Source organism: Symphalangus syndactylus, chromosome 9 (assembly GCF_028878055.3).
Source record: "Symphalangus syndactylus isolate Jambi chromosome 9, NHGRI_mSymSyn1-v2.1_pri, whole genome shotgun sequence".
Lineage (NCBI taxonomy): Eukaryota > Metazoa > Chordata > Mammalia > Primates > Hylobatidae > Symphalangus > Symphalangus syndactylus.
In genome coordinates this window covers 37,985,285-38,129,463 of record NC_072431.2, presented here as the reverse complement: position 1 = coordinate 38,129,463, position 144,179 = coordinate 37,985,285, and the positions used below count along the sequence as shown (strand labels likewise).

The 144,179-nt window shown below is 36.3% G+C and overlaps 1 long non-coding RNA gene and 1 other non-coding gene across 2 annotated transcripts; both read left to right on the top strand.

The window, feature by feature from the left end:
• The first annotated feature begins 50,069 nt into the window (after positions 1 to 50,069).
• LOC129490840 (U6 spliceosomal RNA) lies at positions 50,070 to 50,171 on the top strand. The gene has a single exon (XR_008660330.1). It is a non-coding gene; the product is annotated as a U6 spliceosomal RNA (small nuclear RNA).
• A 3,920-nt stretch (positions 50,172 to 54,091) lies between these two features.
• Positions 54,092 to 104,474, top strand: LOC134731365 (uncharacterized). Its single transcript, XR_010113587.1, has 3 exons — positions 54,092 to 54,241; positions 101,203 to 101,289; positions 104,377 to 104,474. It is a non-coding gene; the product is annotated as an uncharacterized lncRNA (long non-coding RNA).
• The last annotated feature ends 39,705 nt before the right edge of the window (positions 104,475 to 144,179 follow it).

The window sequence follows — 144,179 nt, the reverse complement described above, 5'->3', positions numbered from 1 at the left end:
TATATGGGTGGCAAAGTAAGATGACAGAAGGAATAATCCTTGTTCTTTCTTTTTCTACAATGGTGCTAGAAATCACTGAAAGAAAATAAAATTCAGGGGCTAAATAAAAATATGGGGATAGAGAGGAAAAATCAATAAATACCTAAATTATTTAAAGAAAAGCTACTACCAAGTGTCTTACTGTCATGCATCATACCCTGGATCTGAAAGCAGACAGGTGAATTGTCTCCAGCCTGCATTGGTTTGGACACTCTCTCCAGCACGCTCATTAGCAGCTCCCAGTCTAGGCTCCCTGTTAGTAGAAAGGCAGGGATCACAGCAGGGAAGTTATATCTCAGGCTTCTCACATTCCTGCTCTATCTTAGCAAAGCTTTACAAAGCCTTTTCTGGCAGCTCATTAGTAGGTGCACTGATGCATAAGAGACAGTCATTAGAAGTGTTTTTCAACATTGGCTTTTGATCAGGTGACTAGTAGCATCGTGAAGACATTTACTTACATTGTTTTCCATAAGAGATTCTGTTGCTATATTGAGAATGACATACATAAAAATGTTGAAAACTAGCTTGACCTTTCTATGACAAAAGGGGACAAGAAAAAGAAATTCCATTAGTTTCCTGAATCTTGCCTTTATACTGTCAACTATGACGTAATAGATGCGTGGACTATTCCCTCAGCAACTGCTCTCTTTTAGCTTTAATAATCTAACTCAAGTTCAAATCTATCATTTGATTCAGGCTTATGACAAGGGAACACTAGTGTGAACAAATAGAAATAAAATCCCATAAGCTTTATGGTAGCTCTTCTCATGCTAGGCCTTTGTTTTTTCACCATAAAGACTGAATTTCCAAATAAGGGCCAAATCCATCCATACACAACCTAATAAAGCATTGTTAAAAAGTTAGCAGACCAAATTCAATGGCTGATTAATCTCTAAAAAGCACTTCCACTGTTAAAAAAAAAAATGTTAAGGCTGCAGGGACGATGTTTTTATAAGGAATAACTTAAGACACCGCAGGTAGCGAAAACACGTGGTCAAATGAACCACTGCTTATAAAATAGCACTGACTCTGGCTTTCTTTCATGAGTGTTCTGTTTATAAAAATAAAGCATATTTTATGGCTGATTGTACTTTTTCTACTAATTTTTGTTTCCTTGATGGTTGACTTTTACCACCAATATTCTCTCCCCTTCCCTCCAAAACACGAACTTTGTCAGGCCTATATTTGCTAAGAATTTTGATTTTATCAGTTCATAGAATACACATTTAGCCATTAGTTCCTTGTGAGGGGAAGAAAATCATGTTAAGCACATACCCTGACATGCAACTCAAAAGGATGAGAAAGTTTCTTTGTCAAACTTTACTGAAACAAAGTGCATCAGCTTAATCAGGTCTGTTCTTGGCAATGTAAGAACATGACATGCCAATTACATAAACTTTCAACTAAGTGAAGACTCCTGCTGACTAATTCAGTGTTGATTGTTTTCCGCTACTTGGGTTTGAGTGCTTGTTAAGACTTAAGAAAAAAAAAGAGGGGATGGAAAGAGGGGGTAAAATTGTAGGAATTCTCTCCTTCCGTCAAACACTCTTATGATTGCCAGCAATTAGTTAAGCTTCTTGGCGGTAAAATGACAAGATGGAACTTGACCAAACACAATGTGTGGAGCGCACAGGCATCTGCCCCAGCTGAAAGACATTACAATGTTTGTTAACCTTGCAGGTCATTCCTGATTCACTTCTGCAGACAGAAAACAAGATTTATATAACACAGATCAATACTGCCCTAAGACTTTCGCCATTGAGGATGCTAGATTGAGGCACTTCTCTTTATCAGTTTACCATGACACTAATGTATTTTGCCTGTTTTGCCTGGGCAGTGATGAATCTGTTGGCAAGAGAAAACAAATAAGTTTTGTTGTTGAGAGACATGTTGTCCATGATTTGTCTCAGCAGACATGCCAACTTGCTGGCCAATTCATTTCCTATTTAATTTAAGTGGCAGATCTGTCTTCCCCTTTCAGGTATGTCTTTTGTCTACTGCACAACCACACTGGCAGTGCTCTGAGACAGTCTGCAGTGCATCTCTGCAAGGATATTGACACAGCAGAGCCAGGAACCAAATCTATAATTTTCAGAAGAATCTCTTTGAAATAGAGAGCTACTATCTAAGCCAGTGTCTGACATGAAAGCTCTTTTGGAGAATATTTTAACAGCATTTTACAAATATTCATGAATTTGATGTTACTGTCATATAATAAGTATATAGCAATTGTCCTTTTTAAAATCAGAGCTTATTTCATATGTCGATAAATATTTGGTTTACTTTGTGAAACCAAGCATTAGTTAATTATGAAATATATGTGGCATTATATGAAAATATATTATTATGATGTGCTCTATGAGGGTCCAGTTCCCAGTTTTTTCATTACCTCCATTAGTTTTACTCACCTTTAAGACACTAGATAATATTTAAATAGCAGAAAAATAAACCTCAAGGTGGTTTATTTTAAAAGCAATGCTTATAAAGTTCAATTTTAAATGAAGCTGCTTTTAAAAAGAAGATAACATATCCATCACCAGGCACCCATGACACCTAACTAAATATTAATAGAAAAGCCACGGAAGAAATGACTTTACATTTCAAATCACAACAAAGCTGACGCGTCAGGAAAACGTGTCCAGCGTGGAAACCATAATATAGGCACTCCTCAAACTCTGACAGTCCTCAAGCAATGGAACAGTTAACATAGCACAGCAGAGTCCACAAATGTGCCAGCTACATCTCTGTGTCAGAACACATTAATTATAGCAGGCAGTTTACCTTTCTCCTTCATAACATTTTTGATTAAAATTTCACACATTACAATGGTATGTGTCTTTTCTACAAGCTGTGAAATTTACTCAGTCATCAATGGGTTTGAATTTTATTTCTAAGAAGCTTACAGTACATAAGAAGTTGACTTACGATTCCTAAATAGTGAAATCAAAGCCAGTTTCTTTTGGATAGACTTAGAATTTTAGGCCAGCAGTGGTGTTGCCAAGCAAAACATTCATTAGTAATATTGTACCCCCAAAAGCAATAACTTCTCTCATAATATGTTGGCTCAAAATTTATAACTGCAAGGCTTAATTAAGCTGTAGATTATGGTTTGAAAGGTATAGTCAATGTAATGAATCCCTGAAGATGAAAAATAAGCAATAAAAGATAATAAAAACATTTATCTATTTAATGGATTTATATAGTTATGTTGTAAATGTTATTTAACAGAGGTGCAAATAATAAAATAATGCAATGATCATCGTGAACACATTCAAATCATTATTATCTAAATCGGCATGCAATACTTCCTCCATATTAACTCTTACAACTACAGAATATAAGTCCATCAATTTGAAATTCAATTATTTCTAAGGATGAAGCACTATAGTTTTGGTTTCTGTACTTTTCTGAATGGTTACATAACACAAGACTGTTCTCTACTTAAAAATCAAGGATTTATTAAAGTAATTCCAAACCAAGATTTCTCCAGTGTATCATCATTTATCAAGTCTAAAGATTTCATCTATGTCAACTATATCCTGGAATTACTCTTCTTGAGGGATTCAGTTTTTAATAACTATTTAAAATTTTGAAATATGCATATACCTATCTACCTCCCAGCTACATCGACAAATGTGAATGAAGTTTCAGCTACCCTGGAGCTGCTGAAGAATATCAAGCATTAATAGGTTTTTTTTTTTTTCACTTAAAAATACAATGAATACCAAACATTTTTCTTACTGAAGCAAGTTTGTGACGAATTTATTAAATTCCTCAATGCCTGTGTTATATGAAAAATAAGCTTGAACACAAAAATGTGTAAAAAATAAGTACAAACACATTTCAAATTTTCTACTGAGCTTAAAAGTTCTTTGGATTTGAATGCCAGTGGGTATTTGTTGATCCTTCTTTCAGACATGACACATTGCCAATCTTCCCATTGTAAGAACACACCTTTTGATAAGGAGCTATTTGGATCCTAATCAATTTCGTTGAATTTCAACAACAGTTTTACAAAATTTAGTAATAAATTTTGAAAATGGAACAATTTCAAAGGGAGAATATTCAAACACTAATGTTTGATAATGATGGCTATTCTAGTATATCAAATTTAGAAAAAAACACAAATATTTGGTTGAATGGTAGGCCATTGATTCAAAACCTCCTAAGTGCAAGACTGTAAATACCTTTTAATCTCCATGAATAATTGGAGTTGAATAGTTTATGAGGTAGAACTGGTCACTTCCCATAATACCTTGCCATTTGTAGACTTTCTACAAGTGGTCATCCACAGTAACACTCCCCTACCTGAACTAGGAATGAAAATGTCTAGGCAGCCTTCTCTTCAAGTCACTGCCCAGTTTTCTGTGGAAGAAATCTTCCATTGTTAACCTAATTCCAAGAAGGTCACTTTAGTTAACCTATATCCTACATATTGAAATTTCAGTTCATTCTTTATTTTCTTTTCCTTGAACAAGATGAACTGCTAGTGACTATTCTCCGTAAACTTGAAGGAAAGTGGTAGGCTACCTTTCAGTCTTCCCTTCTCTAAATCATTTAATCTGAACTCCCTTAACCCTTCTTCATAAAGTATGCTTTCAAATTCTCTGTTTATTTCCACTTTTTTTGTTCATATTTTCTTCATTTTTCCACATTTAGCTTAATGTGAAGATCTCAGATGTTAATACAGTCCCAACTTTAATACCACAGTGTACAAGCACCAAACTGGCCATAGAATACTAAGTTTAAACATATTAACAAGTATTAAAATACAATAGTAAATACAAATAAACTGCCATATATCCAACTTGCATATACTTTTCAAATATAATAGAGAGAGTTACTTATCTAAGAGCAAGTGTTTATTAAGAATGTTAGCAGTCACCATAAACAGAAGTCACACCCAGGCATTTACCAAGCAAAATAACCAACATCAATAATAATAAGTGATATTCTTCATTTCCAAGAAAATGATACGTTTGGATATCATTGAGATAGGTTGGGGGAAAGAAGCTGTACATTAGCAAGGCTATTCTTTTGCTGTTCATACAGCACTAGGAAGGTATCATTTCCTGACTGTTAACTGTGCCAAGGTCATTTAGGAGAGACACATCCTTTCCCACTGCTAACTGAACTTTGTTCTCCTTGGGAGATGTACACAGACTACTGCTTTTCCTTATTCTCACCAAGTTATACATGACCTGATTTCTCAGTGTCCTATTCAATGAAATCCTGAATGCTTCCTTCTATTGCTTTGGTACCTGAAATCTTGGATAATGTGACTCAGATCTCAAACATTAGATGCTCTAATAACACGTGGAAGCTTTAGTCCAACAGAATTTCAAGAGACTAGACTGGTTCTAGGACCCTCTCATTAAACCCAGGGCTTCGTCAATGAACTCAAAAGAGATCACTACGGGTGAGTAATTCTAAAACTTTAATGGGTATCAGAATCACCTGGGAGGCTTGTTAAACCACACATTACTGAGCCCATAAGTTCAGAGCTTTTAATCCAATAGGTCTGGGGTGGGGTTCAATAATTTGCACTTCTAATAAGTTCTCAGGTGATGATAATGCTTGTGGTCTGCAGACTACACTTTGAAAACAATGGTGTAGGCTATTCCTCAACAGCCAAAATTCTAGAAGAGAGGAAAGTTTCAGGGCTTCATGGAAAACCAATGAAAACGAATTGAGTTTGTCTCTTCCTTCATTAAATTTCTTGGTTTTAACATATCCTTGGAGAATAATTTGGCCTCTAGAAATTCAGAATTTATGTCTTTGTGTTGTCCGCAGGGCAATATTTGTACAGGCAAGGGTCAGTATAGATGAGGATCTAGTTTTACCTACATTATCTTCCCCTTTAGATGCCTTCCTTTCCCCCAGTTTTGTGTTATACCCCTACTCTCATAGAAACACAAGAGGAAGCTACAACTCAGTAGCAGCATCTTCTGTAGATATGTGACTATGAGGACAACAAATGCCCTTTTATTCTCCAAACAATTCAGGTAGCCAAGTAAGCGTCAAGAGTGCTAGCTTATTCTTTCATTTTTCCTACAGACATTTATTAAACTTCTCCTCTATTTTGATACACCTGCCATATATATTAGGTACAAAGATCAGTTTGGGGTCTTAAATGCATAGTTTTGATGGAGGAAACTGAATAACTTCCACTTGTATCACTTTACTATTAACAAACCATTTTTGCATGTATTATCAAATGTGATCCCCAAATATCCCTATGAGGTAAGAATCGAATTACTGGGATTCAAGTGTCTTGATTTAGTCTCATGAAATAGACTTCAGACAAGGATTTTCATGCAAATAATTTATTCAGAATGTCATCTAGGAAGTATAGTGAGAGAAGGGAAAATCAAGACAGATACAGGAGAAAAGCCAATAAATTAAAGTGCATAAGTGAGCAGGCTCCTTCTCTAAAATACATAATATCAATTGGTCAAGGAATGATGATAATATTTTATCAGCAAGAGGAAGATTTTTAACATTTCTTAAATGCTCCAATAATGTTACTTTTAAAAATTAGCAATCGTTTTCCCCTGCCAATTTTTGCATCAAAGCTGACCAAGCCTCTCTTACTCTGGAATTTTAAACAAAATCCAATTAAATCAACAAAGTTCACTGGATGGGGTTAGGCTGTTTGCTGAATGCACATTACTCTGCTGCTCTGCCTGGAAGAGCTCTCAGCCTTGTTTTCAGCTGACTTTTTCTCCTTGCTGGCCCTTGATCACTCTTAATGATCCCCAGCTGTATCAGTTCCCTGCCTGCTTTAACCCCAATTGGCCTGGCCTCACATCTCTGCAGCATCTGGAGGACAAATGAAGCCAAGCTGACCAGCACCTCCTTAATGTAGTCTCAGATAATAGGTGGTAATAGACATTTAAATGATTTCTTTTGTTCTTCTATATGGGCTAAGAAAATTGATAATTCATGCATTTTTTAAAAACCAGAAATTAAAGAGAACAATGCTGTGTGCTGTTAATCTGGTTGCTGCAATATCACTACTCCTGACCCCTCTCACTCACTTTGTTACTTAAAGATGTTTACAAAACTGGCAACATAAAGCAGTGTCTATGGCTGAAAGGTTGTAGATATCTGTTCCGAATTGGCCACAGATGTGCAACAGCTTTCTAACCTACTTATTTCTAAAACTGACACTTTCCCAGGACACCTATTTAGGAAATTCGTAGACCATATTAGTAGTAGACCATATTATTTTATTTTAAAGTAAGTAGTAAGAAAGTATCAGAAAATCAAGCGTTAGACATAAGATTGGCAGGGAGGGTAAGCTTGCCATATTTAACTATCATCTCATTATCAAAAATGAATCAGCACCATTCATCCTGTATACAAATATTAACAGATGTAAATTTTGCTAAAGACTGGTAGGTAGTCAAGCATGGTAGCATGCACCTGCAGTTCCAGCATTCAGGAGGCTGAGGTGGGAGGATCACTGAAACCTAGGAGGTAGAGGTTGCAGTGAACTATGATGGTACTCCAGCCCAGGTGACAGAGCAAGAATCTATCTCAAAAAAAAAAAAAAAAAAAAAAAAAAAAAGGATGGGAGAGTTATTTGCAGTTAAGAAACTAATAAAAACTGGCTAGGCATGGTGGCTCATGCCTGTAATCTCAGCATTTTGGGAGGCCAAGGCAGGAGGATGACCTGAGGGCAGGAGTTCGAGACCAGCCTGGCCAACATGGTGAAACCCTGTCTCTACTAAAAATACAAAAATTAGCCAGTTGTGGTGGCAGATGCCTGTAATCCCAGCTGCTCAGGAGGCTAAGGCGGGAGAATCACTTGAACACTGGAGGCAGAAGTTGCAGTGAGCTAAGACCGAGCCATTGCACTCCAGCCTGGGCAACAAGACTGAAACTCCGCCTCAGAAAAAAAAAAGAAAGAAGGAAGGAAGGAAAGAAAGAAACTAATAAAACTATTAACAAGTAAATAGTCAACACTCATGCAGACATACCTTGAATGTTATACATCTCAGCTAATGTCAATCAACTGCCTAACTTAGGTCAAATTATTAGTTTCTACTTGCACTGTCACACATTTCCCAATATAGATTCTCATTAGAAATTGTTGTTATTGTTAAGAACCATTTATGTTTCTTAATACATCACCAACAAAAAGCAAACAGATACACTTGGTTACTTTCCTTGGCTCAGGAGACAGTTTTGGTTTGTCAATAGTCTAATGAACAATGTAATCATCAACATAAAAAGTCAGTCTCTCCATGACTGGCTTAGTCTCAATATTAAAACATGTTTACAGAGCAAGGAGAAACCACAGACTTGAAAAGAATGTTTTAAGGTATCATCCACTAACTTTTCTAAGAATTTTGGTCAGCATGAACAACGGTAATATAATAAGCAAAACTTAAAATATTTTACCTGACAGATACTGTTAATGTTCTCTAGTCAACTGAAAATTGATTTTTTGCAAAAATAAAGACACACGTGTGTTTAATTCAAGTGTCATCAAATTTATGCTTTTATTTCACAGGAAGCTGCCCATGGTGTGCGTCTATGTGTGTGTGTGTATGAAGTCTGTGCATTAGTGTTACTGTGTTGTATTCTAAAAGTATAAGTGTGTAGCTATACATATAAATACATACAGTAGAAAGCCACATTATACTATACTGGCCAAGACTGAGTTGCAAGGTATGTCTGTTCTTACTCACTTTGAAAAAATCTTAGAGATTAATATCTTTGAACCATGGTTTTAGCTGGATATACACTGATTTTGTGATGCCCTGTGAATTTATTTTTGTTACTTTGAGTTATGTGAAAAAATATGGAACCATTAAATAGTTATTGCATATGAGTTTAATCATTCCACTGCCTTTTCTATGGAAACCAGATCTTATTTCATATCTTTATGCTCCAAAGTCAATTTTGCACTTTGATATTTCTGCCACAATACCCCTGTGAGAATTGAGTTGAAATCACCAAGAACAGAATTCAGTTTGAAGTTTTCACATAACTGGCTGGCAGAAAATTTGCCTATAATCTTATGCTTATGATATCACAGTGGGCTTCTCTGTGAAAGATTATCCTGTCAACACTGATTTCTACCACTGAGGAAGAACTGGTGGGTTTTTTTTTCTCTTCTTCTTTCTTTTTCTTTTTTTTTTTTGTCATTAATAGATCAAGGTTCCTTTGCCCCTAGCCTCTGAGATTTCATTCTTCTGCCCACTTAAATCAGGTGTACGATGCAAAGCACTTTAGGACTATGAAATGCAAAGACCTATGTAAATACAAGATTTATTCATTCACCATAAGCTTATGAAGGCCAATGTCTAAACTTGAATTGCTGAAAGAATTTTTGCAGCAAATGGTTCAGAGTGCTCTTCACTCAGGTCTGCTGGGGATAATGTGTCCAAAGTAAATACCCAAAAGGCCTTTCTTCTACTGAGTTCACCACCTGAATTATTCTCTCTCTGTGAAGAATTAATTTTCTAAATGCCTATGAATTTCAAACAAGAAATTGCATGGTACAAATTAATAAAGAGTTTAGCTGTAGGGCAATCAGTAGCACTTTTTCTAATCACATTCAATATACCCAAAGTACTCTTTTAAGATTCTAATAGTTCATCAAATGTATTCAAAGTCACATGGGCATGTCATGACACAAATACTTTTATCAGAAAAACAATTCTGAATTAATAAAATCAGAGACTTTCATTGCCAGGATGTGCATAGGGAGCCTGTGATGAATGAGAACAAGCAGCATGTTTGCTGAAAGCACAAGGGAAACTCTTACCATTCCCATCCCCTGAACACACTGGTGTCAGTGGATGTTCTGAGAAAGTTGACTTCACTTTTGCGTTGAGTTAAACATTTACCTAAAATGATATCCTTAACAATTTACACAGCACAGGATTAACATATTTGCTCCTGCCTCTCTTCTTCTTCTATAACTTCTACCTTTTTTTCCTCTTCCATTTTCTTTCTCTTTTATAACCTCAGATGTAAAGGAAAAAGTTAAATTTCTCAGTTTATGACACACTATCATCTTCCATCTCTGTTAAATCTATTTGTTTTGTTCTTCATTGTCTACATTTTTTTCTTTTCCTCTTCCCAATAGGCATGCACTCTAAATATAAAGGTAAATAGATATGTAAGAATCCTTAAAAAGATTGTTTTGAGTACATCAAGATATAACATTTATGTAATGCCTGTTATACTATAGTCCTTTTTTTTATTTTCTAGGTTTTGTGTGTTTGTTTTTTCACTCAGCCCTAAGTTTTAAAGTTATTTCTCCCTCTAGTTACTTCTAGTTAATTGTTTCTGATTGCTGCATTGTATTTCATTCTGTGTATCTACACATTTACTTACCTGTCTCCTTATTGATGGACTCTTAGATTGCTTCTGCCCTCCCTGCTCAGCACACAGTAAAGCACCCTTGTATATATCCCCTTATGAACCTAAGCAAGCAAGAGTTTGTCTGGAGGACACGAGCAAGGGTAGAATTGTGAGGTCCCATGGTAGGAAACTTGCACAATGCATTTCATATGTAGTAGCATATTACTACATGTAGAGAATCGCTTTCTTCTTCTTCCCTTTTTTTTTTTTTTTTGAGCCTCTGTATAGTGGCACCATCATGGCTCACTGCAGCCTTGAACTCCTGAACTGAAGCAATCCTCTCACTTCAGCCTCTCAAGTAGCTGGGAATACAGGCACACACCACCACACCCGGCTAATTTTTATATTTTTTTTAGAGAAAGGGTTTTGCCATGTTGCCCAGGCTACTCTCAAACTCCTAGGCTCAAGTGGTACTCTCGCCTCAGCCTCCCAAAGTGCTAGGTTACAGGCAGGAACCACCACACCCAGTTGAGGTATTGCTATTTTAATTTGCATTCTTCTCCTTACTAATAGCAATGTTCTATCTGCCCATTTTTCTAGTTTGTTTCCTATGTTACTATTTTTATTTTACAAGTTCTTTATTAAGTGTAAAATATGATCCTGTTTTGTATTTTTGGAGACGTGTGTAAGAAATCCTTCTGTACTTCATTACCACAAGGATGTTATCCTATTTGGTAGTGACATTACTTTTAACATTTACATGAAAGTTTGTAGATTAATATGCCTAAGTAATACTATCTTAATAATCTTATATTTAGACCTTCAAAATTTTACTTGCAAATTTTACTCTGATTTACTTATAAACTATTATTTGCGTCTGGAGCTATTCCTTGTCTTTTTATTCGAAGGCTTCCATTCCAGCACTAACCAGTAACTACCTTTTTTTTTTTTTTTTTGAGACAGAGTTTCATTTCTGTTGCCCAGGCTGGAGTGCAGTGACATGATCTCAGCTCACTGCAACTTCTGCCTCCCAAGCTCAAGCAATTCTCCTGCCTCAGCCTCCTCCGTAGCTGGGACTATGCATGTGCACCACCACACTCGTTCATGTTGTTGGTTATTTTCGTGTTTATATTTTAAAAGCAAACATCTCTAAATTATATTCCCTGAGATTGTATCTAAATGGTGACGGCAGGCACGGTTTTATAAAATCATCTTATAAGTGATTAGAAAGAACAATTTCATTTTTGACCCCTATAATTTCTTTGACAATGTATGAGAATTTCCTGGGTTTGTGGAGTTTACGACTCTTGATTTGAGAAATTTTGTATTCTTAAGGACATTAATTAAAACTCAAAATCCATACATAAAGGCTGGAAGAACAAAATTCATAATAGTTACTGTGAGTTTTACATTCACCCTTTCATTACTGTGGTTGTGACATGCTGAGACCATCTCGGTCAGGGAGACCCTAACCCAGCGGCGCTAGAGGAATTAAAGACACACACACAGAAATATAGAGGTGTGAAGTGGGAAATTAGGGGTCTCACAGCCTTCAGAGCTGACAGCCTCGAACAGAGGTTTACTCACGTATTTATTAACAGCAAGCCAGTCATTAGCATTGTTTCTATAGACATTAGATTAACTAAAAGTATCCTTTATGGGAAATGAAGGGATGGGCCGAAATAAAGGGATGGGTTGGGATAGTTATCTGCAGCAGGAGCATGTCCTTAAGGCACAGATTGCTCATGCTATTGTTTGTGGTTTAAGAATGCCTTTAAGTGGTTTTCCACCCTGGGTGGGCCAGGTGTTCCTTGCCCTCATTCTGGTACACCCACAACCTTCCAGCATGGGCATTATGGCCATCATGAACATGTCACAGTGCTGCAGAGATTTTGTTTATGGCCAGTTTTGGGGCCAGTTTATGGCCAGATTTTGGGGGTCCTGTTCCCAACAGTGACAGAGTGGGAGAATGAGATTAGTGAGTAGTTCTTTCCACCAACTTGAAGAGTCCCATCACTGTCCTGCTCTGAGGGATGGAGGAAGGTGGGAAGAGTCTGTGGAAAAAAAGAACAGCAAGAATTCAGTGTGAAGAAGATGTGGACTATGTCTCCAGTGTGTACTTACTGTGAGTGATTTTCCCAATTGTGCATATGAGTTTGCTTTGATCCTTCCAAACACCATCACATGGATTTCCCTTGTGACAGATAACATATATGTGCAAGAAAGGTACCTGTGATGTGGGGTGTGATCCATAACCATTGCATACAGCAAAGCAAATGGGTCCACACAGTAGTGAACTCTTGACCTTGGGTTTACTAGCTATGTGTTCTCACCAATTGAGCAACCAGCCATGCATATATACAGGAAAAGTGTCCTGCTGAACTTCAATGCCACTTCTGGGCCAGAACTCAACCTGAGAGATTAGCCAGACAAATCTCACACCAGAAAGCATGAAAGAGGGATAGAAATACAAGACCATTCTCAGATTTCAGTTCATGTTTATAACACTGACTAACAGCAGATTCATCTCTTACAGTATAACACTATTTGTGGTTTGTGAGTATCTAATTTGTTTAAAATCATTATGTATTTTCAGTTTGAATTCATTATGTATTTTCAGAATCAGTTTTTTTCATGGATCATGGATGAAAAGTCATCAACAAAGAACAATTTTTAGTAATAACAATATAAAAACTGTTCACAGCTAGATTGTTTCATCAACTCTAAAGTGCTTCAGAAATTATAGATGAACCATGAAAAACATCAGGATTTTATTATATTTTACATGCTATAAATATTGTATTAAATAATTTTAATGCAAATATAATTACTGAAATATAAAATATTATGAATATTCTCTCTTCTTACAAATGAAATTTAAATTACATTATACAAAGCAAACCACAATTAGACATATCTTTCTAAAACTAATTGTTGAGCAATATCAACATATCTTCTAGAAGAGAAACTAAAATATACTATGGGAATAATTGTACTTTGAATAAACTAAATTTTATTATAGTGACATAGAAGACAGTGTTATTTGGAAATCAAGATATATTATAGAATACTCTTCAAATTTTCAAAGGTACAGTTGGCATGTTGACTTATTAAAATGGTAATAAAAATTGTGAGGCTTTTGGGAGTTCTTTCATTATATTATACTGCCTCCATTAACTGGAATACAGAGGAAATGAAGAATTCTTAAACCAGAATAAAATCAAGTTAAGTCATATTAAATAAGCATTTGTGTAAGACAGAAATAGTTAAATATTAGCTATTTTATATGGTTCAATGAAATAATTTTGGCTTTGATTTTTGTTGGCTATTGGTCACTTTCCTATTTAAATAAATATAACTTCTTACATACAAAACTTGTTTATTTTCATATATCTTTTTCCTTAAAAATCAAGTATAAAAGACAGTATCTCAGTTAGTGAAGCTGTATGAAAGTTAATTCTAGCTATAATTGAGAGATTAATGTATCGAAATCTGGATAGAAACTAAAGAAATCATTTTATACATTTACAATGTTTTGTAACAAACGTGGAGGACTAAGTACTGGTATTCCATGTGAAATTTTTATTAAAAGTTTGAATTTGCAGATTTTCCAAGCTTTTCAAGAATATCTGAGCATTTTCTCAATACTAAGTTTAAAAAAAGTTATGCACATAACACGGACAGGGTAAGTTGATAGCTGTAGAGAAAATATTATTTTCTCTGTGTGCACATAAATGATTACTACATAACTTTATATATAGAGTATGTATGAAAAGTTGTCAAGTAATGTAAACACATAAAGGTGGATAAAATAAGAGTAGATGACTTTCAAAATGGGATTTTTTTTGCAGTATATTTAGTACTGTTCTCTTTCAAATGCTTTTTTTGTTTGTTGCTTTTGAGGCTGGGAGGTTTGGGGCAAGAAAGATCATGAAATAGAGGTGTGAAAATTCAGATAGCAGTTAATTAGTTTAGTTAGACTGTTAACACAAACATAATGGATTTTCAGCTTTTTCTCTTTTTTATCCTCTGACTTCAGGCAATTATACACCATCACTTCTTGAAGAAGTTATTGTGCATTATTTCAGAAAATGGACTACTTGCACACTTAAGCCCAATCTAATTAATTCAATTTATTAAAATTGTTTATTCATCTTAAATCTAATTGAGCCTACTATAACCATAATTGAGCCCATTCATATAGTATTATCTTTGATGTCATTGTAATTCATCTTTTCCCCCGTTGGTACTAGTAAAAAATGTTGGACAATATATAATTTAAAAACACTAATGTTACCAAAGATAGATTACATGTAACCATTCTAATCTGCCTGGCTCTGAAAAGTAATACACAATTGGATTTTGTATTTTATATGAGTGTTTAAAATTTCTTTTTGACATTTTATGATTTACCTTTTATTTTCTTCTACTGAATACATTGGAAACATCAAAAAATGGGAATTGATTAAAACAATATATATTTTTGAAAAATAAGACAATGGGGTAAAGATGGGGACTTTCAGGAGTAATTCCTATTTCCTTGTATTATGGAAATATGTATAGAAACTTTTCTTATTCAGCACAGGGAACTCAGTTATTACCAAGAATGATAACTCTACCTTGACTTTTCCTTTTTTTCTGAATTTCAAAACACTGCCTTGCTCAAACCCATTTGTATCCAGTGTTGTTGTTACAAACTCACTCCTAGAGATAGGTATGAAAGAGATGCCCTAACATTCCTGAATTTTAGGAAGTCTTAGACTTCTGCAACAATTCATTTTGACAACATTAATTTATTCAACTTTGTTACTATCTAAACTTTTAGTATTTAGTTTTGGAGAAATCATCTGAAATACTCCTCATACTGTATATGAAAAAAAAGAAATGCATAGTCTTACCGGGGAAAATGAACATGACATTTAAGTAAAGACACAGATATAATAATATTCTTGACATTACTACAACTGTCACAAAGCTTTGAAAGAAGCACACTGTTCTCTAGTTTTCACAGTGATTGCATCAATAAACTAGGAAACAACTAAATATTTGCAACCAGCCAAAGGATACATGTATAATCCTTGAGAGGGAGATAAACATGGCCATCTACAACTAGAGATATCCATTACTTTATGAGAATCACTTTCTCTTGGCTCAAAGTGTCAATAAATCTTAGAATATTTCTAAGATATACAACAAATATAACATTATGATTGGCTCGTTTTTCTATGTACTAATATAATTGGCCACAATTATCAGGAGGAACTTTAATAAAAGGAAAAAAATTACTCTTATGCATGCTCAGTGTTCCAAAGTATTTTTATAACACTGTTAGAGGACTCATATGGATTCTATTTCTTACTTCTGAAATAAATTACGGTTTGGATCAGGAGGGAGGCAGTAGAACTAGAAAGGTGAAAACTATAAGAAACATTGCAGAAAAACAATTACTTGTATAAGACTAGGTGACTTACAGAGTCATATGCAGGGGATGAAAAAGAAGGACATATGAGAGATGATTCCAAATTTTCTCCTATTAGAGTGTGCTTAAATCTACTTCCTTTCTCTTCCCCATTTGGAACTAGGCAGGTAAATACAGATTAAACTCAATTTAAACTTCTGCATGATAATGTGCAAAGGCATTTCCACTAATTTTTAAAGAAGAAATTTATATATTTTCTTTAAGGTATATTAAATTTGGAATGATGGTGTTAATACCAGCTGGAGATATCCAGCAGGCAGGACTGAAGCTCAGCAGAGTGTGTGGTCAACCACCTCTTAGAGTTATGAGGAAGCAGATGTAACAAGACATTCAATAAGACACAGTGCCAAAGTTCACCATCACTTTTAGGGCTATTAGTTACCTAATTTAAGGCTTCTTCTTGGATTAATATTATGCCAATGACTAATATATTATTAAAATTTTTTTTGATAAACAGACTTTTAATATCCCTAAATACTTGATGTATATGAAAACCTTTGTCTAAACTCATATTCTCAAAAGCCAGGAAGGACACAATTTGAAAGAGTGTTGATAGTGACAAACTCAGTTATCTGAAAGACATATACAGGCTGCCCAGGTCTTGCAATCTATTACCACATAGCATAATGCTGTCTACATTGTCTGGGCCAGAAATACTTCATTTCACTAGATCACAATCTTATAAGACAGACTTGTCATTTTAATTTGTCACTCTTTGTCTCCTACATCTCATTGAAGTCTCATCTCTTAGCCAAGTGCCATAGGCTACTTCTCTTAGAAAAAAAAAATCCCATCACACTGAATAAAAAGAGGAAAGTCAGTAAGAGAAAGTTTGTGTCTAAAGACGCTACTATAGATTCCATTCCCACAGGCATAGCAGGTGGTATAAACACAATCTAAACTGAGACAGAAAAATGAATTGTTGCTTCTATTTCCTGTCTCCAGTGTCTCTGGGAATGTTATATCTTCTTCTTCTACACAGCTATTGATTTCATCAATAGCTTATCATCCACAGAGCAAAGAGGAAGGGGAAAAAGGAAATAAGAGTATAGGAGGGCTAACGTCTGATATGTGGTCTGAGCCTGAAAAAAAAAAAGTGTAGCAATTTTGAATTAATAAGGACTAAAAGTCTACCTACTCCAGATATTCTTCCTGTTGATGTAAAATATAGGTCATTATTTTTTATCAAACTTCCAACCGTTATCAAGAAGTGGCATACAAATATGAAGCACTTTTATTATGCATTTGTGGTATTCAATAAACACAATATAAATATCTTACTGCATTCCACTGGCTCATTTCTCCATTCCCCTTCATGTAAAGTTAATTTAATTTTTTCCTGATCACTAATACTCTTCTTTCCTTTTTTATGCTTTGGAACAGCAATCATGGGTCCCCACTGAGATTCCTATAACCCTTTAAAAGCATCAGTTGGTTTCACCACTGGAGAATTGGAGATAGCACTATCTGTATGTTTAACATACATTCCTTTCATCAAAATTCTTTACTTCCATTGGGCTTTACTTGAAGATATTTTGCCTTCATATGAGGGATTTAATTCATGACAGCATTTGCCAATCTTTTTCTGCAGTGGAGAAGATGATTACAGAATGAGTACTTATTCCTCCATCCCACTAGGCTTTCTTTTTCCTCCTCTTCCCATACGTGATTCACTGCTTGGCCAGTGAACTCCCACACACTGAGCAAAGAAACAAGACTTCCAACATTACTGGAGACACCTGGGAATTTGGCAGGGCTGTTAAAACGGGCTGGCCCTTTTCTCTAAGACTAAAAAAAACCCTCCAAAAACAAGACACATCCTCAAAACAAATCAAAGTAACAGCAACAAAAAATTGTGTCTAATTTTTAAACTATCTATCTAAAATCTTTGTGCCATCCCTTACATTTCTTCATACCTCACTGAGAAACTCTTATATGGAGCTATAAAAATGAATAAAAATTAATGTGAAACGAAATGACTTAATGTCTGTGTGAATGCCCACTAATAGTTTCATAAAATATTAATGAAAAGTATATATTTAAAGCATAATTTAAGAACTAAAACCTAATATTAGATTAATATGTGTTTAATTGTTCAGATGCCTTTCATATATGTGCTACTTGTCTTAAACTATATGCTTTTAGAGGTTAAAGACCACGTATGTTTAACCAGTTCTGCATGCCATTAGGTGTAGGTAAGATGCATAAAAAGGGCTTTTAGGTGATGATCTGATACTAAAATTAAAAGTGTGTGTATTAACCTAAAGAGAAAATGAGTAAAATAATGAGTAAAGAGAAAATGAGTAAAATTAGTAAAATAGAGCTGGATATTAAAGACCAGAAAACAGGATTTAATTCTAGTCATCCTCAGGAGCAAAGTTTTTTGGGTTCAGTGCTTCCTCTAGCTTATTGTCATTCTCTCACTCTGCATCTGCTAGTACTGCAGCATTACTGAGGCCTCTTTGTGCTTTTAGAATATTGCATGAGAAAATACTGTTATAGCAAGTTTTACCCTACAATAATGCAAAAAACAAAATTAATAAATTGAATATTTAATATAAGTATGCACAGGGAGACATTAAACAAATGTTTCTTGACAAAGATAGCTACATATCTGCATGTCCACCTGCTCAAAGAACTACAGAAGTATCAGGAAAAACTATAATATGAACCATGTTTCTAAAAAATGATAGAATCAATGAGTTGTACAAAAATGTAAGCTGAAAAAAAAACATAAAATTTAAGTTTTTGGATTTCTTTTACAGCACATATTATTCATTTATCAAATGAATCTGTTCAGGTGAAAATGATGACATAAACAATGAGCATCACACAATATAGAAAACAAAACAAAGTAAGTCAGTAGTCATCAAAATTCTGGATCATAAAATTGTAGAATGAAGGACTTAGGTTTTTTTCCCTAGTATATGGTAAGACCTCATTTAATGTCTTTGATAGGTTGTTGGAAACTGCTACTTTAGGCAAAATGATTATAATGAAACCAATTTTACCATAGCCTAAATGATATAAATGAGAGTTCAGTTCCTACAGCATATTTCTGGTCACAAAAACATCACTGAACTTCTAAAGACCCAAAACACTGCCAAGATTGAACACTGAAATAAATGTGAGCTACATATATATTTAAGAAAGATTAATAAAAACAAGTAAGACAATTATCCAATTTATGATGAATCAGTGAGTGACGATAGTAATAGTGGTAGTGAGCTGAATCAAGGAATAAATGTTTGCATCCCAAGAAAAGACACAGACAGACATGGGGAGAAGCCAAAACTCCACACAGACTGTGGCCCACAGGGAATCCATCTTTTTCTCATCAACGTTACAATGAAATAATGGTGAACTAAACGACGTTATTGCAAAACCTGTGTAGCATATATTGGTTTAAATAAGTGCCATAGGTAATAATATCAGTGTTCATTTGTAATGGATTTATTGAGATAAGTAATTTACATACCATAATAGTCACCTATATAAATGTACAATTTAATGATATTGGTATATTTATGCAGATATACAAACATCACCAAAATCCAGTTTTAGAACATTTCTACTGCCCAAAAAGTTCCCTTGTGCCCCCTTTGCAGTTAATCCTTACTCTCATGCCCAAGTCCTAGGCAACCAATGATGTACTTTTGTATAAATATGCCTTTTCTAGACATTTTAAATAACTGGGATCATATAATACACAGTCTTTTGCATTTGGCTTTTTTTACTGAGCATAATGGTTTTGATGTTCATGTATCAGTAGCTGATTCCTTTTAATTGCTAAATAAGATTGCATTGTACACATACACCACATTTTCTCCATTTATTAGTTAGTGGACATTTGGATTGTTTCTACACTTTAGTAATAAAGAATAATGCTGTCCTGAACACTTGTGTACATATCTTTGTGTGAGAGTACATTTTCATTTCTCTTGGATAGATTCCTAGGAAATGTATTTCTGTTTCATATGCTAAATTAATGTTTACTTTCTAAAAAACTGCCAAAAGGTTTTCTGAAGTGCCTGGGACATTTTACACTCCTATCAGCAATATGCGAGAATTCCAGTTTCTTCGTATCTTTGCCACCACTTGATATTGTGTGTCTGTTGGATTACAGCCATTTGAGTGGATATGTCATAATCTCTCATTGTGGTTTTACTTTGCGTTTTTCTTATGACTAAAGATGTTGAGCATCTTTTGATGTAACATATGCTATTCACATGTTTTCTTTGGTGTAATTTCTATTAATATATTTTGCCTTTTTAAAAATTGTGTTGTATGTCTTCCTTTAACTGAGTTGTAAGAGTCCTTTACATATTCTAGATACAATTACTTTATCAGGCACATGACTTGCCAAATTATCTCCCAGTCTGTGACTTGTCTTTTTATTTTCTTAATGATGTTTTTTGAAACACAGTTTTTAACTTTGGTGGTTTCAATATATCATTATTTTATTTTATTGTGGATCACGCTTTTTGTCATATCTAAGGGTGTATAACCCAAAATTATGAGGGTGTTTGTTCTACATTTTTTCTATGTTTTTTTAGAGGTTTTACAGTTTTCACTCATATTTAGGTCTGAAGTTTATTTTTAATTAATTGTGGTGGTGTTAGGAGTCAAAGTTTTTTTAAGTTATTAATTAACACACTTGGATATCCAGTTGTCCCAGCACTACTTTTTTAAAAGGCTATCCTTTTCCCATTGACTTTTTTTCTCATCTTTATTGAGTTCTCTTTATTTGTAAACTCTAAATTCTGTTGCATTGTTTATCTTCCTTTCCTTGTGCCAGTACTACACTGTCTTACATGGTTTTAATAAGTTTTTAAACCAGGTATTGTTGTTTTCTAACTTTGTTCTTTTTAAAAGTTATTTTGAGGCAGGGAATGGTGGTTCACACCTTTAACTCCAGAGCTTTGAGAGGCTGAGGCAGGAGGATCACTTGAGGCCAGGAGTTCAAGACCAGCCTGGGCAACAAATCAAGACTCTGTCTTTACAAAAAAGATTTTAAAAATTAGCCAGCCATGGTGGCACACACCTGAGTGCCAGCTACTCAAGGGTCTAAGGTGAGAGGATCACTTCAGCTCAGGAGTTTAAGTCTGCAGTGAGTTATAATAAATCATACCATTGGCCGGGCAAGGTGGCTCACACCTGTAATCCCAGCACTTTGGGAGGCTGAGGCTGGTAGATCACGAGGTCAGGAGATCGAGACCATCCTGGCTAACACGGTGAAACCCCGTCTCTACTAAAAATACAAAAAACACAAATTAGCCAGGTGTGGTGGTGGGCGCCTGTAGTCCCAGCTACTCTGGAGGCTGAGGCAGGAGAATGGCATGAACCTGAGAGGCACAGCTTGCAGTGAGCCGAGATCATGCCACCGCACTCCAGCCTAGGCAACAGAGTGAGACTCCGTCTCTAAATAAATAAATCATACCACTACACGCCATCGTGGGTGATAAACAGAGACCTCAATTTTTAAAAAGTTTTTAACTACACCAGCACTTTGATTTTTCATACAAATTTTAGGATCAGCTTGACAATTTCTATCAAAAGAGTTTGCTGGCATGTAATAGGAATTACAAAAAGTTTCGAGATCAATTGGGAGAGAATCGTCATCTTCACAGTATTGAGACTCAATCAATGAACATGTGGAAATCTCTCCAGTTATACCAGTCTCCTTTAATATTTCTCAGCAATGTTTTATAGTTTCTAATATATAAGTCTCTAATGGGGAATTACATTGAATAGATTTTATATATATGTATATATATAAATAAATGCAACAAATTTGTGTGGATTCTTTAGGATTTTCTGCATAGCAGATAACATCTGCAAATAAAGCCAGTTTTACTGTTTCCTTTAAACTTTATATGTTTTAACTTATTTCATTTTTTTCTCATCTTATTGCACTAGCTAGAACCTCCAGTACAACGTTAAATAGAAGTGGTGAAAAAGTGGACGTCCTGGATTTGTTTACACTTGTAGAAGGAAAGCATTTTGTCTTGTACCATTCAGAATAATGGTAGCTGTAGGGTTTTTTAGATGCTATTTATCATTTTATAAAGTTCCCATCTGTTACTAGTTTGTTGAGCAGTTTTATATACATAGCTGATGGTTTGTTAAGTGCTTTTCTCCCTCAGTTTATTTGATCATGTGTTATTACGTTTTTAGTCTGCTAATATGGGGAATTACATTGAATAGATTTTTAATATTGACTAGCTTTGCATCATGGAATAAACCTCACTTGTTTTGGATATGTGTGTATATATATTTAGACTTCTTTTATTTTGAGAAAACTCTAAGTTCACATGCAGTTGGAAAAAATAACACAAAGAGGTTTCTTGTACCCTTTGTGTAATTCCACCAATGGTAACATCTTACAAAAGTAAATTACAGTATCACAACTAGAATATTGGCATTGATACAATCCACTTATCTTATTCAGATTTCCCCAATTTTAGTTGTTTTTATTTATGTGTGTGTTTGCATGTGTAGATGTTCAGTTCTATATAATTTCAACACACGTAAGTTTGTATATCAAGCATCACGGTCAAGATGCAGAAGAGTTTAATCACAAGGGTCCCTTGAGTTACCCTTTTATAACCACATTCAATCTCCTCCTTCCTCCCATTATGCCCTAACCCTTGGCAACTCATACTCTGTTCTCTATTTCTGAAATTTTAACTTTTCAAAGTGTTACATGAATGGAACGAATAAATTATGCAATCTTTTGTAATTGCCTTTTTTACTCAGCATAAATTTCCAAAATTCATCCATATTGCTGTAGTTCATTCCTTTTTATCTGAGTAGTATTCCATGATAGAGATGTACCTCAGTCTGTTTAACTATTCACTCTTTGAAAGAAATATGGGTTGTTTTCAGTCTGGGGCTTACATGAATAAGACTGCTAAGAACATTCATATACAGGTGCTTGTATAAACATAGGTTTTTATTTTTCCAAGAAAAACGCCAAGACAGCGCTTTTCAGTTCAGCAATTTTATGTTTAAAGAAATTGCCCAGGAGAATGGTGTGAACCCCGGAGGCAGAGCTTGCAATGAGCCTAGATCGCGCCACTGCATTCCAGCCTGGATGGGCGACAGAGCGAGACCCCGTCTCAAAAAAAAAAAAAAAAAAAAAAAAAAACGACAACAAAACAAACAAACAAAAAAACAAAAAGAAAGAAATTGCCAAACTGTTATCCAAAATGCTTTGTGAATATTTTCTTCCAGTCTGCAGCTGTCTTCTAAACCTGTTAACAGAATCTTTCAGAAAGCAAGCTTTTAATTTTGATGAAATCCAACTCATCAATCTACTTTTTTTAATGAATAGTAGTTTTGATGTCAAGGCTAAGAACTCATTACCTTGCCCTAGGTCCTGAAAATTTTCTGCTTTATTTTCCTAAAGGTTTTATAGTTTTAAATCTGAGAGTCTATGAGATATTTGGGGCTAACTGTTGTAAAAGTTATAAAGTTTAGAACAAAAATTGGGAGATTTTTGCTATGGAGTTTCAATTGCTCCAGCATCAAATGTTTAAATGGTTACCATTCTCCACTGAACCAAATTGCATTTTAACCTTCTGTTGTTTTCTACCACTTCAGTCAAAAAACTCTGTATAATTTCAATATTTATCATTATTGAGGTTTATTTATTTATTTATTGTTTCGGTTTATATATGAGGATATTGTATATTTTGTACCTGTTCTACAGATACTTGAAAAGAATGTATATTCTGCTATTTTTAAATGGGCATTTTCTATAAATGGCAATTAGATCCCATTGGTTGATGGTATTATTGAATTCTATATCATTACTGATTTTTATCTCTCATTTTTCTATTATTTGTTAAGAGAAGAGTGTTGAAATCTTGAGCTATTATTGTGAATGTGGCTTTTTCCCCTTTCAGTTTTATCTCTTTGCTTCACACATACTCCTCTGTTGTTTGGTGCATTCACATTAAGGAATACTATGTTTTCTTTATTTTAACTTTTGTTTTCTTTTTAATTTTACTTTAAGTTCTGGGATACATGTGCTTAAACATGCAGGTTCAAATATAGACACATAGGTATGTATGTGCATGGTGGTTTGCTGCACCTATCAACCCGTCATCTGGGTTTTAAGCTCCGTATGCATTAGGTGTTTGTCCTAATCCTCTCCCTCCCTTTACATCCTACCCCCTGACAGGCCCCAGTGTGTGATGTTCCCCTCCCTGTGCCTGAGTTCTCATTGTTCAACTCCCACTTACCAGGGAGAACATGTGGTGTTTGGTTTTCTGTTCCTGTGTTAGTTTGCTGATAATGATGGCTTCCAGCTTTATCCATGTCTCTGCAAAGGGCTTAATCTCATTCTTTTTTATGGCTGAATAGTATTCCAGGGTGTATTTGTGCCACATTTTCTTTATCCAGTCTATCATTAATGGGCATTTGGGTTGGTTCCAAGTCTTTGCTATTGTAAATATTGCTGCAATAAACATATGTGTGCATGTGTCTTTATAGTAGAATGATTTATAATACTTTGGGTATACACCCATTAATGGAATTGTTGGGTCAAATGGTATTTCTGGTTCTATATCCTTGAGGAATCACCACACTGTCTTGTGCGCCTAGAAAACTCTGTTTTCTTAATAAATTGACCCTTTGCCATTATCAAATAATTACCTATCCCAGATAATTTGCCTTGTTTTGAAATCTACTGTATCTTACAGTAATATAGCTACTCCTATTTTCTTTGGATTAATCTTTACATGATGTGTCTTTTTTTTTTACTTTTAAGCTATTTATACCATTATATTGGAAAGAATATTATTTTAGATAGGGTCTCAATTATTTTCACAATTTACACTTAATGTAATTACATTCGATGGTTTTATAAATTTTGCTTACATCATCTAACAGAATTCAGAACATTTAAGAAGAGTAAAAGAATATGTCATATTTATGCATATTTTTGTTCTGTCTGTTGTTTTCTTCTTTCTTCCTGATGTTGACAGTGTATCCTTTTATCATTTCCTTTCCGTTTAGAGAATTCTCTTTCGTCATTAATTTAGGATAGGTTGTCTTAGAACCTGAAACTGTTTGATATCTTCATTTCTGAATGATAATTTCACAGCATTTTTTTCCTTTTAGCATCTGAAAACTATTGTGCTAACTTTCTCTGGTTGCCATGGTTTGTTGTTAAAAAAAAACTGTTGTCATTTTATTTGTTTCTTTCCTGTAGAAATTGCACGATTTCTCTCTGATTAATTTCAACATTTTTTTCTTCTTTTTTTTTTTTCGGAAATTTGACATGGAGATGTCTTGGTATAGATTTCATTGAATTTATCCTGTTTGTGGTTTGCTCAGCTCTTGAAACAATAGATATATACTTCCTGGAAATTTGGGAGATTTTTTTAGCTATTGTTTCTTTGAATACTCTTTTGGCCATACTCTTTTTCTCCTGTCTCTGAGACTGTGATGACACAAATGTTAGATATTTTGTTATTATCCCACGTTTTTTTAAGATCTTATTCATTTTTTCCATCTATTTTCTCTGTTGTTTGGATCGAGTAATTTTTATTGTTCTATCCTCAAGCTCACTGATCCTTTCTTCTCTTCTTATTCTGATGTTGAGCTCATTCATTGAGTTCCTATCTCAGTTATTATATTTTTTAGTTCTAAGATGTTCATTTAGTCTTTCTTTCCTCTTCTATTTCTTTTCTCAAAGACTTTTATATCTTTGATGAGACTTTTTATTTTTTATTTGTTACAAGCATATCCATACTTGCTAGTTGGAATTTTTTTGTTAGCTGCTGAAAATTCATTATCAGGTCATTCTAATATCTGTGTTATCTCAGTGTCCATTAAGACAATTCCCACTGCTACTTGTACTTTTATATTTCTTATGACTCCCTAAACCCATTTTATCTCTAGGTAGGGTTAAATTCTTCCCCTATGATCTGGATTTTCAAATTTTCCGTGGGGATGTGTGCTCAGAGGTAGGTTTTTCCACCTTTCACACTTTGGGAACTCATAGTTTTTCATCTGTTTCACAGAATTTGCAGTGGCATGCCACTTCTTTAAAAGGATCTGTGAATTCTTTTGGTTTTCCTAGTACATTCCTGGCATGGTTCTCAGAGCAGATCATGGAGTGAATCTCCACACACCATTCTATCCATCCATATGGGAGCTACACATTAGCCCTGTCTCCTATTCACCTTCTTCTTTCAACACTGCTCCCTTCCCTTCTTGTTTTTTCTCCTCACTGGATAATTTCAAATGACCTGTATTTGTGTTTACTATTTTTTTCTTCTGCTTGACAATTTTCCTATTGATACTCTCTATTATATTTTTACTTCATTCATTGTATTATTCAGCTCCAGAATTTCTGTTTTATTCTTTCTTATTTTTATCTCTTTGTGGACTTCATCCTTTTTTTCATGCATTACCTTTCTAATTTTTTCAAGTTACCTATTTGTGTTCTCTTGTAGCTTGTTGAGCTTCCTTAAATAATTCTTTTTTTGGCAGTTTATGATCTCCATTTCTTTAAAATCTGTTACTGGAATGTTGTGTTCTTTCGTGGTGTCATGTTTTCTTAATCGTTTGTTTCTTGTAGCCTTGCTTACATGTCTTGAAGACTTTATAGACTGGTTTTGTGGGGGAAAAAAAACTTCAGTATGAGTGGGTGTGAGAGTACTGGCTCAGTGTAATGTGGTGATTCTGACTTTGGTGAGGGAAGGGCATAGTCTCTATGTAGCTTCATTACCTGAGGTTAATACTGGCAAAGATGTCAGGGATCCTCAGTGGCCAAGGCTGTGGGTTTCTACAGCAGCAGTGAGGACTTTTTGGGTTTCTAGTGGCAAAGACTGCTAGGATCCTCCCAATCTCTCTCTCTCCTTCTCTCTCTCTTTTTGGTTTATGGAAGATGTCATGGCCAAGAAGATTCTTCTTGGCACCAGTTGTAGCTCCCACACATGCTCACATTGGCAGCGTCACTGGTGCCTAATGTGTGACAACTGTGGAGCGGCCATTGAGCCAGGGTCTTGAGTGCAGGCTCATGTGGAAGGATTGAAGCTCCAGGGTCCAGAGCAGCAGTGATGCCACTACCCAGCATGCAAGCACCCCCATTGCAATGTTAGTAACAGTGTGCAAGACATGGATGCTTATGAAGCAGTTCGGGTGTGGGGTACAGAGTGCAGGCAAACAAAGAGACATAGGTCCAGAATCCAGACATGGGAGCTCTCACAGTGGCAGTGGCTTTCCTTTCCTTTCCTTTCCTTTCCTTTCCTTTCCTTTCCTTTCCTTTCCTTTTCTTTTCGAGATGGAATCTCACTCTGTTGTCCAGGCTGGAGCGCAGTGGTGCGATCTCAGCTCACTGCAACCTCTGCCTTCTGGGTTCAAGTGATTCTCCTGCCTCAGCCTCCTGAGTAGCTGGGACTACAGGTGTCCACCACCACGCCCAGCTAATTTTTGTATTTTTAGTAGAGGCAGGGTTTCACCATATTGGCCAGGCTGGTCTCAAACTCCTGACCTTGATATCTGCCTGCCTCCACCTCCCAAAGTGCTAGGATTACAAGCGTAAGCCACTGCACCCGGCCTAGCAGTGGCTTTTCTGTCCTAGGCATGGGCTGTCATGTAGTGGCCACAGAGTTGAGGTCCAGAAAGGGGGTGTGTGTGGAACAACCACAGTTCCAGAGTCTGTAATGCAGATGGCCTGATGCATTGGTAGCTCTTTTGCCTGCCATGTGTGGGGCAGAGTAACTGTGAAGCCAGCATCCGGAGCATAGGTATACACAGAGTGATCGTATCTCTAGTATCTAGGGCACATGCTAGCACAAAGTGGTAGTAGCTTCAGTGTTTGAGGCACAGATGCACATGGAAGGTCACAGTTCCAGGGTCTGGGGAGTATGCAAAGAGTGCAGGGTGTGGAATTGTCTCAGCAGTGTAATAGTGATTCCGACTCCTTCCTGGAGCTAAAGGGCAGAGTAGTGTTTCTCTTTCCAGGGTGTCTGCAGTAGTAATGGCTGTTAATTACTTCACTGGTAAAAGCTGATGATATCCTCTGTGGAGCAGGCCACTGAGGTCTGCACTGATGAACACTAAGGGCACTCTTCAGGGAGTGCAAAGCTGCCACAGGTGATGTTGAGGTACTTAGCAGCAAAGGCTGTTGGAGTCCTCTGCAAAGCAAGTCACTGGGCACAATAGTGGCACCCACCATATGGTTGATACTGAGAATTCTCAATCTGCTACTTTGTTCCTAGCCATCTCTAGATGTCTCCACTATGCCAATTTCCCCAGCAATCATATCTGTGTGGTTATTTATTGCTTTTTGCTCCATTGTATTGCTGCAGGTTCTTAACTGGACTCTTGAGCCCTCCTAAGGCTATTTTCATTTTTTGATAGCTGTCTAATTTCCGGTTTTTGTGTGGTGGAATGAAAGCTGGTATCACCTACTCCACTATCTTGCTGATGTTCCCATCATGAATTATTTTACACATAGCTAAATAATCATTAGAAAAGTGTCCTTTGTTTACCCCATTTCTATTTGTTGTTGCTTATCCATGTAATATAAACTGTTTATGCTATAATATTATTTACTTTCCCCTACATTTTGATTTTTAATAACTGTATAGTATACTCTTTTTGGATTTACCACATTCTATTTAACCAATTCTCTGCAGGCATATGCTTAGGTTATTTATGATATTTTGACATTAGAAATAATATAATGATAAATATTATGTACACACTTCTTTGTGTATATCTCAATGACTTTTAGGATAATATTTAATAAATAAATTAATGAGTAAAAGGTTATGCACATTTTTAGGCCTTTGATACGTATTGACAAAGTGCCTTCCAAACAGGATGTATTAATTTTCACCCTACCAGCCATAGACAAATAATTCCCATTTTCCTGGACTAATAGTTCTATTGTGTATCATTTGGGAATTTTTGATAGTTGATTCTATTTTTTTACATCTCCTTAGCTGGCATTTGTTAAAATGACAAATAATGCTAAAAGATTATTGATAATGTCAGTTAAGAAATGTACAGTACTCAAAGACAGAGCATATGAAAGCCCTGGGCATCTGCAGGCCATTGTACATAAGATATTAAGTGATTATTTATTTGTCCATTTATAAAACATATTGTAGAAGGATTAAACTGTATCCTAAAAGAGACAGTAGCTTGTGTTATACTGAAGTATTTGTTATTACAGCATATGTAACAGATAATATTTGTTTACATTTTTAATTACTTACATTTTCAGCCAAGAAAATCTCTGAGGATAATGCTTCATTTACAAGAGTGTCCCCGCAAAAGACAACATAATGTAATCACATATTACCAACAATTCCATGACAACGATGCAGTGATTTTAAAATGACTTCCAAATAAAGGCTTAATTATAGCAAGCTATAAAAAATTAAACAAGATACAATAATGGCGCTAAAATTAAATTAAGGAAAAATAGCACAGTACATAGAGATGTGAATAGAAATGAAGATCCTGAAACTAAATACCTGGCATATTGTCCATTATGTTCTGAAATCCCATTGTTAGAGTCTAATTGCTCCTTCCTCAGAACTCACAATGTTGGGTACAAATGAATCATAGGGCTACACTCCATAATCAGAACTGATTCAATATATGGAAGAAAGAAGAATCTTGTTATTAAAAGTCATTCATACTTTTTTATTCTAGTGAGATTGGTGGGGAGTGGAGTTGTGGGAGCAAAATTGCATTAGTACAAGAGCAGCAGCCACATCATCTTATCCATTTTTTCAATGTAACATGAGTAACATTCACTAAATGGGCTGAAAATATCTAAATGGCAAACTTTCTTATGGTTTGGAAACATTTTTGAATAAATATATACTTTAGTATGTAGATATCTGGTACCTCATGGTCCTAAAATTTTAAATAAAGTGAGGGAGCCATGGTGCAAACAACTCATAAGAACTTGGTGAAGTACAATCAGGAATATATTATAGAAAGCAGAAAGTTATATCTTTATGTTAGTAGCTAAAACACTTTTTCTAATATGCATGCATATTTCTGCTTTATGACTGTAGAAACCTAGTAATATCAACCTATATTTTCACAAAACTGCCCTTACAAAGCAAAATAAGTAAGACAACCCTTGTTAGTCATATTGGATTCAACCAACCCACAATATATGAGATTTGAGCTGATCTGACGGCATGCTATTTGTGAACTCAGTCTTCTTATGACAAATACACTTTAAGTAAAATTCCTAATGATGTTTATTTTAAAAGCATCTCTGGAGTGATAGAAGAAGGTTTCAGACAATGTGAGGGAAACTATGGAAGAGGAACTTGTACTATAGTATAAGAGAATTCAAGAAAATGTTATTGGTTCAGCTGGATACGTTCGTAGGATATAACTAAAATGCAAACTCCAAAAGGAGGGCCAAAACTATAACTTAGAAAATCATTTGGCTGCAATTGAATTTGTTATTGCTTCTCAAAAATGCACAAGGCTGTTTCATACCCATCTTTTCTTAACTGGCTGATGACAAAGGTCCATAAGAATTATCTCCATTTTACAGTTAAATAAAATTCAATGAAAAGCAAATGACTTTTCTGAGACATTTTTATCTTAGGTGAAACCAGAATACATGCTGCATTTATTCTGTTACTTGATGCCACATGTTTGTAGCTCCCAGATTCCCCTGCATCACTTATTAAAATAAGTTTTCCAGGACCCAACATAGGCCTTTTGAATCAGAATCTTCAGGGAAGGATTCTGAGAAAAAGCATTTTATTCAAGGATCCAGGTGATCTTTATCAAAAAAGCTTTGGCAAAATTGGCAACATGAGCTTAATGCCATCAAGATCAATAATTTGACCTTTATGGGAAGCAAGTTTAAAGTCAAAGTGTACAACCTCCAATTTGAGACAGTAAAAAAGGCAAGATATAGCTTTTCTTACTCATAAGATCCCGTCATCATTAACTCAACCTACAAGTACACATTTTACAAAGTTTGACTTTCCCAACTCAATAATTCCTGCCTATGCAAACTGACCTAACAAGAAACAACATTCAGTTTTTTCCCAACTTTATCATTGAGAATACTACTACTACTAGCACTTACTATGTTCAATGTGTATGTTACCATTTTAACTATTAAATTCACGTAATAACTTTAACAACTCTGTAAGTTAGGCACAATTATTAATATTAATCCCATAAACAAACTGAAGCAGATGTGGTTAAGTAACTTTCCCAAGATTATACCGCTAATAAATGCCCAAAGCACAACTTTGAACCAAAAGGTAATAGTGCCAGGGGCCATTCTTGTGTTCAGAACTATAATCTCTGATGCACCCAAATACCCTATATTTTGTACAGATAATTTAATTTCTCAAAAAAGAGAATTCTAAATGTGTAAAGAAACTTTTCCCAATAGAAAACACTAAAAAATTTTGGATAAAAAAGAATGAGATAGTGGGGAAAATAAGAGATTTCCTCAGAGGCAAGGAATCACAAGAAAGTCAATCCGCAGTAGCAAGGAAGCCTTGAAGCTTTTTGTCCTGAAGGCATTTGCTGACCTGTCACGGTCAAAGGTGCCATTATGAGAAAACAGGGCAGGGCAAAGCTAGGACCAGAACTAGTTAGAGGTAAGATAATCTCCTCAAAGAGATGGGACCCCCAGAAGTAGAAAGCCTTCTGTCAGTGACCTAAGAAACAACCTACCACTTTAAAGAACACTTGCCTTTTTAGCTTTGCTTCTGGGTTAATTTAGCAAAAAATGAGGAGAAAAGTTTCCAAAAAAAATTCCTAATTGTGACTCTATACTCATAGGGTTTGGGAACTGGAATTCAGATTCCTATTTGGCCCCTGAAAATCTCAAGGCAAATATTTAGTTTAAAATATAACTCAGTTAATTATTTCTCCAGGTTCCTAGTATAGGCATATACAAATCTTCTATGGAAAATCTATCTTTAAATCCAGTTCTCTAAGAATTACTACGGATAAGATTTCAAGACTTAAAAACACAGTTTCATAACTGAAACTTTTCCTAAAACATATGGTAAGAAGCCACCAAGAAAGGGTGAAAGCAGAAACAAAAAAACTTCACAATCATACTTACAAAGACCAAAGGTATGTGAACTAACAGATACAAAATATTAAATTAGAATATTTCACATATTTTTAAAAATAAAACATAGGGTCATTCATGTGATGAAGAAATGGACATTGGGCAGATTTGGAAAGACATCAAATAGAATTTCTGGAAAAATAAGATGTAATTATTGTATTAAGAAGATCATGAGATAACTAAAAAGAACATTTAGACAAAGCTAAAGAGAAAATCATTAAATTGAAAGATTCTAAAAGTAGCCAAATATAAGACAGACTAGGTAAAAAGAAACAATAATTACAGAGATAACTGGTTTTTCAACAAGAGCAACAAAGAGAAAGAAGCTCAAATATTGTCAATCAGCTAAATAACTGGAAATAATGAATTACATATTTAGCAGAAAGAATATTCAAAGAAGAGAAAATAAAGATTTTTTTAATTAGGAAAATTGATCGTGCAAAGGTAAAAGCCTCTCATGAAACAAAATCCTTTGGAAGGCTAAGGCAGGAGAATTGCTGGAAGCCAGGATTTAGAGACCAGCCTGGGTAACAAAGTGAGACCCCCGATTCTAAAAAATATTTCTTAAAAAAACTAGGCAGGCATTGTGGCACTCACCTGTAGTCCCAGCTGCTCAGGAGGCTGAGACTGTAGGACCACTTGAGCTCAGGAGTTCTAGGCTGCAGTAATCTATGATTATACCACTGTACTCTAGCCTAAGTGACAGAGTAATATCCTCTCTCTTAAAAAAAAAAAAAAAGATTTAAAAAAGAAATTCTCAAGGATGTACTTCCTTCAAGAAGAAATGTCTGAGGAAAAAAAAAAGCAGTGGGGGTTGGGGGAGGAAAATGTTAAACTAGATATATTTACTCTATAAAACTATAATGAAAATAACTACTTTGTGGAGTTGGTATAAAATCAAGAAATAATAAAAATCCCATACAACAATAGCATATTAAAAAGCAGGTGATCAGATTTAAAACATTTAAATTCTAGCATTATTCGAGAGAATGATGAAGATTTTATTAACTTTAGATTTTGTTACATTTAACACACATGATTAAATATGCTAAATTAGTAAAATTTTAATGTATAACTTCCCAATTGATCAAGAAAAGTGTAAGAGCAAATAACAACTATTAACCAATCCAAATGTTTTTGATGGAGAGAATCTTCTTTTCTTCATGTTTTCTATTTGTTCTATTTTGTGGATGTTAATCTTAATCAACATTTTTACTCTTTTTATTTTTATTTTCATTTTATTTTGAGATGGAGTTTTGCTCTTGTTGCTCAGGCTGGAGTGCAAAGGCGCCATCTTGGCTCACTGCAACCTCTGCCTCCCGGGTTCAAGTGATTCTCCTGCCTCGGCCTCCCAAGTAGCTGGGATTACAGGCATGTGCCACCACCCCCTGGCTAATTTTGTATTTTCAGTAGAGACGGGGTTTCTCCATGTTGGTCAGACTGGTCTCAAACTCCTGACCTCAGGCCACTGGCCTCAGCCTTCCAAAGTGCTGGGATTACAGGCGTGAGCCACCACGCCCGGCCAAGTTGCTGTTATCTTGAGGTCATTACTTACTTCAGCATAATCTAGTTTATCCTGAGTGATTCAACAAAGAAGGAACTAAACTGCTATAATTTCAACTGATGTGATTTTCTACAAAGAACAGACATGACCTATTATAGACAAACTATTGGATTTTAAGAAAGAATTTTCTTAGGTGAAAAATATTAGAAAGTTCAATATACACATGTATGAAAGTTCAAATTTATGTAACAGAATTACTCAGAAAGTGTCATTAATATAAAAGTAAATTACAAAAGCATTTTAAAAAAAGGTACTATATGTAAACCTTGAAAAAGATATGTAAGAACATTATGTAGAAAATTAGAAAATATTATTGAAAGACATTAAAGACTTAAGCAAATGCAGAAGTACACCATGTACATAGATAGAATCAATTTGTAAAAACAGGAATTTTTCCCAAGTTGGTCTGTAGATTGAAGGCTTTCAACCAAATTGTAGGCTTTTTTTTCTAATGGGGGCTAATTAACTATTTCTATTATATATTTGGAAGATTAAAGAGAAAGAGTATCCAATATACTACTAAGAAGTGCAAGACAGAGGACTTTCCTATGTTTTTTGAGAAGATCAACAAAAGTGATAGACTGCTAGCAAGACTAATAAAGAAGAAAAGAGAGAAGAATCAAATAGATGCAATAAAAAATGAAAAAGGGGATATCACCACCGATCCCACAGAAATACAATCTACCATCAGAGAATACTACAAACACCTCTATGCAAATAAACTAGAAAATCTAGAAGAAATGGATAAATTCCTCGACAAATACACCCTCCCAAGACTAAATCAGGAAGAAGTCGAATCTCTGAATAGACCAATAACAGGTTCTGAAATTGTGCCAATAATCAATAGCTTACCAAACAAAAAGAGTCCAGGACCTGATGGATTCACAGCTGAATTCTACCAGAGGTACAAGAAGGAACTGGTACCATTCCTTCTGAAACTATTCCAATTGATAGAAAAAGAGGGAATCCTCCCTAACACATTTTATGAAGCCAGCATCGTCCTGATACCAAAGCCAGGCAGAGACACAACCAAAAAAGAGAATTTTAGACCAATATCCTTGATGAACATTGATGCAAAAATCCTCAATAAAATACTGGCAAACCGAATCCAGCAGCACATCAAAAAGCTTATCCACCATGATCAAGTGGGCTTCATCCCTGGGATGCAAGGTTGGTTCAACATACGCAAATCAATAAATGTAATCCAGCATATAAACAGAACCAAAGACAAAAACCACATGATTATCTCAATAGATGCAGAAAAGGCCTTTGACAAAATTCAAAAACCCTTCATGCTAAAAACTCTCAATAAATTAGGTATTGATGGGACGTATCTCAAAATAATACGAGCTATATATGACAAACCCACAGCCAATATCATACTGAATGGGCAAAAACTGGAAGCATTCCCTCTGAAAACTGGCACAAGACAGGGATGCCCTCTCTCACCGCTCCTATTCAACATAGTGCTGGAAGTTCTGGCCAGAGAAATCAGGCAGGGGAAGGAAATAAAGGGTATTCAATTAGGAAAAGAGGAAGTCAAACTGTCCCTGTTTGCAGATGACATGATTGTATATCTAGAAAATCCCATTGTCTCAGCCCAAAATCTCCTTAAGCTGATTAGCAACTTCAGCAAAGTCTCAGGATACAAAATCAATGTACAAAAATCACAAGCATTCTTGTACACCAATCACAGACAAACAGAGAGCCAAATCATGAGTGAACTCCCATTTACAATTGCTTCAAAGAGAATAAAATACCTGGGAATCCAACTTACGAGGGATGTGAAGGACCTCTTCAAGGAGAACTACAAACCACTGCTCAATGAAATAAAAGAGGATACAAACAAATGGAAGAACATTCCATGCTCATGGGTTGGAAGAATCAATATCGTGAAAATGGCCATACTGCCCAAAGTAATTTATAGAATCAATGCCATCCGCATCAAGCTACCAATGACTTTCTTCACAGAATTGGAAAAAACTACTTTAAAGTTCATATGGAACCAAAAAAGAGCCTGCATCGCCAAGTCAATCCTAAGCCAAAAGAACAAAGCTGGAGGCATCACGCTACCTGACTTCAAACTATACTACAAGGCTACAGTAACCAAAACAGCATGGTACTGGTACCACAACAGAGATATAGATCAATGGAACAGAATAGAGCCCTCAGAAATGATGCCACATATCTACAACTATCTGATCTTTGACAAACCTGACAAAAACAAGAAATGGGGAAAGGATTCCCTATTTAATAAATGGTGCTGGGAAAACTGGCTAGCCATATGTAGAAAGCTGAAACTGGATCCCTTCCTTACACCTTATACAAAAATTAATTCAAGATGGATTAAAGACTTACATGTTAGACCTAAAACCATTAAAATCCTACAAGAAAACCTAGGCAATACCATTCAGGACATAGGCGTGGGCAAGGACTTCATGTCTAAAACACCAAAAGCAATGGCAACAAAAGCCAAAATTGACAAATGGGATCTAATTAAACTAAAGAGCTTCTGCACAGCAAAAGAAACTACCATCAGAGTGAACAGGCAACCTACAGAATGGGAGAAAATTTTTGCAACCTACTCATCTGACAAAGGGCTAATATCCAGAATCTACAATGAACTCAAACAAATTTACAAGAAAAAAACAAACAACCCCATCAAAAAGTGGGCAAAGGACATGAACAGACACTTCTCAAAAGAAGACATTTATGCAGCCAAAAAACACATGAAGAAATGCTCATCATCACTGGCCATCAGAGAAATGCAAATCAAAACCACAGTGAGATACCATCTCACACCAGTTAGAATGGCCGTCATTAAAAAAGCGGGAAACAACAGGTGCTGGAGAGGATGTGGAGAAATAGGAACACTTTTACACTGTTGGTGGGACTGTAAACTAGTTCAACCATTGTGGAAGTCAGTGTGGTGATTCCTCAGGGATCTAGAACTAGAAATACCATTTGACCCAGCCATCCCATTAGTGGGTATATACCCAAAGGTCTATAAATCATGCTGCTATAAAGACACATGCACACGTATGTTTATTGCGGCACTATTCACAATAGCAAAGAGTTGGAACCAACCCAAATGTCCAACAACGATAGACTGGATTAAGAAAATGTGGCACATATACACCATGGAATACTATGCAGCCATAAAAAATGATGAGTTTGTGTCCTTTGTAGGGACATGGATGAAACTGGAAAACATCATTCTCAGTAAACTATTGCAAGGACAAAAAACCAAACACCGCATGTTCTCACTCATAGGTGGGAATTGAACAATGAGAACTCATGGACACAGGAAGGGGAACATCACATTCCGGGGACTGTTGTGGGGTGGGGGGAGGGGGGAGGGACAGCATTAGGAGATATACCTAATGCTAAATGACGAGTTAATGGGTGCAGGAAATCAACATGGCACATGGATACATATGTAACAAACGTGCACATTGTGCACATGTACCCTAAAACCTAAAGTATAATAAATAAATAAATAAATAAAAAAGAATAAAGTTAACATGTTTAAATCAGTATTATATTGATGCATGAATAGGTAGGCCAATGCAATACTGGAAGTAAGCACCAAAAGAGCCTCGTGAGTACATGAAGACTTAAGCAATGAGAGACCAGGATATACAGATAGGTTGGAATAAATAGACCGTCCCATGATTGGTATAGTTATAATTGGTTATCTACACAGAAATAAATAAAAACAAAAAAATGCTACTTTAAACCTACACAAAAAATCAATTACAGAAGAATTAGAAACATACATTATCAAAACAAAATTTTTTATATTTTAGAGAAAACTATTATCTGGCTAGAAAGTATTTTTTAAATAAAACACTAAAGCTCAAAACATAAAGGAAATATAAAATTAACCTTACTAAAACTTATATTTTATATTCATTAAATGATACTATAAGAAGAAAAATGCAAACTATAAGTAGTCCTGGAAGAAAGTAATTGCAAAACACTTAAGTGACACAGAATTAACATTTGTAATATATAAAGAATTCCTACAAGTCAATAATAAACTCAGGAAAATTGAGCAAAAGTTGTAAACAAACATTTTTAAAAAGATAAACAAATAGCATGCCAATGTATTAAAAAATTATTAAACCTCCTTAGTAATCAGAGAAAGGCAAATTAAACCCATAACTATGTGCTATATATCATTCACTCACTCATTAGGTTGATAACAATTGAAACCTCAGTAATGGGACAGCATTAGGAGATACACATAATGCAAAATGACGAGTTAATGGGTGCAGCACACCAACATGCCAACATGGCACATGGATACATACGTAACAAACCTGCACATTGTGCACATGTACCCTAATAAAGTATAATAATAATAATAATAATAAAACCTCAGTAAATCTTAATGTTGACTTATTTAGAGTAGGGAATCTCTCACATAAGGCTGGAACTACTAAATAGCATAAAATGTAAAACAATTGGCGTTAATTATCTAGTAAATTCAAATGTGCACATATCCTTTGACTCAGCAATTTTAATTCTAAATATATAGCTTAGAGCAACATATTTTATACATAAACACACACACACACAGAAAGAGAGAGTGAGAGAGAGAGACAAACAAATGTAAGAATGTTCACAACAATATAGTCATACCAAAAACAAACACATTTTTAAACCTGGGAACAATCTAGAGATTTACCAGGAATATAATGGATTAAAAATATCTGTTAAAATTAGATTATTATTTGAAGTGAAAATGAATGACATGAGGATTTACAAATGGATAAATCTCTTTAAAAATAAAGTAATATCTCAGCACCACATCGCACTTATTCCAAAATTGACCACATAGTTGGAAGTAAAGCTCTCCTCAGCAAATGTAAAAGAACAGAAATTATAACAAACTGTCTCACAGACCACAGTGCAATCAAACTAGAACTCAGGATTAAGAAACTCACTCAAAACCACTCAACTACTTGGAAGCGGAACAAGCTACACCTGAATGACTACTGGGTACATAACAAAATGAAAGCATAAATAAAGATGTTCTTTGAAACCAGTGAGAACAAAGACACAACATACCAGAATCTCTGGGACACATTTAAAGCAGTGTGTAGAGGCAAATTTATAGCACTAAATGCCCACAAGAGAAAGCAGGAGAGATCTAAAATTGACACCCTAACATCACAATTAGAAGAACTAGAGAAGCAAGAGCAAACACATTCAAAAGCTAGCAGTAGGCAAGAAATAACTAAGATCAGAGCAGAACTGAAGGAAATAGAGACACAAAAAACCCTTCAAAAAATCAATGAATCCAGGAGCTGGTTTTTGAAAAGATCAACAAAATTCATAGACCACAAGCAAGACTAATAAAGAAGAAAAGAGAGAAGAATCAAATAGATGCAATAAAAAATGATAAAGGGGATATCACCATTGATCCCACAGAAGTACAAACTACCATCAGAGAATACTATAAATATCTCTGTGCAAATAAACTAGAAAATCTAGAAGAAATGGATAAATTCCTCGACACATACACCCTCCAAAGACTAAACCAGGAAGAAGTTGAATCCCGGAATAGACCAAAAACAGGTTCTGAAATTGAGGCAATAATTAATACCCTACCAACCAAAAAAAGTCCAGTACCAGACGGATTCACAGCCGAATTATACCAGAGGTACAAGGAGGAGTGGTACCATTCCTTCTGAAACTATTCCAGTCAATAAAAAAAGAGGGAATCCTCCCTAACTCATTTTATGAGGCCAGCATCATCCCGATACCAAAGTCTGGCAGAGACAAAACAAAAAAAGAGAATTTTAGACCAATATCCCTGATGAACATCGATGCAAAAATCCTCAATAAAATACTGGCAAACTGAATCCAGCAGCACATCAAAAAGCTTATCCACCATGATCAAGTAGGCATCATCCCTGGGATGCAAGGTTGGTTCAACATATGCAAATCAATAAATGTAATCCAGCACATAAACAGAACCAAAAGCAAAAACCACATGATTATCTCAATAGATGCAGAAAAGGCCTTTGACAAAATTCAACGGCCCTTCATGCTAAAAACTCTCAATAAATTAGGTATTGATGGGACACATCTCAACATAGTAAGAGCTATCTATGACAAACTCACAGCCAATATCATACTGAATGGGCAAAAACTGGAAGCATTCCCTTTGAAAACTGGCACAAGACAGGGATGCCCTCTCTCACCACTCCTATTCAACATAGTGTTGGAAGTTCTGGCCAGGACAATCAGGCAGTAGAAAGAAATAAAGCACATTAAATTAGGAAAAGAGGAAGTCAAACTGTCCCTGCTTGCAGAAGACATGATTGTATATTTAGAAATCCCCATCATCTCAGTCCAAAATCTCCTCAAGCTGGGAAGCAACTCCAGCAAAGTCTCAGGATACAAAATCAATGTGCAAAAATCACAAGCATTCCACCAGTAACAGACAAACAGAGAGCCAAATCATGAGTGAACTCCCATTCACAATTCCTTCAAAGATAATAAAATACCTAGGAACCTGACTTACAAGGGATGTGAAGGACCTCTTCAAGGAGAACTACAAATCACTGCTCAATGAAATAAAAGAGGACACAAACAAATGGAGGAACATTCGATGCTCATGGATAGGAAGAATTAATATCATGAAAATGGCCATACTACCCAAGGTAATCTATAGATTCAATGCCATCCCCATCAAGCTACCAATAACTTTCTTCACAGAATTGGAAAAAAATACTTTAAAGTTCATATGGAACCAAAAAAGAGCCTACATTGCCAAGACAATCCTAAGCCAAAAGAACAAAGCTGGAGGCATCACGCTACCTGACTTCAAACTATACTACAAGGCTACAGTAACCAAAACAGCATGGTACTGGTACCAAAACAGAGATATAGACCAGTGGAACAGAACAGAGCCCTCAGAAATAATACCACACATCTACAACTATCTGCTCTTTGACAAACCTGCCAGAAACAAAAAATGGGGAAATGATTCCCTATTTAATAAATGGTGCTAGAAAAACTGGCTAGCCATATGTAGAAAGCTGAAACTGGATCCCTTCCTTACACCTTATACAAAAATTAATTCAAGATGGATTAAAGACTTAAATGTTAGACCTAAAACCAGAAAAACCCTAGAAGAAAACCTAGGCAATACCATTCAGGACATAGGCATGGGCAATGACTTCATGTCTAAAACATCAAAAGCAATGGCAACAAAAGCCAAAATTGACAAATGGGATCTAATTAAACTAAAGAGCTTCTGCACAGCAAAAGAAGCTGCCATCAGAGTGAGCAGGCAACCTACAGAATGGGAGAAAAATTTTGCAATCTACTCATCTGACAAAGGGCTAATATCCAGAATCCACAAAGAACTCAAACAAACTTACAAGAAAAAAACAAACAACCCCATCAAAAAGTGGGTGAAGGATATGAACAGACACTTCTCAAAAGAAGATATTTATGCAGCCAGCAGACACATGAAAAAATGCTCATCATCACTGGCCATCAGAAAAATGCAAATCAAAACCACAATGAGATACCATCTCATGCCAGTTAGAATGGCGATCATTAAAAAGTCAGGAAACAACAGGTGCTGGAGAGGATGTGGAGAAATAGGAACACTTTTACACTGTTGGTGGGACTGTAAACTAGTTCCACCATTGTGGAAGACAGTGAGGCAAATCCTCAAGGATCTAGAACTAGAAATACCATTTGACCCAGCCATCCCATTACTGGGTATATACCCAAAGGATTATAAATCATGCTGCTATAAAGATACATGCACACGTATGTTCACTGCAGCACTATTCACAATAGCAAAGACTTGGAACCAACCCAAATGTCCATCAAAGAGAGATTGGATTAAGAAAATGTGGCACATATACACCATGGAATACTATGCAGCCATAAAAAATGATGAGTTAATGTCCTTTGTAGGGACATGGGTGAAGCTGGAAACCATCATTCTCAGCAAACTATCACAAGGACAAAAAACCACACACTGCATGTTCTCAGTCATAGGTGGGAATTGAACAATGAGAACACTTGAACACAGGAAGGGGAACATCACACCCCGGGGCCTGTCATGGGGTTGGGGGAGGGATAGCATAGGGAGATATACTTAATGTAAATGATGAGTTAATGGGTGCAGCACACCAACATGACACATGTATACATATGTAACCTGCACGTTGTGCACATGTACCCTAGAACTTAAAGTACATTTCTAAAAAAAAGTCATAATGTTCAATGAAAAACAGTAATTCATCAAAAGATACAGACAGTACTTTTCATGTCTATAAAGTTCAAAAATAATAAAAGGTAAACTCATATTATTCCAGGGTGAATATATATGTGACAAAACTATAAAGACAAGCAAATTGTACCTATATGTTTTATGTACTTTTTATATATGGTCTGTGATACGGTTTGGCTATGTCCCCACCCAAATCTCATCTTGAGTTGTAGTTCCCATAGTCCCCACGTGTCGTGGGAGGGACCCAGTAGAAGTCTCATGGATGCCTTTAACCTCATGCTGTTCTCATGATAGTGAGTGAGTTCTCGTGAGATCTGATGCTTTTATAAGGGGCTTTTCTTCCTTTGCTTGGACCTTCTTTCTCCCACTGCCATGTGAAGAAGGATGTGTTTGCTTACTCTTCCATCACAATTGTAAGTTTTCTGAGACCTCCCCAACCATTCAGAGTTGAGTCAGTTAAACCTCTTTCCTTTATAAATTACTCAGTCTCAGGTATTTCCTTACAGCAGCGTGAGAATGGACTAACACAATCTGTTTCACAAAAAAAATTAAAATCAGTAAAAAGTCATGACCCAGAACTAAGGTATTTAGTGCATAATGGTTGCTGCATCCTTTTTAAGTTTTAACTGTAGTTCTAATTTCTACATAAGATTCTCCTAGCTCAGGTTGCTACAAGAAAATTGCAATCAGTTATCATAAAATTTCATTTTCCCTGTTTTATCTTAGTAATGTCATGTGAGGACACACTACTTCTGTATTAGAGATGTAAAGAGATGTGGCTTGATGATTCCTACTGTTTCTATTACATTATGGGACTTTTAATAGTAAATATAGCTCCAAATTTAAATATCTGCTGTTTCAGAAATAACAATGGGGACTGTAATGATATGGAAATGCCGTTAGCTCTTCCTGGAAGAATCAAATCTGTGTTTTGTTTTGTGTAATTTTATTTTCTTGTCTTTTTTGAAGGTATAAGGATAAGAACCCAAAACTTTTAAACTACTCATGAGACATAATATTTGAAGGAAATATAAACCCATTTTCCAATTTTTGTAACTAAAATATATCACTATTTGCTTAAAAAATGAGTGACATTTTCCTTTTAAAATATTTTTATCAACTTTTTCTAAAATTACATATTTCTCATGAGTAGAAAAATTTAACAGACTCAGGTGGACAATCAAAATAGACATTATTAGTAAAAGAAACATCCTGTACTTTGGAAAATACTCAAATTACCCTAGACCCCCAAATAACTATATACATATATGGATTACACCTGATTAACTAGTGAAATTACTTTTATTTAATCAGTTAATAGGGATGATATTCACCTGTCACTTGCTTTTAGTATCATAATTTATTTTAGATAGTTACTATTATACATGCATACAGATATGCATGCATCCACACACAAACACATGAAATATCAAATGAAAGTTTGATATTAAGGCTATAACTAATCTAGTAAATGAGATGAAAATAAAGCAAAAAGCACTTACCCATAAGGAATTTTAAGACCTTGACTTCACGTGAAATTGAACTTTTAAAAAGCCTCAAGCTTTAATAAAGCAGGGATTCATTATCAAAAGTTTGCATGAAGAGGAAAAACAGGAACATATTAACGATTTGAAGAAACTAAAAATAAGATGACCTCAGCTTTTAAAAAGATAACATGGAATTATGAAAGTATGTGGTAAAGACACATTTAATGCTACACACTTTGAAGTAACCATCACCTTCAGAAATTACCAGTCTTGGCCACATCACACTGAGATATATCCCTAGTCACAGATGACTCTGAACACTCTGGCTCTTGTTTATTATATTCTAAAAGTGTCATAACAGTTTTTAGTTACAATTCTGAATGAGTAAACTTAATAAAAAGTTTTTTAAAATAATTGTAAATTTTGGGTTATATCTCTGTATTAATCAGGACTCTGTGGGTTGCAATGAACAGAAATGAACTAAAGCTAGATTAAGACATAAACAAACAGAAAAATCCCAAACATTATAAATGTTAGAGAGATATATTATAAATCCCAAAGTAGAAAACATACAGCTACACTCCATGAATAGAAAATTTCTTTGACAGATTATTTCTCTGTGAATTGGCTTTCTCTGACTCTCATGTAGTAGATGGTAGAGAGTTACCCTACACTTCTAAGTTGACCATTGCTCCCAGCTGAACAAAAATAGATTAGTATCAATTATGAATTCCCTGGAAATATCTGCTTGGCTCAGGTTAGGCAAAGTAATCTATTTTGGTTCAATCAACTAGAATTGAAAGATGATTATGGTCAAGCATAACAGACAAAGGACAATGGGACATGGATATTTGTAAACTGGAAAAATACCCCACAGGATATTTATTACAATCCTAGTAGACGTTTATACTTCACTGCCCTCAGCCAATTCACTAACACAGGAATTTTAGTTGCCTCAGAGACTCTCTATTTGAACCTACTTCTCTGTAGTAATTGTACTATTACTCCATTGCACAGAAAAACTGGCCTGAGCTAACAGAAATTATCTCAGCTTAACAGGACATACATATATTTTAATTTTATTTTGGAAAGAATCAGAAAAAAAAACTCTCAAGATCATTGGGCCTTTGACGCCCCTCTGTGTGGGCATATGGCTGATCTGATTACCTCCACAGTAATATGGGTTGAGCACTAAGGTAGAAAGCAGAGCTTTATTGTTTATGATGGATTTATATTTGATTTATATCCTTTTTAGAGATAGTGAACTATTTAGGAACTGAAAAGATAAAGTTTTCAGAGGCAGTATAGTGTATACAAGCATACCTTGACTATTTGTTGGCTCAGTTCTGGACCACTGCAATACAATAAATATTGCAACAAAGCAAGTCATGCACACTTTGTAGTTCCCCAGTGCATATAAAGGCTATGTTTATACTATACTGTAGTCTATTAACTGTGCAATCACATTATGTCTAAAAAAGTTACATATCTTAATTAAGAATTACTTTATTGCTAAAAAATGCTATCAGTTTTCTGAGCCCTCAGCAAGTTGGAGTCTTTTTGCTTGTAGAAGGTCTTGCCTTGATTGCTGGCTGCAGGGCATTGGTTGATGAATATTAGGGAGGCTGTGGCAATTTCTTAAAATAAGATAGCAATGCAGTGTACCACATTGATGGACTCTTCCTTTCATGGAAGAATTCTCTGTAGCATGCAGTGTTGTTTGATAGCATTGTACTGGCACTAGAACATTTTTCAAAATTAGTCAATGCTCTCAAACATTGCCCCTGCTATATCAACTAAGTTTATATAAAATTTTACATCCTCTGTTGTCATTTCAGCAATGTTCATAGCATTTTCACTAGGATTATATTCCATTTGAGGAAACCACTTTTTATGCTCATTCTTAAGAAGCAACTCCTCATTCATCAGTTTTATCATGAGATTGCAGCAATTTGGTCACATTTCTGAAGATGTGTTCCGCTTCCGATTCCAGTTCTCTTCCTATTTCCACCACATCTGCAGCTACTTTTCCCACTGAAGTCTTGAACACCTCAAACTCATCCAATGAGTGTTGGAATCAACCTTTTCCAAACTGCTGCTAATGTTGACATCTGACCATCTCTCATGAATCATAAATATTATTACCTAGAACAGTGAATACTTTAGAAGGTTTTTAACTTACTTTCCCCAGGTCCATCATAGGAATCACTATCTACGGCAGCTATAGCCTTGCAAAATGTATTTCTTAAATAATAAAACTTGGAAGTCAAAATGACTCCTTGATCCATGGGATACAGAATAGATGTTGTGTTGACAGGCATGAAAACAACATTAATCTTGTACACCACCATTAGAGCTTTTGGGTGACTAGGTGCATTGTCAATGAGCAGTAATATTTGAAAGGAATTTTTTTCTGAGTGATAGTTCTCAACAATGGGCTTAAAATATTCAATAAACCATGCTTAAAACAGATATGCTGTCATCCAGGCTTTTTGTTTCACTTATGGAGCATAGGCAGAGTCGATTTAGCATACTTCCTAAGGTGTATTAGTCTGTTCTCATGCTGCTGATAAAGACATACTCAAGACTGGGCAATTTACAAAAGAAAGAGGTTTAATGGACTTATAGTTCCACATGACTGAGGAGGCCTCACAATCATGGTGGAAGGGGAAAGGCATGTCTCACATGGTGGCAGACAAGAGAAGAGCGCTTGTGCAGGGAAACTCTTCTTTTTAAAACCATCACCTCTCGTGAGACTTATTCACCATCACGAGAACAGCATGGGAAAGACCTGCCCCCATGATTCATTTACCTCCCACTGGGTCCCTCCTACAACATGTGGGAATTCAAGATAAGATTTGGGTGGGGACACAGCCAAACCATATCATAAGAGCTCTAGGATTTTGGAGTAATAAATGAGCATTCATTTCAGCTTAACGTCATCAGCTGCATTAGCCCCTAACAAGAGAATCAGCCTGTCTTTTGAAGATTTGAAGCTCAGACATTGACTTCTCCTCTTTAGCTATGAAAGTCCCAGATGGCATCTTCCAATAGAAAGCTGTTTTGTCGACACTGAAAATCTGTTGTTTAGGATAGCCTGCTTCATCAATAATCTTAGCTAGATCTTCTGGATAACTTGGTGCAACTTCTACTTCGCATTTGCTGCTTCATCTTGTACTTTTATGTTATGAAGATGGCTTCTTTCCATAAACCTCATGAACAAACCTCTGCTGGCTTCAAATTGTTCTTCTGCAGCTTCTTTACCTCTCCTAGCCATCACAGAACTGTAGAGTTGGGGCCTTTCTCTGGATTAGGCTTTGACTTAAGGGAATGTTATGGCTGGTTTAGTCTTCTACCTAGACCACTCAAACTTTCTTTATATCAGCAATAAGGATGTTTGTTTTCTTATTTGTGTATTCACTGGAAGAGAACAGTACTTTTTTTTTTTCCAAGAACTTTTTCTCTGCATTAATGACTCAGCTGTTTGGCACAAGAGGCCTAGCTTTTTACCTCTCTCAGATTTCTACATACCTTCCTCACTAATCTTAATTATTATTTTATTATTATATTTTTATTTTTGGAGACAAAGTCTCACTCAGTTGCCCAGGCTGGAGTGCAGTGGTGCAATCTCGGCTCATGGCAACCTCTGCCTCCCTGGTTCCAGTGATTCTCATGCCTCAGCCTCCCAAGTAGCTGGGACTGCAGGCGTGAGTCACCACATCCAGCTAATTTTTGTACTCTTAGTAGAGACAGGGTTTTGCCATGTTGGCCAGGCTAGTCTCGAACTCCTTATCTCAAGGGATCTGCCTGCCTCAGCCTCTCCAAGTCCCAAGATTACAGGCCTGAGCCATCACACCCAGCCTTAATCATTGTTAGCTTTTGAATTAAAGTGAAAAACATGAAACTCTTCCTTCACTTGAATACTTAGAGGCTTCTGTAGGGTTATTAATTGACCTGATTTCAATGTTGTCATGTCTTAGGGAATAGGGTGGCCTGAGAAGAGAGAAAGAGACTGGAGAACGGCCAGCCAGTGGAGCAGTCAGAACACATACAACATTTCTTAATTAAGTTTGTCAACTTATATGAGCACCATTTTTGGTGCCCCAAAACAATGACAATATTAACATCAAATATCACTGATCATGGATCACCATAATAGATACAATGATAATTAGAAATTTTAAAATATTGTGAGGATTACCGAAATGTGACAGAGACATTAAGTGAACATATGATTTTGGAAAAATGGTGCCAATACAATTTCTGAAGGCTTCCACAAACCTTCGATTTGTTAAGAACAACAACAAAAAAGCATTATCTATAAAGCACAATAAGGCAAAGTGCAATAAAACAAGGTACACCTGTATAGGTTATGTGTACTGGCTTTAGAGCCACTACCACTGTCCAAACTATAGTTTGTGCAGACTTAATCAAGTTTTTTAACTTCTTTGTCCTACAATATCCTCATCTGTATATTTTGGATTAAAATAAATTTAAAAAATTAATCTTAGCAAACTGCTTATTTACAATGCCTGGAAGACTGTAAGTACTCAATATTCTAGTTGTTTTAGAAGGAGTGGTTTTAAGACTTGCTATATTCCTGTAATGTCCTACATACCCCTTCTTGCTTTAGAAGGGATGATTTAAAAACATGCTGTATTCTTGTCAGAGAGCCAGGTACTAAAGCAGATTTATTATGAAGCTAATTAGAGTTGAATTTCAGGGTTCTGGACTTTCCAAGGCTCATCTACATTTTTTTATATTTTATTTCCTAAGAGCACACCCCAAATTGTATAACTCTGAGCCCAGTAAAACTTAGTTCCACCTCTGGTCAAGTTTGGTGGACCCATTCCAGATAATTATTCATAACTATACTAGGATAATTTATTTAGCTCAGTTTACCAAGATGACAAAAAGAAGAGTTGAGAATGATTAAATACTGAGAAAAAACAATCTATTCAGTTTACTGTATACAAAACTTTGAGAGTAACTGTTTTATTCTTATTCTATAATAATTAATAATAGATTTAAAATAGATGAATCAGATTGCTTAAGCTCTTGAGTTAGAGGCTGCAGTAAGCAATGATCACACTACTGTACTCCAGTCTGGGTGACTAAGCAAGACCCTGTCTCAGGAAAAAAAAAAAAAGAGGAATGGATGATCATACAGGGAAGTTTTGACCATAATGAAGTATATAAAATGTTATTATTTCAACTGATGACTCCAGAATTCCTCTAAGGGATACAGCTATCTTTGAGAAAAGAGCACAAAATTTTTGGAGCAGTATGTGGGACTTCCAGACCCTGGTTGGCTGGCCCTAAACTACGAAAGAAAGAAATTGCTCTCTAGACATAAAAAGAATGGGAATTCTCCCAAGTAGTCTGCAAAAGAGAGATTGAGGAAGAGGAAGGGAAGAAGAAGAGTAGCTGCATATTGTACAAAGTGACTACTTCCAGAGAGCCTTCCAAATTTTCTTTCTGGAGTGATCTCAGCTCACTGAAGCCTCAATCTCCTGGGCTCAAGTGATCCTCACACCTAAGCGTGTAGACTAGCAGGGACGACAGATGTGGGCCACCACATCCAGCTAATTACTTTTTAATATTTTTTGTAAGGATGAGATTCCACCATGTTGCCCAGGCTGATCTCAAACTCCTGAGCTCCAGTGATCCTCCCACCTAGCCCTCCCCAAGTGCTGGGATTACAGGTGTAAGCCACCAGGCCTGGACTCTCCAAATTTTCAATAAAGCCTTTAGAATTCATAAAAGTTGTGGAAGTGAATATTTATTTTTGGAATCTGAAGAAGCAGTTGAGTTCCTCTGATGAGGAACTGAGTTAGCCTATGAGGATGCATGGCCTATAAAAATGTAATCACCCAGGGAATACATACAAATCTCAGGGAGGGTGGCATAGTTTGTGTGTCCCCAGAAGCAGACACTGGGACAAGAACTCCAGTGCAAATTGTTTGTTGTTGTTATTGTTGTTGTTTGAGACAGTCTTGCTCTGTTGCCCAGGCTGGAATGCAGTGGCACGATCTCGGCTCACAGCAACCTCCATCTCCTGGGTTCAAGTGATTCTCCTGCCTCAGCCTCTGGAGTAGCTGAGATTACTGGCATGCATCACCACGCCCAGCTAAGTTTTGCATTTTTAGTAGAGCTGGGATTTCGCCATGTTGGCCAGGCTGGTCTCGAACTTCTGACCTCAGGTAATCCACCCAGCTCGGCCTCCCAAAGTGCTGGGACTATAGGCGTGAGCCACCTCACCCAGCCTATAGTGCAAATTGTTTACTTGGAAGGAGGAAAAAACCACCACTAGGCCAGGGAGGAACTGGGACAAGGAAGAAAAGGTAGTTAGAGAAGTTCATTATTAAGCCATTTACCACTGTGGATGTGGACTTCATCATGTTAGGCAAGAGGAGTTCGTGTAAAACACACCCCTCAGAAGTGTTTTCTGAGGAACTGGGTATGTATATATAATTCTTGTGGGTCATTGTTTGAGGGCTATTCACAGAGGAGATTCCTTGGCACCTCTGACCCCAACAAATAAGGTAAATATATGCAAGTGCTTGAAGCTGAAATTTGGGTTAGGGAATATGGGCAGGTTACCAACATCGTCTCCTCTGTCTGTGGACTTTGGACATCCATTGGCTCTGAAATTGACATGAATTTCAAGACAAGTTCAATAGATTTCTGAAGGTCAGAGAAACTCTCACCGTCTCCTGAATGGCATGACAGTATTTTATTTTGCTTTAAATTTGTCCTCACAAGGAATTGATTCTTTTTAAGAAAGTCTTTATACAGCGCTGCTTTGGCAGCATATATACTAAAATTGGAACAATAACTAGAATATTAGCATAGCCCTGTGCAAGGATGACATGCAAATTTGTGAAGCATTATATATACATATTTTTACAGGGTGACTATAGTCAATAATAATTTAATTGTACAGTTTAAAATAACTTAAAAAGTCTGATTGGATTGTTTGTAACACAAAGAATAAATGCTTGAGGGTGAATACCCTATCTTCATGATGTGATTATTAATATAGCATATCTGTATCAAAACATTTCATGTACCTCATAAATATATATACTATTATGTACCCACAAATATTAAAAATTAGAAAAAGAGAAGAAAGTCTTCACACAGATAGGGCTAGGGAATATGTTACTTGAGAGACTGATCTGTACTTTTCTCCCGAAACCTTCAGCTTCTAATAATTCTCTTCCAAATATCCATGTTCTCTGTCCAAAGCATTTTTGGGGGGCATCTTAGGATGGTTTCTTCTTTGCATAACGCTATTAAACTAGTGTAAAACTGTCACTCTTCAATTTTAATTACATAATCTTTTAAAATGGCATTTAATGACATCTAATTTATCCAAGAATTGCCTTTTTATTTTAATGCTGTTATTTCTGTTTGTTTCTCCAAGTCCATAATTTGCTGTACTGGAGTTTTATTCTTCTTGCTTTTGGAAAGAAAGACAAAAAATCCAGATGTAGTCCAAATATAAACTGTTCACAGAATTACATAGATACCATTCCATTCCCAGTATAATACATGTAAACACATGGACATCTCTCACTCCAACTCTAATTGCTCCAGAGCTTAGCTGTTGAACCATTTTAAATAGCATTGAGTGGTCTCTGTAGGCATCACATGTGATATATGTAAGTATTCAATACATACCTATAGACTGGTACGTAGAAAGGGGAAAGACTATCACTTACTTCACTTATTTTGAAATGATACACAGGTTTAATAGAAATAGAAATGTAAATAAATTCAATAATTTGGGGAAATACATATTATTCTTTCAATAATTTCTCTAAAAGGTTTTAATTTTTGTTGTTTTTAACTCTATCAATTATCTTTTTTTTTCTTCATAGTTTCAATCCGAGTATTGAATTGTCTTTGGCCTGAAAACATTTTAGTTCCTTTCCAAGTGAACAATGACTTCTTTTTCTTCTACCTTTTTAATGTCCACAATAGAGTCTCTAATACTGGGGGCCATCCCAGCCCCCATGATTATGAAGACAGCACTGGTTCTCTTCCTTCATAGTTCCACAAGGGTTATCAACCTGCTTTTTCTCTACTTCAGGTGGAAGTGTTTCTTCTGAACCAATTATCTTCCTATCTTTGTCCTCTGAAGAATCGTTTTTCCACTCCCAGCTATTTTCTTTCTTGGGGTAAGTTTTATGTCTGGGTCATTTTGCTTATTTCTCTACCCTCTTAAAAACTGAATTCCTCTGCCTTAGAGAATTCTCAACTTCATACATTATTTGACATGTTTAAAATTTCTTCGATTCTAAGGGAATTTTGTCTTACTGGTATGTGAGAAGCGCAAAACAGGTCATCACTTCTAAAACACAGAAACATATGTTACCTAAAGAAAGAACCCACGGCTGCATTTTGCAGATACTGTAAAAAAAAATCTTGTAAGTGAATTATCCAACTACTGTGTTGTATCTTCCCTTATCCACTACTAGGTACAAATTCTGGAAATTATTGAACTCTGAAAACACTTCACCAATGATTATGAAGGAGTAATTCTTAACTTGACCATTTTTGTAATTCGTTGGCCATACCCTGATATTCATCTTCCTAACAACACTAAAGATGATTGACTACCTGTAAGGAAACTGATTCTTTGTGGAAATAACTTCTAATAACTAAACATTTGTCTCAATAGCTTCAATTTTTTTTTAGGGAAGGTTGATAGTTGTCAAAAAATATCTGATGTAGGAGGAAAGTGAAAATGACACTGTCATCTAGAGAACTGGAAGGGAGTGAATGATGGCCTTTGACCTACCCTTGAAAGAGTTGTTCTTGTATAATACAATCAGTTAAGAAGAAGGAGCCAGGGTAATTCTATGGGTAAATACAGTCTTTCTTAGCTATGGGGCAAGGGAGTGGGGTTAGCAGGTGTGTGTATGTTGCAGGGGATTGCTTCATTCAGGCTTTTCCCCAAACTCCAGTCCCAGGAAGAGAGAATTCAAAGCCAAGCAAAAATTGTTAAGGCTTCACTGGAGTATCTATCCACCTCCTCCGACCTGAGAATAAAATCAAGAAAGCATACACAGCAGCAAATTTGGCAAGGGAAGGCCTTGGCCACATGCCCTATCCTGGGCTAGCAAGAGTACTTTATCCTTTACCCTATACATATGGAACTGCTATGGTTTCTTCAACCATCTCAGTTGAGGCATTGTAAGTGGAATATTTTAACAGCCTTCCTAGAGTGATGGGATTCAAATCAATCCAGAGAAGCAGTGTTACACCCTGTTATGTTTTGGCTGTGTCCCCACACCCAAATGTCATTGTCAATTGTAGTTCCCATAATCACCATATGTGGTGGGAAGGACCAGGTGGAGAGAATTGAATCATGGGGGCTGTTTCCCCCATCCTGTTCTCATGATAGTGAGTGAGTTCTCATGAGATCTGATGGTTTTATAAGGGCCTTCCCCCTTCACTGGGTTCTCATTTCTTCTCCTCTCTATCACCATGTGAAGAAGGACGTGTTTACTTCCCCTTCCGCTATGATTGTAAGTTTCCTGAGGACTCTCTAGCCATGTGGAACTATGAGTCAATTAAACCTCTTTCCTTTATAAATTACCCTGTCTCGGGTACGTCTTTTTTAGTAGTGTGAGAACAGACTAATATACACCCACTCTGCAGGAAGGTCGGTGCAAAGCAAGCCAGGATAGCCTCGGATTGCATGGGCTACAGAGGGGAAAGTGTTGGTAGGTTGTAAGTGATTAGGCAGTGATTAGGTACTTATCCACCAAAGGACAGAAATTCAACTGTAGGGAATCCAGGCCTCCTAGTGGTTGATACTCAGCTGTGGTTTAGGTAAAACTTCCTAAATATATTACTCTGCTTTGTTCAATGATAACAGATTCACTTATGTTTCTTCTCCCTGCCCTGTCCCAGACCCGCAGCCCTCGGCATTGTTTCTACACAGTTAAGCGGTGTCTCACTGTCTGCCTTCCAGTCACTCTATACCCATGTCCAATAAAGAGCAGTGACATTACCCAACACACTTACTGAAAGTAAGAGACTTTGTAGTTTGTAACAGCCATATTGATATTCATGCTTATCATTTTATACAGTTACAGGTGATACTAAAACATTTTTCAGTAAGAAGAATTTGTTTAACATCTAACCATACAATATTAACCACTGAGAATAGAAATAATAGTAAGAATAACAAAACATGGGCACTGCCCTCAAAGAGTTTATAATCTAATGGGGGGCAGGCAAGTAAACAAATTATTATAATGTAGTATGATATTAACCTACACAGAGAGCAGAGAAGAAGGGCCTCTAACACAGACTTAAGGTAGAGGGATAAGGAATAGAGTAAAAGGAAATTATTACCAGTGCAGGATTCTTGGAGGAAAATGTGCCTACTTCCTGTTCACAAGGATGAATAGAAAATATTCAAAATGGGCATAAGATGACAAACAAGGCAGAGAATCCAGAGAAAACATGGTATACCCTGGGGAACTGCTAAGTAGGGCTTGAACACAACATACCGGATCAGGCACAATTTGAGCTGAGTCAAGAGAGACAGGCTGGCATGGGATCCTGGAGAGCCTTAGACACCATGACCAGGATCCCAGCATCTAACAAGAGGGAAGATAGAGAACTAATGAATGATGCTGTGGGCTGAATTATACCTGTTCCCCCAGTCCCATGGGGTGAGTCCTCACATCCAGTGTCACTATTTAGAGACAGGGCTTTTAGGAGGTAATTAAGATTAAATGAGGTCATAATGGTAGAGTTCTAATCTGATAGGATTGGTGGCTTTATAAGAAGGGGATGAGAGAGATCTCTCTCTCTCTCCAAGTGCATGTGCCAAGCAAAGGCCCTGTGAGGACACAGTGAGAAGTTGGATCTGAAAGCCAGGAAGAGAGTCCTCACCAGAACCCAACCATGCTGACGCCCTAATCTCAGACTTCCAGATACAAGAACTGTAAGAAAATCAATTTCCGTTGTTTAAGCCATCTAGTCCGTAGTATTTTGTTACAGTAACTTGCACCTACTAAGACAAATGATGTCAAACAAGAGAGTGGCATGTGTGTCACATGACGTGTATTAAATGAAGAGTGTGCTTAGGGTAGCTAGTAGATTGCAAAAGGAGTAAAACTGAAGGTGGAAGATCATTTAGGACAGTATCTACTAACCATCCAGATTACAAATAAGAAGAGTTTCAACTAAAGTGTGGGCAGAAAGACTGAGTGAAGACATTGGAGTTTGCTGAACTTAGAGACACAACGGATGTTGTAGGTAAGCTTTTGAAGTTACGGAGTTAAATTATGTCTTATACTATGGTTTAGTTGAAGAAACCTTTTTCGACAAATTGTCCATTTGGCGTATAAGCCAGACCAGCTTAATCAGGCACAGGAAAGCTGCAGTGTGTCACAAAATGTTGAAAGCAAATGCAAGAGTGAAGGCGTCATGATCAACGACTTGCTGTGGATTCCTGTTCTTCTTAGAGGCTGTCTCATTCTCTCATGGCTCAGTGAAGAAGCCAGTGTCAACCCAAGTTTTAACTATCTGAAAAGCTTGATTTCATTCTTGATGTTTTAATATTTTCTCCCTCCACTTTAGATGCTCCCCTGTGGGCTGTGCATCTCACTCTGAAGAAGACTGGCATAGCTGATGTCGCCAGTCGGTGAGCTGACTATGATAAAAAAAGGGAGAGCACATTTTTAGGTGTTCTTTCCCTAGTGTATGTCTTTGTCAACTTCGTCATAGATCAGTTGGCTCTAGATACATGGCTTTATTTCTGATTTCTCTATTCTCTTCCATCAACCTGTGTCAACAAATATTCTTAGTAGCCATAAATAAAGGGAAAAGTATTGGAAAATAGTGTAGTAGGAAATAGAATAAGAGTTCTGTAAAGTGTCTTCATGGGACAAGTGTCCTCAGAAATTCTCCTTAACTGGTACAACAACAGAGACATAGATCAATGGAACAGAACAGAGCCCTCAGAAATGATGCTGCATATCTACAACTATCTGATCTTTGACAAACCTGACAAAAACAAGAAATGGGGAAAGGATTCCCTATTTAATAAATGGTGCTGGGAAAACTGGCTAGCCATATGTAGAAAGCTGAAACTGGATCCCTTCCTTACACCTTATACAAAAATTAATTCAAGATGGATTAAAGACTTACATGTTAGACCTAAAACCATTAAAATCCTACAAGAAAACCTAGGCAATACCATTCAGGACATAGGCGTGGGCAAGGACTTCATGTCTAAAACACCAAAAGCAATGGCAACAAAAGCCAAAATCGACAAATGGGATCTAATTAAACTAAAGAGCTTCTGCACAGCAAAAGAAACTACCATCAGAGTGAACAGGCAACCTACAGAATGGGAGAAAATTTTTGCAACCTAGTCATCTGACAAAGCGCTAATATCCAGAATCTACAATGAACTCAAATATATTTACAAGAAAAAAACAAACAACCCCATCAAAAAGTGGGCAAAGGACATGAACAGACACTTCTCAAAAGAAGACATTTATGCAGCCAAAAAACACATGAAGAAATGCTCATCATCACTGGCCATCAGAGAAATGCAAATCAAAACCACAGTGAGATACCATCTCATACCAGTTAGAATGGCCATCATTCAAAAATCAGGAAACAACAGGTGCTGGAGAGGATGTGGAGAAATAGGAACACTTTTACACTGTTGGTGGGACTGTAAACTAGTTCAACCATTGTGGAAGTCAGTGTGGCGATTCCTCAGGGATCTAGAACTAGAAATACCATTTGACCCAGCCATCCAATTACTGGGTATATACCCAAAGGACTATAAATCATGCTGCTATAAAGACACATGCACACGTATGTTTGTTGCGGCACTATTCACAATAGCAAAGAGTTGGAACCAACCCAAATGTCCAACAACGATAGACTGGATTAAGAAAATGTGGCACATATACACCATGGAATACTATGCAGCCATAAAAAAGGATGAGTTCATATCCTTTGTAGGGACATGGATGAAACTGGAAAACATCATTCTCAGTAAACTATCGCAAGGGCAAAAAACCAAACACTGCATGTTCTCACTCATAGGTGGGAATTGAACAATGAGAATTCATGGACACAGGAAGGGGAACATCACACTCCAGGGACTGTTGTGGGGTTGGGAGAGGGGGGAGGGACAGCATTAGGAGATATACCTAATGCTAAATGACGAGTTAATGGGTGCAGGAAATCAACGTGGCACATGGATACATATGTAACAAACCTGCACATTGTGCACATGTACCCTAAAACCTAAAGTATAATAAAAAAAAAAAAAAAAGAAATTCTCCATAAAAAGGAAACAAAAAAGATATGATGGCTTAAGAGAATAAAAGATACAACAAGAATGTACTGAATGTAATGTTTCCAATAGAATAAATTAAAATACATAAATATGTATATATAACATGTATATACACACATGTGTGTATGTATATTTAACTCTAACAAAATACTATAAAATATCATTAGAGGATAAATCTAAAATATATAAATATCTAATAACAAACTAGTACATAATAAGTACTCAATAAAATTAGGCACTTATAATTCTACATGATATAACTTACAGTTTTTGATTATTGGAAGTTAAAAATAATAGATTTAAGTACACAATACTTAAAAGTTTCACTGGCATAACAAATTGGAACACAGACAGATTTAGAAATCATTTTACAACCAAACGTAGAAATCATATGATCACAAAATATTAGTGCTGAGAGGAATTTTAAAGAGCATTTAAATGTTCCATTTATAGATGTGGAAATGGCATAAATCTGTTAGGTTTCTTCTGAATGGCCTACATGTTGAATGGAGAGCTTGCCTCCCATGACATGTGGTATTTTACTGGAGAAGAAAGAAATAATACACAGTAAAGTGAAGAATTATTTGTGGTTGACTTAGAATGTTTTACAAGAAATAAGAAGGGCATGTTTAAATTACTTATAAGAGAAAGTGTCCTAAAGGCAAGAGTAATTTAACAATGGAATAGCCACCCGAAGAGGTCATTGAGAAAACATCAATAAGACATTCAGAAAGAGATTAAATATAATTCTAAAGGGAATAATATCAGTGTCTGGCAATAACATGCACTAGGTACAGAGGTCTGAATACAATGACCTGTCATTTTCCCCATAGTCCCTGTGTCCATGATTCAAGTAAAATAATCATGAGAGCAAATAAAGGTAAGGTGAGCATCAAAGGGGAAAAAACATGAGACAAAATAAGATAGGACTACCAGAACTGACGTGGTAGCACAGAAGAAAACAATTCTTTCTGAGACTAAAAGCTTTCTAAGCAGCATTCTGGTGGCAGTTTTGGCTGCTTTCGTCTACAGGAGCAATGGCAAGAAACTCACTTGCCTTTCTGTCAAAATTCCCATGATTTTATTTTATTTTTCCTAATCTGTAACAGAAGCACTGTATGCCTTTAAGTTATTACACCCTCATCATGGAAGAGATAGCCAGAGAAAGGAACTTCTACAAAACCCCGAATCTGGTCAGAACTAACATCCAACGCCCTTAGTAATTTATGAAGGTTTATGCTGATAGCAATAATGTTACTATGCAGAATCATAAAATTAGAAAATGTTTTGTCTTAGTCTGTTCAGTCTGCTATAACAAAATACCATAGACTGGGTCATATAAACAACAGAAATTTATTTCTCACTACTTTGGAGACTGGGAAGTTGAAGATCAATCACTGGCAGACTCAGTGTCTGGTGAGAGCTCACTTCCTGGTTTGAAGACAGCTATCTTCTAGTTGTGTCCTCACATGGCAGAAGGGATGAGGGATCTCTCTGGGGCCTCTGTTTATAACTAATCCCATTTATGAGGGCTCTACCCTAACGATCTGATCACCTCCAAAAGGCCCCATATCCTAATGGCATCACATAGGGGGTTAGGATTTCAACATATGAATTTGGAGGTGATACAAACATTAAGACCATGCATGTCTCGACTGAAAGTAACTTTAAACATCCATAGGCATAAAACGTCATGTAGGCCGGGCACGGTGGCTCACGCCTGTAATCCCAGCACTTTGGGAGGCTGAGGCAGGTGGATCACGAGGTCAGGAGATCGAGACCATCCTGGCTAACACAGTGAAACCCCGTGTCTAATAAAATACAAAAAAAATTAGCCAGACATGGTGGCGGGCCCCTGTAGTCCCAGCTATTTGGGAGGCTGAGGCAGAAGAATGGCGTGAACCCAGGAGGCAGAGCTTGCAGTGAGCTGAGATTGCGCCACTGCACTCCAGCCTGGGCAACAAAGCGAGACTCTGTCTCAAAAAAAAAAAAAAAACAAAAAAAAAACAAACCGGAGCCAAGATGGCCGAATAGGAACAGCTCCGGTCTCCAGCTCCCAGCCCCAGCGACACAGAAGACGGGTGATTTCTGCATTTCTGCTTGAGGTACCGGTTTCATCTCACTAGGGAGCACCTAACAGTGGGTTCAGGACAGTCGGTGAAGCGCACTGTGCGCCAGCCGAAGCAGGGCGAGGCATTGCCTCACTCGGGAAGCGCAAGGGGTCAGGGAGTTCCCTTTCCTAGTCAAAGAAAGGGGAAACAGACGGCACCTGGAATATCGGGGTCAGTCCCGTCCTAATACTGCGCTTTTCCAACGGGCCTGGAAAACGGCACACTAGGAGATTGTGTCCCTCACCTGGCTCGGAGGGTCCTATGCCCACAGAGTCTTGCTGATTGCTAGCACAGCAGTCTGAGATCACGCTGCAAGGCGGCAACGAGGCTGGGGGAGGGGCGCCCGCCATTGCCCAGGCTTGCTTAGGTAAACAAAGCAGCCAGGAAGCTCGAACTGGGTGGAGCCCACCACAGCTCAAGGAGGCCTGCCTGCCTCTGTAGGCTCCACCTCTGGGGGCAGGGCACAGACAAACAAAAATTCAGCAGGAATCTCTGCAGACTTAAATGTCCCTGTCTGACTGACAGCTTTGAAGAGAGTAGTGGTTCTCCCAGCACGCAGCTGGAGATCTGAGAACGGACAGACTGCCTCCTAAAGTGGGTCCCTCACCCCTGAACAGCCTAACTGGGAGGCACCCCCCCAGTAGGGAAAGACTGACACCTCATTCAACCGGGTACTCCTCTGAGACAAAACTTTCAGAGGAACTATCAGACAGCTGAATTTGTGGTCTCACGAAAATCTGCTGTTCTGCAGCCACTGGTGCTGACACCCAGCCAAACAGGGTCTGGAGTGGACCTCTAGTAAACTCCAACAGACCTGCAGCTGAGGGTCTTGTCTGGTAGAAGGAAAATTAACAAACAGAAAGGACATCCACACCAAAAGCCCATCTGTACATCACCATCATCGAAGACAAAAAGTAGACAAAACCACAAAGATGGGGAAAAAACAGACCAAAAAAATTGGAAACACTAAAAAACAGAGCACCTCTCCTCCTCCAAAGGAACGCAGTTCCTCACCAGCAACGGAACAAAGCTGGATGGAGGATGACTTTGATGAGTTGAGAGAAGAAGGCTTCAGACGATCAAACTACTCTGAGCTACGAGAGGAAATTCAAAACAATAGCAAAGAAGTTAAAAACTTTGAAAAAAAATTAGAAGAATGGATAACTAGAATAACGAATGGAGAGAAGGGCTTAAAGGAGATGATGGAGCTGAAAGCCAAGTTTCGAGAACTACGCGAAGAATGCAGAAGCCTCAGTAGCAGATGCGATCAACTGGAAGAAAGGGTATCGCTGATAGAAGATGAAATGAATGAAATGAAGAGAGAAGGGAAGTTTAGAGAAAAAAGAATAAAAAGAAATGAACAAAGCATCCAAGAAATTTGGGACTATGTGAAAAGACCAAACCTACGTCTGATTGGTGTACCTGAAAATGATGGGGAGAATGGAACCAAGTTGGAAAACACTCTGCAAGATATTATCCAGGAGAACTTCCCCAATCTAGCAAGGCAGGCCAGCATTCAGATTCAGGAAATACAGAGAACGCCACAAAGATACTCCTCAAGAAGGGCAACTCCAAGACACATAATTGTCAGATTCACCAAAGTTGAAATGAAGGAAAAAATGTTAAGGGCAGCCAGAGAGAAAGGTCGGGTTACCCACAAAGGGAAGCCCATCAGACTAACAGCTGATCTCTCAGCAGAAACTCTACAAGCCAGAAGAGAGTGGGGGCCGATATTCAACATTCTTAAAGAAAAGAATTTTCAACCCAGAATTTCCTATCCCGCCAAACTAAGCTTCATAAGTGAAGGAGAAATAAAATACTTTACAGACAAGCAAACACTGAGTGATTTTGTCACCACCAGGCCTGCCCTAAAAGAGCTCCTGAAGGAAGCACTAAACATGGAAAGGAACAACCGGTACCAGCCACTGCAAAAACATGCCAAATTGTAAAGACCATCGAGGCTAGGAAGAAACTATAGCAACTAACGAGCAAAATAACCAACTAACATCATAATGACAGGATCAGATTCACACATAACAATATTCACGTTAAATGTAAATGGGCTAAATGCTCCAATCAAAAGACACAGACTGGCAAACTGGATAAGGAGTCAGGACCCATCAGTGTGCTGTATTCAGGAAACCCATCTCACGTGCAGAGACACACATAGACTCAAAATAAAGGGATGGAGGAAGATCTATCAAGCAACTGGAAAACAAAAAAAGGCAGGGGTTGCAATCCTAGTCTCTGATAAAATAGACTTTAAACCAACAAAGATCAAAAAAGACAAAGAAGGCCATTACATAATGGTAAAGGGATCAATTCAACAAGAAGAGCTAACTATTCTAAATATATATGCACTCAACACAGGAGCACCCAGATTCATAAAGCAAGTCCTCAGTGACCTACAAAGGGACTTAAACTCCCACACAATAATAATGGGAGATTTTAACACCCCACTGTCAGCATTAGACAGATCAACGAGACAGAAAGTTAACAAGGATATCCAGGAATTGAACTCAGCTCTACATAAAGTGGACCTAATAGACATCTACAGAACTCTCCACCCCAAATCAACAGAATATACATTTTTTTCAGCACCACACCACACCTATTCCAAAATTGACCACATAGTTGGAAGTAAAGCTCTTCTCAGCAAATGTAAAAGAACAGAGATTATAACAAACTGTCTCTCAGACCACAGTGCAATCAAACTAGAACTCAGGATTAAGAAACTCAGTCAAAACCGCTCAACTACATGGAAACTGAACAACCTGCTCCTGAATGACTATTGGGTACATAATGAAATGAAGGCAGAAATAAAGATGCTCTTTGAAACCAACGAGAACAAAGACACAACATACCAGAATCTCTGGGACACGTTCAAAGCAGTGTGTAGAGGGAAATTTATAGCACTAAATGCCCACAAGAGAAAGCAGGAAAGATCCAAAATTGACACCCTAACATCACAATTAAAAGAACTAGAAAAGCAAGAGCAAACACATTCAAAAGCTAGCAGAAGGCTAGAAATAACTAAAATCAGAGCAGAACTGAAGGAAATAGAGACACAAAAAACCCTTCAAAAAATTAATGAATCCAGGAGCTGGTTTTTTGAAAAGATCAACAAAATTGATGGACCGCTAGCAAGACTAATAAAGAAGAAAAGAGAGAAGAATCAAATAGATGCAATAAAAAACGAAAAAGGGGATATCACCACCGATCCCACAGAAATACAATCTACCATCAGAGAATACTACAAACACCTCTATGCAAATAAACTAGAAAATCTAGAAGAAATGGATAAATTCCTCAACAAATACACCCTCCCAAGACTAAACCAGGAAGAAATTGAATCCCTGAATAGACCAATAACAGGTTCTGAAATTGTGGCAATAATCAATAGCTTATCAACCAAAAAGAGTCCAGGACCTGATGGATTCACAGCTGAATTCTACCAGAGGTACAAGGAGGAACTGGTACCATTCCTTCTGAAACTATTCCAATCGATAGAAAAAGAGGGAATCCTCCCTAACACATTTTACGAAGCCAGCATCATCCTGATACCAAAACCTGGCAGAGACATAACCAAAAAAGAGAATTTCAGACCAATATCCTTGATGAACATTGATGCAAAAATCCTCAATAAAATACTGGCAAACCGTATCCAGCAGCACATCAAAAAGCTTATACACCATGATCAAGTGGGCTTCATCCCTGGGATGCAAGGCTGGTTCAACATACGCAAATCAATAAATGTAATCCAGCATATAAACAGAACCAAAGACAAAAACCACATGATTATCTCAATAGATGCAGAAAAGGCCTTTGACAAAATTCAACAACCCTTCATGCTAAAAACTCTCAATAAATTAGGTATTGATGGGACGTATCTCAAAATAATAAGAGCTATCTATGACAAACCCACAGCCAATATCATACTGAATGGGCAAAAACTGGAAGCATTCCCTCTGAAAACTGGCACAAGACAGGGATGCCCTCTCTCACGACTCCTATTCAACATAGTGCTGGAAGTTCTGGCCAGAGCAATCAGGCAGGAGAAGGAAATAAAGGGTATTCAATTAGGAAAAGAGGAAGTCAAATTGTCCCTGTTTGCAGATGACATGATTGTATATCTAGAAAACCCCATTGTCTCAGCCCAAAATCTCCTTAAGCTGATTAGCAACTTCAGCAAAGTCTCAGGATACAAAATTAATGTACAAAAATCACAAGCATTCTTGTACACCAATAACAGACAAACAGAGAGCCAAATCATGAGTGAACTCCCATTCACAATTGCTTCAAAGAGAATAAAATACCTAGGAATCCAACTTACAAGGGATGTGAAGGACCTCTTCAAGGAGAACTACAAACCACTGCTCAATGAAATAAAAGAGGATACAAACAAATGGAAGAACATTCCATGCTCATGGGTTGGAAGAATCAATATCGTGAAAACGGCCATACTGCCCAAGGTAATTTATAGATTCAATGCCATCCCCATCAAGCTACCAATGACTTTCTTCACAGAATTGGAAAAAACTACTTTAAAGTTCATACGGAACCAAAAAAGAGCCCGCATCGCCAAGTCAATCCTAAGCCAAAAGAACAAAGCTGGAGGCATCACACTACCTGACTTTAAACTATACTACAAGGCTACAGTAACCAAAACAGCATGGTACTGGTACCACAACAGAGACATAGATCAATGGAACAGAACAGAGCCCTCAGAAATGATGCCGCATAGCTACAACTATCTGATCTTTGACAAACCTGACAAAAACAAGAAATGGGGAAAGGATTCCCTATTTAATAAATGGTGCTGGGAAAACTGGCTAGCCATATGTAGAAAGCTGCAACTGGATCCCTTCCTTACACCTTATACAAAAATTAATTCAAGATGGATTAAAGACTTATATGTTAGACCTAAAACCATTAAAATCCTACAAGAAAACCTAGGCAATACCATTCAGGACATAGGCGTGGGCAAGGACTTCATGTCTAAAACACCAAAAGCAATGGCAACAAAAGCCAAAATCGACAAATGGGATCTCATTAAACTAAAGAGCTTCTGCACAGCAAAAGAAACTATCATCAGAGTGAACAGGCAACCTACACAATGGGAGAAAATTTTTGCAACCTACTCATCTGACAAAGGGCTAATATCCAGAATCTACAATGAACTCAAACAAATTTACAAGAAAAAAACAAACAACCCCATCAAAAAGTGGGCAGAGGACATGAACAGACACTTCTCAAAAGAAGACATTTATGCAGCCAAAAAACACACGAAGAAATGCTCCTCATCACTGGCCATCAGAGAAATGCAAATCAAAACCACAGTGAGATACCATCTCACACCAGTTAGAATGGCCATCATTAAAAAATCAGGAAACAACAGGTGCTGGAGAGGATGTGGAGAAATAGGAACACTTTTACACTGTTGGTGGGACTGTAAACTAGTTCAACCATTGTGGAAGTCAGTGTGGCGATTCCTCAGGGATCTAGAACTAGAAATACCATTTGACCCAGCCATCCCATTACTGGGTATATACCCAAAGGACTATAAATCATGCTGCTATAAAGACACATGCACACGTATGTTTATTGCGGCACTATTCACAATAGCAAAGAGTTGGAACCAACCCAAATGTCCAACAATGATAGACTGGATTAAGAAAATGTGGCACATATACACCATGGAATACTATGCAGCCATAAAAAATGATGAGTTCGTGTCCTTTGTAGGGACATGGATGAAACTGGAAAACATCATTCTCAGTAAACTATCGCAAGGACAAAAAACCAAACACCGCATGTTCTCACTCATAGGTGGGAATTCAACAATGAGAACTCATGGACACAGGAAGGGGAACATCATGCTCCTGGGACTGTTGTGGGGTGGGGGGAGGGGGGAGGGACAGCATTAGGAGATACACCTAATGCTAAATGACGAGTTAATGGGTGCAGGAAATCAACATGGCACATGGATACATATGTAACAAACCTGCACATTGTGCACATGTACCCTAAAACCCTAAAGTATAATAAAAAAAATAAAATAAAAAAAAACAAAAAAAACAAAAAAAAACAAACCTCATGTAATTGGAAAGCAGTAGCATAGGCTTGTTTATGCTCAATACTAAGACGTGCATGTATATAAGAATATAATCACACACACCATTATCCACATCAGAATGAGCCAAACACACTCTAGGAAAATATAGGTGAACAATAACATTATCTCACTGTGTGAAAAATCTTTCTAAGCAGGAAATGAAACCCAGAAACTATGTAAGAAGATAATGTTGATTTTTGATTACATTAAAATTTTTAAATTTTGCATGTCAAAAATCAATATAAATAAGATTGAAAATCAAGTAACAAGGTGAAAAAATGAATTTGAAAAATATATTAAAGGCAAAAGTTAACACATGCACTATATACAAAGCCTTTGAAATTCACGAGAGAGGTAAACATTCAGTTTTTCCACATTGAGAAAATTTTCAGATAATCACTTATGTACCCTTGCATAGATACAAATAGCTGGTGAACATAATAAGCTTCACAAATCAAAAATGTGAATTAAATAAGATCTATTTTTCAGTGATCAAGAGGTAAATATTCTTTAAAAATAACACATACTTTTTATGAGAATTCATAAAACAAATGGCCATATAGCATTGAGGATATACAAAATACATGAAAAGTTTCTGAAGAATAATTTGGGAACATAGATCAAAACCTTTGAATTGTGTATGTGTTTTCACCCAAAATTCTAAATATTTTTCAAAAGAAAGTAATTATGAGCAAGAAACGAATATTATTACAAGGATATTTATCCTATCACTGTTGAAGGCAAAGCAAAATGAGGTAACTTTGATAAAGTTTTCCTGGTGACCCCTGCGTGGCTCCCAGTGCTTATTCTCTAATTCCACACAAATCATTTTCACTAAACAACATGTCTAGACTTTTATAAGCCTTCAGTATAAAAGTTCCTCTCTGAATTTTATGGGATTCATTTTATATTGCTAGACTCTTGGGTATCTTTGAGAAGTGATAGAAGAAAAAGTTTACATGCAATGTAAATAAGTGCTGTACAATTAGCCATAGAAAAATAATTTCTAAAGTGCTGTTTTCCAAGACATTTTCCAAGATATTTTAAGAAAATATTTATGTTAGATATACAAGTATCTAAGATATTCCCTGAATGGCAATAATTTTAGGCATATTCTTAATGTTTCCTTGTATGTTTTTCAAAATAATTCAAGTTTAAGTTGCTTTAAAATAAAGCAGTATAAGAATTTCCTGAATATGAATTTGAAAACCCTAACTGAAAGGAGCATACAAAAGCCCCTTTGAGGCAATTAATTGAAAATGGTTTAGTGCTTGGTATTTCCTTTTGGAAGGTTCTACTGTTAAACATAAAGTAGAAAAACTTCTGTTCTTTTACCTTATATTCATGTTGTCACTTAACTCTAAGTGTTTAAATTATAAAACACTGAAACAAAATATCATGAAAAGAAGAATAATCAATATAATTTTTTAAAGAGTATAGGATTTTTTCTTATTTCAAACATTTTTAAAAGAATGTTTGATTCCTTAATACGTTTGTTTCTTTAATTTTCTTATCAAATGGGATCTTGAAACTACGGTGAACACTTTGTTTACATAGCAGTGCATATTCCTGGGAAGGTATGTTATCATTCTTATTAAGGTATGATTACTTATTAGGTAGATGGCATATATAATGGGGTTTCGTTGCCAAAAAAAATCTGAAAAGAAAGAGAACCTGTGGGCTTATTTTTATATCAGTTATTAAGTAATTAATTAAACCAATTTTATTCAGTTTCTAGTCTGATCTAGTCACCAGTTTAGGTAGCGAAGATATTGTTTCTGTCCAGAATGAGTTGAGTATGATATGAAGATGCTAATGAAATATAAAATTGAATAATTTTGAGTAATTATTACTTTTCTAATGACATAAACAAAGTATATGGGACCCTACAGGGATTGCTCTGGTTTACCTAGGGGTTTATTGAAGAAATCAGAGACAATTGCCTTTGATCTGAGGCCTGACATAGCAAGCTGTGTTTGTAAGAAGGTGGGTGTGGTGTTAACATCACAGCTTGATCAGGGACACAGAGATTTAAAAGAACACAGTAGGTTCTAGAAATGCCAGTAGCTTAATATTGTGCCAAGAATGGCAGAAGACAGGAGTGGACAAGTTATGTGAAAAATGTTCGTGATATGTAAAGGATTCCTATGCTTACAACCATGTTGTGGTGTTTGAGAGGAGGGCAGACAAGCAGCTTGGGCCGGGGACCAGCCACACCATCTCAAGAAGTCAGATATTAAAATCCTGTTCATCTCACCAGATCTGTTTCATCTGAGGAATTGCCAGGCACTGTAGTTGGGAAGGTCTGCTGTGGATGATGAGAACTCACTGAGCAATAAGTAAGAGCATTTATATAGAGATGTTTTCACTCATTTATTTGATTATGACTGCTAGGCTGAAACTTTTGGGTAGAAACTTTGGAATTGTGACACACCTCAGCTATGCTTCACCCCTATTCTTGTGATTCCATAGGTTTTGTGGTAACTTCAAGCCATAGAATCAGTACAGGCTCTTGAGTAGCATTTCAGAGACAACTACTTGAGTTGGAATCATTGTAGCCCTTGAATAAAACAGTCCTATGTTCAAATCTTCACACCACCATTATTCTCTGTGTCCATTTTTTTCCTCTCTGAAAGTAGCTAAAATAACCTACTTTAACAGAGTAATTGAGGGTTATAAAAAATGGGAAAATGTGTCTGAGATTTAGTAGGAATTCAGTAAATGCTATTTTGATTATTCTGTTTCTCATTACTGGAGGGTAATGACAGATTCAACCTAGTCTCTGTATTATTCTCCAGGAGCTAGCTGGAGACTGTGGAGTTTCAGCAACTGCCTTACAAAGTGGGGCTTAAGTCAAGAGCCCTCCACAGCTGTGTAGCACCTTGACATTTTATTTTAAACAGAGTGAAAATGAAATATATATTATGTACCCTATTTCCCTAAGGAGCAGGCTTTAAGTTTTCTATCCCTACCCACTAGCCTATGGATAAACAAAATAAAACAATGGTGCAATTATTTTATTTTTATATTGTGGTAGAAACATCTTCAAAATTATTTGAGTATATTTGTAAATATACCTCTGCATTACTGTTTCTTTTCATTGTAATGAAACTTACAGTAGAAAAAGCTATAGAAGTATATTTTCATCAATCTGTATGATCAGAGATATGTGACCATAATAGCCTATTTGGGTTGTTTCCCCCACTCTCCACATTTCTTTCTCTTTCCTCTCAGGAAATATGTATTTTATGGGCAGAAATGTGAAAATTTCATTAGAGTCAAAATGTAATAGTAGAAACATCCAACTGTACAGAAACACCCAATAGCAGAATGAAGGGAAATCCTGACTCCAGAATCCTAACCACTGAAAAACAGCAAGGGTGTGGAATGCAGAGTGAGGCATGCAGGCAACAACCAAACTCTCACCTTAAATCACAGCATCAAAATAATCTCAAACAGATTAGAGGATTTGAACAACTCCCAGAATAAGCAGCTTATATTTCTGTTTCTTCTCCTCCAGGGAATACTTACTTGGTGTTTAAAGTTTATTTCATAATATTACTGCATTTGTTCTCCTTTTTGCAATGTATGGCCAAAGCATCTATTGCAGATACAAAATAAAGTACATGTCGTTGAAACTACATTTCCCTTAAATAAATTGCCTCTTATGAGATAAATAATAGGAGAAATTATCTAAAAGGATTGTATTAATTCTTACAAAGAGAAGAGAAAACACAGATCAAGGGTGAAAAGCTATAGAGAGAATTTTAAGTTCAAAGACTTTTTTTGTTAACTGTAGATCCCCTAAGTTATATAATTCATAGTTTTTTATTATATTAAACAGGGACTTTGTAATTCTTTTGTACGTTCTTGCCACTAATAAAAAAAGGATCACAACAGAAAACGAATAATTATATGCTGTATTTATCAATTTATCATTTTATTCCATTTTATGGTACGTCTCCTATTATGGGAACTATAGATTTTGCACCTGGCTCTGCTTAAGACTAAGCTTTATAAGTAATATATTTTCCCATTTTAATTAAAGGGAGCAGTTGTATTACTTGTGTGAGCTGAGGCATCAAAGAGGAAAGAATAGAATACATTCACAGAAAATGTTCTTACAATATGAAAGTTTAAGAGCCATTTTAACCATCCTTGTTAACAGTGCATGTGTAGTTTATAAAGACTCATGTCTGGATATGACTAAAAAGTAAAATTGCAAATTGGACACAAGTAGACAGAAAGAAATGCTGTAAATTACTGTGTATGTACAGTAATTACTCCAAGAAAATAAATGTTACTGTGACATTCTGGCCATGATCCCAGAAAATTCGCAAATATTCCATTGTATTTCATTCTTTAACTTTAAAGATTGTGTTAATACTTAATTATATATTAATCAACAATATTAAAATGTGGGTTATAAATATTTTGGAGCAATTCAAACAATGAGCACTAAATGTGATAGAATTTCAGCTTTATTCTTCTCTGAAGATTCATGTACATGCACACAGCTCATCTCCTTTGTGGTTAGGGCAGAGTAGTATACTTTTGTGATCACTGATGGTGTGCTCTCTCTTCCCTTTGTTTTTCCCACAGGCATTAGAAAATATCAGAAGATTTCTGATGGTAGCACTTTGAGTCCATGTGTTTATCTTTTCCTTCACTCTAAATCCTATTGAAATTCTAGGGAAATATATAAATGAGAAAGAATTAAAGATAGCAAACCAGATTAGATATCATCATTGAAGCTGATTAAGTAAATTGTCAATTAATGGACAATAATCTGAATTTTAACCCTGATGTTATGGGTTGAATTGTGAAAATTCATGTATTGAAGTCCTAAAACTCAGCATCTCAGAATGTGACTATATTTGGAGATAAGGTCTCAACAGAGGTAATTAGCTCCTTAGTGTGAGCACTAATCCAGTATGACTGGTGTCTTTATAAGAAGGAGAAATTAGACACAGACACATACAGAGGAAAGACCAGGAGAAGACGCAGGAGAAGACAGCTACACGCCAAAGAGAGAACCTCAGGAGAAACCAATCTGAAACCTTGATCTTGGACTCCTAGCCTCCAGACTCTGAAGAAATAAATTCCTGTTGTGTAATCTATCCCATCTGTGGTAATTTATTATGGCAGCCCTAGAAAACTAATTCACCTGTCAAAGGATTGACCTACCTCCAAACTAAGTGGAAGTGTTTCCCCAACAAAGCTCTAAAAACTCTGAAGCATAATAGTGGCTGGGAAGATGCCCTATAACCCTAACTTGGAAGGAGCTAAAAGGTAGCAGGAAAAGGTGATGGAGTCAGATTTAGCTGAGCCCCAAGCAAATGAATGCAGCATTTGTCCTCAGATTTCATTTAATGTAAATATGATGGCTCCTAATATGAGAGACAAGGATAAAAGAACATGATCCCAGGACCTTAATAGGTGGCTTTGGGTTACCACAACAAAAATGGGTTAAAACAAACAACAAAAAAGATTCAGAATTCCCTGAATTTCCATAGCATTCCTGGTTGTCTGGCTACAAGTTTCCTCTCTGACTTGATACAGACACCACTAAAATCCAACCAGCAGATGCTGGAGGAAACTTTGGGGAGCATGCCCAGCAGATAATACATTGAAAAGCTTTGAGAATTGTGTGAGAACCCTATGCCTTAAGTGATTTCTCTCAATGTTTTCTTGGTACAGGGAGATTGCATAGTGGAGTGGAGACTGAGTGTGTTGAGTACAGTAGAATTCAGCATCTGATGCGACACACTCTACTCATCTACACGTCCAACTGTAGACTAAGCACGAACAGGAAAAGGAAAAACCACAGAATCAGAGCTCTTAAGAGGGAGTCCATGATAAACAATGACCATAAATGTTCTTTTAATTAATTTACATCAAAATAGTAGTGAGTAGTAAAGAAAAAAATATTTAAGGACAATGTATCTTAATGCTTTCTAATTTTAATTTTTAGATTCTAAGTCTTAGGTTCTAAACTCTCATTTCTAAAGCTCATTTTGAACTTTGCAAGTAGTCAATTGTAATTATTTTAAGGGTTATTTAACTAGAAAATGTGTGACAGTGATATACTGAAATTGGTTTATCATAGCTCACAAGAATAAATTTATTAATAAATTATTATTAATAAATATTACATTTAAATGATTAATAAATTGTTATTTAACATTAATGATAAATTAGGCATACTTTCCTAATTCCACACTCAGTAGCATCAATGCTGACATCTTGAAATTAGCCATTGAAAAAATATTTACACAGTGAAAAATCAGCAAACTCTAAAAATCAGTTTTAAAAAAAAATTTCCTCCAGAAAGTCAGCAGTTAAGCATTTATCAGTATGCCACTGCGTGCATATCTCTGTTACATATAAATATATATAAAATTTCCTATACAGTTTGTAAATATGAAAATGGATAATCTAATTAGCTATAGTAATTAAAATATAAGATATCTAGGAATAAATATAATGAAAATTGTGCAAATATATATGAAGAAAGTCATAAAAAGTTACTGAAGGACAAAAGGACATACCAGGTATTTGACTGGAATTCTAAATTTTATAAAAAAGTCAAATCTCCCCAAAAATAATTATGTAAGTTTAATGTAATTCCAAAAAAAAAATCTATGATTTTGGAGGATTGATTAAAGTTTATGTTTTTCATTTGGATAAAAGATTTGCAAAAAAAATAGACAAAAATATTTGGAGAAAAATAATAATGAATTTCTATGACCAGTAATTAAAATATTTTATAAACTAATTATATTAATGGAATTTATAATGCAGAATAATGATTATATGCTTGGAACAGTATAGAATACAGGAACAAGTACATAGATATTTAAATTTAATATATAAATATGGTGGCATTTCAAATCCATTGGTGAAATGGTATATCCCTATATAAATAATATTGAAAGAACTGGCTACTTTGGAGGGGAAAAAACAGTTACAGCCTTGTCTCATACCACTGTAACTATTCTTTTGAAGAAGCAGAACTCGTAGGTTGCAATTATAAACCTTTATCTTTTCTCCTTTAAATTATAAACTTTATCTTTTCTCCTTTAAATATACTCTGATGTCTGATAATATCTGTTTACCCTTGTTGGCGGCCCTTAGAGACAAGACCCAAATGGTCCCATGTTGTGTGCTTTTGTGTTGTGGGGTATAATGGAGGAGCAAGTATCTGCATCTAATGCATGAGAAACACTAAGGAACCTCTGTTTTGAGAAATTCTGAGAATGCAAATCAACAATTCAGCAGCAACCCATCCTCATTCTAATATCAAAGAAGTTAGTGAGCTAAACATGCTCTTGAAGTTACGTTCTCCATCACGCATCAGACACTGATCCACCACATCCTGAAATTTCAGAGGGCACTCATTGTACTTGCTAAGTGGTCTCCTTAAAGCAAAGGGAGATCCATCTATACCATTCCTCTCCCAGAATGATAGTGAGACTCGCAGTCTCACCAGTACAGTAAGAGCTTTAGTCTCACTAGTACAGTAAGAGCTTTATCCAAAGACCAGACTCTCCTTTAGTCAGCGGCTCCTGACCCTCATGTATTCCTGATGTGGTGGAGAGGTCAAAGTCCTGCAACCATCACAATATAAAACTGTATGGCTACATATGTCTGGCCCTCTAGATACTTCAGAAATGAGATCTTTTATATCTTGGTGTCTGAACACCAACTTAAATTTTAGTATCACATTATATATATTCATGAAAGTAAATTCAAAATGCATTCAACATACCATGAAGTATTGAAAGTGTATATAAGAAGACTTTTTTATAATCTTGAGTAAAAAAAGCGTCTTCTTACCATAAAGGGTAGAAATCAGAAAAAGATAGATTTGATTATATAAAAGACTACAGTGATGGATAAAGAATATTAAAAAACAAATTATAAACTTGAAAAAAATACTTGTAACATATATAACAAGTAAATGGTTAATATCCTTACTGCACAAAGATTAGCACAATAATTGAAAATGACAAAAAAGGCATAAATAGTCAAGTCACTAAAGAAGAAATATGCATGGCCTTTCAATATGTGAAAAGATATTAATCTCATTAATAAATGAATGCAAATTAAAACAGCAATCAAGATTTTTGTCTACCATGTTGGCTAATGTAAAGATTGATATTTCTCAGCAATGTTAAGAGTATGGGACAACAAAAACTCTCACACATTGCTAAAGAAATGAGTATAATTTAGCAACTTTTTGGATGGTAATCTGGCACAATTTATCAATTATGTCACATGTATTGCCTTAGACCCAGTGCAGTGATGCACTGCCCAGCCCAGCCCCCTTCAACAATGTGGAACTCATTCCCCCAGCTCCTGGGAGTGCTTCTACCAGATAGCCCTCAGCTGTCAATTGTCTTCAGGAATCTCTCTGGATGGAGGGAGCCACCTGCTCAAAGGCAGAATAGCCCTTCCTTGGGCAGACTGCAGCCAGTGACAAATCAATTCAGGGCCAATCTACTCATTCCAACTTGAGGTGACTCTAAGAGGCCATTCCAGCTTAAAATTTCCCTGGGGGAAAAGCAGAGATTTCAGCTTTCCTTGAGAGACTGTAAGGCAATCAATACGTCACTAATCCTGCTTCCTCCCCTCCCTTATATCCCACAGGTGTTGACTTTACCAGCACTTCTAAATACAACTCCTAAATACGATCTTCACCTTCACCTCCAAGTATGCTATTGGGAAACCCAATCTGAAATAACGAGCTATTCTATATCCAAGACTTTATCATAAGGAAATAAGTGCTACGTGTATAAAGGTGTAAGAGGCAGAATGTGCCTTCACAAATTAGTATATAAAAGAAAAAAAATACAAGCTAAATATCCAGTAATAGGAGAGTGATTAAATACATTATAGACATCAAATCATGAAGTTAATAAGCCAGTTATAGAATAGTATACATTTGACTAAAATTTTAAATATCCCATGTTTAGATTTATGTTTATATATTCATAAAAAGGTTTGGAAGGATACTCGAAATGCTCAACAGTGTTTATCCAAGTATTCACCTACTCATACAGTTTGTATGTGTGCCCACACCCAAATCTGATGTCGAGATGTAATCCCCAATGACAGAGGCGGGGCCTGGTGAGAGGTGATTGGATCATGGGGGCAGATTTCTCATGAATAATTCAGCACCATGCCTTTGATGCTGTAATATGGTTTGGCTGTGTCCTCAACTAAATCTCTTTTTTTTTTTTTTTGAGACGGAGTCTCACTCTGTCGCCCAGGCTGGAGTGCAGTGGCGCAATCTCGGCTCACTGCTAGCTCCGCCTCCCGGGTTCACGCCATTCTCCTGCCTCAGCCTCTCCGAGTAGCTGGGACTACAGGCACCCGCCACCACGCCCGGCTAATTTTTTTGTATTTTTAGTAGAGACGGGGTTTCACCGTGGTCTCGATCTCCTGACCTCGTGATCCGCCCGCCTCGGCCTCCCAAAGTGCTGGGATTACAAGCGTGAGCCACCGCGCCCAGCCAATCCTCACCTAAATCTCATCTTGAACTGTAGCTCCCATATTTCCCATGTGTTGTGGGAGGGAACTAGTGGGAGATCATTGATTGAACTATGAGGACGTTTTCCCCCATACTATTCTCATGGTAGTGAATAAGTCTCATGAGATCTGATGGTTTTATAAGGGGTTTCCCCCTTTCACTTCGTTCTCATTCTCTCTTGCCTGCCACCATGTAAGACGTCCCTTTGCTCTTCCTTCATCTTCCACCATGATTGTGAGGCCTTTCCAGCCATGTGGAACTATGAGTCCATTAAACCTCTTTCCTTTACAAGTTACCCAGTCTTGAGTATGTCTTTATTAGCAGGGTGAGAACAGACTAACACATGCTGTCTTCCAGATAGTGAGTTCTTGTGAGATCTGGTCGTTTAAAGTATGTGGCACCTCCCTCCTTTCTCTCTTGGTCCTGCTTTCACCACATGATGTGCCTGCTCCTGCTTTGCCTTCCACCATGAATAAAAGCTCCCTAAGGCCTCCCCAGAAGCAGATGCTGCCATACTTCCTGCACAGCCTGCAGAACTGTGAGCTAATTAAACCTCTTTTCTTTATAAATTACCCAGTCTCAGTTATTTCTTTATAGCAATTCAAGAATGGCCTAATACAGAAAATTGGTATCAGAAGTGAGCCATTGCTATAAAGATACCTGAAAATGTGGAAGCAGCTTTGGAATTTGTTACCAGGTAAAGGCTGGAAGATTATGAAGGGCTCAGAAGAAGATAGGAAGATGAGGGAAGATTCAGAACTTCTTAGAGACCGGTTAAATGGCTGTGACCAAAGTGCTGATAGTAATATGGACAATTAAGTCCAGGCTGCTGAAGTCTCAGATGGAAAGGACTAACTTATTGGGAAATGGAGCAAAGGTCACCTTTGTTATGCTTTAGCAAAGAACGTGGCTGCATTGTGCCCCTGCGTTAGGGCTCTGTGATAGTTTGAAATTGAGAGTAATGACCTAGGGCATCTGGCAGAATAAATTTCTAAGCATCAAAGCATTCAAGATGTGATCTAGATGCTTCTAACAACCTATGCTCATATGCAGTAGCAAAGAAATTACATGAAGTTGGGACTTATATTTAAAAGGGAAATGAAGCATATAACTTTGAAAAGTTTGCATTCTGGCCTTGTGGCACAGAAAACAAATGAACAAACAAACAACCAAAAAATAAAAAATAAAAATAAATAAATAAATAAAAACCTTTTTCTGGAGAGAAATTCAAGCGGGCTGTGGAGCTACTACTTGCTAGAGAAATCTGCATAATTAATAGGAACCTAAGTGCTAATATCCAAAACAATGGGAAAAAGGCCTCAAAGGCATTTCAGAGACCTTCACAGGGTCCCCTCCCATCACAGGCCCAGAGGCCTAGGAGGGAAGAATGGTTGCATGGGCCAGGGCCAGGCCCTGCTACCTTACACAACCTTGGGTCACTGCTCCCTGCATCCTGGCTGCCCCAGTCATGGCTCACAGGGGTACAGCTCAGGCCACTCCTTTAGACAGTGCAAGCGGTAAACCTTGGTGGCTTCCATGTGGTGTTAAGCCTGCAAGTGCACTGAGTGCAAGAGTTGAGGCTTGAGAGCCTCCACCTAGATTTCAACGGCGGTATGGAAAGGGCTGGGTATCCAGGCAGAAGCTTGCTGCAGGGGGAGAGCTCTCACAGAAAACTGCTACTAGGACAGTGTGGAGGGGAAGTGTGGGGCTGGAGCCCCTACACAGCATCCCCAATGGGACACTGCCTAGTGGAGCTGTGAGAAGTAGGCCACCATCCTCCAGACCCCAGAATGGTAGATTCACCAACAGCTTGCACTGTGCACCTAGAAAAGCCACAGGCTCTAAATGCCAGCCTATGAGAGCAGCTCCAGGGGCTGACCCCTGCAAAGCCACAGGGATAGAACTGCCAAAAGCCTTGAGAGCCCACCTCTTACAACAGTGTGCCCTGGATTTGGGACATGGAGTCAAAGGAGATTATCTTGGAGGTTTAAGATTTAATGACTTCCCTGCTGGGTTTTGAACCTGAGTGGGGTCTATAGCCCTACATTTTTTGGCCAATTCCTCCCTTTTGCAATGATAGTATTTACACAATGTGTATACCTCCATTGCTTCTTGAAGTATCTCTTTTTTGATTTTGCAAGCTCATAGGCAAAAGGGACTAACCTTATTTCAAATGAGACTTTGGACTTTGGACTTTTGAGTTAGTGCCGGAATGAGTTAAAACTTTGGGGATTATTGGGAAGGCATGATTGTATTTTGAAATTTGAGAAGGACATGAGATTCAGTAGGGGCCAGGACAGAATGATATAGTTTGTATCTGTGTCCCCACCCATTGAAATGTAATCTCAGTGTTGGAGGTGGAGCCTGGTGAAAGGTGACTGGATTATGGAGGCAGATTTCTCATGAATGGTTTAGCACCATCCCTCTTGGTACTGTCCTCATGATAGTGAGTTCTTGTGAAATCTGGTTGTTTAAAAGTGTATAGTCCACCCACCCCTATTGCTCTCTCCCTTGCTCCCATTCTGGTCATGTGATGTGACTGCTTCCCCTTCACCTTTCACCATGATTCTAAGTTACCTGAGGCCTCCCCCGAAGCCCAGCAGATGCCAGCATCATGCTTTCTGTTCAGCCTGCAGTACTGTGAGCCAATTAAGCTTCTTTTTAAATATATTATCCGATCTCAGATATTTCTTTATGGCAAAGCCAGAATGGACTAATTCAGAAAAATAACACCTACTAAATTTATTTGTTTGATTTTATTGTTTTTGTTGTTTACAGAAAAAATCCATTAAGATATTTCCAATACTTGGTAAACAAAAGCCAATGGAATCTGTTAATAAATACAAGTTGAATGTTTATGCTTGAATCTCTCTTTGGATAAAGAATACAACATGAAAGTGCCTTTTCTAACTTTCATGACCTATAAAATATAGCTGCTGGCATCTTCATGCTGCATGTTCATAAAATGTTTTGATTTCCTCAATAGAAAGGTACTCTATTAGGACAATTGCTTACATTTCTAAATAAATGTAATCATTCTTCATTTCATATGCTCCTTATTCAGACATATTTGGAGGCATCAACAGAAGATGAAAGGACACAAGGCCATGATTTTAAATATTTAGGTTCAAACCCTGGTTCTATCTGCAATTTAGTATATAACCCTAAAAACATCTGTGTCTCTTTCCTCATCACATGTGAGAGGAGATTTGTGAGAATTCATATCTTCCTTATAGCTGCAACAACATCCAGAAAGATCTTTTCTAAGAAGAGTAAAGTGATATACTAATATAAAGATAAATGGTAGCCCATGAGGTTTAAATTGTTTTTGCAGTCTTGGAAATCTGTGTTATCCTACCTGTCTCCTACACTTATCTATATTGGGAATCCTCATTCAACTCCAGTTCCCATATAACATCTGTGAGCTGGGTGGTTTAGTTGAGCCAAATAGAGGAGTAACTAGTGGGTCCAGGCAATAGAGAACCAGTAATATTTCCAGGATGTAAAACACCCATGGCTAGGAGACAGGATTCTAGTATGGGCTCTGCCAGGAATTCCTGATATGGCCTTTACTATTCACTTGCCTCTTAGGACCTCTTTCACTAAAAATAGTAAATACACACATATGCACATAGACACATAGTTACATATATACATATATTCACATATAAATGGTTCAGAAAATAATAAAGGCATAAAACAACATAATCGCAACTTTTCTTACAGTTCAAGAACACTTGAATAAGTGAACAATATAAGTGAATAATATAATAATATCAACTTACACATAAATATTATATTATTATATATTATATTATGTTGTTTTATGTTCTCAGACATACTGCTCATCTTACTATTTGTATTTAATTTCCCTGAGCTTCAGCATCTTATTGAGTAAAATGCAGGCCAATAGTTAAAGAGAAGATCTCTGGGTTTTCTCGAGACTCTAAAATCTCAATCTCTGTTTATGGCACACATTTCAGACTGTTTCATGTGGTGTGTATGTGTGTGTATGCGTGTGTGTGTTGTATCTCCCCTTGACATTTAGCCCCAAAGTGATGGACCTCAAGTGGGGAGTCATTCATTCATTCATATATTTAGTAATTTGATGGTTTATTTTGTGTAAGTCACGGTGGTGAATATAAAAGTAAGACGAACATCTTGCTTCCCTAGACTAACATTTAATAGGTAATACACAAATCGTATAGAAATAACAACAACACAAGATAGAAAATAATATGTATGAGTAGTGAACAAGAAGTGTGAAGTGTTTCGGACATTCAGAGTAGGGATAAAATGCACCCATATGGGGGAGCTCACACATGGAAGGTTTCATCAAGAATATGGCCTTTGAACCAAGTCTTAAGGATGGAGACCAAATCATATCAAAATTCTTTGTGTACAAGATAACAGAAAAAAATCAAGAGCAGAAGTTCTTACATCCAGAATTTCTCCCTCCTACTGGCAAATCAAAGCCTAAGTAAGTTGATGTTTATTACAGGCTTCAGAAATTTGTCTTTTATTTTTAGTAAATCTAGTGAAAATGTAGTTTACTGGGTTTTTTCTTTGGGCTCGCTTTTCAAAGAACACTATTTTACAGCCTAATTGATTAGTATAGAAAATCTAAATATCAATATTACATTAAAGTTGACCCCAGGGTCTCTGAATAGGTGCACTTATGCCTTATTGATAAGACTCTCAATAATAAAACTATTTGAATGTGAAACACATCAAACATTTTAGCTTCTTTCCTGTTTTATTGCCTCAATAGACAAAAGTCTCTATACTCAGTAAAACAAATCTGCTTTTGTTTTTATTGCCTTGTCTTTGAAATTGTGGCCCTTTGTCTTACAACCAATGATGGAACACTTACATAGGAAGAAAAGAAATGGTCGTATTGGAGTACAATGCTTACTTGCTAGAAATAAACAAGCCAATTTTAGTAAAATAAAACTGACCTAACTCTGTGCTAAGATCTTCAGACTTAATAGCCATTCCAATTCTCTCTGACATTTAAAAATTACAAGGCACAGCAAAAAGAAATTCTTAAATGTCAGAATCCTCATAATTTCTTCAACTTTTGCCACTGAATTCTTAACTCCTCCCCCCACCCCCACGCTGCCCCCAGCCTGTGAGTATACTGGGGCAGAAAAGAAGTTAGAAGAGGTACCATGTATATAGTTCTGCTGGTAGCAAGGCTGTTCAGACTGACACACACCACCCAGTGCAATCCTCAAGCCAGGTCCTCTGACAGGCTCCTTCAGAGTCATTTCACTGCATCACTGGGCCTATTTTAAAAGTGGAGTCAATGGAAGGAGAAAGTCTGAGAAACTGAGAAACCACTATTCTCTTCCCTACATTTCTTTTTCATTAATCCATTAAGGTGACTATTTTTAGCTACTGCTGTGGTGCCACATTTGTCTTTAATCTAGTGAATTTTGATTCAAAAGGGACCAGAAATCACACAGTGATTCTAAATGAGATGTCAGAAGCAGGGAATGTAGTAGTAATAATAGGAATACAGAGGAGGGAAATTAAAAGTAGAAAGAAGACAGGAAAGATGAAGAAAAGGAGAAAGAGAAAGAGAGCAATGAAAGAGATATAAGGTTTACTGCACACTTAGTAAAGGAAAGACACAATGGTGTCTTGTATAAATTGTGACCATAACTCAGTGAGGATGGCATTGGTACACATTTTACATACAAATAACCAGTAATTGAGGCTCAAAGATGTAAAGAGCTTACTTTCCATCATACAGCCAACAAGTGTTAGAACTAGGATTCAAAATCCCACACAGTTTAATCACTGAGGGTATCCGCTTCTCAAAAGCTGTGGGGGTAAAGTAGTATCCCTAATGAAATTGTATTACGTTTAGAAAAAATTTGTGTAAATATTCGATGATCTAAAAATATTAACTCAGTCCACAGGATATATTGAGTATCTATCAGTATGATAATACCTCTTAATCAATACTTGCTAGTGTCATTGTCAAAGCATTGAAATAAAGGTGGAGATATTCTCTTCTGCTTTTCTTAATATTTTATGTGAACTCCTTTCTTATAAATTTCTATTTTTAAAACCACAAAATAAAGGAGGCCCCTATTCCTTTTTTTCTTCTATCATATTTTCATATACATTCTTGGAGCTGGTGTGTGTGTGTGTGTGTAACAGATATGAAACAAGTGTAACAGATATGAAACAACATCGCACTTTATCAATTATTATTGTTGGTTAACATCTCAGTCAATCTCATTTTCTCAGTTCTACCAGGATCCTGCTTCTGTTTTCAGGGTTGTTGCAGTTTTCATTTTTTATTTTATTTTTTTAACATTTATTGACTGTCAACAAAAAAGGCTTTATTTTCTAACAGTTTCCTCAATTTAGAAATACAATAATTATCGTGATGAAGAGTATTGGTTAATGTCCTATAAAAAGGAGATTTTAAAAAGGAATCCTTATTTTCTAGTCAATAAAACTACCCTATTATTATAACAATATTTTCTCTTAATTTTTAAAATATTATCTGATCAAACAATCTAGAGAACCCTGATTTGAGGGTGACCCTTTATGTTAATGGAGAAATTTTATATTGGCTTGTCAGAGGTAGATGAACTGTGTGCTCTGTAAATTCTACTGTAATTGTGTCCATTCTCTGATTTTGCTTCAGTTTGGTTGTTTGCTATAAAATTACTGGTAAGTAATAAAATACAGGTCAAAAGTATTAAACCCTTGTCGCAAATATTACCAAATCATAACAAGGAAATATCATCTGAAAGCCACAATTCCTAGCATTTACCTGTAAAATATGGTTTAAATAATAGGCCTCTTTTTTATTTTTTTCTTGGTTTGGCTTATTAAGATTTTACATTTCTCCTATAACTTGCTATCCAAATGAAAGGGACTGTTTCTGGAAACCACTTTGGTCGATTCTGCTTGATAATAAATAATCTTTAATTATTAAATATTCATGGAGGGTTTTAGCCATTTTATTTTTGTCTGGCAAGGAATTGCATGCCATATAACCATGTGTCTCTAAAGTATAATGAAAGAAGATGAATGCTTGTAATACTCCCTGTGGCTAATTCTTCCTAATCCATTGCCCTTCTTTAAAAAAGAACAGTTGTGATCTTATTTATGATGTTTTAAGGCTCCATAGAGCTCTTACAAATGTTCGCTGACTTACAGTTCTATATGAGGCTATGGTGCTCATGCACTGGTCAAAACAAACAGGAGCAAAACAGTAGGGCACAGAGTGGGGCTTGGTCAAAACAGGGAAGAGCAAAGGCAAAAACCTGTATTATAGTGATTATGTTGCCTTTTCTTCTCATTACATGATATCTCCCATTAGTAAAAGCTTACTCGACCAAATATTTGTTCCACCCTCCTCCTGTGATCTGACATCTCAGTAAATTTATGGCCAGCATTTCTCAACATGCATTTCTAAAGAACAGTTGGTTCAAAGAAATGCTAGCAGATGTTACTTGAAAAAGAGTTCTGAGATCAGATAAGTTTGGGAAATACTAAACTATAGAAAGTTAAACAGGTTTCTTTTCTCAAGGGCTTCTTAGAGTTTTTAGTATGATAATATTCACTGTGAATCCCCACGAAAACCATATAGATTTGCAAAACTTCCAGAATGCATTTGTCCTTTGAAACTTTTTTCACAGAATATGCTTATGAGAATAATGTTCCCCAGAACCTAATTTAGGAAACACCGAACTAAGTAACTGCAATGGGACTGCTGAATGCATCTTTAAATATGGGAGGCAGGTAGAGGAGTAGGTAATTGGAAAGGCTAACTCTTCCTCTAAAACAATTGGCCAAAATGCAAAACGAACTTGAAACTGTCAAAGGAGAAACAATTGATAAAAAAAAATGGATACTTTTCATGGAAATACTTACTCCAAAGTGGTATAACACTCTCTTCATATAGATAGAATTAGCTTCATTCTAGCCTCCTGAAGTCAAACTGGTCACAAAAAATCATGGTTTCTGTCTAAACTACCTCCAAAGATAAAGTTCTGTCACTGCAGATATCTAAAAATAAACTGAATGATCAGCTTAAAGCAAGGTGGAAGACATTGGGATTTTGGTTAGATCAAATACTTTAAATACCCCTTCCAACTTTGACAGTCTGTGGTTCTAAGGGTATAGCTTATAATAATCTATCCCTACAGAAAATGACCAAGCCACAACTGGTAGTACGTGTTTTCCTTAGAGACGATTAAGACAGTGCCAAAACAGGTTATTTTGTTTCTTCAAAATGGTTTAGTGGTGTTAATGGACTGAATGCTTGTGTACCCCCAAAATTCATATGCTGAAATTATTTCCCCCAGTGTGATGGTTAGAAGGTGGGGCCTTTGAAAAGTAATTAGCATGAAGGTGGTGCCCTCATGAATGGCATTAGTGCCTTTCTGAGAAGAGGTGCAAAAGAGATTATCTTTCTGCAATGTGAGGATACAAGAAGACAGCCATCTATAAACCAGGAAGAGGGCCTTCACCAAGAACCGAACTATGCTAGCACCCTGATCTCAAACACTCAGCTTCCAGAAGTATATGTTTGTTGTTTAAGCCACCCAATCTATGGTAGGTATTCTGTTATAGCAGACTAAACTAACACAAGTGGCCATTACAGTGGTGGACGCTAGAAATTCAGGAGGCATTCACAGAGTGCATCTACCCACACATATTAGCAAGGGAAAAAGGTTTATATATATTTCCCACATCATGTAGAAAACCTCAATAATTCTTTGCTCTAGAAATCTGAAAAGGCTTCATTTGCCTCCACAAATTATAGAACTGAGTAAGTGTTCTCAATTCATGTACTGCAAATATAGAATTTTATAATAATCTACCACATTACTATACAAACACATTTATTTTGAAGGTGAAATAACTATCATCATTTATAATAGTCACATGAATGATTACTATTTATTTAATATTCATAAATTTTTCAATGTAAAATTATCTTTTTAATCTATCTGGTAGGGAGAACGACTTAATCTGGCAGCATCTTTAGTCCTTCAACCATTTCCTGTTTTCTATAATCAGGTTCTAATGTTAAAGCATTCCATAGTCCACACACTACCCAGGGGTTAACCAGGAAAACAAGTTCAATGTTGTGTGTATGCTTTAACTGTGTATGTTTCTCTCCATCCAAAAATCTACAGCATGACTGGAAGAAATTATTAGGTCATCTCAACCAAACCAATGATGCCTTTCTTCTTTTATATTTTTTATTCAAGCACTATAAATATCCTAATTACCTATTTGAGAGGGATTACATCTCCCTAGTTTATCGATCTTCCACAATGTCCCTCATTTGAGAATCATGTCTTAAAATTCAGCCTCAGAGTATTTTCTCCTCAAGTCTTGGATAACCTTTATCATCTTGTCACATTATTTAATGACATAATAAGATTTAAAAACATACAATATGTGTGTATGTGTGTGCATATACACACCTACTTAAGCTCTCCCATTATCTGTGTAAGTGCTAGTAAGGGTGGATTCCTACCAATTTTCTTCTCCAATGGGTGCACACCATTGCAAAAGAACCTGGAACTAAGAGTTAGAGGACATAAATGGGACCAGTCATTTATCCTCTCTGACATTCAGCCTCTTCATCCATGACTAATGGATGTGAGCCAGGAGCCATAGCTTGCATTAAACACTTGCTTAAAAATCTAGTACATTTTTTTCCTCTTGGATTTATCCAATTATTTTATTCCTGCAAACATACCCTAGGCACTCTTCTAGACACTTAGGGAGGGCCCAAGCTCATTGATATAACAAAATAAAGATGAATGAGAAATAGAAGCTCAGGAGCCAGTGAGTCTTCCATAATAACAAGTCATCTATTTTTGGTCAGGGAAGAAAGAGAACTTCCAGCAACAGTTCCTAGCACAAACAGTAGTATCAGCATGCCAGAACCAAGTTGTGTTATGTCAGGCTGCCACATCAGACATTGTGCTTTATTTCTTCTTTAAAAGACTGACTGAATGGGTCTTATCAGTCTTCATCAGAAATGTCCACAGTCTATGCCACCTCTCTGCTCCATCCTAATCAAACATACAGTCCGTATCCAAGTCAATGGTTCTATGATCATAACAATTTTAAGCCCATAGGCTTAAGATAGTAATTAATCTAGTGGCTATTTAAAGGGAGTTTTGTTATATGGTGCATTAAGTCAGGGAAAGCCAGGTACAAGAGAGATTCCCAGAAGTTTCCTCTATGTACATTTATTTACCTCAAAATTCTGTAATTAAATTCAATGAAATACATGTGTGAAAATCCTTTGAAAACTACAAAGAACTATATAAGTATATAACACTCAAAACTACCTGACCCTCATTACCCACAAATGCTTAAGTGCTAAGTCACTTTTCCATAATTTCTTAGTAGATATTTTTAGGTCTATTCGAAAACACACTAATTCCTTTAGTTACTAGAGAATAAGTCTTTTGCATTCATTATAAGCAAAATATAATTCATATATCCATATAGTTGAGGCAGGATTTTTTGCTCCATAGCTCAGCTAAATCCAGTTTTTGTCTCACGACCAGGAAAAATTAGGCATGTGGACACACTGAAAGCAAAAGGAAAGCTCTCAACTAAAAGAGGGGTCCTGCATGCAGGTTTCCCCCTCACAAATTAAATACCGGGCCACCACACACGAGTTGAAGGGGCCAGGCTCCTCCTCTCCATAAGGCACAAATTCCTGGTAGCTCCACGACATTCTCCCAGTGCACATGCAGCCCTTAGTCTGAGCCACCCCACATTGATTTATTTCAGCTTACTGTGCATGTGTTAAGGGATGGAATTGTTCACTGTGGGCATGTTTAGGCAAGCCCTCTGTGCGCAATGACCTGGGCAGGTCAGAGGTTCCCTGAGGACCCTTCCCTATTTGCCTAGGCATTTGGCTGTCTCTTGCCTCTATTATAATGACATACTTATCTTCAAAATAGGGTGCTAAAATTTTAACAAATTCCTCTAGTCATGAACTGCAAACTTAAAAAGTTGCCAGTAAAACTCACTTCCTAAATGATTGTTTTAAAATAATATTATTTTAAATTTTTCAAAATGTGCTTGATGTGGATTGCATTCTTTGTAAAATAGGTAATGATTTTCCATCTATATGTGAATTTTCTATTGAATACATTTGAAGTTAACAGAAAATATAAGGAATGGGTTATATACTTGCTTCCAAATTTGTCATTGTTAATCTGGCTATAGAAAGTTCGCAAGGTCCATTTATTTCCCTTAATACCTAGGAAATGCCACAAGATATGTATCATGTCATATTTGTCATTTAAATATCTTTCTAGTCAAAAAATAAAACTATTGTGTGACTTTTTTAAGGAGTCATGGAAGAGTACTGCATTGCAGGCACAGAGTTCTATTAATGATTATATTATTGGATATTAGATATAGGTAATTGTCATCATTTTCACACAAATATACAAAGACATTTTCATGCCCTATTTAATTACTTGATTTATCAGTGGACATTTAATAAGTGCCAGTCTAGATGCTGCCATGGGAACTATATCTCCCAGAGTGTACAGCATACAAAAAAAGATTGGCAGTGCACAAGGAATAAGAGTAATGGTGGGTGTTAGGAATGAGAAGCTCAGGAAGCTTTTCATCTGAGATACTACTATGAACATAACACTCCCAAACTCCCTCTTACATTCTCTGACTCTCTAGATGTCTGGTTTGCGTGAAAGAGAGCTCGCACCATCTAATTTTTGTGTGGAAATCCAAAGATATCCTAAGGGCATGGGAGTATATGTCAGTCAGAGTCAGGTCAGAAAAACAGAAACAGCATTTCGATAGGGAATTGGTTACCTGGGCACTGGAGAACTGGACTTTTAGCAAAAATACATGGAGGTAACACAGACATAGTAACTTCAGGGAGAAGCTAACTCCCTATGGATGGGGAAACAGAGAGAAGAAGTTGAGGGAACCAGATTTAGAAGTTTGGAGGGTGAATTGTATAAAGCTGGGTCCCCTCTGAGAAAGAAATGCTCTCCACGTAGTGCTGATGATTCTAAGTGAAAGTAACAATGCTGGTTCTAGGAATACAGGGGGAAAGATAGAAACTCTAGCCAGTTTCCAATACTCAAGGTGAAGGGTCATTGCTAGGGTGCTGGACATAGGAAGTCATGTAAAACATGTCAGAGCAAGTTCCTTCTCCACCCCCCAGTTTTATAGTATCACGTTAGTGTCCCCTATTAGCAGAACTTAGCAGAGAAACAGCTTGGAAATGAGAGGTGAAATTTGCATGGTCTTAGTCCCAATATCACAAAGCACAATATAGAAGAGTAGGTTTCGAGCTAATCAGCACTGGGAACCTGAGAGTATAGATCTGAGGGCTGGCAGTACATCAACCCACCTGGAGTGCTGTTGGTGCCCCCAGCTCTTCCCTCTGCCCCCTACCCCTAATCCCTAGGGAAGTATGTGCCCCCTCCTGTTACTATCTCTGTGTTAACTTTTGTATCTTCCTGCTACCTTTCCTGCCCTCCAATACCAGTTTAAACAATTGTCTACTTGAAATTTTCATTGTTATGTTTTCCTGACAAAGACAGACTGCTTGACCTTCTCTTGCTCTCCTAACCTTACAAATCCCATAGGGTCTACCACTGGGTGGTGCCAGCTCTGGTTAAATGCTGTAACTTACGCTGACCTGTTTGCCTTAAAACCTTCCCTCCAAAGATGGCCGAATAGGAACAGCTCCAGTCTCCAGCTCCCAGCCTGAGCGACACAGAAGACGGGTGATTTCTGCATTTCTGTTTGAGGTACCGGTTTCATCTCACTAGGGAGTGCCAAACAGTGGGTGCAGGACAGTCGGTGAAGCACACTGTGCGTGAGCCGAAGCAGGGCGAGGCATGCCTCACTCTGGAAGCGCAAGGGGTCAGGGAGTTCCCTTTCCTAGTCAAAGAAAGGGGTAACAGACAGCACCTGGAATATCGGGTCAGTCCCACCCTAATACTGCGCTTTTCCACCGGACCTGGAAAACGGCACACTAGGAGATTGTGTCCCGCACCTGGCTCGGAGGGTCTTATGCCCATGGAGTCTCACTGATTGCTAGCACAGCAGTCTGAGATCAAGCTGCAAGGCAGCAGCGAGGCTGGGGGAGGGGCGCCCGCCATTGCCCAGGCTTGCTTAGGTAAACAAAGCAGCCAGGAAGCTCGAACTGGGTGGAGCCCACCACAGCTCAAGGAGGCCTGCCTGCCTCTGAAGGCTCCATCTCTGGGGGCAGGGCACAGACAAACAAAAAGTCAGCAGGAACCTCCACAGACTTAAATGTCCCTGTCTGACTGACAGCTTTGAAGAGAGTAGTGGTTCTCCCAGCACGCAGCTGGAGATCTGAGAACTGACAGACTGCCTCCTAAAGTGGGTCCCTCACCCCTGAGCAGCCTAACTGGGAGGCACCCCCCCCAGTAGGGACAGACTGACACCTCATTCAACTGGGTACTCCTCTGAGACAAAACTTCCAGAGGAACTATCAGACAGCTGAATTTGTGGTCTCACGAAAATCCGCTATTCTGCAGCCACTGCTGCTGACACCCAGCCAAACAAGGTCTGGAGTGGACCTCTAGTAAACTCCAACAGACCTGGAGCTGAGGGTCCTGTCTGGTAGAAGGAAAACTAACAAACAGAAAGGACATCCACACCAAAAACCCATCTGTACATCACCATCATCAAAGACCAAAAGTAGATAAAACCACAAAGATGGGGAAAAAACAGAGCAGAAAAACTGGAAACTCTAAAAAGCAGAGCACCTCTCCTCCTCCAAAGGAACGCAGTTCCTCACCAGCAACGGAAAAAAGCTGGATGGAGGATGACTTTGATGAGTTGAGAGAAGAAGGCTTCAGATGATCAAACTACTCTGAGCTATGGGAGGAAATTCAAAACAATAGCAAAGAAGTTAAAAACTTTGAAAAAAAATTAGAAGAATGGATAACTAGAATAACCAATGGAGAGAAGGGCTTAAAGGAGCTGACGGAGCTGAAAGCCAAGTTTCGAGAACTACGCAAAGATTGCAGAAGCCTCCGTAGCAGATGCGATCAACTGGAAGAAAGGGTATCACTGATGGAAGATGAAATGAATGAAATGAAGCGAGAAGGGAAGTTTAGAGAAAAAAGAATAAAAAGAAATGAACAAATCCTCCAAGAAATTTGGGACTATGTGAAAAGACCAAACCTACGTCTGATTGGTGTACCTGAAAATGACGGGGAGAATGGAACCAAGTTAGAAAACACTCTGCAAGATATTATCCAGGAGAACTTACCCAATCTAGCAAGGCAGGCCAACATTCAGATTCAGGAAATACAGAGAACGCCACAAAGATACTCCTCGAGAAGGGCAACTCCAAGACACATAATTGTCAGATTCACCAAAGTTGAAATGAAGGAAAAAATGTTAAGGGCAGCCAGAGAGAAAGGTCAGGTTACCCACAAAGGGAAGCCCATCAGACTAACAGCTGATCTCTCGGCAGAAACTCTACAAGCCAGAAGAGAGTGGGGGCCAATATTCAACATTCTTAAAGAAAAGAATTTTCAACCCAGAATTTCATATCCAGCCAAACTAAGCTTCATAAGTGAAGGAGAAATAAAATACTTTACAGATAAGCAAACGCTGAGTCATTTTGTCACCACCAGGCCTGCCCTAAAAGAGCTCCTGAACGAAGCACTAAACATGGAAAGGAACAACCGGTACCAGCCACTGCAAAAACATGCCAAATTGTAAAGACCATCGAGGCTAGGAAGAAACTGCATCAACTAACGAGCAAAATAACCAACTAACATCATAATGACAGGATCAGATTCACACATAACAATATTAATGTTAAATGTAAATGGGCTAAATGCTCCAATTAAAAGACACAGACTGGCAAACTGGATAAGGAGTCAGGACCCATCAGTGTGCTGTATTCAGGAAACCCATCTCACGTGCAGAGACACACATAGACTCAAAATAAAGGGATGGAGGAAGATCTATCAAGCAAATGGAAAACAAAAAAAGGCAGGGGTTGCAATCCTAGTCTCTGATAAAATAGACTTTAAACCAACAAAGATCAAAAGAGACAAAGAAGGCCATTACATAATGGTAAAGGGATCAATTCAACAAGAAGAGCTAACTATCCTAAATATATATGCACCCAACACAGGAGCACCCAGATTCATAAAGCAAGTCCTCAGTGACCTACAAAGGGACTTAAACTCCCACACAATAATAATGGGAGATTTTAACACCCCACTGTCAACATTAGACAGATCAACGAGACAGGAAGTTAACAAGGATATCCAGGAATTGAACTCAGCTCTATACAAAGTGGACCTAATAGACATCTACAGAACTCTCCACCCCAAATCAACAGAATATACATTTTTTTCAGCACCACACCACACCTATTCCAAAATTGACCACATAGTTGGAAGTAAAGCTCTCCTCAGCAAATGTAAAAGAACAGAAATTATAACAAACTGTCTCTCAGACCACAGTGCAATCAAACTAGAATTCAGGATTAAGAAACTCACTCAAAACCGCTCAACTACATGGAAACTGAACAACCTGCTCCTGAATGACTATTGGGCACATAATGAAATGAAGGCAGAAATAAAGATGTTCTTTGAAACCAACGAGAACAAAGACACAACATACCAGAATCTCTGGGACACGTTCAAAGCAGTGTGTAGCGGGAAATTTATAGCACTAAATGCCCACAAGAGAAAGCAGGAAAGATCCAAAACTGACACCCTAACATCACAATTAAAAGAACTAGAAAAGCAAGAGCAACACATTCAAAAGCTAGCAGAAGGCTAGAAATAACTAAAATCAGAGCAGAACTGAAGGAAATAGAGACACAAAAAACCCTTCAAAAAATTAATGAATCCAGGAGCTGGTTTTCTGAAAAGATCAACAAAATTGATAGACCGCTAGCAAGACTAATAAAGAAGAAAAGAGAGAAGAATCAAATAGATGCAATAAAAAATGAAAAAGGGGATATCACCACCGATCCCACAGAAATACAATCTACCATCAGAGAATACTACAAACACTTCTATGCAAATAAACTAGAAAATCTAGAAGAAATGGATAAATTCCTCGGCAAATACACCCTCCCAAGACTAAATCAGGAAGAAGTTGAATCTCTGAATAGACCAATAACAGGGTCAGAAATTGTGCCAATAATCAATAGCTTACCAACCAAAAAGAGTCCAGGACCTGATGGATTCACAGCTGAATTCTACCAGAGGTACAAGGAGGAACTGGTACCATTCCTTCTGAAACTATTCCAATCAATAGAAAAAGAGGGAATCCTCCCTAACACATTTTATGAAGCCAGCATCGTCCTGATACCAAAGCCTGGCAGAGACATAACCAAAAAAGAGAATTTCAGACCAATATCCTTGATGAACATTGATGCAAAAATCCTCAATAAAGTACTGGCAAACCGAATCCAGCAGCACATCAAAAAGCTTATCCACCATAATCAAGTGGTCTTCATCCCTGGGATGCAAGGCTGGTTCAACATACGCAAATCAATAAATGTAATCCAGCATATAAACAGAACCAAAGACAAAAACCACATGATTATCTCAGTAGATGCAGAAAAGGCCTTTGACAAAATTCAACAACCCTTCATGCTAAAAACTCTCAATAAATTAGGTATTGATGGGACGTATCTCAAAATAATAAGAGCTATCTATGACAAACCCACAGCCAATATCATACTGAATGGGCAAAAACTGGAAGCATTCCCCCTGAAAACTGGCACAAGACAGGGATGCCCTCTCTCACCACTCCTATTCAACATAGTGCTGGAAGTTCTGGCCAGAGAAATCAGGCAGGGGAAGGAAATAAAGGGTATTCAATTAGGAAAAGAGGAAGTCAAATTGTCCCTGTTTACAGATGACATGATTGTATATCTAGAAAACCCCATTGTCTCAGCCCAACATCTCCTTAAGCTGATTAGCAACTTCAGCAAAGTCTCAGGATACAAACTCAATGTACAAAAATCACAAGCATTCTTGTACACAAATCACAGACAAACCGAGAGCCAAATCATGAGTGAACTCCCATTCACAATTGCTTCAAAGAGAATAAAATACCTAGGAATCCAACTTACAACGGATGTGAAGGACCTCTTCAAGGAGAACTACAAACCACTGCTCAATGAAATAAAAGAGGATACAAACAAATGGAAGAACATTCCATGCTCATGGGTTGGAAGAATCAATATCGTGAAAATGGCCATACTGCCCAAGGTAATTTATAGATTCAATGCCATCCGCATCAAGCTACCAATGACTTTCTTCACAGAATTGGAAAAAACTACTTTAAAGTTCATATGGAACCAAAAAAGAGCCCGCATCGCCAAGTCAATCCTAAGCCAAAAGAACAAAGCTGGAGGCATCACGCTACCTGACTTCAAACTATACTACAAGGCTACAGTAACCAAAACAGCATGGTACTGGTACCACAACAGAGACATAGATCAATGGAACAGAACAGAGCCCTCAGAAATAATGCCGTATATCTACAACTATCTGATCTTTGACAAACCTGACAAAAACAAGAAATGGGGAAAGGATTCCCTATTTAATAAATGGTGCTGGGAAAACTGGCTAGCCATATGTAGAAAGCTGAAACTGGATCCCTCCCTTACACCTTATACAAAAATTAATTCAAGATGGATTAAAGACTTAAATGTTAGACCTAAAACCATTAAAACCCTACAAGAAAACCTAGGCAATACCATTCAGGACATAGGCGTGGGCAAGGACTTCATGTCTAAAACACCAAAAGCAATGGCAACAAAAGCCAAAATTGACAAATGGGATCTCATTAAACTAAAGAGCTTCTGCACAGCAAAAGAAACTACCAACAGAGTGAACAGGCAACCTACAGAATGGGAGAAAATTTTTGCAACCTACTCATCTGACAAAGGGCTAATATTCAGAATCTACAATGAATTCAAACAAATTTACAAGAAAAAAACAAACAACCCCATCAAAAAGTGGGCAAAGGACATGAACAGACACTTCTCAAAAGAAGACATTTATGCAGCCAAAAAACACATGAAGAAATGCTCATCATCACTGGCCATCAGAGAATTGCAAATCAAAACCACAGTGAGATACCATCTCACACCAGTTAGAATGGCCATCATTAAAAAGTCAGGAAACAACAGGTGCTGGAGAGGATGTGGAGAAATAGGAACACTTTGACACTGTTGGTGGGACTGTAAACTAGTTCAACCATTGTGGAAGTCAGTGTGGCGATTCCTCAGGGATCTAGAACTAGAAATACCATTTGACCCAGCCATCCCATTACTGGGTATATACCCAAAGGACTATAAATCATGCTGCTATAAAGACACATGCACACGTATGTTTATTGCAGCACTATTCACAATAGCAAAGAGTTGGAACCAACCCAAATGTCCAACAACGATAGACTGGATTAAGAAAATGTGGCACATATACACCATGGAATACTATGCAGCCATAAAAAATGATGAGTTCATGTCCTTTGTAGGGACATGATGAAACTGGAAAACATCATTCTCAGTAAACTATCGCAAGGATAAAAAACCAAACACTGTGTGTTCTCATTCATAGGTGGGAATTGAAAAATGAGAACTCATGGACACAGGAAGGGGAACATCACACTCCGGGGACTGTTGCAGGGTTGGGGGAGGGGGGAGGGACAGCATTGGGAGATACACCTAATGCTAAATGATGAGTTAATGGGTGCAGGAAATCAACATGGCACATGGATACATATGTAACAAACCTGCACACTGTGCACATGTACCCTAAAACCTAAAGTATAATAAAAAAAAAAATAAATGAAACCATACAAGTACCCTGAAAAAAAAAAAAAAAAAAAAACCTTCCCTCCACCTGGGCCTGGATCGTGCCCAGTTCTCTTAACTAGTGCCTGATGCAGACTTCATTATCTCTTAATTATTCTGAGTAGGTAATCCAACCTCAATTTACATCCTGTGTTTCTATCGAAAGCCATATTACTTCTAGCTTGATGGATTTCATTACTGATCAAGGCCTCACTTAAACAAGTGACATGTCTCATGGAAAATTCCAAAGACATTCATCAGAGAATTGCACCGTAGCCCTGTCTAGCTGGCTCCTTACCATACTATTTGGAAAGCTGTATGTGGGTGGGTATGTCCTTGCACAGTGGGAGGATAAGTTAAGATAAAATATTAATAATTAACAAATATATATATGAAATAAACTGGTTGTTACTTAGCTCATTAGTTCACATGCATTATTAGCCCGTTTAATTTTCAAAATAACCTGTGAATTAGGTAATATTTTTACTTTACAGAGGAAGTTCAGCAAAGTGAAGGAGTGTACTCAAAGCTGAGCCCAGATACAAACCCAGCCCTTTGTGGTTACAAAACCTCTTCATCTGCTGACTTCTTGCTTTTCAGTGGAGTACCAGGGTCAGACTCCAGCCCACCTGGAAACTCACTAGCATAACTCAACTGATGTGAAGATGAAATATTGTCCTCATATCCTAACTGACTGCCCCTTTCCTATATAATGATTGGGAATTCATTATTGATCCAATTCAACAAAGATTTTTTGAGCCTTGTCCAATGAGGCAGGGAAGTGGTAATAATAGATAATAAACTTATTGAGGGCTTCTTGTGTTTGGGGCATTGTTTCAAGAACATGTATGTCTCATTTAATTTTCTGAACAACTGTAAGATAGATCCATTATTAACAACTCCATTTTACAGATGATGCGATTGAAGCCCAGAAAGGCTAAATGATGTGGCTATGATGTCACAGCTAGGAACTGACCGAGCCAAGATAAGAACGTAGGCAGCATGACTCTGAAGCCTATGGTCTTAACTTCTGTGCTATATTTCCTCTTGTGTAAGAGGCTGAAGAGGAAAAAATGAATAAGACATAGGCAAGAAGACCAAACACATCTAGAAACATAAGCAATATAATAATCACCCTTGCAAAGGAATACAGACTGTAGAGAAAGTTGCAATTAGTTTTAGAGAATGAAAGACAATAACTTTTGAGCTAGTTCTTAAGTATAGATTTCAGAGTTTTAGGAGAAGAATCAATAAGTCCTGGTGATGGGACAAAGAAGAGAGATGGATGTCCAGGATGGCTCTGTGGAGGAGCAGATCTAAGAAGGTAGACGTGGAGATTCATTTTAGACAATGTACGTTTAAGTGAGTAATAAGAATTAGGCAGCACCCCCACCTCCCCACCCCCACAAATAAAGGTCTAGATTTGAAGATAGGAATCAAAACTATATTATAGATTTTGAAATTTCCATTACACAAGTAAGAGGTGTCCATAGATGTGATAAGTTGTCCTAGAAAGAGTAGTAGAAACAAAGAAATAAGATTTTTCTCACTTTTTCTTCTGGGCAGTTACCTGCTATGATCAGCAGTAGAGTCAAGATAAAAAGGCATAGAACAGAAAGGAGAAGGCAGCCTCTGACATCAGGAACTGATGGCCTGATATTAACATCTGGGCCCTGATGTGTTGCTATGAGCTGGCCTAGTATCATTGGCCAAGACTTAGTTCTCCTGTTGAATACAAAGGGTTTCACAGAACATCAATATCAGACAAGGCCACTCTGTGATCATGACAGAACTAGGCAATAAGACCACTCTGTAATCATACCTGAAAACAAATCATGAACATTTTCCAAACCATAAAAATGACCAAATATCTCGCTATCCTAGCTAATACTAGTTACTACTGCTTCTTTACCAAGTACAGTTTTAGTCTACCCTGCAGTTAAATGAGAATTATGGAAACACCTAGCCATAGAATTGTACCCACCTATTGACAGTACCCAACCCAGAGCAAACCTTCACTTACTTGGACCCACCCACAGATCATGCAACTAAACTCTGAATCTCATAAATCCTTTCTAACAACATCTTACTGGATATCCCACAGTTCCTGTGAGCATATTTTCCTTCATGACAAAGAGTAATAATCGCAACTTAGTCAAGTACAGGTGTTTTCCTGGTAGTCTTTTGCTGGAGGTCATTGAGAGTAAAGAGAATTCCTAGATATATATTCCTATTTTATCTGCTTTGTTTTAAGTAAGAAATTAAAGTATTAAACACTTTGCCCTGGTACTCTTTTTGACTTGATTTAAAATAGTCAATATGCACTTAGCTATACAACCTATTTATTGACAAAGTATCTGTTTGGATGATTATTTCACCATGAAAGAAAACTCAAAACAGTAGAAGCAATAGAAAATCTTACTAATCTAATGACATCACTTCTCAAAATGCTTGTTTAAATTAATACATGAAGGCCAGGCATGGTGACTCACACCTGTAATCCCAGCACTTTGGGAGGCCGAGGCAGGCAGATAACAAGGTCAGGAGATCGAGACCATCCTGGCTAACATGGTGAAACCCTGTCTCTACTAAAAATACAAAAAAATTAGCCGAGCATGGTGGTGGGCACCTGTAGTCCCAGCCACTCAGGAGGCTGAGGCAGGAGAATGGCGTGAACCCGGGAGGCAGAGGTTGCAGTGAGCCGAGATCACGCCACTGCACTCCAGCCTGGGCGACAGAGTGAGACTCCATCTCAAAAAACAAACAAACAAAAATTAATACATAAAATTGATCTTTAGTCATTACTAATTTCAAACACTCAAACCCTAACCATAATTTTTAAGATAATAAATTCTTAATAGGTCTGTACACAATAGAGCTTTAATTTTTTTGTCAGACAAGTGAAATAAAATTAGTTACAATTAGCATGTCTTGTTGAAATTGTCAGCCATTATTGGTTTCCCTCTGCTAATATTTTACTACTCTATTTTTGTTTCTATCATTATATATGAAAAGGAATATTTACATAAGAAATCTGGGCTGGGTGCAGTGGCTCATGCCTGTAATCCTAGCACTTTGGGAGGCCGAGGTGGGTGGATTGCTTGAGGTCAGGAGTTCAAGAACAGCCTGACCAACATAGTGAAACCTGGTCTCTACTAAAAATGCAAAAATTAGCCGGGCATGGTTGTGGGCACCTGTAATCCCAGCTACTCCGGAGGCTGAGGCAAGAGAATGAACCTGGGAGGTGGAGGTTGCAGTGAGCTGAGATCACACCATTGCACTCTAGCCTGGGCAACAGAGTGAGACTCTATCTCAAAAAAAAAAAAAAAAAAGAAAAGAAAGAAAGAAATCTGGCAGACCATGAATCCTCCTTCTTTCAGTAAAGAGTTAGAAAAATCCCTTATTTTTCATTGTTCTTTGACGTGATATAATGTAATCAAATGTGACTGACGAAATCTAACAAATCTAGGCACAATATGAAATACCACAAGAAAACAAGGGAAAGCTACTATATTTATCCAGGCTGAAGAGAAACAAAACTTATCATGAAACATAAAAACAAAGGCTTTGGAAAACGAGCAAATAATACACTTCATGGAGTTTGTTCAAATATCTTATATTTAGCCTTTTTGAGATATACTCTATCATGGATATTATATGAAGTTTAGAATTTTTTTTCCCACTTGACAGTAGCACAAGATGGGGCCTTTTCAGTTTTTAAACCTGTGTAAATACAATGGGAACCAGTGCTTTTCAAAAGACCTCTCTTCTGTGGTGTTCATGACTCGAAACCTGTGATTTCTCATAGGTTCCAAGGTAATTCTAAATGGACTACACTTCAGCTAAGCTGTTTTTCTGAGACTGTACCCTGCCTCTGAACTGTGCTAAAATAACCTTGCATTATCCTAATTAGGATTATTCACAATACACACATATTGCAAAGGGCCATTTTCATTTTCAATTAGTTGAAAAGGATTAGTTGCAGTCATACACATATGGTCCTGAATGCTATTATTATTAAACTCAATATTTTTTATTGCTGTTAAAATTATACTCCTTACAAATATAACTTAGCTAATGGAGTAAAAAGATGCTCTCTTCCTGACAAATCACTCTCTTCTAAAGAAAATTGTGAAGGTAACAATACCTAAACGGAAGAAAATATATGTGTGGTAAAGAGACTGTTTAATCACAAGTAATGGCAAGCCTAAAATTAGTTCCAATTAAAAGAGAAATGCATGGAAACCAGTCTGAACGCAGCAGATAAAGGGTGGCATGAAGAAGAGATTATTAAGCAGTAGTACATAACAGGACCCCAGGTGCAGCACTTCCTCATTATACCTATTCTTGAGCAGCAATGTCCTGAGTGTACGGTAAACTACCGCACACCCACCCCCCGAGAAAAAAAGAAAAAGAAAAAGAAAAAAAAATACTCCAAGGAATAATTTTACACGGTTGCTACACTTGAGATGAACAAGTACATGTTTTTTGGAAGAAAGACCATAACAACTTGGTTTTTACTTCCAAAATACAGCAGCATGTTAATTGCTTGATCAGCCACATGAAACTAAATGTAATTAAGACTAGTGTGGGGTTAATTTGATCCATAATTATGTTATATAAAGTAAATGAAAATTGTTTCTTTCCTAAATTGCAATTCATTAAAATTACAGATATTAAAATAAGATACTATAAAATTACATGAAGCATGTACACATTAATAGCCGTTAGTAATAGCTTGATATTTCTATCTAAGCAACAGTTTATTAAAATGCCAAAAGGTGATATTTGACCACTCACATGACTGATCTTTTTACTCTGTTTTTCCGTACTTCTAAGAAATATTACTTTTCTTTTTCTTTCTTTTTTTCTTTATCTTTTTTTTTTTTTTGGCTAATGAAGCAAAGTGTTCTAGTCTTTGTTTTTACCATTTTTCAAACGTTTATAATCTGCTAAAAAAAGTACAAATCAATTCTCCTTGAACCTTTATTAAAATAAAAACATAGGTACCTCATATTCAAAATGACACAGAGGTATGTACATTTCATAAGATGTCAAATGCATACAGTATAAGTAAAGTATTTGGGAGATTTTTGTTTTCAAAACCAAATTCTGAATCATTGATTAAAATTATAGTCATACTATATGTTATATTTACGTAACATTTGGGTTTTAAACTGATAAAACAGAATTGGGCATAAAAACATTAACTTAAGAAAAATGAAAGGAAGTAACATTTATTGTATGCTGTTTTGAGCATTGTGCTATGCACTATAAATAATCTATTTTTATCCCCTTGTGAAGTTGGTGTTATTGTCTCCCATTAACAGATGAGAGAACTGAGGCTCAAGAGATTTAAGGAGCTTGCCTGAAGTCACCGAGCTACTTGTGCCATTTACTGTGAGGTGGGGGAGGAGTTCTTTTCTCTTAGACATGATGTCAAAACACAGAGAAGCCAATTAATTTGCCTGATACAACAACATAGTATTTTAATTCCAACCTTATATTCTTATTCATTGAAGATAATGTGTTTATTTCTGTGAAATTAAAAAACAGAATGTCACAGCATATTATCTTTGTGCCCATTCACATGACATTAAATACAAGTTAGCCAAATAATCCTATTATTTTGAGTCCCTAAACATCTACAGGGCCTACTTAGTGGTGGAGGAAGAAATGCAGATGGCAAGTGGAACTATCTTATTGAATAGTAATAAACACCTTACGTGGAATTCCACTGAGTACACATAGAAAAGGCCTATGTTTTAGGGTAAGAACAGAAAGTGTAGGCTGATTATTATACTGTTGAATTGGAAGGAATAGAAGGAGTGAGGGCTGGGAGAAAGGAGTGCGAAACAATAGAAAGTGTTTCTAGATTCTGTTGAAGAGCACTGGCCTCCCTGTATGTAATAATGCTTTTTACCTTTACTCACTTCAGGCTTGAGGAAAAAAGTGATGACTCGAAAATTTGATGTTATTGTAAAGAAAAAGCATTTGTAATAGAATTTAGGTACAACACTCAGCAATAGCAGTCTATCAGTTACAGAACCAGAGATATTCAAACCAAGTCTAACTCAAACTTCAATATACCACAATATATTTATTTATTGCTATGAAGCAAGTTATCTGCACATTCTTGAGAATCTTATATACTTTCTTTGCACAATAAACTGTCACTATATTACTATTAAAAATAGTATGCAAACATTCACAAACAATTCTCTGTAGTTGCACTAATGACAAACATTCTTAAATTTTTTGGAAATCACCTGCATTTCTCTTTCAGTTGAAGCCATGTTTCATAAAAGAAAAAGTAAAACAAAAAAACATACTTAAGAAGTTGCCAGAACACATCATTTACAGTAAGCATGTATGCTTAACACACCAAATATTTAATATTTCATGCATGAAAAATGGGCAGACATCACAGTCATTAGTATTCCAGGTGAGGCAGAACATGCAAATTTACTCAGCCATTAAAGAATGAGTCATATGCTATTTAATATAACAAAATAGTTTATGTATATTAGAGTAAACAGTGAAATCACAACAGAAAAAAATGGATTTGATTCAGACGTTGAGCTGCTATGTAAACCAATTATCTAACTGGAGGGAAACAGCTCTGTCTACAACTACTTAGGCTCTAGGGCCTATTACAAACCCTGGAGTGGGCTGTTGTTTCTGTTCTCCAGGGAATTTACCACGTCACACTAGAAATAGCTGACAATAATTAGAAAGCCTGCTTCTGCCAGTATTGCACACATTTTTAATACCTTCCTAAGTATTATGGGAGATAATACACAAGGTCTTTAGAATTCTAGTCATGCCACCCAAGCCATGGAAAGGACAACTAGACAATAGCCCCAAACTGGACTGTGACAGGCTAATTATTGTGGCTTCATTATAAAACCTCTTTTTACATAGGTCACCTGGGAAGTGTAATTAAAAATGCATTATTGGGGTATTTTTTATTGAAGCAATTAAATTAAAAAGCCAAAAAAATAATTATATGAGGAGCAAATAATAATGTTGGTCAACAGCGTTTATCTAAGAAAGAGAGAACACGTTAGTGGTTCATTAACAGTAAATGTGTTAACGGGAATCTGTTTGAAAAATGAGCCATAGAATGGCTTTTAAATACGCAGATTAAAGGATTTATAATGTCAAGTTTAACACAGAAATTATAGATAGTATTACATAACTATGAGTAATAGCACCTTTAATCTGACTTAGTAAAATGATTTACATCATACTTTGTGCTGCTTCAATTGTATGAGTATTACATGTGCTACATCTCAGCTAGATAAGTTGCCTTATTTTTTTTAACACACTTATGGATCTGTTCTTCTAATTATATGGTACATCTAAATAATTAGATGTTAAAATATGTATCTTCCAGGGCAGAATTTTTGTCTTGGATATCCATTCTATGTAAAGATACCAAAACATGACCCCAATTATTTAGGAAAAATTTTATAAAGCTGTAAATATGTCACATTGAACTATTCCTCCCTGTCTCAAAATTCTATTGGTACTTCTCCACATCATCATTGTTATTATCACCATCACCACTATAATGATCGTAATCACTAATAATTAATGAATGCTTATTACTTGCAAGGAACTAAACATTGCATATTGTATAGACTTTTACTTTCGATTCTGTAAATAACCTTAAGGGATTAATATTTTATCTGTGTTTTTTAAATAAAGCTAATCAATTATATATATATATAATATAGGTAGGTAATGTATTATCTATTTATCAATAAAATGCAAACTATTCTTCAATAGACTAGCCTATGGTAGTGATAATTTTTACTTTTATGCTACTGGAAATCTTCCATACTTTAAGCCTACTTATATTTACTGAGTATTTTTCAGATAAATAAAAGCGAGACAAACAGCTACTAAGTCAGAATTTCACATGGTATTGCTTTGTTCACTTAGGAGAAGAAAATCAAATTCAGAGAGGTAGAGGAACATCAATTATGGAAAGCTGTAAATGCCAGAGTGAATAAATAAGTGGATGAATAGGTAAAAGACAGAACTTGAAACATAAGTTTATTGGTATATATATGGAACTCTTGATTCAAGAACAATATTTTTACGGTTGATAGAAAAAAAAAGTGTTCTGTTTATTTTCTATCTTAAGATTGAGTGCTGGTCATGAACTAGTTATTGGCTAGTGAGTCTACATTATATCTTGGCGTATTATGATTAATTTAATTAATAGTTTTAGTACAGTAATGCTGGATTAGAATTTTTATTAGTGTTAATATTTTTCATATCAGCAGCTTCCATTCTTGAATATCTACTGTAAACCAGGCCTTGTGCTAAAGACTTTACATGCATTATCTCTAAGAGTCCACACATCACTGAGTGAAATTATTCTCATTTTAGAGATGAGAAACTTGTAGTTCAAGAGGTCAAGTGACTTCCAAAGTCACGTTGCTGACAAGTTGAGAAGTTCAGATTTGAGCTCAGTCTATCCAATTTCAAATGCATGCATTTTCCAGTATTACACTTTCATTAGGGAGGAGTTTACAGAAGACATTAATGTAATTTTGGATTTTTTTCTTTTTCATATATTGTAAATCTTCCTTAACTCCAAATTTAAATTCATTCAAACTTTATAAAGCTCAATTAACCAAAATCATTTTCTGAGTACTGTGTATTGATAATTGAGACTTATCAGGATAGCTGTAACACATGATTCTGAGTTCTTAAAGAAAAAAAATAGATGATTAAGCATCACTGTGCATTCAGATTTAAGAATATGTCTTTATAGTATAGTTATTTAAAATTAGAAATCAAAAATCTATGAGTGATATGCATATGTTACCTTGGCTATTCATGCAAATAGTCAATACTATTTGCATGAATAGCCAAGGTAACATATGCATATCACTCATAGATTACTGACTCCATGTCCTCAATATTGAATACATGGAAAGATACTAATTTATGGAAAGATGCTAATTTATCATTTGTCAAATATTACAGCATAAACATGGAACTTTTACTGTGAGTACATATTTTAAACATGTTAGCTTTTTATTGTATTATGTTCTAATAGTACATTTATTATTTATTGTAGTAGCTGCTCTAAAGTTTATAAAACAAATTGCATATATTGGATGTCGGAACATTACATGCTAATTGATTCAAAAGAGGGAACTACCATTCACTAAAAAGGTCCTCTTTAGAGTTTTTCTCTGGAAACCCCAGAGTAATATCTATGTCTTAGAGTAGGATGATCTATAAATTAGAACAGGGTTTAGGAATGTAAATAGAGCAATGTTAGACTTTTGAAACATATGGTAAAAATTTTCTTAGATTATAATGAAAGAGAATTAAAAAGCGTTAAGATAAGTAGCTAGTATTTTTAAAATCAGGTAACTGAATAAACTTTGGATCCGTACATTCTCTAAGTATCTAACTTCTCTTTACTAGACTGTTCTGGCCTCCTGTAACCCACCTGGGAATAACATACATTGCTTTAGATAGTCACAGATTGCACGGATGTTCAAAGAAGAGTACTCAATGCATGAAGCACTATAGAAAGCTCAAAATTAATTGTAGAAAACAATTAATTTTCAAGGATTTACACCAAAATCAGAAATATACAAAAGTCAAGGTGATGTGTTTATCACATCTATCACCCGACTCGATGCTACTGTTTCATAAACATGTCCCAGGACCTACTCAGTACACCAAACTGTGCATAAAAGGAACTGAAGTTAGTGTAACATTTTTTGAAACAACCATTAACACCTTGTCCCACTCATTTACTGTATTTATTTTTCTTTGAAGTAGGGGGTCATTTCTGATCACTCATTCAACACTTCAACTTTATTTCTGCAACTTTTCTCTTTGACCTTCAAATTTTACCAATTGTCAAAATTATTTTTATATACTGGCTCTGCTTCCCAGACTTAACATAAATAGAAAATAAAACTAACTAGCACTTACTACGTGCCTGATAATACATGCAATGTGTTTTATATATCTAATTTAGTCTTCACAATAAGCTCTGAGATATGTACAACTACTATTTCTATTTTCCAAATAAAAAAAAAAAAGGCTCAGAAAAGTTAAGTAATTTGGATAGGACCACACAGTTCAAAAGAAGTAGAGCTGGGATAAAACTAGGCTTACTTGAGTCTAAACCCTTGTTCTTTTTTATTATGTCTTACTGCCTCAACTAGACTTCAAATAAACCATCTCCTTTCTAGTACTTTTAGGCAGACATACTAGTAACAGATCCCATTTCTTAGAATCCATTTTATAGCCAGTGCTGATTAGGAGACGTTGCCATGCTCCCCAAGCTCAATTTTCTGTCTGGAAGGTGAACTAAACTAATTCACTTCATGAGTCTTACTGAATCCCACAGCAATATTTGAGATGTCCAGGCTGAATCTAGGACTCTATGATTCTTGTAACCTTGGTGGGTCAAAGTTAAGAAAGCATTCAATAAAACAAAACAAAACAAAAAACTATCATTTTAAAGCAGCAAAAAGTTTTTATCTGACAAGAGATAGAGATTTCAGGGAAGATTAGTTCTGAGAAACTCACCCAAATGGTCCTTTAAAGATGAAATAGGATCCAAAGACCTTCTTTGGAAATGGAAACTAGAACTCCTCCAGGTGCTAGATTATAAATACTATCTATGCATGAGACCAAGAGAGCTTTGGAGAAAATATGTCTTCTCTGTGAGGCACAAAGGTTTTGAAGAGATGTCATGATATTTACTGAACAGGATTTAAGAATTGTAAAGGTTAGAAATTGATGGATCTTTTCTCATAAGAGAATCTATGAGACCTCAGAAAGAAGTGAAACTTCATCAAAGTTCAGGCTATAAAGTGAGGCACAAAATTAAGACCAAAAAAAAAAAAAAAACAGTTTTCCCTCATCTAGTCCAGCACCTTGATGTTGGAAGTCCATGTTAAAGTGCCTTTGTTTTTTCTAACACATGTCCTATAGAAAAGCAATTAATTGAAAGTTTTTAAAGTGTGAATTATTTGTCTTAGGTTTTCTTGGTATAAATTTTATAATCTACAAATGATGATGAATATACTTCCTTCTTACACTTAGTTTATATATTTTTCCTTGTGTTATCAGGTTTGCTGTAATCGCAAGTCACTTAAAATTACATGAAACAATGAAAACAGTGAATTTGAGCACCTTCTAGAAGAAAAGACTTGAGAAAGAGAGGCCACAAGGAAAGTGAACAGCTAAAATGTGATTATCTACTATGATGATGATGGCTAGGACTAGGGCAACAGCTACAGCAATCACAAAGAAAGAATATCTCTGAGAGGTTAAAGAATTGTTTGGCCTCAGCGATGTGAGAAAAAATGTTAAATTTGTCAAAAAACAAATCTGCATTATAACATCAGAATAACCAGAAAATTTATCATATTTTAAAAGTAAATAATATATTCACTTAATTAAGGTAAAAGAAATTGACTAAAATTATTAGTTTACAAAGAGTTTCTAAAGATTAATGAGAATAATAAAGAGAAAATAACAGATATTAATATTTAGATGTTCTTCTGAATCTCCATGTACTGATATTTAACTTAATGTTATCAAAATAATGCTTAATATTTCATATGTTCATATTACTTTTCCAGTTTCAAAGTGACTTTACATATATTGCCACACTTGATTCTCACAGTGACCCTGTGAAATAAATAATAGCAGAGATATTCAGCATTCCTAGCTTTAGATTGTACAACACCATCACTTTCATTATTGATGTTCATATTTTCATCAATCATTTTATTGCTCAGTTCTGTGGTTTCTGTGTGAACTTAAATATATTTTCAATACCAGCACATCAGATTTATTTTACTGAATGTGGTCTACTATCTACAATACACAGATATTAAATATCAATTTATTAAGTTATTTTTTTATCTATGAAGATCTTTTTAATATTGATGTTCTATATGATGGTTATAGTCTATTCCTAAAAACTGATATAGATGTTTGTGATACGATATGATATGAAACTGCCAAACTGTTTTCCAGAGTGACTATAAAATTTTACATTTTCACAAGCAATGTATCAGTAATCCAGCTTTTCTGCATCCTTGCCAGCTTTTGATGTTGTCACTATTTTTTATTTTAGCCATTCTGACAGGTGTGTAGTCAGTTCTCATTGTAATTTTAATTGACATTTCCCTAGCGATTAATTTTGTGAAACATCTTTTTCATGTGCTTACTTGCCATCTGTGTATCCTCTTAGGTGAAATATCTGTTCATGCCTTGTGTCCATTTTCTAATTGGATTGTTTGATATTAAATATTCAATTTTGAAAGTTTCTTATATATTTTACACACTAGTTATTTGTCTAACATGTGATTCCAAGTATTTTCTCCCAGTCTCTAGCTTCTCATTTCTTCATCTTTACATGGGATTTGGCAAAGCAAAAGTTTTCTAGTTTTGATGAGGTCCAATTTATCAATTTTTTCTTTTGTACTCTTGGGCATTTATCTGAGAGAAATGAAAATATATGCTTACAAAAAACCTGTACACACATTTTCATAGATTGATTTGTATTTATTTATTTGATCTTAATGCAAGTCATAAATTAAAATGGATTTTTTGTTCCAGGGCCTAAGTCCAAGAACAATCTCACTAATTTCTCATATTGCTTTTCATCATTTCTATAACAGTTTTCTATTACACGAAATTTAGTAATTTCCCAATATATTTAACAAGAGATTTTTCATAAGTAATACATGGTTTCTGGCCATACAATTATTTTTATTTATGGCATTTCTTTCTAATATAACAACTGTATTTATCAATTCAATAATAGCAAGCATCTACTATATTACCAATGATCAAAAAAAGTTCAATATATGATTTCCTTTAGCTGTTTAGTTCATTTCAGAGTAGGGATGTAAGTGAATCAGTGCAATATAGTGTGATAAGTGTTTTGGTAGAAATGAATCTGGCAAGGTGATGAGAGAAAGCATTACAAACCAAGAGTTACTTGCATCTGATTCAGCTGGTACACAAGTTTGGGGGGAAAAAGAGTATTTCAGTCCCAGAAAAAAGTTTATAAAAGTGTAGAGGCACCAAGTGATATGAAACATTTGGGGAAATGCAAGTCATTAGCTCTGCCTATAGCATACAGGGTGAGTTGGGGAGCTGTGAAAGATGACATCTGTTAAAAAGTTATGGCAGGTACGGAGCTTGCAGTGAGCCGAGATTGCGCCACTGCACTCCAGCCTGGGCGACAGAGCGAGACTCCGTCTCAAAAAAAAAAAAAGTTATGCCAGGTATAATGTTAGCTTATTTGAGATCTTTTTTCTTTTAAAAATGATAAATATTTGAGGTGATAAATATGTTTATTAGCCTGCTTTGATCATTCCACAATGTACCTATGTATCAAAACATCACTTTGTACACCACAAATATATGCAATTAGTATTTGTTAATAAAAAATAAAACTTTTCAAAAAGTTATACAGGATCAAATTTTATTCTGTAGTAAAAGAGAAATCATGAAAATATTTTTTGAATGTGGCAAAGCTAATATCAGATTTAAATTTAAAAAAACTACCATTAACATGGAGATGGAATTAGAGAAAAGTGAGATTAGAAGCAGAGACAATAGCTAAAAGACTATGGTAAACAGCATGTGAGAAATATGGGATGTATGGATGTGAAAGTCGTGAGGATGTGTTGAGGAAATATTTAAAAGCTATTTAGAAAATAGAAATGACAAGATTGGCAACATATTTAACATGTGTAGTGAGGAAGAGAAAGGGATCGAGAAAGACTCACTGGTTTTCTGACTTGAGTTTCCAATGAATCCATGGTTCTTCACTTGGATAGAGAATGCAGGGAAAGAGACAGTCTTGCCTAAGGAGAAGGAAAGTGTGGACAGTAGATTTGTTTGAGACTCGTGGAGTTTGAAATATCTCTTGGACATGTAGGTGCTCTAACCAACACCTCTTAAATTTGAATGTATATATGAATTATTTGGGGATCTTGCTAAAAGGCAGGTCTTGTTTTAGAAGCTCTGTAGTGGGTCTCAAGGGTTTTCATTTTAATAGACTCCCAGGTGATGTCAATGTCATTGATTCTGCAGAGCATCTTCTACCCTAAGTGCCAACAGGGGATCTGCTGATGATAAGGTGAGGTTTGCAGAAGGAAAAAGGAAAAGAAAGAAAAAGAAAACACGAGGGTGAATTGGGGCAGGTAGAGCAGAGAGAATGAAGAGGCTGTGTGAAAGTTGAGAAGAAAGATAAAGTAAGGAGAAAAGAGGTGCTGATAAGTATCAGTGTGTCAGCAAAAATCACCTTTGTTGCATTTTAGTAACACCTATACCAAAGGATGCCTAGCCCTCCTCTATCTAGAAAATATTATCAAGTTATTTTAAAAACTTGTTAAAGCCTGCCAGAGCGTAGGTATCAAAGAGCCAATGTGAACAGGAGAGATGTGAAGTCTATTTTTCAGAACTTGAAGCTTTTATTTACCCAATGAAATGAATGTTGTAGAAGGATATATTTGGTACATTTACAACAAGATTGTCAATGCCTAATAAAGAGTAATATTAAAACCAAAATAATTTTTTAATTGCCAGGATGAAAATAAGGGAAATCGAAGAAACCCAAAGCTATTTCTCATACTAGAGAATTTTAGTTTATAGCTTAGTTTGTTTTGTTTTGTTTTGTTTTCAACACTAGGCTACATTCTCACTGGCTTAGTAGTTTTTTAGTTGTGGTCCTGCCAGAAAGGTGGTAACCCTCATGACCTCTCCAGGTCTTTCCAACCCTTGAATTATTTGGCTGTTTGCTCCTCTGTTTCTCCTTTTATCTGTCCAGGCTTAACTTGTCTTTTTCTATTGCATTCAACTAAAGAAATACTAAGTTTTTGTAAGCTAATAACTGCTACTCATTTTCATTTTTTTTATCAAATTGTTTCTAAGTGTTTTTAAGTATATCTTTTAAGGAGAAAATAACCAAATACCCACAAATATGTCTCATTTTAAGAAACATGCACTGATCTATATAATTCCTGTCTAATCATCTAACCATACTCATAGACAAGGAAATTACTAGGTTAATAGGAGAAAATGATAATCTATCAGGAGGGAATCAATAGTATGTTATTTTTAGCATTGTCTTATTCAGGTAATTTTGTTCTATCTAACATGTTTTCTGGTACTAAATTATCCCACAAGTTTAATTTTTACTAGGAAAAATATACATAAGGTAACTAACCTATAAAAGAAGTCCATACTAAAATGTAATTATGATTACTGAGGCATTCTAGCAAAGCCATAAATAACTATTCCAGTTTTTTATTCAGATATCTCAAAGTGTTTTAATATTTCACAATAATTAACTCATTAATCCTTATATTCTCTCTGAGGTACAGGTAAATAATCTGATTGATTTTATTTTGCTGTTATTTTCTTTTAAAAAACAAAAATGATTATCATAAAGTGACTTGCTACACCGTTGTGTTTGAGGAAGGGGAACTAACAAATCTTGATCCTTTAGTCATCACCAAGACCATTTTACTATCAAGACTCAGTGAATAAATTTCTGAGAAGTGAAACTGACTGACAGGTTTTTGTTGTTCTTATTGTTTAAGCAGACCATGCTGTCAGCAATATTTCTTTCATAACTCGTTTATTGGGCTTTCTTTCTAGGTCATCCCATTACCAAATTTTTCTCCTTGGGCATTCTTCCCAGTTGAACATTTTCCCTTAGTATGATCACAAATTGAATGCTTTCTTCAAGGATGCGTATCTTATTGTGTAATATCAAATTTTATTCCATATTGTCTAATTTTACTTTAAAGTTAAATTGTTTGTTCTGCCCAGGGGTCACTAAATTGAATACTACCATTTTTATTCCCTTTCTGCCGTGTGTGTGTGGGTGTATGAAAATCATTCTGGTTAGATTTAAGAAGGAATGATCTGCCCCAAACCACTTGTCTATATGATGTATCTCCAGAGCACAACCTACTAGAGTGCATATTTGATCTTTTTAAGTTGCAATAATCTAATTACTTCTTCATATGCAAAATTCACTCTCTACTTTTCTTAGATTTTTAAAATGTGGTTGACTAGAGAAGAATATCAATGAATTTAACTTTTAGCCAAATAAGTCTTTTTTTTTTTTCCGTTGTCAGAGCAAGCCATTCTAAAGCTTTAGCTATTAAGTGTAATGATGAATTACACCTAATAATTTAACTGTAAAGATAAAAAAACTTAGAAAGTAATGAAAATATGGAAGAGAAAGTTTGCATGTGTATATATAGGGATTGAATTCTATCAAGAAAGGAAAAATAATCAGAAGATATGATGAAAAAAGCAATAATAATGAGCATTTCTAATTACCATGGAGTGGAATACTGGAAAGCCCATGTGAAATATCTTTTTCCCCCTCTCCACGTCACAGGGAATGTAGAAAATTATCAGAAGGGAGCATCTAGTTACTTCCTTTTGGGGGGTGGGATGAGATGGGGGGAGTATGTAGTAGGTTCCTCTTATTCTGTATTATATTTTTTTAAAGTAAGTTTAAAAGTGCTGTTTATATTGGGCTTAATCTGTTGTTATATCAATTACTCCGGCTATTAGAAGTCATGTCTTAATGAACTACAGTTATGGATAGTTAGAGAGAACTGACTCCCACTAATCAGTTTCTATAGTTCTTTCTAATAAGTATTCAACTATACACATACCTCTGTGTGAGGGTATACAAATATAGTTGTTCATCAATGCCAAACAACAAGTCATTTCTTGCCTATACTATTACATGTTGTGATGTTTAGTTTTATGTGTCAGGTTGGCTAGGCTGTGATATTCAGTTGTCTGGTCAAACATCAGTCTAGATGTTACTGTGAAGGTATTTTTTAGATGTGATTAACATTTAAATAAATGGGCTTTGAGTAAAACAGTTGTTCTCCATAACATGGGCAGATTTCATCCAATCAGTTGAAGACTTTTAGAGCAAAAGAGAGTTTCCAGCTTACTATCCTGGAGAATTCAGAATTCAAGGCTGCAACATCAACCCATACCTTAGTCTCCAGCCTGTCGGTCTGCCCTATGGATTTCAGACTTGCCAGTGCCTACAACTGTGTGAGCCAATTTTAAAAAATCAGTCTCTTTCTCTCTCCCTCTCTTCATTTTCTTCCCTGTTTCTATGGAGAATCCTCACTAATACACATGATCAAAGGGTGATTTTAGTGTCATAATACAATTGATATTCACTTTTGGATTGTTTCACTCTAGATGAGAAGAGGAATAATAGTCTATGTTCATTGCTCTGTATCAGATAACGTCAATAGAATCATTTTAAAACAATTCGTACACAGATCGTGTTCTTACTGGCATCCTCTAAGACTAGATCCTTATCTAATGCCTAAATTACCTGCTTGTCTTATTCTCCCTTCTACTACATATATCAACAGGTTATCCTAATAGTCACATAAATCCAAAAGTTCTATAGTAGCTAAATAAAATAAGTTCCGACCTGCCCAATGCCTAGTACCAAAAGCTCTTCAGAATTCAAGCTGCACAATTTGTTATCTTCTAAATTCCCAGCATCAATTTTATAATCCAGTAAGACCAAATTATTCATTGTCTCCAAAGATGCAAAGCTCATTCGTGCCTTCTCTTTTTTCTGTTTTTTTTTTTTTCTTACTTTCTCACTATAACGATCTTACACTGCTCCTCCATCTACCTAAATCCTACCTGTTATTGAAAACCTAGCCTATGGTTCATATCTGCCTGAGAATTCCCAGACTATTCTAGTTCACAATGAAGACCCCCTTATTTGAATGTCATAGCATGTCATTGACTGTCATAATCTCACGAAGTCACACATTTTTTAAGGATATAAGAAGTCATCAATTCCAGCCATTATCAAAACCATGAAATATCTTTACAACATTCTCAGCAGTGGTCTTTCACTCCCTCCTCTACACCTTCAGTGATGAAAAATTCACTACCTCCTGCCCATTCTATTTTTATGAACAGCTCTAAATACTAGAAAACTATTCCCATAAACCATATGTCTGCATTGAAAGAAACATTCAGGGAACGAAATGTTTTCAATGAGACAGAATTTACAATATAGTATGTCAACCTATCAACTACCATAGTATATAAAAATTATCTGAGAGTAAATAGTAAATTTTGTCCAAAAATATCAATTGAACAATTTATATAGTGAGGTATTTGTCTCCTTTTTGCTATTTTAATATTACATAATGACTTCTAACTATACTGCAGTCTGGCCACAATAATATGTTCATCTGGACAGTTTTTTTTTAATTAATCACATGCTACTTTACATCTCCCCTTGTCTTGTCTACCAAACTAGATTAAATCTCCTTCAGGTCGGACACTGTCTTAGAGCCCTTGTTTTTCCATTTGCACCTAGGTCAGTGTAAGGAACATCAGTTGTTCTCTTATAATTACTGAATTAAATTTAAAAACTGACTTAAGTAAGCAAAATGTACACAGCAGAAACCGTATTAAAGTCCTTTGTAGAATCCAATTTTAAGATCAAGCATAGATAAAATATCCCTTGCCATTTGTTTTGCTGCACTCCCCCTTAAAAATATATACCTATCAATAAATGGTGCAGTTCTTTATTCAAGAAAAAAAATTGGATGGCTTTTCTTCTTGACTGAAAATGTTTTTGGAATGAAATTGACAGATGCAGAAAACAGTAAAAATATTGTATCAAAATCTTGAAGTAAAATTATGAAACAAGCCTACTTAGCTATCTATTTTCAAATGAAGAGGCAGCTAGAACTGAATCCTTGGTTCCAATCTGTAACCTTAAATATAAGTGGTTCCTATGTAGTAACCTCTTGATTCCATCCTCTGCTTTACTGCATTGTCTTATAAATAAACCTGAATCTAGTGCTTCTGGTTTTGGAGAACATTGTATAGCATGCACATTTAAGGTTGTTTTCGCTTGTTGATTGTTTTTATCCTCTCTTGTGTATCAGAAGGGAATTGAGGGAGTCATTCTTTGTACATCTTCTTTTCCCTCTGATAATCTTGCAGGCTGATTGGTTAAAAAGAGAAAGATATAGAATATATAGAAAATTGTTTTAAAGTTGTCTAGTTGAAAAATATTCTAAAAGAATAAAATTAGTTTAACTGTACCAGACAAGGAAGAGAGTAATTAAATGAATAATAGCCAGGATGATTGACAAGATGACCTACTAGGTTATTGTTCCCATCTCTAATTTTAGTTTAATCAAGGGGATTTTTCTACTGCAATTAAAAAATCTCCTATGAGTTAAGCATTTTTTTCTTTTATGTACAGCTGATATGTAAATATTTCTCAAAATGTCCACCAACAATATTTCTGCCAATATAGCCAATCAAGTTTCATTCTTTATTAGTCTCCAAGGAAACCACCACAGTTTCAGCAATAGACAGCACAGAATGGAAAGAAAACAGAATGTTTTAAAAAATACACTTCTGTCATTATTTAATTTAATCAAGAAAGCTGGATACGTGCAATTTTATTATATGAGGACCACCTTAAAACTCACTAGGCGGCCGGGCGCGGTGGCTCACGCTTGTAATCCCAGCACTTTGGGAGGCCGAGGCGGGCGGATCACGAGGTCAGGAAATCGAGACCACGGTAAAACCCCGTCTCTACTAAAAAATACAAAAATTAGCCGGGCGTGGTGGCGGGCACCTGTAGTCCCAGCTACTCGGAGAGGCTGAGGCAGGAGAATGGCGTGAACCCGGGAGGCGGAGCTTGCAGTGAGCCGAGATTGCGCCACCGCACTCCAGCCTGGGTGACAGAGCGAGACTCTGTCTCAAAAAAAAAAAAAACTCACTAGGCTTCCTATAGGTGAGAACACTACTTAACTTTATAAGTTTTTATTTTCGTAGAAAAAGGATGTTGCAGAAAAGTCTTAGCCTGGTTGCTCAGATATGAAAAATGACAAGTATATTTTGGCAGTTTTGCTTATGCCCGCCTCTTCTCAGCCACATTCTTTTTTCAATTCCACTATTCAACAGCATAATCACTGTTTTTTTTTTTTTTCTAGAGAAATCATTACTTTGGAATTCTTTCTCCTATACAGACACTTTAGATCTGCTAGTACATCCAAAGTCTTACATTTTTATTCTCCTATTGGACTCTAACTCCATAATCCCATCTCTCAGTAGTTTCCCTAAATTCTCAGTGGGGAGAAAAGCATTTGCCCAGAATTTCCAATGACAAAAATAATTATCTTCCCACTAAAATCACAAGTACACACACAAGAAGATGAGAAAGTAGATCCTCCTAGATGTCCTGTCAGGAAGCACAAGCAGGCCTTGTGTACTCTTGCTACCATCCAGTATTCAGTTGTTCCTATGTTACATGTGTGTGTATATGTGTATGTGTGTATGTGTGTGTTTGTGTGAGTGTGTACCTGTGCTGTGAAGCATAGAATGTGACATAAGCAGATAGAAGACAAGTGCAAAGAGAGTTCATATGAGATAATCATAGCATCTTTCCATATTCTCACTGGCATGTAATTGTGGTAGCTACAGTGGCAATCCCTTTTGACTTTCGCTGCCCTATACCAGGTGAGAACTAACAACAGAGCAGCCATAAAGCAGCACCACTTTCCTTTCCACAAGTGCAGCAAGGAAGAGGCAGCACCCCTCATTCTCACCTTATGACAGTAGTACCTGAAGAGTAAATTTTTTTTTTACTCTCTGGGCCCTCCTCCAGGTGACAGCCAAGAACAAAAATAAACTCCTGCAGCAGCAGCAGCAGCAGCAGCAGCAGCAGCAGCAGCAGCGGCAACTCAGGAAGCTCTCAAACACTTTGTCTTGCAGCTTTGCCACTAAGCCAGCCAAGAAATGGAAAATGGCCAATAGCATAAAAATCTAAAACCCTGGCTTTCTTTCCAGAACACCAGAAGGGGAAATCCTTAGAAAGAGAGACTGGGGACAGGATCACTGAAAGGACGCAGCTAGAGAAAAGAACTTTTTGGATCTGTTATTAAATTCTGAGATTACCCCCAAGCTGAGCTGAACATGAATGAAAGCAAAAGGCATCAACACAGCAATGACTTAAAAACTGAATTACAGAGTAAAACACTGCAAAGGTTCCAGACTCACCCCTGGGTGATGGATGTATAATCAGGGAAGACCAGAAACAAATTTTGGAAAGTAATCTGACATTGGAACCAGAGGCCATAGAAGAAAAGTCATGGACTTGAAGTCTATAACTCACTGAATTGACTGCTTACTTAAAAAAAAAAAAAAGAAAGAAAAAGACAGAGAGACGGAAAGAAAAAGTAATGTTCTCCAGATGTTAACAAGACCAAGAGCCTTATAATAAGATAGAATTCCCTGTTTAAAATTTTCAAAATTTTAGGATACAATCCAAAATTACCCAATGTACATAAAACCAGGAAAACCTAAACAATTTTTAAGAAAAAACACAATCAACAAATGTCAACCCCCAGACAACTCATATGTTGAAATTCTCAGACACAGAATTTAGAGCACCCTTTGTAACAATGATGTAAGAAGCAAGAGAAAATACTCTTGAAGCAAATAGAAAAAATAAAAGTTCTCAGCAAAGAAATAGAAGCTGTTTAACAAAACCAAATAGAAATTTTAGAAGTAGAAAATATGATTTAAAAAATTACAAATTCACCGAGGAGTTCAATAGTAGAACTGAAAGAATCAGTGCACTCAAAGAGCAATAAAAATTATCCATTTTGAAACATATAAAGAAAAAGTTTTAAAAAGTTTAAGAAAGAGTTTATGTGACCAGAGCCTTAGGGACCAGACTATATCAAAGTCTTGCATTCATATCAGAAATGTCTCAGATGGAGAGGAGAAATATATTTGTATGGAAAAAATATATAAAGAAATCATGACTAAAACTTTTCCAAATTTGGTGATAGGCAAATTTACAAATCATGTAAGCTGAGGAAACTCTAAACCCCAAACAGGATAAGTTAAAAAACAATCAAAAACAAACAAACAAAACTTAATTCTGCCAGAAGGGGAAAGAAAAACACACAGTACCAAAAAATGAAAATATGAATAGCTGCAGATGTCTCACCGGAAACCATGGAGGCCATAAGACAATGAAACAGCATTCAGAAACTGATGAAATGAAAAAAAAATCTATCAATTCAGAGTCCTATATCCAATTAAAATATCCTTCACAAAGTAAAACAAAATAAGATCATTTTAGGATGAAGGAAAACTAAAAGAATTTGTCACCAGTAGAGCTGCTTTAAAAGAAATGCTAAAAGAGATTCTTCAAATGGAAAGGAAATAATTAGAGAGAAACCTAAAACATCAGGATTGTAGCAAGAGAGACAGAAAGGGCAAATATCTGGTTGAATAAAATGTACAGGATAGTCAGAGTATATTTCTTCAAGCCAGTGATATTTGGGCAAAACCTTGAATGAAGCAAAGATGTGAACTATATAGATATCTGGATGAAGCACTCTCCAAGCAGATAGAATAATCAGAGCAATGGGACTAGTTGGAATGCTTTTCTAGAAATACAAAGAGGCCAGTGGCAAAAGTGGAAAAGTGGTCAGAAATAAATTAGAAGCACGAGTTCTTCTCATTAATTTAGATTATTTGTTCAATAGACAGAAACTTTTGAGTCCACATAAGAACTTTGGATTTTATTCTAAGTAGAAGCAGCATTTGAAAGGTATTATGCAGAAAGGGATATGATTTAATTTACATTTCAAGTACACCTGTGTGGTTGCTATATGATGAACAGACTGCAGAGGGGCAAGACTGAAAGCAGGGACACCCTCCAGGAGTATTATAGAAGTTGAGGCAAGGGTGATGGAGGAGTGGAGTAGGTGTGTAGCGTCAATGTGGTCGGTTTGGGATATATTTTGAAATTGGAATGACAGGATTTACTTAAAGATTAGATTAAATTATGAGTGTAAAAAACATCTAAGAATTGGCTCTATGTGTTTGGCCTACATAATTAAGCCAAAGAAAGTTTAGAGGGGGAAGATTTTGGGGGAAGTATCAAGAATTTAGATTTAGAGATACAGGTTTGGGATGCTCCTTGGACATCCAGGTGGAGATGTCATGTAGGCTGTTGGATATGAGTTTGAAGTTTAGGAAATAGATCAGATAAGGGACATAAATTTGGAAATTATTATCATATAGCAAGAATTTAGAGCAAAGGGTAAGATCTCCTAACAAGTGGTTATAGATTGAGAATACTGAGGCCTTGCACTGTCTAATTTAGAAGTTTAAATTAGAGGAAATAATAGCCAACTTGCTACTTGGTTACTGATGTTTCCAATATGTGAGAAAGTTGTCAATTAAAAATCTAACAACAATAATAGGATAGCAAAGACTACAGGAATAGCTGAAATGTGCAGTCTAAAATAACAACGTAGTAGAACAGAGTAAGTTGTTTACATGGAATGAACCCTTGATATCATTACACCGACCTCAAATTAGCTTAGAAGCTGTCTACAGGTTTTGTCCAGGAATCCCAGGAAGACCAGTCTTCATAAGGCACTCACCAATCACACCACTATGTAAAAGGAATGAAGTGAAGCACTTTTAAATATATTAATCACAACAGTTCTTCAGGTAAAGTTATTCATACCTAGGTAACAAAGCCAGACTCATTAAGGCTAAGTGACTTGCCCAGCATCGCATAAAAATGATTTTTAAAATGGCAGAGGTCAGTAGAAGGAGAGATTTAAAAAAAAAAAAAGGAAATGAAAAGGCAACTGGATGAAAATCTAGCCTATTGACGCAGGAAAACACAAAAAAGAAAGAAAAAGTGGGGGGTGGGGGATGTGAATACTTATGCAGCTGGCATTTCCTGATGTTCAGAATTACACATTTATATGTGGTTTGGCTCTAGATAAAGAACTCCTTTCCCAGACAAGTTAGGGTTTGTGTGGTGGTGATTCAGGCCTAGTGGGGAGAGGAGACTGAAGTGGCCCCACATTCAGGTTTCTCAGAGCTGAGTCTGGAGATATAAGAGTGTTTGGAGCAAAGTTGGGCCTAGCTGTTATGAAATTATTCAGCATCAATTCCAACGTGCCCAGGTGGACAGTCCAGAACAGAATTAAAACACAACTAAACAAAAAAGATCTTTCCTGTGAATTAGTTACAAGCAAGTAGTCATAAAATGGTTGCCTGAAGGTGTAGCCTCAATTGATTCCTGAGGCAGTGGCTTGTGAAGCAAATCACTCTAATAATTTTGCCTGCTTTACTCCTGGGCAAGGAAAAGTTGTTTCAGATAGAAAGCAGTGCTAACCAGTGCCTGGAAGAGTAAGTAGGTACACAATAAATACTTGTTTGAAACTAAATAAATAAGTGAGTAAATTAAAAATTGCCAGACTGTGAGTCTCAAGATCTGAGCTTTAAGTGTATTTAATCTCCTAATATGTGAGTTATCTTGGGCTGATCATTATGCCTCATTTTTGAAGAAGTCAAACAAATTTACCAATCAAAACGAAGCACCTGTTGATTAACAGAAGCAAGTGAAACTTTAACTATGAAAATACTGAATCTGAATCAATACACAAATAGAAGACATTATATTTATTATTTGGAATCCATCGAAAAAAATATACAATGCCAGATCAAGGAAAGATAATGGTTTGTGAGAAAAATCTTGGCTTTAGTAATAATTCCTCCTGGAAGAAAAAAGTAATGGGAATTAATTATAGTTGATGAAGGATTCCTAAATATGGTTTATGTTATGAATATCAGAACGTTTAGATAATAGTATAAAAAGGAAAACAAAACACACTTTAGACGTTTTTATTTCCAAATTTTTTCTCTGCTTTTTCTCCTATAAAGGAAGTGAGGCATAAAATAATACTGTGGTAGTTGACTTATCTCAAAAAGTATAATATAAAACATAATAAAGTAATATATACCAAGTGATCTCTGATAGTTACATTATACCTCTCATATTTAATTTATATTTCCCCCACAAGTTACCCTTTTCCAACCTTTACCATTTATAATTTATCATATTTATAATGAATTGAATCTCTTCAGTTATACATGGTTTCCAGAAATGCTTGGTAACAATGCAGTTGTTTTCTGCAGAAGTAGTTTTTGAAAAACAGTCAGAAATTCCTAAACATGCTTCTAATAAGTGTCTTGCACCCTCAGAGCTGTCTCCTGAGCTGTTGCCTAAGTTAACACTGAGGAAAAAGATTTAATGATCTGTCCCTTGAGATTTTTCTGTTGGTTCTCAGGAATGAAGAAAGTTTACAATAATGCCTTTATTAAATGCTTGTGTCATGCTTTGTTACTGTTGATGTTTTAAAGACAATTTTCCACAATTCATACTTTCTTGTATCTGTAACAATTATCTTAAGAAAAAGAGAGGAATTTCATTGAATAGCCTCTCAAGTTGTAAATAGACTGTTATTTACGCAGATACATAAACATTTAGATTCCAAACATGCTCCCTCCATTATTAAAAACACTAAATTTCATTTCATCTAGGAAAGATACTTCTTGCACTAAACTGCATAACATTTGACACCTACATATACTACAAATATCTCATGCTGTAATAATTTCATTTTCTAAAATTACTTCATCTCCATTACATACATTTTTTTTCATCCAAATCAACATTCCTAATATTAGATTGCAAGGATGAAGAAGATAAGAATTTATGTCAACTATGCTATACATAAAACCCAGCAGATCATGAGAATGGGAATGACTAATCCGTGCTTCAGTGTAATGCTGTAGCCACCAGGAGGCTCAGAACTGTATCCCACTCTACGGTGCAAGCATGTTACTTGGCTTGGGCCAAGGACCTGACTCAACCAAGCTCCCATCCTTTGAAATGAAAATTTGTGAAATTTCTGTAAATGTCACCTATGAATCTACAAATTGCCCGCTGAAAAAGACATTGCATTATGTCAGTTAGATTTATTAGGTTGCAAACAAAAGAAAATGACAACGTAGCTTAAGCAGAAATGAAATTTATCAAAAGGATATTGTGTAGCACAGAGAAAGTATGAGACAGTTGGACAAGCACACTCAAAAAAAGCAGCGACCATGTTCCAGGTAATAGGAAACAAAGAGCAATCTCTCCTGGAAGGCAACGTTGTTGCTTTTTAAATCATTATAACATTTAACTCAAAAATTCATATTCCCAGAGAAAAGAGTCCTATGGGCCCACTTTGGCACATCATTGGTTAGGGGACATCAAATCCCTTGATTTAACATTTTCCTAAGTGGAGTCATAATGAGGAAGAGTTCTTAGGCCCAAGAACAAGGATCTATTATTAGATAGATTCGATTACATTAATTATAAATTAGATTATCTTAAATTGAATTCAGAAGAGAAGAGTTGATTCTAAAAAACAGAGGAAATATAAACATAGAGCCTTTCGTTGGCCATCTAATATACCATATCAATAGACTTTTAGTAATATGGGCACATTTTTATTAAATTAAGGATTAATATTACAACTGAAAGTTCGTTTTCAAGGAGTGGAAAATAATTGTGCACTGATCAAGGGAACTGGTGATTCAAAAGAAATTAGGTTCATGTACATACTTGTGTTTATTGATTTGCCCTAAAGTACGGAAAACAACCAGAGGAAATATTTAGTTATACTGGATGTGCTGGATTTTTCAAACAATTGAGAAGACTGGTGTGCTCTTTGTGACAGTAAAGCCAACCCTAAACTTCCATGGCATATAATGTTATTTTACCCAACAAGTTTCTCCTCCAAATTGCCTCTAAATTCCACCACCAGAGAACCACTGCTTTGGGCTGAATTTTGCCTCTCTCTTTCATTTATATGTTCATTTGCTTGTTTGTCAGCACACAAAAGCCCCTGCTAGTTACAACCATCTATCAGGAAGGCATTAATGTTGAGTGCTAGTTAAATGCCCTTCTTCCTCACAGAAGGCAGCAAGGACATCTGTGGTGGGGCAAATTTCATAGTCAGCCAGAGGAACTGAAGAGGAACAGAGAAGAAAAGTACTGGAAACAGGGAGGCCCTCCCCACCCAACAGCCACGGCTAAAATTTTTCAAGTTGTAAATAGATTGTTATTTATGCAGATACATAAACATATAGATTCCAAACATGCTCCTTCCATTATTTGTGTTTATTTAAATACACTAAATTTCACTTCCTCTAGGAAAGCTATTTCTTGCACTAAACTGTATAACATTTGACACCTACACATAATACAAATATGTAGGTATCAATTCAATCAATTTAATAGATTTCAGTCGATTAAACTGAAAACTTGTTTCAATATTTATTTGATATAAAATCTATAGCCCTTGATTTTTATACAAAATCCCTCCCCAAGTTATTTAAATCTTTATTTTGCTTTTGCTTAAAATACAGACCAACTATTTCCTGGAGCTAATTAACCAAGACCTGTTACACATGTTGGAGACTTGACAAATCATTTGCTTTCCCAAACCTCAATTACGTCAGAACCTCTTTAATTTGACTTCAAATTATTGACATTATTATAAAAATTATCAATTCAATCAGAATTATCTTATTGTTAATATATTGTAATATATTAACATTATATTAACATATATCCATTTATTAACATATTGTGGTTTTTAATATGATAAAACATAGTAAACATTTCTAAAATTTTTCACCTATATCAATCACAAAACTTAAATTTCATTACTTTTCAGTATGTTACAAAATACAATTTAACATTGTGGAATAGCCTGAATTTCTTATGGCAAAATTTTCTTTGGGTCACTGAATTTAATTAAAAGATGGTAACAAGCTTGCACCTAAACACACAGAGCATGTTTAAGACTGTCTTCATAATGCTTAAACACCTTCTTAAGAATGAACAAAATACGCAACACCTTATTTGTGTACATGATCTTTTTAAAAATCTCTTTTCACACACTGAATCAACTGATTATTTAGCTTTGTCATAGTAATGATAAATATTTTTTTAGATATCTATATAAAACCAAAAATAAAAATAAAAATATTGTATATGTATATATATACATAAAGAACCTCTAAATAATACTTCTCAAGAGTAAAGACACCTGGGTATGCACAGTTTTGAAGTTTAGTCGGGTAGTCCACAATATGCATTGTTCAAGTCTTTACCGTAAACCATATGTTGACACCAAAGTAAAATTTCATTGTAAAAGCAAGGCTAAGAAAATAAAAGTTTAGCAACAGTTATAAAGTTCCAAATAATTTTAATGTAACTTTTAAGTTGGAAGGGGAGCATAACTATTTACTGAGGGAACATTCCAAACTGCATTGCCCCAGGGCTGAGAGGCAACGCCATTACCTATTGTAGTTTTCTTCTGTCTGTCTCTCACTGTCTAGATTTTGATTTCAGATTTGTCATTTTCTCTTCCTGAGCAGTACACTTTTTTGACAGTAGAGGGCACTTTGAATTTAGACAAAGCTCAAGAAATCTCTTCCTGAATCTTCATTCAGAGAGCTTTTGTTTGACTATAAAGAAATAAAATACAATTTGAGTCTACATTTTAAGTGATGCATATTTTTAAACTATGTGATGCAAAAGTTTGTTTCTTTTATATGAATCAGTTTTTCATTTTGTTATTTTATAAAAATACTGTAATATGAATTTCATGCAATATTGCTGTATCTAGAAAAGATTAGTGATTTAATAATATAACAAATTATGATCAATTCATGAGTCAATAAATCTTTGATTTTTCTCTAATGAAAAGAGACAATAGGGGATAAAACCCTATGTATACATGAAGTGAAACCTCAAAAAAACCACCAAAATCCTAAAATCAAAGAATATAAAATATAAAATATCTAAATGAAATCAGAGACACAAAAATTATATTAATCCAACTCACCACAGAAATATAAATGCTTTATTCTTCTTCTTTTATTGAAAAAATATTCTTAATGAAATATAAATTTGTATTTAATCTTATATATCATTTTATAAAAATTCTTTAATGGCACATTGGAAAAAATATTACAATGATCTATCTGACAATCAATTCACTTGTCTTTAAGAAATTTTTTTCAAATTTTTATAAAATGCTTCAAAGTGTTGCTGAAATTTATGTAAAATAATTTATCTAAAGGTAGTATAATTGTTTTTCTAATATAAATGAATAACTTGATCACATTTATTAATGTGACTATACAATCTTACTTGTAAATATTCCACTCCATTTCAAATAACCAAAATATAAAATCAATGCATTTTGAAATTTCAAAATAAACTGTTACTTCTTTAATATTCTTTTGTTTGTTACCACATCAGATAATTACTTCTTCAAATTTAAGGCACTAAGTTCTTTAACATTAAAAAAAAAAATGTATTTCCCCATTTAATTGAAACCAGTTACCCTATGTGTACAAATTGAAAATTTGAAGTTTAACTTATTTGTTTGGTCCAACCAAAAATGCATCTACATAAGAATCATTGTGAGTCTGGTAGTTTCTGGCCTATGGAGAAACGCCCAGTTTTGCCTTTAAAGAGTTTATACTTAAAAAGAGAAGAGGAAAAACATAAATCAATTTAATTTTCCAGCAAGTGAATAATGTACCTAAAATCCTCGTGAAAAGCCCAAGTACATAAAGAACTACATAATTTAATGGGAGAGCTAAAGTTAACGTATGTGAAATATTATAAGCTTTTGGATAGAATTTAGTAATCATTATAAGATAACCTTACTGAAGGTAAACAAGATGGCTATAAATGCCAAAAAAAAGTACAATCAGTTTTGCCTAAGTATTTAATAGAAAGAAATCTATACTTTTAAGAAAGGTTTGTTGATATTTGCTTATCTAAATAAGGAAAATAAAGTTGAATGCTTCCACTCACCCTAACTTTCAAAAATATTGGAAAACATAATATAAAGATGTATGTCTCACATATGACCTGAAAAGCAAATAAACAGCAATCGTCACTATTCTAAACACACAGCAGCGTTCCATAATATTTATCCTTACTCCTCCCTCATTTATTATTGCCGGTAAACTATGTATTTGTCACTAACACTAGCTGAATAGATTTGAAACAGTAAGTGTAACAGGCTCAAATGGACAGTGCCTATTATCTTTTCCCTTTTCTCTGCTGCCCTTTTATGGCCTATAACTTCATTCAATCTGTAGCTACATTTATGTTCCTTTTACAACAAAAAGGGTCATAATGCTGTCTCTGATAATACTGAAATTGCCTAATTTGATCGTCTTCTTTCAACGCCTTGGAAATGGTCACCCTCTCCAGTTATGCCTGGGTTTGTCCCCATCAACTTTGAAAATTAAGGTCCTGTTTAGTCACTGGCAATCGCACCACCAAAACGCCTTCGGGCATTTTGTTCATCCAACAGGGAGATAGAGGCCGAAGAGGCCCAGGTCTGGCTGGCTCAGGAAACGCACTCCTGAAGCGGCAGGCCCACCTACTACTACTAGAACAACCCCGGGTGTCATTCGCGTGCCTCTCGGTGCGGTGGGGGCGGACAGTTGCGCCAATCCCCGAAGCAAGGGAGGGAGCGGCGGGTCAGCTGACGCTGAGAAGGCGCGAGTGAAGGAATGAGAAGAATTTGCTTGCTCAGAAGATGGGAGCGATAGGGACTCCCTACTCTGACTCCTGGCGCGGACAGGCGTAGGGAAGAAGCCGAGCCTCCCCACAGCTGTCGCCGTGGCGGCCGCTGCTGGCTGCCGCGCCGCTGGGACTGAGATGACTGTGGCTGGGCCGGCCACGGCAGCTGCTTCTGCCTTGACTGTTGCCCTTGACCCTTCTGCTGTTTATTCCTTGATTTTAGCATCAGCTTTTTCTTCTTCTGCTTCTTTTTTCCCCGCCCGGCAGCACCTCTTGTAAAAAGCAGAAAATAGCCTTTACATTTGCCAGAGAGCGTGGGTGCAGGGAGGGGAGGCTAAGGTGGAATCGTTAGGGTCTCTAACGAGGATTGGTTCCTGGGGCCCCTCCTGTCTTTTCTCCCGCTCTGGTTAGCATTTTCCTTCCTGCGGTAGCAATGCTTTGTCAGCCTCGTGCTGGGAAGAACTCCCGCGTAGTCTCCTCCTCCTTTCCCACTTTCAAGGAGGCTTCACCCCCTCATCCCCTCCAATGAGGAGAGCAGTATCAAAGGTATAAAAGGGAAGTAAATTCTCCAAGATAACTTTATATTTTGCCACACAAATTTGAACTGGGTTTTGCGTAATAGAAAACAGATCAAGTCCTGGGACAATAAAATAAAATTCAAATGGATGGATATGGCGGGTTGGAGAACAATCAACAGCTAATTTGGAAGAGCACTTCTTGAGGATTTTCCTGACCTGCCTATGCATGTGACTTCCCTTTTCTAAGATCCTCTTCCCCTTTCAAGGCTAAAAACTGGGTATGATTCAGCTCATAAAAATATGTCACAGCAATTGGAATTTACCCTTTGACCTTCTACTCCCTCACTGCCACCTCCTCTACACACACACACACACACACACACACACACACACACACACACACACGGTCTGCAGTTCACTAACTAGCTCTATTTTCACTAAACAGATGGCCGCGTTGCTGATGAAAACTGCCTTTTTGTACAAGATAAAACTTCTAAAAGTCTTTATGATAGGACCTACTTGCAAAAAGAGCCAAAAGCCACATTTTTGGTGATGCGTATGTGAATTCTGAGATAGTTTGATAAATAGATAAACAAAGCGATAAATAGATTTTATATGCATAGGCACAAAAAGAAAACTGTCAGTAAATAGTCTTCTTCCTTTAACACCATTCTTTCTTAAATTTGTTTTTGTGGACCAGTTATGAATGATCATATTCAGTATTTAACCTTAAGGAGCATAATTATTTCAGGGATCCTAGTGACTAGATTTAAAATATGCAGGAAAGGGGCAGAAAGCTGAGTCTAAAATGTATGAGGAGTGTTTTCTAGTTTTTCTAAAAGCCTGTTCACCTTTCCAAATAATTTTTCCTTGCCTTTGTGCAGTGAAAGCCCCATTACCAGCTATGAAAAAAATAGTGCTAAGTGTTTTGTACAATTTCTTGTGTGTGCGAAGCTCAAAAAGCTGAGAAAATGGGCAAAACACTGAATCAGGCCACAAGGGCCAGTTCAAATGCACAGAGAGACATTTTTACTGCATTATTTGGACTATTGCTAAATAAAATGTTTTCTTCCTTGGAGCTTAGCTAAGTACTAATTTTCCAAAACATGAATACGACTTCTGGTGAAAAGTTACAAATAATTTAAATGCCTGACTACAATATTGTGCCCTCTCGAATTAACAGTGTTCCCTTGGCCCTTCCCTACATACTGAAAATAGTGCAGGCCCTCAAATCACGTTTGAAAAACTTAAAATGTCTAGGAAGTTTTTGAATCCAGAAGTTTGAGAACATCATGGACAAATTTAAACACAGTTTTCTCCATGAATATGGTGACTAGAAATGAATTGAAACCGTTTCTGGCAATTCATTACCAGATGCCTAAGAAATGACTAACTGTCACATTAGAAAAGAAATTGACAGCCAGGAATTAAGTCATTTTTAACACTAATATGATTGTGATTTTTTTAAGACAATTATTTCTGCCCTTTATGTTTGAACATGCTGATAATACTGACATAGTTAAATTCAGAGCAAAGAACATATAATAAAAATAACTATAAAGCATAAGGGAAGGTGTTTTCTAAGCTCACACCATTTTCTCCGTATCTAGAGAAAAACTTCAAGTTTCCTTCAGCAATTAACATTGCTAATAATATTTTAATTTGGCACAGCATAGAAGGTGACCACTTAACAATATCCATTCAGTCTTTAGGTAACAACATTTTCTCTTTGTTGTTTCTTTACGGTGATCAAATTTCTTTGAGTTTCTTCTTTTTTATACTTTCAGTTTTGTTTAAAATTAATGGAGCTAAAAACTTACAGATAAATTCTGCAAATATACCTAGACACTCTTTATCATTGTAAATAGCTTAGTGGTGATCTGCCATTTTTCATGATAACTGGGCACCAACTGCTGGTTAGAAATATTTTTCATGGAATTCTTTGTACTTTAAATAAACTACTACTTCAAGATCTGCCATGTGTCCCTCATTCATCTTTAGGGCACAAAGTTACATGTACCTTTTTGTTAGCTTTGATTTTGAAATATTTGTCTCACAGATGCAATCTCTAGCAATCTTTTAACTCAGTGCAAGTTTATTAATGACCTTCAGCAAGTTAAGGCAGAAATGTGTACTTTAAAGGCTTATTTTATGATTCATCTTATGCAAAAAATTAATTTTGAAAAATTGAATCTACATTTATTTTCTGCTCTTTTGATCCAGTATTAAAAAGTCTCCATGTGCATTTCACATAAAGAACATCACAAAAGGGGAAAAATTGTGGTTTCCTTTGGCATTTCTCATCTGAGGTGGTAGAAAAATATGCATCTGCTTTTCCCGTGGAGAGGGAGATAATATGATAACCTTCTGATTATATACATAAGCAAAAACTGATCAGTTTCTCTTGTGGTTCATTTTTTAAGGGCAAGTTCCAGTTGGATTGTGCTAATGCACATATTCATGAATCTCTCCAAACAGGATTCACTGCTCTCCAGGGAACCCTTGAAGTATGCATCATTGTTTCAATGAAGTATCTTCATTATAAAACATAGAGCCTATAAAAGGTGAATACCATTTGCCACTGCTTAATATAATCGCTGGTCTGACTTCCTTCCACTATATTTTTTTCCTTCCTTTCTTCCTTTCTTTCATCCTTTCTTCCCTCTTTCATTATTTCCTTTTATGTTTTCTTTCTCTTTCTTGTAGCAAATAGAAAAAATGACAAAGAATCATGAGAAATATTAAAAATTAGATAAAATAAGGAAATGTTTTGTTTTCAAAATCAAACCTAATTTCTTTTGAAATGTTATATAGATGGGGTATGAAACTTAACTAAAACCCCCCCAAAATCCTTATATTTGTACAAATGTTTTATTTGAAACGAAGGAGCTTATGGAAATTTTTAGTCTCTGCATATGCATAAGTTTCTTGTGTCGAAAAAGTGAGGCCAAAGGTGAAAGGTATAGTAAGTAGGTAAACGTTTTTAAGGCAGGCAGTGAAAGGCACTATAGTCAGAACAATGTAATGAAAACAGGCACACAAATTTTTCATCTCATTGGGATTATTGCAAATGGAACAACATCTTGAACTGGTCAGCCTTTTATTTATGTATGTTTGTGCCAAATATATATCCTAACATTTCTCCTTTTCTTCTCTTTAGATGCCTTCCAGACAACCTGAGATTTAGGGAGTTCTCCTAATGTGCATGTTACAAAGAGGCCTTTATTAGAGAGGACATGAATGGAGTTCTGAGAAAGACTACAAAAGCCCGACACTGCAATTGGGTATAATGGGGTGCTTTATAGGGAAGGAACACTGTCTTTTGGGTATGAAGGACAGTTTAATACGACATCTATTGCAAGGAAACAAAGGAGTTATGTAGCTCACAAATTAGGGTATTCACATCTAGATATACTAGTGATGGAGTACAGAGAACTTGGAATTCAGTGTAAAATGATCTTGTCATCCAACATAGTACTCAGTGGAATGTGGCATTCCTTGGATGTAAGTTGTGTAGTCATCAAAATAGATTGTACAAATCACAAATAACTGTCATTCTGTGACTCTATAGCAATTAGCAACCAAAGATAGTAATTCTTAGTGGCACTAAAAATAAGATGAGACATCTATGATTAAGCAGGAAGTGACAAATGCAATTCAAGACACTATATATTCCGGTTTTCTTAAGTCTCTCACAGAAAATTAATAAAGGATAAGATTTTTAAGAGGAATAAGGGGCATAGCACATACAACATGGAGCCAGTGATTTATTGTTGAAGTTTAAGTGATCACTTCAGACAGTCAAATCTCAAATCTTTATTGTCTGACATGCCATGAAGTGGTGGAGGGAGTGGACATTGAACAAAGATTCAAGAACACAGCAGCATGCTACAGGAACTCTTTATCTAGTGGACAAGCCAATAGGCAAACTATAGTAATATTCTCCCTCCTTGCTATTGAAATTAGCTAGTTCTATGTTGCTAAATCGACTGAATTATGTTCCATCCTTAATTTACTGTGGTGGTTGCTAACACTTGATATTGTTGACCACACACTCTCATTCCTTGGCTTTCCTACCTTTCACCTTCATAATTTTGCCCCAACTCCTTTTAGCCACTTTTACATCCGGCTCCTTAGACTCCTCTTCCTCTGCCTACTCATTAAGTAGAGGTATTCCTCTAAGTTCTGTCCTCAGCCCTTTGCTTGTCCCATTCTAAACTTTTCTGGCTGGGTGACCTCAGCTATTCTTGTGGCTTTAATTATCCATCCTCTGATGAACCTGACACTCCAACCCTAGCCCTGATCTCCCCCTCTGAGCCCACAGTTAAGGAAGCCCACACTTTCCTGAAAACCACCCAGATACCCCACAAGCACTCTAAATTCAGTGGGTCCAAAGCTGAAGGCATGTTATCTTCCCCCATCTCCCACATTGAACCTATTATCTTTCTCCTGTGTTTCCTTACCTTAAAGTGGTATCATCACCCAAACTGTTGCTTAAGTCAGAAAGGTATGAACCATTCTTTTCTTTCATGTCTTACTACCAATCAGTCTCTAATTCTTATCCTAAATCTACAGATTTATCTCCATTTCCATTACTACTCCCTTGGTTCAAACCACCATGATCTATCATTAGGATTGTTGCAGTACCCTTCTAGCAGATCTGCTTGTCTCTAGTCATACTTTCTTCAAATACTATCTCCTCAGTGTTCTTTCTAAAATACAGGTCTGGCTACAAATAAAGAGGCATAATGTGTTATTTAGGGTGAAGGGGAAAGCTGAGAAGATACATAAAATTATGCCTAGTATGATCTTGTGAATATTCATCTAATCCATGAGCAAATCCTGCTGGGTTAAATAATATTTTCTGCATGAATTATTGCAATAGTTTCTGAATGATCTCATATGTTAGCCCTTATTATACTAGAGTCTATTTTAAGAGAACAGAGAAATACTGTTAATACTTAAGTCAGATTGTGTTGACCGTCTACTCAAAAGCCTCTAGTGCCTTACATTTCAGTCAAAGTAAAATCAAATTCATAATGGCCTAAAAGCACCTACATGACAAAGCCCCCTATGGTGACCTATCTTACTTCATCCTCTACCATTCTTCCTCTAGTTCATCAGACACTCAACACTTAGCAACATAAATGAAGATAATTGTGTAGGTTAATGTCAAGGTGATCCTGGGACCACTTCCAGGCTCTGCAGCTAGCCATCTGGCTTGGAACTTTAAGCAAATTATTTTATCTCTCTGAGCATCAGTTTCTTCATGTGTAAAACTAGAATAAAATGCCCATTTCAAAGGGTCGTCAATGGTATGTAACAAGATATATGCCTGCCATGTAAAGGTGATGTAAAATTTTATTCTTTTTCTTTATTCAATCACCTTCAAAACCAATTCAATAAGGAGCTCTTACTTTGAACTAATACACATTCTTCTTGAAAACAAAGAGTCATAATTAATTTATAAAGCTAATGATTTGTATTACAGTCCAAAGTAAGGATCGGATTTCAAAATAAATCTTTGTAGCTTATTTTATCCTCAGAAAATTCATCGAATTGCCTTCATTTATTACAATCTTATTACAATTATAATTTTAAAATGTACAGAATTCTGTTATCACTTAACATCTTGTGAGAGTTTTCCTTTTTTAAAAATTTTCTAAAAAATTTTAATAAAAGAACAAAATTCTGACATAGCATATTGAATACATACGAATTATATTGGAATTTCTTCAATAAATTGCTAAAATATATTCATTATACCCTGGAACAACTCAATTATTTAGGTTAAGGAATTTATAGGAATGTCATGAGTTTCATGCCATACATTTCGAGGGAAAGAAGGCAGGGCTGTGTTCAAATCATAACACCATCCTTTACTAGCTTTGTGACCTTGGGAACATTATTTAACCAATCTGCATCTTAATTTCCTATCTATAAAATGGAGTTAATAAATACTACCCACTTCCTAGGAGAGTTTTAAGGATTAAACAAGATATACAAGTAAGAGAACACAATAAAGGTAGTTAACGTAGCAGAGGTAATAGTAATAATCATGGTGGTTGTAGTAATATTAATCTCCCTTACAAGAGTAGGATTCTTGAAAAGAATGTTGAATGATCTTGAAAACACTGTGTATTATATTGCCCACTCCATTCTCTTAAGGGAAAACGCTAATATTTCTTTATCCTCTAACTTTTGTAATTTTCCTAACAGAAACAAAATGGTAGTAATGTGCTGCCAAAGATTTTACCAAAAAAAAAGAGGGATAGATTTAGAGCATTCTGTTATGGAGTGTAAAGCTGTGAAACATTGTTTATTTGGTGTATACTGAAGAAAAATGATACGTAAATCAAAATATAAAAACCTGTGCTATGAGCAGGAGTACTTTCTCCCAGGAGACAGTAAGAATATAAAACAGAGAAAATAAATAATAAATTAAGCCTCAGATAACTATGGAAAAAGTCTAATCAAGGAAGTTACACTTTCGCTGCTCAATTTCTTTCTGTATGTGCGTGTGTGTGTGCACGTGCATGCATGTGTACATACACTTCTCCATATCTCAACTTTTCATGAGGATAATTGTTATGTGAAAAATATGTACCTAGCAAATCCGACCATCAGCAAATCAAAACAATCGTGGGAAAGGAGACAAAGTGGTCAGAAAATACCTGGAACGGGAGGTTGGCACACATTTTCATCCAATCTTTATAGGTAGAGACACTGCCAGCCAAAAATGCATTTCCCATCCCCCAAAAAGGACACATAATTATTAATGTGGCAAAAAACTGTGCTACGTATCAAAAATGTACTCCGTATTTTGTTTGAATTTCACCACATGCACTGCAATATTTTACTACCAGATCACACAGTTCTTACATATGAATCAAGCATCAAATATACTTTTGATAGAGTCAAGAAATCATCATGAATGAGATAGTGTTATTTAAAAGTCAAAGGATAGCACTCAAGCCTCTTCAGCCAGATTCTTCTGAGGCTGAGATTTATTGTCACATCAAGGAGGCAGACATAGAGAGACTTGGTTTTTAACAATATAGGTTCCATTTTCAGCTCTGACACTCACTAGTTGTGTGTACCAAAAATAAAAACAAAATGAGGCAATAAACAAACAATTCACAAACAAGTAAACAAAAACCCATTCACTGCGTACTTGTTATGCATCCTGGTGTCCAGTGGTGGTAAGATACACACCATGTATTCGCTGACCTCCACACCACAATGCAATGGAGGAGATACACATTAAGTAAATGCATCCCTTCACTTATTTATTTTATGCACATTTATTAAGAGCCTCTTATACATCAGGAATTATTCTAGGCAACAGGGGCAGAACACTGAACGGAACAGAACACCCACAAAACAAAAACAAAAACCTGACCTCATTGAACATATATCCTCGTGACCAGAAAACAGATCAGAAAAAAATACATGGTGAGATATGTGATATGTTATAGACTTACAAATTCTATAGAATATAATACAGGGAAGGAGAATGCAGATTCAACTTTTAAATATGTTGGTCTCAGAAGGTCTAACTGAGAAGATGACACACCAAGAAAGGCCTAAAGAAGGTGAGAGAAAACCCAGACAGGTGTGTGGAGGAAGAGAATTCCAGAAAGGAATAACAACCACAAACGCCCTGGGGCAGGAGCATGTGTAATGTATGTGAAAAACAGCAAAAAGTTCCTGTGTCCAGATCAGAGAAAGCAAGGGGAGAAGCAAGAGAAGATGAGATCAGAAAAATGGAAGAGGGGCCAGATTGTTCAGCACAGTTTAGGTAAGTTTGTGAACAAAATATGACACAATCTCACTTGGTATTACAGGGACCCAGTGTATTAAGGATCGAGTGTAGAGAAAGAAGGAAAGAAGGACAGAGACTGGGAGATCAGTAAGGAACAATTGCAGCAGTCCATGATGGAAGTGATGATGGCTTGACCCCTGTTGTTGGAAATTAAGTTATTAGAAGTTATCTGATTACGGATGGATTGTGAAGATAGAGTTGACTGCATATACTGGTAGATAGGAGGAATCGCTCTAATATCACTTCATGAAACATGCAACAAGAGTCTGAGTCTCTTTTTTTTCTTTCCTTTACCCCTTCTAAATATGCATATACCACATATTAATTTTGTGTGAGGGGTTAGGAAAGACTGCAGGAAAATGGCATTTGACATTGAAGAGTCACTAGAGTAACTAGAAATTTTTTTATCTGGGAGAAAGGAAAAAGACAATTCAGGGTTTTGCAATTAGTAAATCATTGGAAAATTTAATGAAAGCAGCATCGATGGAAGGTGGAAAAATTATGTTTATAAAACATTTGAGGGTGTTGGTTCATGGCTTGATAAGGAAAGTGTGAGTGGTTACATGTATATATGTGGGTTTGGGCCAGGAACTTTTGTTACCCAATACAGAAACTAAATTAAATGATTTTGGCTGAGAGAAAAAAAAAGAGAAGAGGGACACAAACATGGATGCATTCAAGATCAAAAGAAAAGAGATGTATTTAGAGCTTGTTCTATTAGTCTCTGTTTCTCAGCTCTGCTTTCCTCTGTATGTTGTCTTTATTCTGCTGATAGGCTCTTTTCAGGAGGCAAGTAAAATGATTGACAAGAACTTCAGCAATAAGAGGAATTTGTTTCTCCTGTATTTCAGTCTTTTCCACTAATGGCAGAATTCTCATTGCAAAGGAAAAGGGTAACCTGATTTGTTCATCCTGCATCCCATGCTCATCACTGTGCCTCATACAGATGCTATAGAATGGTGAAGAAGTGATTTCCTACAGGAAAATGCAAATTCTGGGCAGATAAAGCAATAGATAAACACTATGGTTGGCAAAGTAGGTTAGGGCTGTTAAAGAGTCTGGTAAGCCAAGTGAAGAAATCTGTATTTTATTCAAAAAGCAACCAACCAGGTATTGACACGATCAAGTTTACCTTTCTAAGTCAATGGAAATAAGGAGAAGAGAATGGGTTGGGAAGGAGCTAGGCTCAGTGTTATAAATTGCATTGCTGGTCATAATTCTTAATTCATCCCCACACCTCTAACCTTTGCCACATAATGGAAGAGGCAGAATATCTTTCCCCACACTTTGGCTTGGCGTACACATCAACATGACTTGCTTTAGCAATAATATAGTCAAAAATGTTATTGAACAAGTTCCTTCTTTAGGACTTAAAAGGCCTGTAGAGTTGTTTCTCTTGCTAATATGGCCCTACCTTTGCCATGCCAGGGCTGTATGCTTATTCTAGGAGGAGAAAGCCATATGGAGCAGAGTGAAACCACCTCAGCTTATCCTAACAGATCAACCAAATGAACAAGCAAGCCCAGCCAACATCGACAAAGCCCCCAAGCCAAGCCCAGCATAGACAGCTGACCCGCTGACTTATGAAATAAATTATTGATGTTTTAAGTACTTAGATGTTGAGTGACTTGTTTTAACAAAAGTGTAAGTTTGGCCAGAGTTAATTGGACACCTTCAGGGCTCTGATATTGGAGGCTGTAACAATAATGGGCAAGAAATTATAAGAACTTAAATAAAAACTGCTGCAGAGGAGCTGGGGAGGGGGAATCTGAGACCTAATAGATACTTAGGAAGTATCTTATGATGATGAATTAGTCTCCAATTTAGTATGAGGGCAGAAATAAAAAATTGTTTAGGAAAACATAGAATTGGAGATGAAAATACTAAGTTGGGCCTTAGAACTGGGGACTTCAATTACGCAAGAGGACAGGAAGCAAATGAAGCTGAAGAAGTTGATAATATCACTAAGAAGAATATGTAGAATGTGAGAGAATCAAGATCCTGGAGAGCACCAATAATAAGAAATCATAAAGATAAGAGAAACAGCAAAGAGTTGCCTCACTGAAGCCAATGGAGAAATCATTGGAATAATGAGATTTTGAATACCATGATTAATTGTTACAGGGAAATTAAATAACACGAGTGCAGAAAAAAACGTTGCCAGCTTGGCAACTGAGAGGTTATTGGCAACCTTGATGAGATAAACTTCAACACAATGGCAAAGAGAAATCAGATTGGGAAGAGTTGAGTATCAGCAAGAAAAGGCGGCAAGTAGTAGAAATGTTCATGAAGTTCAGTGGTAACAGAAAGAGAGAATTGGTTTGATGCGATATCAAGTCCAAAGAGACAATAGTGCTGCCTAATGAGCAGGCCAGAGGGAAAAAATTAACAGTGAGGGTCACCTGAGAATAAAATTCAAAAATTTGTAAGGCCTAAATTAGACAATAATGATACTAATGATAACTATAATTTACTTACTGAATATAAGTAGGGAAGTAATAATAATAATACATAGGATATTGAGATCTTTACATGTGTTATCACATTTAAAATCCTGTAATGGCCTATGAGGTACAAAAAAATTATTACAGATGGGAAAACTGAGTCTTAGAGATATTAAATAGTCTCACCAAAATCATAGATTGTAAGAAACAGAGCAGATTTTTGACTCAAGGATACTAATTCTTTTTAATTACTCTAAAATATTTGGTAATTTATAAAACATTATAGAAATGAGTGTGTGCATGCATTGTGTATGCACACACATACATTCACATATACATACATAGAGGGAAAAGGCAGGCTAATTTCACTTTACCAAAACAGCAGCCCCTAAATAATTTCCCATAAGTTAATGGAGAAATTTGAAGGTAAGAAGTGTGAATCAACTGAAGGTTGGAGATACTATATAGCATTTCTCTGAAGATAACTAAATGGAAGTATTGCGTTTTTCTTTCTTTTGTTTTGTTTTGTTTTGAGAGGTAATCTCACTCTGTCCTCCAGGCTGGAGTGCAGTAGTGCAATCTTGGCTCACTGCAACCTCCGCCTCCCAGGTTCAAGCAATTCTTCTGCCTCAGCCTCCCAAGTAGCTGGGATTATAGGTGTGTACCACCACACCTGGCTAATTTTTGTATTTTTAGTAGAGACAAGGTTTCACCATGTTGGCCAGGCTGGTCTTGAACTCCTGACCTCAAATGATCCACCCGCCTCAGCCTCCCAAAGTGCTGGGAATACAGGCATGAGCCACCACGCCCGGCCACCTTTTTTTTTAATAACTAGGAACATAGCCAATTCAACTCTGAGAACACTAGATCTAGGGAAGTTCCCATCACTAGCACTATAGTCATTTGATTATAGTAGTTGAGCAATTGAAAATGGATTACTCTGGTTTATTTTGTACAACACTCTGAATTTTCGAAAACTAATAACTATTCACCTACAAATGTGCCATGTAGAAAATAATAATTTTGAAATATTTATCTGTAAGCTGATACACTTAACACAAACTATAATGAATAGAAATGAATTTTCTTTTCTTGCAGCAAATGTGATATTAGATATTGTAGGATCCAGAATCATTACAGTCTCAGACAAATAAATGTTGCAGATGTTGTGATTGATTTAGATGTCTAGTGACTCCATGGTGTACCTTGAAAGTTGCTTTTTAAAATATGACTTTTTTTGAGTAATTTTAGATTCCTGGTAAAATTAAACAGAAGGTACAGAGATTTTTCGATATACCCTCTACTCCTACATATGCACAGTTTTCCCTACTATCAAAATCTCACACCATAATAATACATTTGTTTCATGAATGAATCTCTCATACATTGACATTATTATCACCCAAAGTCTATAGTTTACATTAGGGTTTACTCTTGTAGTCATACATTCTAGGGGTTTTGACTTTGTGATCAACTTATAAACTTTATAATAGCATGCGTCCAACAGAAAAGTATGATACAGAGTAATTTCCCTGCCCTAAAAATCCTCTGTCCTCCTCTTCTCTATGCCCCTCTCATTAACCTCTGGCACTCACTGGTTCTTCTACTTTCTCCATAGTTTTGCCCTTTCCAGAATTTCATGTAGTTGAAATTATACAGTATGTAGCCTTATCAGATTGACATATTTCACCTAGTAATGTTCATTTAAGATTTCTCCATGACTTTACATGGCTTGATAGCTCACTTCTTTTTAGTGCAGAATAATATTTCATTGTCTGGATATACCATAGTTTATCCACTCACCTACTGAAGAACATCTTGGTTGCTTCAAAATTCTGGTAGTTATGAATAAAGCTGCTATAGCATCTATGTGCATGTTTTTGTGTGTACTTAAGTTTTCAACTCCTTTGGGTAAATACAAAGGAGTGCAGTTGCTGGATCATATGGCAAAGAGCATGTTCAGTTTTGCCAAATTGTCTTCCCAAGTGGTTTCCACTAACAGTTAATGAAAGTTGCAATTGTTCCACATCCTTGTCAGCTTTTTTGTATTGTCTGCGTTTTGGGTTTTGGCCATTCTAATAGTAGTATTCTTATCTCACGGTTTTACTTTACAGTTCCTTAGTGACATATAATGTTGAGCATCTTTTGATATGCTTATTTGCCTTCTGTATACCTTGTTCACTGAGGTGTCTGTTTTGTAATTGGGTTGCTACTTTTCTTATTGTTACTGTATATTTTAAATAACAGTCCTTTATCAGATATATCTTTTGCAAATATATTCTCCCCATTGTAACTTGTCTTTTCATTCTCTTGGCAGTGTCTTTTACAGAGCGTAAGTTTTTTATTTTAATAAAATTTAGTTATCAATTTATTATTTCCTGGGTCGTGACTTTGGTGTTCTATATAAAAAGGCATTGCCATATTCAAGGGCATCAGACTTTTTTCCAATGATATCTTCTAAGAGTTTTATAGTTTTTCACTTTATGTGTATAGTTCTATGGTCTCTTTTGAGTTAATTGTTATACAGAGTATAAAGTCTGAATCTAGATTCATTTTTTTCTTGCATGTGGATGCCCAGTTGTTCCAGCACTATTTGCTGAAAAACTGTATTTGCTCCATTCTGTTCAATTTATCTATTTGTCTTCCCTTTTGCCACACTGTCTTGATTCCTGTAGCTTTATATTGTTTTGAAGTGAAGCGTGGAAATCCTCTGACTCTGCTCTTTCCTTTAATATTGTGTTGGCTATTCTGAGTCTTTTGCTTGTCTAAATAAACATTAGAATCAGTTTGTTAATATCCACAGAATGGCTTGTTGAAATTTTTATTGAGATTACATTGAATCTACAGATGATGTTGAAAAAACAATGACATCTTGACAATGTTTTTCGATCCATGAAAATGGAATATCTCTCCATTTACTTATTTTGTGATTTTATTCACCACAGTTGTGTAGTTTTTCTCATATTGATCTTATGTGTATTCCTTAGATTTATACATAAGTACTTCTTTTTGGGAGTGGTAATGTAAATGGTATTGTGTTTTTAATTTTAAACTTCACTTGATCATTGCTCGTCTATAAGAAAGCAATTGGCCTTTGTATATTACCCTTCTATCTGGCAGTCTTGCTACAATAGCTTAAATGTTCCAGAATTTTTTTTGTTTATTCATTTGGATTTTCTGTGTCAAGGATCATGTCATCTGTGAACAAAGACAGTTTTATTTATCCTTCTTCCCTTTACTTCCTTGTCTTGTCTTATTGCATCAGCTAAGATTTACAACATGACGTTGAAAAGGAATGGTGAGAGGGGACATTCTTGACTTGATTCAGAATATAGCAGTAAAACTTCTACTTTCTCACCATTAAATATGATGTTAGCTGAAGGTTTTTTGTAGATGGTCTTTATCAGGTTTACCAAGCTTCCCTCCATTCCTACTTTGCTGAGAGATTTTATTATCAGTGGGTGTTGGATTTTGTCAAATACTTTTTCCACATCTATTGATATGATCATGTGATTTTTCTTTAGCCTAATGTGATGAATTACAATTGTTGATTTTCAAATGTCCAACGAACCTTGCATACCTGGGATAAATCCCACTTGGTCATGATGTTTAATTATTTTTTTACACTATTAGATATGATTTGCTTCAACAAAACATTTGCATCTATGTCCATGAGAGTTATTGGTCTTAAATTGTTTTTTTTTTTTTTCTTGCAATGTCTTTGGTTTTGATATTAGGGTAATACTGGCCACATAAAATGAGTTAGGAAATATTTCCTCTGCTTCTATCTTCTGGAAGATATTATAGAGAAATAAAATAATTTCTTCCATAAATGTTTGATAGAATTCACCAGTAAACCCATCTGGGTCCAATGCTTACTGTTTTGGAAGGTTAACTACTGATTCAATTTTTGTAATTGATATAGGCCTATTCAGATCGTCAACTTCGTGTGTTTTGGCAGATTGTGTTTTATAAGGAATTAGTCTATTTCAACTAAGTTATCAAACTCGTGGCCATACAGGTGTTCATAATATTCCTTTGTTACCTTTTTAATGGTCAATGGATCTGTAGTGATGTCTCCTCTTTCATTTCTAATATTGTTAGCTCATATTTCCCCCCCACCGACCCTTTTTTCTGTAGTCTGGCTAGAGGCTTATCAATTTTATGAATCTTTTCAAATAATAACCTTTTGGTTGCATGGATTTTCTCTATTGATTTTCTGCTTTTATTTATTTATGCTCTAATTTTTATTATTTCTTTTCTTCTGGTTAGTTTAGATTTTATTTGTATTCTTCAAGTTTTTTAAGGTAGAAACTTAGATTATTGGCTTTAGATATTTCTTCTATACATATATATATATATATATATTCAGTGTTATAAATCTAAGCAGTGCTTTCTCTGTATACTACAAATTTTGATAAGTTATGTTTTCATTTTCATTTATTTTAAAATATTGTTTAATTTCTCTTGAGATTTCTCCTTTGAACCATTTATTATCTTGAAGTATGTTGTTTAATCTCCAAGTATTTGGGGTTTTAAAAAATATTTTTGTCATTGATTTTTAGTTTAACTCCATTGTAATCTGAGAGAAGACATTATATGATTTTATTCTACTCCTTTAAATCTGTTAAAGTGTGTTTTATGGCCCAGAATAATCCATCTTGATGACTGTTCTATGTAAGATTGAGAAGAATGTGTATTCTGCCATTCTTGGATTAATTAGTGAATTGATGTCAATTATATCCAGTTGATTAATGATGCTGTTGAGTCCAATTATGTCCTCACTGATTTTCTGCCTTCTAGATCAGTTTATTTCTAATAAAGGGGTGCTGAAGAACCCACCTACAATAGTGGATTGATTTATTTCTTCTTGTAGTTCTGTCAATTTTTGCCTACATATTTTGATGCTCTGTTGTTAGGCATAGACAAGTTAATGATTGTTATGTCTTCTTGGAGAATTGATCCCTTTATTGTTATGTAGTGCCACTTTCTATCCCTGATAACTTTCTTTGCTCTAAAGCCGACTCTATTTGAAGTTAATATAGCCACTCCCACTTTCTTTTGATTAGTGTTAGCATGGTATGTTTTTCTGTATCTTTTTACTTTTAATCTCTCTGTGTCTTTATATTTAAAGTAGGTTTCTTGTAAACAACAGGTTGGGTTTTGTGCTTTGATTTCCTCTGACAATCTCTGTCTTTTAACTGATGTATTTAGACCATTGAGGTTTTTCCTTAACATCAGCTATACTCTTTTTTTAAAAAACTTTTTTAGTGGTTGCCATACAGTTTGCCATATACATTTACAACTAACCCAAGTCCACTTTCAAATAACGCTATACTGCTTCACTGATAGTACAAACACACTATAATAACAAAACAATTTTAATTCCTCCATCCTGTTTTTGTTTTTGTATCATAACTGTCATCCATTCCACTTATACATAAATATATAGAGATATATAACCATGTATAATTAAATACATTTTTGCTATTATTATTTTGAACAAACTTATTCTTGGATCAATTAAGAATAAAAACATAAAAGTTTTTGTTTTACCTTCACTTATTTTCTGATGTTCTTCTTTTATTTATGTAGTACAAGTTTCTGGCATACGTTACTTTTCTTCTCTCTGAAGTCTCTTTTAACATTTCTTGCAAGCCAGGTCTATTGGCAACAAATTCTCTCATTTTTTTTTATCTGAGAAAGTCTTCATTTCTCCTTCACTCTTGAAGGATGACTTTACAGGGTACAGAATTCTAGATGGGTATGTTGTGGTTGTTTTTCTCTCACAATACTAAATATTTCACTACACTCTCTCCTTGCTTGCATGGTTTCTGAGGAGAAGTCTGATGTAATTGTTATCTTTGCTCCTCTCTAGGTAAGGTATTTTATCTTCTGACTTCCTTAAATGCAATCTTCTTTATCTTTGATGTGATATACCTAGTTGTAGGTTTTCGGTTTTATTGTTTTGTCTTCTTGTTGTCATTTATTCTGCTTGGTGTTTCTTTGAGCTACCTGGATCTGTGGTTTGTTGTGTGATATGAATTTGGGAAAATTCTCAGTAATTAATGCTTTACATATTTCCTCTGTTCCTTTCTCTTCTCCTTTTGTTATTACCATTCTAGATATGTTATATCTGTTGCAGTTGTCCCACAGTTCTTGGATATATTCTTTTGGGCTTTTCCCATCTTTTTTCTTTATGCTTTTCCATATTGGAAGTTTCTATTAATATTTCCTCAAGCTCAGACATTTTTCCTCAGCCATATCCACTCTACTAATGAGCCCATCAAAGGCATTCTTCATTTCTGTTACAGTGGGTCTTGTTGTTGCTGCTTTGTTTTGCTTTTAGAGACAGGGTCTCACTCTGTGCACCCAGGCTGGAGTGCAGTGGTGCAATTGTAGTTCACTGATGCCTTGAACTCCTGGGCCCAAGTGATCTTCTTACCTCAGCCTCCCAAAGTCCTGGGATTACAGGCATGAGCCACCACACCTGGCCTTTTATAGTGATTTTTGTCTTTGGTATTTCTTTTTGGTTCTATCTTGGAATTTCTATCTCTCTGCCTACATTGCCCATCTATTCTTACATGTGTCTGCTTTATCCATTAGAGTCCTTGGCCTATAAGTCATAGTTTTAAAATTCTCAGTCTGGGGGGGGTGGAGCCAAGATGGCCGAATAGGAACAGCTCTGGTCTATAGCTCCCAGCCTGAGCGACACAGAAGATGGGTGATTTCTGCATTTCTGTTTGAGGTACCGGTTTCATCTCACTAGGGAGTGTCAAACAGTGGGTGCAGGACAGTCGGTGAAGCACACTGTGTGCGAGCCAAAGCAGGGCGAGGCATTGCGTCACTCGGGAAGCTCAAGGGGTCAGGGAGTTCCCTTTCCTAGTCAAAGAATGGGGTAACAGATGGCATCTGGAATATCGGGTCAGTCCCACCCTAATACTGCGCTTTTCCAACGGGCCTGGAAAACGGCACACTAGGAGATTGTGTCCCGCACCTGGCTCGGAGGGTCTTATGCCCACGGAGTCTCGCTGATTGCTAACACAGCAGTCTGAGATCAAACTACAAGGCCACAGTGAGGCTGGGGGAGGGGCGCCCGCCATTGCCCAGGCTTGCTTAGGTAAACAAAGCAGCCAGGAAGCTCGAACTGGGTGGAGCCCACCACAGCTCAAGGAGGCCTGCTTGCCTCTGTAGGCTCCACCTCTGGGGGCAGGGCACAGACAAACAAAAATTCAGCAGGAATCTCTGCAGACTTAAATGTCCCTGTCTGACTGACAGCTTTGAAGAGAGTAGTGGTTCTCCCAGCACGCAGCTGGAGATCTGAGAACGGACAGACTGCCTCCTAAAGTGGGTCCCTCACACCCGAGCAGCCTAACTGGGAGGCACCCCCCAGTAGGGACAGACTGACACCTCACTCGGCCGGGTACTCCTCTGAGACAAAACTTCCAGAGGAACTATCAGACAGCTGAATTTGTGGTCTCACGAAAATCCGCTGTTCTGCAGCCACCTCTGCTGACACCCAGCCAAACAGGGTCTGGAGTGGACCTCTAGTAAACTCCAACAGACCTGCAGCTGAGGGTCCTGTCTGGTAGAAGGAAAACTAACAAACAGAAAGGACATCCACACCAAAAACCCATCTGTACATCACCATCATCAAAGACCAAAAGTAGATAAAACCACAAAGATGGGGAAAAAACAGAGCAGAAAAACTGGAAACTCTAAAAAGCAGAGCACCTCTCCTCCTCTAAAGGAACGCAGTTCCTCACCAGCAACAGAACAAAGCTGGATGGAGGATGACTTTGACGAGTTGACAGAAGAAGGCTTTAGACGATCAGGCTACTCCGAGCTACGGGAGGAAATTCAAAACAATAGCAAAGAAGTTAAAAACCTTGAAAAAAAATTAGATGAATGGATAACTAGAATAACCAATGGAGAGAAGGGCGTAAAGGAGCTGATGGAGCTGAAAGCCAAGTATCGAGAACTACAAGAAGATTGCAGAAGCCTCGGTAGCAGATGCGATCAACTGGAAGAAAGGGTATCACTGATGGAAGATGAAATGAATGAAATGAAGCGAGAAGGGAAGTTAGAGAAAAAAGAATAAAAAGAAATGAACAAAGCCTCCAAGAAATTTGGGACTATGTGAAAAGACCAAACTTACATCTGATTGGTGTACCCGAAAATGACGGGGAAAATGGAACCAAGTTGGAAAACACTCTGCAAGATATTATCCAAGAGAACTTCCCCAATCTAGCAAGGCAGGCCAACATTCAGATTCAGGAAATACAGAGAACGCCACAAAGATACTCCTCGAGAAGAGCAACTCCAAGACACATAATTGTCAGACTCAACAAAGTTGAAATGAAGGAAAAACTGTTAAGGGCAGCCAGAGAGAAAGGTCAGGTTACCCACAAAGAGAAGCCCATCAGACTAACAGCTGATCTCTCGGCAGAAACTCTACCAGCCAGAAGAGAGTGGGGGCCGATATTCAACATTCTTAAAGAAAAGAATTTTCAACCCAGAATTTCATATCCAGCCAAACTAAGCTTCATAAGTGAAGGAGAAATAAAATACTTTACAGACAAGCAAACGCTGAGTCATTTTGTCACCACCAGGCCTGCCCTAAAAGAGCTCCTGAACGAAGCACTAAACATGGAAAGGAACAACCGGTACCAGCCCCTGCAAAAACATGCCAAACTGTAAAGACCATCGAGGCTAGGAAGAAACTGCATCAACTAACGAGCAAAATAACCAACTAACATCATAATGACAGGATCAGATTCACACATAACAATATTAACTTTAAATGTAAATGGGCTAAATGCTCCAATTAGAAGACACAGACTGGCAAACTGGATAAGGAGTCAGGACTCATCAGTGTGCTGTATTCAGCAAACCCATCTCATGTGCAGAGACACACATAGACTCAAAATAAAGGGATGGAGGAAGATCTGTCAAGCAAATGGAAAACAAAAAAAGGCAGGGGTTGCAATCCTAGTCTCTGATAAAATAGACTTTAAACCAACAAAGATCAAAAGAGACAAAGAAGGCCATTACATAATGGTAAAGGGATCAATTCAACAAGAAGAGCTAACTATCCTAAATATATATGCACCCAACACAGGAGCACCCAGATTCATAAAGCAAGTCCTCAGTGACCTACAAAGGGACTTAAACTCCCATACAATAATAATGGGAGATTTTAACACCCCGCTGTCAGCATTAGACAGATCAACGAGACAGAAAGTTAACAAGGATATCCAGGATTTGAACTCAGCTCTGCACAAAGTGGACCTAATAGACTTCTACAGAACTCTCCACCCCAAATCAACAGAATATACATTTTTTTCAGCACCACACCACACCTATTCCAAAATTGACCACATAGTTGGAAGTAAAGCTCTCCTCAACAAATGTAATAGAACAGAAATTATAACAAACTGTCTCTCAGACCACAGTGCAATCAAACTAGAACTCAGGATTAAGAAACTCACTCAAAACCGCTCAACTACATGGAAACTGAACAACCTGCTCCTGAATGACTATTGGGTTCATAATGAAATGAAGGCAGCAATAAAGATGTT